This window comes from Pan paniscus, chromosome 1 (assembly GCF_029289425.2).
Source record: "Pan paniscus chromosome 1, NHGRI_mPanPan1-v2.0_pri, whole genome shotgun sequence".
Classification (NCBI taxonomy): Eukaryota; Metazoa; Chordata; class Mammalia; order Primates; family Hominidae; genus Pan; species Pan paniscus.
In genome coordinates, this window is record NC_073249.2 from 112,875,113 (window position 1) to 113,019,291 (window position 144,179).

General features: G+C 42.2%; 1 protein-coding gene, 1 long non-coding RNA gene, 2 other non-coding genes and 1 pseudogene across 4 annotated transcripts; 4 read left to right on the forward strand and 1 right to left on the reverse strand.

The window, feature by feature from the left end:
* Positions 1-8,209: 8,209 nt before the first annotated feature.
* On the forward strand, positions 8,210-8,373 carry LOC129395143 (U1 spliceosomal RNA). Its single transcript, XR_008622639.2, has one exon. It is a non-coding gene; the product is annotated as a U1 spliceosomal RNA (small nuclear RNA).
* A 1,077-nt stretch (positions 8,374-9,450) lies between these two features.
* LOC129397597 (uncharacterized) lies at positions 9,451-15,614 on the forward strand (annotated as a pseudogene).
* TRNAN-GUU (transfer RNA asparagine (anticodon GUU)) lies at positions 14,869-14,942 on the forward strand. Its single transcript has one exon. It is a non-coding gene; the product is annotated as a tRNA-Asn (tRNA).
* Positions 15,615-17,132: 1,518 nt separating the features above from the next.
* On the reverse strand, positions 17,133-81,482 carry NBPF8 (NBPF member 8). The gene is made up of 52 exons (XM_055102543.2): positions 81,273-81,482; positions 79,379-79,484; positions 78,329-78,543; positions 77,217-77,277; positions 76,542-76,753; positions 74,958-75,167; positions 73,061-73,166; positions 72,011-72,225; positions 70,899-70,959; positions 70,224-70,435; positions 68,648-68,857; positions 66,751-66,856; positions 65,701-65,915; positions 64,592-64,652; positions 63,917-64,128; positions 62,337-62,546; positions 60,439-60,544; positions 59,389-59,603; positions 58,277-58,337; positions 57,602-57,813; positions 56,024-56,233; positions 54,126-54,231; positions 53,076-53,290; positions 51,966-52,026; positions 51,291-51,502; positions 49,706-49,915; positions 47,814-47,919; positions 46,764-46,978; positions 45,652-45,712; positions 44,977-45,188; positions 43,392-43,601; positions 41,500-41,605; positions 40,450-40,664; positions 39,338-39,398; positions 38,663-38,874; positions 37,079-37,288; positions 35,181-35,286; positions 34,131-34,345; positions 33,015-33,087; positions 32,345-32,550; positions 31,003-31,054; positions 26,916-27,079; positions 25,822-25,873; positions 25,016-25,188; positions 24,194-24,302; positions 23,409-23,581; positions 22,638-22,689; positions 21,868-22,040; positions 21,108-21,159; positions 20,321-20,493; positions 19,499-19,607; positions 17,133-18,886 (listed from the first exon to the last, which is right to left on the reverse strand). The coding sequence occupies exons 1-52, from the start codon at positions 81,403-81,405 to the stop codon at positions 18,643-18,645; spliced, it is 7,887 nt and encodes a 2,628-aa protein (XP_054958518.2). The 5' UTR covers positions 81,406-81,482; the 3' UTR covers positions 17,133-18,642.
* A 114-nt stretch (positions 81,483-81,596) lies between these two features.
* LOC129394619 (uncharacterized) lies at positions 81,597-83,803 on the forward strand. The gene is made up of 2 exons (XR_008621928.2): positions 81,597-81,731; positions 83,496-83,803. It is a non-coding gene; the product is annotated as an uncharacterized LOC129394619 (long non-coding RNA).
* Positions 83,804-144,179: the final 60,376 nt, after the last annotated feature.

Below are 144,179 nucleotides of genomic sequence, written 5' to 3' on the forward strand. Positions count from 1 at the left end.
ATCAACACTTCTTAGATCTGTGCAAATAAAATGGATCAAATTAAAATGTAAAATCAATAGTACTGATTAGGAACATTGTTCAGCAAATGTAGGTAGACAAACATGTCCTGTAGAGAAGGAAACATGACCGCAAGATGAAATGTAAAAACCAAAGTGACATCTGGGCCTGACACCATTGTCAGCCCATTCATCATGTCGCACTGCTGAAGAAACAGAGAAAAAAAAACTCTGCACTCTGACATAAAGAAACAATAAAAGGGTCTCTCTGTCTACCTGCAGTCCTCCAAATGAATAAAACCTTGAGCATTTCCTGAGAGTTGCTAACTCCTTAATGAAAATCACTTTATCCTTGACTTTACAATGCTGTTTATTGTCTGAAGATATGTCATGAACTTTCTGAATACAATAACCATGATAAAATTGCTGTTTTCTGCCATGAAGAGATTAATATAAACCCTATAGTCTTCATAATATTGTTTGTTTTAAAAAGTTCTATTTTTTTAATTTTTTGGGCAGTTCTTTTGAAGACTGACTTCCTCACATTTCTTTGCAAGTAAATGCCTCCTTCTGCTTATTTTTCCAACATGCTTTTGTTTCTGAGCCTTTCTTTCATGCTCTATACACACAAATCAGCAGGAGATAGTACCTGCAGCTGTATTTGGAGTTTACTGCCTCAATGTTCGCTTTCAATGAAAGAGCGTATTTCTTAACAGAAGACCAGAAATTCATGCTGAACCAATAAATTGTCCTCTATAGTTTTCATCTGCAAGGAGGATTTAAATATTTCTAGCTCAGTAGTTCAGCCCTGAAGATTATTTCACCCCCACTGCTAATCCCGACCTAATCTGTTTTTGTGTTGTTAATGCTCCTATATACTAGCCAGGTCAGTAATTCTGTAACAGGCTTAATTTCTTAATATTTTAGGCCATGTGTTAATTTTACTATTTCTTAGCCATTTTTCCTCAATAGTTTTAAATTGCATCCCTGCTTACTCTCCCTTTTACTGGACGGGCTTCCTCTGTTTACTAATACAATTCCCCAAATTGATTCATCCACTTGTTGAAATACCTAATTTTAGGCCCGGCACTGACAGCTTGCCTAGGCTTATACTTGTTGTGTTTGGTGTTGCAGTCTTCAGATTCTAAAAACACCATCTAGACCTTACATTACCTCCAGCCAGGGCTATTCCCCCAGAGCCTGCCTTAAGAAGCAGATTTCTTTTCAAGTTTCATCTTCTTCCCATTTATTTCATTTCATGACAGTTAGAGAAGCTGTATACTAACGTGACAAATGGTAAGTTAGCAGAGAAAAACGTTATTTCAGAATAAGTTCAGGGAAAGCTTTTTGGAGGAAAGTCAGCTCACATTAGTCTTGATGATGGATAGTGTATAGAGACTACAGATGATGGAACGATGAGGTGGAAACTCGAGTGGCTACATACGGACATTCCACATAGAAGCAGTGTGAGCAAAACCACCAAGACAGGAAATGAGATGGAATTGATAAGGCAATGCAAATAATTCAGGTTATTTAGATCATCAGTGTTGGGGGAAGCTGGGTTTATGGGAATCAATGGTTAATCAGAATGTGAGCACCGTTGGTTTGGTAATTCATGGAAGAGGTTATCATTCAACAGGGGGAGTGGCTTCTCGATTATAAACATGTCTGAAGGTCACTGGACATCAATGCTATCCTTCAGTTAAAATCTTACTAAAATTATACTGACCTCTGAAGGTCATCAGAGAGCTCCAGCTAGATGGATTGATGATAAGAGAAATTCAAGAAGGCAATGGGGCAAATCTTTGTGCAAATCTCTGTTATGTCATATATCTAAGGCTTCTGCTGGATCCAGTGATTTGTTTGTTCTGACTGTAGTACAAATCTATTGGAACAATAAATCTAGTTATAATAAATGACAGAGGGCATTGAAGCAGATGCAAGAAGCAAAATATACAGGTGTAAAGACAAACTATATTAGGCCTCCCATCAAGCTTCTCTAATATTTTCACAGCACAGCCCTGCCTGACTTCTCTCTATCTGGGTAGGCCCCTTCTGTTTGCTAAACCAGTTCTCTGATGTTGACTACCTGATTCTCTAGTCCTCAAGTTGACTCATCCTGTTTATTGAGAGTGACATTTTTAGACTACTAATAATATTTATATGTAAGAAAGAAACTGAGTTTTAATATAAATATATAATCTTTTCAAATAAAAGATTATAATCAAGGAACTGTAAATAATAGAAAAATTACACAACATCTCCCTATTTGGGGATTGGTTAAATGCAATAATATAGAAGTCTGAAAAAATAATGACTGTATTACAAAAGAATATAAAAATAATTGAAGACTAGGAATTATGTCTACCAACTAATTCAGTCATTTGGCTGTTTATTCTCATTTGAACAGTAGTGGATTAAAAAAAAACAAAAAGTCTTTCGACTTCCATCACAGGGAGAAAAGGATCAAGTACACATTAGAGAAAGCTGATGGCAATGATTTCTAGTTTCAGTTTCTATTTTCTGTCAATTAACCATCATTTTGGTAAACAGCCTTTTTAAATGTCTTTTCTTTTAATTTTTAAATTTTTACTTTAAAGACAGGGTCTCACTATGTTGCGAAGGCATTGGCCTCAAACTCATGGACTCAAGTGATCTTCCTGCCATAGCCTCCCTAGGTGCACATCACCATACCCAGCTATTAATGTCTTTATAAAAGCATTTTTAACCCTACTGGTCTAGCTATTGCATCAAATAAATAGCTAATTCCATTGAGGAAGGATTAGGGACTCACGAGTGAAAATAAATGTTTTATTTGGATAATGGCTACAAAATCTCAAGAGTCAAAATAAATAAGAGATTAAAGCCATGATCATGACTTAAAAGATAAAGTTAGGTAGAAATGTGAACTAAGGGAAATGACTCAACACATTCAGCAACACAAAACTGTGGCCTAAATTCACTCTGACAGTTGTTATGCTATCTCCTGCTGCCCGAGTAAAGTAAGTTATGAACAAGACACATGAAGGGGATCAGGCAGACATATGGTCAAATGCTTTCTGTGCAATATGTCTGTCTCCATATTATCTTCTCTGTCTCATTGCACTTTGGACATTTTTATTCTTCCTGCAGATCTATTTTTATGAAGCAATGTGATTTAAATGAAAAGAGCACTGAATTCTCAGCCAGATATTTGAGTTCTAGTTGAAGATTTATCACCTAGTGGTTATGAGATTTGAGGCAAATTGCTTAATCTCTCTCTTTCTTTACCACTTCGTTTGTAAGTTTTCTTGCCTCCCTACAGGACTGTATTGGGGATCAATCAATGTTGAGTTGAAGGCAACATGGTTTAAGTTGGCTTAATGGAGAAGTGGTAAATCACTTAAACGGGTAGAACAACACAGTGTAGAGGATGTTGGGCTGCATGAGGAAGTGTGGAAAAAAAGCATGCCATGAAAATATCATCACAATCTCACATTTCTTCATTTATTTGCACACTCTGAACACCTGCATGTGATAAGGACTGTGCAAGGTTCTCAGGATACCCAGGTAAAAATCACCACTTCTGCCAGTCTTGACTTTGCAAGCTTGAGGAGCAGACCTGGAGAAATTTGGCTATTACCACACCAAAGTTGTTCCTCACATTCCCTTTGACATATGGTCTCAGGAAAAAATGAAAAGAGTAAAAAAAAAAAAGTCCTTCATTTTTGAAAGGAAAAGTCATAATTAATTTCTAGAAGGAGAAAGAAAAAAAGAGATAACAGTGTGTGAAAAGGCTTAGAAAATGCTAGAGCACTACAGAAAGATAACATGAGATTATGTCTAAGAGTAGCTTGGTTATTTTGCTTTTGTTGACAAAGTATACCTCCTTCATTTTCATAGTTGTCATAATTCTTTCCATGATTTTCTTAGTGGGTTTGTTTAGGAAAAACTATATTCTTTCTTTATTCATCTAACTCTCCTTAACTCCAAAAGATGCTTCTTAGGATAACATTTGAAAAGGATATACATTACGCACATTTTTAATGCTTCTATACAGGACTGAAGGCCAATATTACCATGATAATAAGGCATGTAACAAAAATTTGTTCTGCAGAGGGTGAGAAAGCGTGAGGGAAAACACAGTGCAGGATTCTATGCTGTTGCCCAAGAACCCAGACAGGCAAGTGAAATAATAGAGCAGACAATTCCTGAGGCTGTGGTCGATATGATTAGGAGATAGTGGGTAAAAATGGCCTTTAAACTATATACACATGAGAAGATAGATGTGAAAGCCCATTGCAAAGGCAATAACATTATGCAAATATAAAATATCACTATTAAAATGTATGATGAATTGACCATGAAAACGGTTCCAGTGCTGGGCCAGAAATCAGGAAACATGGGCTTTTGGTTTCTCACCATTAAAATGAAGAAGTTGGATTTATACCCAAGGGTACCTTGTGGGCTGTATGGCTTCTAAGTAACTGGTCATAACAAAAGGGACACAATCAGGTCAGTTTCAAAACCAAGAATAAAATGGGAAATTAAAGAACTGAATTGGCTACTTTCTGCTCAAATGATTGTTAAAAATAAAGTTTAAAAAAAGCCCCAAGGACTATGCAGTGCAGTGAGCAGAGGCTCCCGATATTAAAAAGAAAACAAGGAAAATGGATTCCTGGTGATAGAAGTGGTGTGGGGGAAGACAAATAGTGTGGCTGCAAATGGAACAATATGCAAAAGAAAAGTAGCTAAATATAGCTCTTTTTTGGGAAAGAGATTGTGTCTAAGTCCATCAGTGGAAAGGCAACTTAATTGTTGTATAAGTCTGTTCAGGTTGCCATAACAAGATACCATACACCAAGTGGCTTAAACTATAGAAATGTATTTCTCACACTTCTGGAAGTTGGGAAGTCCAAGATAAAGGTGGTAGCAAAGCGGATTTCTTCCTAAGGTCTCTTCCTATGGCCTGTAAGTGGCTGTAGATTCACTGTGTGCCCATGTGACCATTTCTTCGTGCACCAGGGGGAAGGCGGACAAACAAGCTTTCTAGTTTCTCTCTTCTTGTAATGGCATTAATCTCAGCATGAGGACACCACTCTCATAACCTCTTTTAATCCTGATTACCTCTCAAAGGCCCCAGCTGCATAAATCATCACAGTGGGTGTTAGGGCTTCAACATTTAAGTGCGGGAGTTGGTGTTCACATTTCAGTCAATTGAGGTGGCAATTGAAATGAGAAAGGAAAACCATAGTTACTAGAGAGAACTGTTGTCTTGGGGAGGATCACTGGACAGGACTACGGTCCTGTCCAGGTTGTTATGGCAACCTGAACAGACTTATACAACAATCCAGTCCTAGAGGCAATACAACTTCTCTGCTGATTCCAGATTCTGAGCGCCTCTCAGTCCTTGGTTGGGTTGTTTTGATCCTGTCCATATTATATTTATAAATATTCTCTTCATAAAACTCTCTTTAGGCCGGGCGCGGTGGCTCACGCCTGTAATCCCAGCACTTTGGGAGGTCAAGAGATTGAGACCATCCTGGCCAACGTGGTGAAACCCGCTCTCTACTAAAAATACAAAAAATTAGCTGGGTGTGGTAGCGGGTGCCTGTAGTCCCAGCTACTCGGGAGGCTGAGGCAGGAGAATGGCGTGAACCCGGGAGGTGGAGCTTGCAGTGAGCCGAGATGGCACCACTGCACTCCAGCCTGGGCGGCAGAGCGAGACTCCATCTCAAAAAAAAAAAAAAAAAAAAACCACAACTCTCTTTAAATCACACATCCGAGTGTGCCCCTTGTTTCCCACCAGAGCCAAGACTGAATTGAGATGATTTCTTAAGGTCAGGTTGATGTCCTAATCCAGTTGTGCTGCTATAACAAAATACCACAGAGTGAGTAACTTATAAACAACAAAAATTTATTGCTCACAGTTATGGAGGATGGTCAGTCCAAGATCAAGTTGCCAGCAGGTTCAGTGTCTAGTGAAGGCCCATTCCTCTGTCATCCAGGCTGAAGTGCAGTGTTGCAAGCTTGGGTCACTGCAACCTTCACCTCCCAGGCTCAAGTAATCCTCCCACCTCAGCCTCCTGAGTAGCTGGGACCACAGGTGCTCACCACCATGCCTGGCTAATTTTTTTTTTTTTTTTTTTTTTTTTTGTAGAGATGGGGTTTCACCATGTTTCCCAGGCTGGTCTGAAACTCCCGGACTCAGGCAATCTGCCAGCCTCCTGAGGGAGTGCTGGGATTACAGGCATGAGCCACTGTGCCCACCCCCAAAATTCTACTCATATATATGCATAATTACATAGTTTCCAGCCGTTATTTTCTGATACTTTGATTGGCAATTGGTGGAAAGAGTTTATCTAAAGACCTGGAATCCATAGACGGGAGTCTCTGTGTTAAGGGGTTGTTCTTATTATGCAGATGAAGCCTCCAGGTAGCAGGCTTCAGAGAGAATTGATTGTAAATGTTTCTTATCAGACTTAAAAAGGTGCCCAGATTAGGGAAAAGGCCTGGAAAGGGATTCCCTATAGCATGTAGACTTTCCCCACAAGAGACAACTTTGTAGGGACATTTCAAAATATGATAAAAAATGTATTTTAGGGTAAAATATTTTTATTTCTTTCAGGGCCTGCTATCTGTCATGTAATGCTACACTAGCGTCAGCCTGGAGTTTGGTGTCTTATTGCTACAAAAAGTCTTAAGATCGCTGTTGTAATGTCAGTTGGGCCTGGTCGGATGTGCTGGTCAGTTGTGCCTGAATTCCAAAGGAAGGAGGGTATAATGAGGCATATCTGACCCCTACTTCCCATCATGGTCTGAACCAGTTTTTCAGGTTAACTTTGGAATGACCCTGGCTGAGAGGAGGGGTGCATTCAAATAGTTGAGGGGCTTGGAATTTTATTTGTGGTTTACACTATAGAAAGTATTTTTCCAGTATTACCTGGACAATGTGTCTCCCTGTCAGTATCCAGGGAATGGCACCTGGATCAAGCATTTAGTGTTCAGTTGCTACACTCTCGCCTAATCCCTCATTTTCAATATTTTGCCATGTTTTCCAGTGACCCAACTGGCCACCATGTCACAGACTTTATGGTCTCCAAGGGAGACCCCTCCATTTCATGTTTTGTGATTTGAGCAACAGACTGGAATCTACTTGAAATTTGCAAATGGTCTTTGACTTGGGCTTTCCAATTTTGCTCTACTTCACAGTGTTTTCTGGGTTATATACAAGGGAGATGATCCAGTCATTTGTTAAGCGCCTCAAATAAGATATGCCTTAGATGTTTTTCTGTTTGTTTGTTTGTTTTGTCAAATTGGGATTATTTTTGTGTCTTTGGAGAATATAAAATACTAATATGAGGTAAGCACTAAGGTTCTGAGATGGCCGTGGAAGAGATGACAAACTCCATCACCATGCCTGAGAGTGTCCAATCGTCTCTGCGGGGGCCACATATTTTTGTATTACACTGTATTTGAAATAACAACAACAACAAAAAACCCTTCAAGATTCATAAAATTGGACAACTGTCTTTGTAACACTTCTAGTGGTAAAACCAGTAAGGATGGCTAGTTTGCAACCCATCTGAGCAGCCTCTCTGGTTTCATAGATATGTTTTCTCTCTGACATTGAACGGCTTTCAACTTTAAGCGGAATGCTACATCACAAAGATAAACAGGTTTGAAAGGAACCGGTTTTCCTTGTAATCCTAAACGTTCAAGTCTGCGCATTAAAAGACATTATCTGAAGAAGGGTGCACAAGCTTCCTGTTGGCCGCCAGAAGGGTTCTCTGCACGACACAGATCAAGTACCACAGTCTTAGGGGGAGACCAGACGCGGGGTCTCTGCGCACCTCCCCAAAGGACAATGGCAGGAGGAAAAGGAGAAAGAGACAGACGTCACTTCCTCCGCCAGCTCCGGCAGCGGGTTGATCGGCTGAGTCGGCGGAGGATGGGGCGGAAGAGCAGACGGGGACTGGGAAAGGCGCTGTCGGTGACATCACGGATAGGGCGATTTCTATGTAGATGAGGCAGAGCAGGGGCTGCTGCTTCGCCACGAAGGAGTTCCCGTGCCGTGGGAGCGGGTTCAGGACCGCTGGTCGGACCTGAGAGTCCCAGCTGTGTGTCAGGGCTAGGAGGGCTGGGGGGGGGGGGGGGGGTGCGCGGGTCAAGTGACCGTGCGTGTAAAGGGTGAAGCGTGTGAGGCTGTGGCGGGGCGGAGGTGCAAGAGCTCATACTTACCTGGCAGGAGAAATACCACCATCACGAAGGTGGTTTTCCCAGGGTGAGGCTTATCCATTGTACTCCGTATGTGCTGACCCCTGCGATTTCCCCAAAGGTGGGAAACTCGATTGCATGATTTGTGGTAGTGGGGGACTACGTTCGCGCTTTCCCCTGGTGCTTTTGTGGTGTGAATAGTAGGTGAGCCCAAAGTGTTTTTGTAATTCAGGGTGCGGGCTCGTGTCTTGTGGCTGTGTTCTGTCCGGTCAGTTGTTTCCGTTCGCAACGGTTAGTTTTCGTTTGTGAGGTCATGTTTGGGGACAGCTTAGAACTATCCACTTCCTCTCTTGGGGGGCGAATTTCAGTCTCTGTTGGTTGGGGTGGTCTCCCAGGTTAGCTGCCGCGGTACTTGCTAGGTGGAGCTCAGGGATCAAGCATCGGGAGCTTTCTGGTTTGTTCAGTGCTCCCAGGGCTTCTAACATCTCTTAAAAACTCTGGTGTTTTCTGTCATCCTCGGAGTTACCTCTTAGCCTCTGTTTTTTTTGTTGTTTTTTTTCCCCCCCCTCCCTGAGACAAGTCTCGCTGTACCGTCCAGGCTGGAGAAGTGGCGCGATCTTCCCATCTCAGGCTCCCGAGTAGGACAACCACACGCCACCACACCCGGCTAGTTTTTTCTCTTTTTTTTTTTTTCTTTTCTTTCTCTTTCTCTTTCCTTTCTTTTTCTTTTTTCGTAGCGGTTTCACCATTCTGCTCAGGCTGGGCTCCAACTCCTGGGCTCAAGTGGTCCGCCCAGCCTTCTGAAGTGCTGGGATTACAGGTGCGATCCATCTTGCCCTGGCAGCTCCTGCTTTTCACCACAGCATTCACGGGAGTTTGTAGGATTTCTGTGCTGGGGAAACGTGTACTCAGTTAATAGAGCCAGGTGGAAATTGTACTCAGAACTGGTGGTTTTCTTTGGAATGAAAACCGTGCATGTTGGGGGCTCTTAGTGTCCCCGTTCAGTTGTAGATGTAACACCCTTGCTTTGTGTAGGGGGAGGGCTTTGCCCGTGCCCTGGTGCCCCGGCACAGGGCATCGAGGCCTGCAGATCAGAACCGCAGTCTAACCTATGTCTTGGCGGAATACCCTGCTAATTCTCCCTGGAATGTAAGATGGGAGGTCTTGTGAGGAGGTTTCTACAAGTAAGAAAACAAATTTCCATTCGGTTTTTATTGACAAAATTGAAAATTTTAATAACTGAGTCCAGCCTCTCGGATGACAAATGTCTTTTGCACTGAGAGCTGGGAACCGCCGCTTGCCTCAGCTCCTGCGTGCAGGTGCAGCCCTCGCTTCCCTCCACACTTTCTCCAGCGGGTGTCAGTTCCTCCACAAGAGGCAGACAGCGTTCTGCAGAACCACAGCGCTCAAGGCCTTCGAGAGCCAAAAATCTCAGAGCGAGCTTCCCTGTCCTGGCTGTACCTCACAACTGACCTAGAAATGGCCTTTGCTGGGAGCAAAGGGTAGGGGGGAGATGGTCGTCGGAGCTGGGGCCTGTGCACTGGACCAGGTTGACCCACAGGAGGGGAGGTACCCAGAGTTAGAAGGGGGCCAAGCACTGAGACCTCACCATCCTCAATCTCCAAAAGGACTCAGAGAGATGCAGAGACTGAGACAGGCTTCCTTTTTCAAGGAAAGAGAAAACTACTGAGGAAGGCCCCAGGGGCTCTGAACCAAAATCCAGACTTTTTTTCCACCTGCAGCTTTTTGTTTTTATTTTTGCTTGAGAAGGTGTCTCGGTCTGTTGCCCGGGCTGGAGGGCAGTGGCGCAATTTCGGCTCATTAAAACCTCCATCTCCCGGGTTCAAGCAATTCTCCTGCCTCGGCCTCCCTAGTAACTGGGACTACAGGTGCCCGCCATGACGCCCGGCTAATTTTTGTGTTTTTATTAGAGACGAGGTTTCACCATGTTGGTCAAGCTGGTCTCAAACTCCTGATCTCAAGTGATCCACCCACCTCAGCCTCCCAGAGTGCTGGGATTACAGGTGTGAGCTACCGCGCCCAGCCCGCACCGGCAGCTTAATCCCATTTCGCTGGTGCAACTTCATCCTTCCGTATGCTCAGGCCAATAAACAGTACTGTAGGCTGGTCGTTGTTTGACCCCTACACATCCTATTGGTCGGAAAATTATGTTTTCTCTTTGGTTAACCGCAGACTTTGATATGCACACTCTTTCTTGGTCTGAAACCCACCCAATAGTCCCATATGTAGATTTTTGGATAAACATAGAAATGGACCCTTCTGATCTGAAAGTTTGAAACTCGATATTTGTTTTATTTGAGTTCCTTCCTTCAGGCCTCTCAAAAAAGATATCAAAGAACTGAAAGTCACCCAGACAATGAGATGCCGGACCCCTCATTCATCCTGATTGCTTCCTTGCCCCTCCCTAGTTCCTGTTTTCTTTCTTTTCTTTTCTTTTTTTTCTTTTCTTTTTGAGACAGAGTCTCCCTCTGCCTCCCAGGCTGGAGTGCAGTGGCGCTATCTTGGCTCACTGCAAGCTCCGCCTCCCGGGTTCACGCCATTCTCCTGCCTCAGCCTCCCGAGTAGCTGGGACTACAGGCGCCCGCCACCACGCCCGGCTAATTTCTTTTCGTATTTCTAGTAGAGACGGGGTTTCACCGTGTTAGCCAGGATGGTCTCGATCTCCTGACCTCGTGATCCGCCCGCCTCGGCCTCCCAAAGTGCTGGGATTACAGGCGTGAGCCACCGCGCCTGGTCTAGTTCCTGTTTTCTTACACATTGTCACATTTTTTCCCTGCCATCTAAGCCTCTAGTTTTGGTTGGTCAGGGAGATGGATTTGAGACTGAGTTCTCATCTCCTCCGCTGCAGCACCCTATTAAAGCCTCTTCCTTGGCAATAACCGTCTCAATGATTGGTTTTCTGTGTGGCAAGCAGCAGGAACCCCAGGTCTCTGAACTTTGACAAAGGAATCTCCTGATAAAGGCGGGATCGATTTTACTGACCAAGCTGAAAACGATCAGACATTTGAAAGCCTTAATCTCGGAGCCTGTCGGAGTTTGGTCTGCCCTTGAGGCTTTTCTTTGGGCCTACCAGTCAAAATCAGCCTGGCCAAACCTGTCTTCAAGGACCAGGGGCAGGGCCGGCTTCTCCCGCCGGGTCGGCAGCCACCTTCCCCTTCCCTGTGACTTGAAGAGAAGCTTCAGGGGGCGTTTATTCAATTTGCGAGAAGCCCACGAGGCGCAGGTGCGCGGTGACTCTGTGGTTCCCACCGCACCCGCTGTCCTCTTTGGTCCTCTCGCTGTCACCGGCGGGCAGTAACGTTCCAGGTGAGCTAGGGCTCCGAAGACACCAGGCAGGGAGGGACAGGTGGGTAAGGGCACCACTCGTTTAGGTCCTGCGCAGGAGGGATCCGAAAAAGGTCTTGAAGAAATAGAAAGGGAGGGCCAGATGCGGTGGCTCACGCCTGTAATCCCAGCACTTTGGGAGGCCGAGGTGGGTGGATCACGAGGTCACGAGTTCGAGACCAGCCTGGCCAAGATGGTGAAACCCTGTCTCTACTAAAAATACAACAAGTAGCTGGGCGCGGTGACGGGCGCCTGTAATCCCAGCTACTCAGGAGGCTGAGGCAGGAGAATCTCTAGAACCCAGGAGGCGGAGGTTGCAGTGAGCTGAGACTGCCCCGCTGCACTCTAGCCTGGGCAACACAGCAAGACTCTGTCTCAAATAAATAAATAAATAAATAAAAAGGGAGAGTTGGAAGTAGATCAAAGAGAAGAAAAGAAATCCTAGATTTCCTATCTGAAGGCACCATGAAGATGAAGGCCACCTCTTCTGGGCCAGGTCCTCCCGTTGCAGGTGAACCGAGTTCTGGCCTCCATTGGAGACCAAAGGAGATGACTTTGGCCTGGCTCCTAGTGAGGAAGCCATGCCTAGTCCTGTTCTGTTTGGGCTTGATCCTGTAGCACTTGATTGTCTCTCCTGGACTTTCCATGGATTCCAGGGATGCAACTGAGAAGTTTATTTTTAATGCACTTACTTGAAGTAAGAGTTATTTTAAAACATTTTAGCAAAGGAAATGAATTCTGACAGGTTTTGCACTGAAGACATTCACATGTGAAGAAAACAGGAAAACCACTATGCCAGAAAAAGCAAATGCTGTTGAGATTGTCTCACAAACACAAATTGCGTGCCAGCAGGTAGGTTTGAGCCTCAGGTTGGGCACATTTTACTTTAAGCGCACTGTTGGTGGAACTTATGGTGACTGTAGGACTTATATATACATACATTCATATAATATATATACATATTTATGTGTATACACACACACACACACACACACACACACACACACACACACACACACACGGTCTTGCTATCTTGCCCAGGGTGGTCTCCAACTCTGGGTCTCAAGCGATCCTCTGCCTCCCCTTCCCAAAGTGCTGGGATTACAGGTGTGAGCCACCTCGCCCAGGCCATTTTAATTTTAATTTAATACTTTTAATTTGAATACACAATCCAAAAATCATATAACAAGTACAGGAAACCCACTTTGTGCCAAGTTTACAAAAACAGGAAAGATATGTCCATGACAAAGCGTCAAAGTGGCAGCATCCTAAAGTACTGAGAGAAAAAAAGTTATTCTAGAATTCTATGCCAAATTGAAATATCTTTCAAAAATGTGACTGAAATCAGGACATTTAAAGACATACAAAAAAATGACAGAATTCACCAAACCACACTACAAGAAATATGAAAGGAGTCCTCCAGGCCTAAGGATAAGGATACCAAACAGAAATCTGAACCTACACAAAGAAATGGAGACGACTGAAAATCGCTATGTACGTACTTGGATGTTGGGGTTTATAACATGTCCAAAATCAAATTCCCTGACAACACTAGCATAAAGGCCAGAAGGGGAGGTATAATGTCACTTGATGGCAGATGGATAAAGATGTATTCTAGGGACCCTAAAGCCATCACTGACATAACAAAAGAAAGAGTTACAGCTAATAAGCCAAATAAGGAAAGAAAATAGAATGATATATATAAAAAAAACATGTAATCGCTGGGTGCGGTGGCTCATGCCTGTAATCCCAGCACTTTGAGAGGCCAAGGCAGGCAGATCACTTGAGGTCAGGAGTTTGAGACCGGCCTGGCCAAAACGGTGAAACCCCGTCTCTACTAAAAATACAAAAATTAGCCCGATGTGGTGGCTCGCACGGACCTGTAATCTCAGCTACTTGGGAGGCTGAAGCAGGAGATTCGCTTGAACCTGGGAGGCGGAGGTTGCAGTGAGAGCTGAGATGGCGCCACTGCACTCCAGCCTGGGTGACAGAGCGAGACTCTGTCTCAAAAATAAATAAGTAAATAAATAAACAAACAAAAACTGTGTAATCCCTATGCTGGAGCAACTGCTCTCCAGGCCTCTACCCTATAGAAATACACAAATGGCCAATGAGAAGTGTACAAGAATGACCACTGCCACATTATTTGTAATCATAAAATAGTAGCGCCAAAGTAATTTCAAAGGTACATGAAAATCGTTTTATTTATTTAACAAACACAAACAATTGAACAAACAATGGAAGCAAGTCCTTTTGCCTAAAGGAACACAGAGGGTCATGCGGATGTTGCTCCTCCAAGGATTTCGGTGTTCTCCAACGGCTAGTTTTGGGTCTAGTTCTTCTGGAAGATCTTATTCTTGGGGAGCTACAGGTTCTGGCGTTTGGGGCTCTTTCAGGTTCTATCTCCATTTTCTCCTCAACTCCTCCCCATTCTGCTATAATAAAAAAAAATTCTCACCTCCGGAAGATCCCGCCTGTGCCTCCCCGCCAGCCTTTCAGGAGGTCTGGACGTCTGGTCCACCGCTCCCCGGCTTCTTTCCCCGCTTTTGCTTTTCCCCTCCCCTGCTCCCGCCCTCCGGCCTCAGGACCCGACCACCGCCCAGCTGAGCCCCCGCGGCTCCACCGCGCAAAAGGTGCACTGGAGGCCCTGCCCGTTGCCGCCCCGCGGGGTGCCAAGAAGTCAACGTAAATAAATGCTTTGTAAAAGGAACTTCCCCATGGAAAAATCTCTCATGATTTCCATTCTCAAGGCTCTTCAAAGGACTAAAAGCTAAAAGGATGGATTCATTCGACAAGTCCTAGTCCTGCGGCCTGGTGAGTGCCAGACCCTGCTCCCCGCGAGGGGGACCCACGAGCCACCCTCACCACGATCCCTGCCCTGGTGGAGCCCCCGTGCGGAACACAGGATCCGAAGATGGCAGCGGAAGCTCCGCAGCGGCCCCAAAAGCGACTGGGCAGGGAGGGCACAGGCTCCCTCACTGGGTGAAGGCGGCGCAAAGAACGGGAAGAGCCATCCCGGGAGCCACCGGGCGTTCAGCCTCCCTAGGGCCCCCAGGCGGCTCGGGCCGGGGTCTCAACCGGGGCGTTTCCGGGGGTTTCTGAAGCAGGCGAGGGGCAGGGCGGGCGAAGGCCATTCGGCTATCCTTCCGGCTCCAGAATCTCCCAACGCGCAGGTGTCCAACGTGACCAGCGCGACTTACCGCTCCAATCTCTCCGGTCTTCCAAGGCCTTGCTCAGTCGTCCTGCCGGGCGGGCCCTGAGGATGCAAGGGACGGAGGAAGTTTCGTGCGTGCGCCCTTCCTATAGCGCCCAGTAGAACTGACAGTACCTGTCTCTGTGGCGCAATTGGTTAGCGCGTTCGGCTGTTAACCGAAAGGTTGGTGGTTCGAGCCCACCCAGGGACGCTTGTTCGAGCTTTTAAAGTATTCATGCATTGTCAATCACTAGATAAATGGGGAAGATTTTATCTTCCTGGAGTCCTAAGCCACTAATTTGTGACTTATCCATGTCAAGGGCCAGCCCACCTCCCCGACCGGATTCTTAACCGGGTATCTCCTGAAATCCTGGGTTTATACGTGTGTAACTCAGGAATCCTGAAACAGAGACCTAGGAACCCACTTCTGGTGTGATAAAATTCTAATTCAGTCCGTTATACGCTTAAACGAGTAATTTACATGCCTCCATTTTTTCATATTTTAATAATAGGAGGTCAGTAATATCCCGAGGATGTGCCTGGATTTACTGATTGCTCTATCAATAATGTGAAAAGTGGAATCATTCATCATCATAGTGATCCTCTCCATCATTTTTGAAAAGAGTATTTTTCCTCACTTTGTGCATGATTTATTTAACCCTTTTCAAAATGTTTTTGTTAGCCAGGCATGGTGGCAAGTGCCTGTAATCCCAGGTACTTGGGATTCTGAGGCAGGAGAATCATTTGAACCTGGGAGGTGGAGGCTGCAGTGGAGGCTGCACCAGTGGAGGCTGCACCGCTACACTCCCGCCTGGGCAACAGAGCGAGACTCCATCTCAAAAAATAAAACAAAATAAAATAAAATAAAATAAAATAAAATAAAGTTTTTGAGATGAGGTAGGTTTCATTGTTTTAGGATTACAAAGAATGCTGCAGCCACCTTTCTTGTACACATATCTTTGGTCATTGTGGAAATGTCTACACCGCAGATATTTCTATAGTGTAGGGAAGTTGATGCACTATTCCTACATTATAGGGTTTACATGATGCTTCTAATTTGAGTACATTCTGAAAATGTATCTTTCATGGGAGCCGTACCAAATAATATTCCAATAGCAATATTTATAGGAGGAAAAATGTGCAGAAGTGCAATTGAGCTTCGTGCCTCTCCATGGGGCCCATGTTCATAAAATGGTGGCATTAGCAATCATCTGAGAGTGGAGTTTGTGGCCCTCTGACATCAAAAGCTGAAGCAGAGGACATGAAAACCCTCACTGTGCATCTTCTCTAGTCTGGCCAGAATCATTCCTAGGTCGGTGGTCTCTTATCAGGAGGGAATGCTGCTTGCTTGTTTTGTCAAAATCACAAAACTGAGGGAAAGCACCAGGCCGATGGTTGATAACAGTGGTGAAGCAAGTCTTTCCAAAGGGCTGGTTTGTTGTTAACCCTTAGGGAAAAAAAAAAGCCTAATTCTTTTTTTTTTTTTTTTGAGACGGAGTCTCTCTCTGTCGCCCAGGCTGGAGTGCAGTGGCGCGATCTGGGCTCACTGCAAGCTCCGCCTCCCGGGTTCAGGCCATTCTCCTGCCTCAGCCTCCCGAGTAGCTGGGACTACAGGCGCCTGCCACCACGCCCGGCTAATTTTTTTTATTTTTAGTAGAGATGGGGTTTTACCGTGTTAGCCAGGATGGTCTCGATTTCCTGACCTCGTGATCCGCCCGCCTTGGCCTCGCAAAGTGCTGGGATTACAGGCATAAGCCACCGCGCCCGGCCAAAAAAGCCTAATTCTTACCAGCTGGTGCCGTGCAGTTCCAGGCTCTTGGTGTCCCAAACAAAGACACCAAGAGCCTGGAACTGCACCAAAAACCAAAACCAAGGTAGGGTCAAGATGATAATCACAGAATGTCACCGGTATATGTTTAGGTTCAAATACTATTATGAGAAGTGGCAGGTAAAGGAGGTAGGAAAAAGAAAACACATCATGTAATTGACTGTTGTATGGAAATATTTGATGCTGAAAGTTATAATTTAAAACTATAAACCAAATATTAGAAGTGTGTCTAGTTCAAAGGGAGGAAAACCATCAAAAACATTTTTAGTGCAATATTTAACATGAGCTATACAACCCTTCCTAAATGCCAAAGGCACACACAGACACACACAGAGACAGACACACACACACACACACTCACACTCACACTCACGAAGAATACAAATGACTAGAACCAAGAAATGTAAATACATTCTGCTATGTATGGTAAACATAGCCTACAATGTGGAAGAGATTAGAAAATAAACATGGAAATGAAATGTTTTTATTAATTCACATCAGTACCCACCAAAACCAATCAGCATAATCAAATATTATAACACTGAATGTAAAAAACAACCCAAAAGTCCCGAGTGATAGGCAAAAGGTTTTAATTGTATAGATTAAAATTAGCTTTGGACAAAAATTAAAACTCAGAGAATGTTTTCTTCCTTTTGCAACAGCAGACACTAGTAAAAACAAAGGCACAGTAAAAATTGAGACCCAAAATTTGCAGTGTAGAGATATGAATATAATAATAGACACAGGGAGGATTAATAAATGATAAAATGTTTAGAGGATGATCATTAGAATACAGGATATTTATACTCTTGAAAACCGCTTTCCCAAGTACTTCATTATAAGTAAGGTGTCTCTAAAAGGGACAGATCTCCTAGACCCCTCCTTAACCAAGTAACCAGTCCTGATATCATAATGGTGATGGACAAACTAGACCTTCTCTGCCCGCAGATGGGCTGAGGTTGGGAACTCACAGCATTGTCTCTGCAGTGTTCCCGGCAAAACGTTTAGGCTGAATTTAATCATGAAGACATTTTCAGACAACTTCAGAATGTAGATCATTGAGCCAGACAGCTGACCTGTCCTCTATAAACAAGTCCATGTCACCACCATCCATGACAACAACAAAAAGATGAGGAAATATTTGGGGTTCAAAATAACTAAAGAAATGCAGCTACATTATCTTTTTACTTTTTTTGAACCCAAAATATCTCTTCTCCTTTTTGTTGTGTGATTTGTGGTGATATGGACTATGTGAAGGAGACAGGTCAGTTGTCCTGCTCAGTGTTCTACATTCTTCAGTGGTCTGGTGATTACCTCCTATGAAACTCAGGCTAAGCGTTTTCTGCAAGAACATGGCATTGTTCATATTCTGCACTGGCAGAGTCCTGGGTGACATGCTGTCTCCTGCCAGCGGCTCCTGCCTCCTGTTCTCTACAGGATGGAATTGAGAGGAGCAGGGCTAAGGCCTCCCAATGCTGTTTGTCCATCTAGCTGTGGTCTTCCTAAGTACTGACACCAATTGGAGGCTGAAGGACTGTGGCTTCTCTAACCAAAGGAGCCCAGCGGGTTAACAATTGTCAAGAGCAGTTGGTGGTTCTGAAATACAATCCTCAGCCAAGGATCCCTCCTGTGTTACAGATAGATCAGCTAAAACAAGCCAACACTGAAGACACAAACAATGAGGTTAGGTTCATTGAAACCAGGGTAACACCTTTGGATGAGCTAAACACAAAGATGACACTGATCTTGAGCAGATATAGAAGCTCAGAGACATGCCTGCAAAATGAAATCCCTGAGAAATTTTGTAGCTACCCAGAGATACGTGGTTCAAATTAAAATGTCTGACTGATCACTCCCGGCATGTGCTGCACAGTTATGTGAATGTGTCACACCTAACGTGGGTCCATTGTCTTCAGACTGAGCACAGGTTGCCACTGGCATGGTTTGAGAATAGGAATAGAGCCATGCCCACTGACCCATCCTATGTCTGGGCTTCCAAATGGAACTGTACTTTCATTCAAATCTTCACGTGCCTATAGGTCCTGCCTGCAGGAATGACATCTCTGGGCTTAGTAAGGGCTGCTTATTGTGGGAATATGACTTCCATCTGGAACACCAGGTGGAGACTTGTCACCGTCAAAGTAAAAAACCTATTGTCCACGTAAAGGGCAAAGCTGATGTGCTGTTCCTCAAATGAGTAAAACACACTTCGGTAGTGCTGGAATGAGTCAGGTAGTTCAAAGTACATTGACGGAGTTGAATAACATCTATCCAGTGAGTCCTGTAAGACTTCAGGCTCTTCCACTTCCATCAGCCCGCCATTGAGCCTGGAAAAGGAGACAAAACTAAAGAAGCAGCCAGGGAAAATCAGACACCACAGAGTCTCACTAGATTTCAGAAGTAACATAAGGAAGTGGTTAGAAAAGAAAAAGGATAGATCCATTAATGAGGTAAAACAAAAAATTTATTGCCTTTATGTTGGGATAGAACAGGGCCAGGTAGAAAACAATGAAAGAGAAAGACAGAGAGACAGAGACAGAGACAGAGACAGAGAGAAAGTGAGCTAGTGAATTGGCCAGGTGACATACTGGTAAGGGAGTAAAAGGACACTCTGAGTTAGTGCCCTCATGACACACAGCAAACTGTGATCATGAAAAGAGTGAGCTCAATAGTTTTCCATAAAATATGCTCAAAATTCGATGCAGTGGCCATGAGAGTACAGCTTTTGAAGTATGGTCAACCTATGGTACCTTAGTAAATGATAAGGGGAGGAAGAAATGGAAACCTAAACATCTACTGCAATGAAAACCAACAGCAATGACAGTAGGAGTAATTCAGCCTTCGTTGAAAACGTGACATCAAACACACTCTGGTTTCCCTGAATCTGTTGCCTCCAGGTGTTAACACAGAATTAAGCATCCACAATTGCTTAAAGTTACCTGGGGCATGGTGGGTTTTGATCTTCTTCCCCTTCTTTTCTTCCCCTTCTTCTTTTCTTCTTTGATCTTCTTCCCCTTCTTTTCTTCCCCTTCCCCTTCTTTTCAATTTCTGCAATACATTCAGACATGGGCAGACACATTAAGCTGATTCCCCTACACACATAACAATACACTGTCTAATCCTCACACAGGGACCTCAGGCTCCTCAGCATAAGAATAGGACACTGTGAGAGATATATTTCAGGAGGCCTGAAGCTGGTCATGATAGAAATTCCTCGGTTTTTCTCCCAGAAACTGTGGGTAAAATGTCCCTATTCTAGTAGATCGTTATCCCAATATCATTTGTCCCAAGTTTGTGCAAACAGTTATGCCATATTTTTCCAATCAATTTAAAGCAAATACCCTCAAATGATTTCTAGGAGAAAAACTGCAATATTTAGCCCTGTCTCATCAAATACTCAGATTGTTCATGGTTGTGAGGACTTTAGACACTGAAATTAGAGTGAAAAAGGAAATCTACAAACCCTTGAGTCAAAATCATAGTTCTCTGAATTTGTCACATCTGCCCAGGTCCAATGTCATGAGAATAGAATCAGAGTGCCACAGGTATGGCCTGAGACTAGGAAGAGAGCCATGTTCACTGACCCATCCCATGTCTGGGCTTCCAGGTAGAACTAGAGTTTCATTCAACCTACATGTGCCTATAGGTCCTCACTGCAGCAATGACATCTCTCAGCTCAGTAATGGCCACTTGGAGCAGGAATATGATCTTTATATGGAAGACTCAGTGGATCCTTATCACCTTCATAGAAAGGTACTCACCTCCCACGTCAAGAGAAAAGCCAACATGTTTTTCCTCCAATGCATAAAACGAACTTCCATAGGCCTGGCAGGAGTCAGGCTGTTCAAGACAACTGGAAGGAGTTGAATAACATCTATCCAGTGAGTCCTGCAAGACTTCAGGCCCTTTCTCATCCAGCAGCTCCCTGCTGAGCCTGGAAAAGTGGGAAAAAGTAAAGAATAAGCCAGGGGAAATCAGACACAACAGAGCCCCAACTAGGTTTCATGGGTAGCATAAGGAAGTGGTTAAAAAAGTAAAAGGATAGATCCATTAATGAGGTAACACATTATTGCCTTAATGTTGGGACAGAACAGGGCCAAATGGAAAAGAATGAAAGAGAAAGACAGATAGACACAGACACACACACACACAGAGAGAGAACGAGCTCAGTGAATTGTCCAGGTGACACACTGATGAGGGAGTAACAGGACACTCTGAGTTAGTGCCCTCAGGCCACACAGCATACAGTGATCATGAAAAGACTGTGCTCAATAATTTTCCATAAAATGTGCTCAAGTTCCCATGCAGTCGCCATGAGAATACAGTTTTTGAAGTCTGGTCCACCTACAGTAGGTTAGTAAATGATAAGGGGAGGAAGAAATGGAAACCTAAATATCTACTGCAATGAAAACCAACAGCAATGTTACTAGGAATAATTCAGGCTTGGTTGAAAAGATGTAATCGTTAATGTCAGCCCGCTCTGTTTTCCCTGAACCAGGAGTCTCCAGATGTCAACACAGAAGTAGCTGTTCACAATTGCTCAGTTACCTGGGGCATGGTGGGCCTTGGTCTTCTTCCTCTTCTTGGTCCTTTTTAATTCCTGCAATACATTCAGACAGGGACAGACTAAATAAGCCAATTCACCTACACCCATAACAGTCCACTGTCTAATCCCCACACAGGGATCTCAGGCTCCTCAGCATGAGAACAGGACAATGTGAGAGATATACTTCAGGAGGCCTGAAAGCTGGTCATGATATTCTTTGGTTTGCATCTCAGAACCAAGGGTGAAATATCCCCATTCTGGTAGATCGTTATCCCAAAATCATTTATCCCAAGTTTGTGCAAACAGTTATGCCTTATTGTTCCCATCAGTTCAAAGAAAATGCCCCAGATGATTTCTAGGAGGAAAACTGCAGTATTCAGCCCTGTCTCATCAAATTCCCAGCTCGTTCATGGATGCAAGAATTTCAGACACTGAAATTAGAATGAAGGAGGAAATCTACAAACCCTTGAGTCCAAATCATAGTTCTGTGAATTTTTTACATCTGCCTGGGTCCAATGTGCTGAGAGCGGGCTCAGGTTGCCACAGGCATGGCTGGAGACTAGGAATAGAGCCTTGCTCACTGACACATTTCATGTCTAGCCTTCCAACTGAGACTACAGTTTCATTACAACCTATATGCGCCCATAGGTCCTGCCTGTGGCAATGACATCTCTCGGGTCAGTAAGGGCCACTTGGAACAGGAATATCACCCCTATCTGGAAGACCAGGTGGAGGTTTTCACCTTCATAGTAAGGTACTCACTGTCCACATCAAGAGCCAAGCCAAGGTACTGTTCCTCCAATGAGTAAACAGCACTGCTGTAGGGCTGGCCTAAGTCAGGCAGTTCAAGATAACCTGAAGGAGTCGAATAACATCTATCCAGTGAGTCCTGCAAGACTTCAGGCCCTTTGTCATCCAGCAGCTCCCTGCTGAGCCTGGAAAAGTAGGAAAAAGTAAAGAATAAGCCAGGGGGGAATCAGAAACCACACAGCCCCAGCCAGATTTCATGGCTAACATAAGGAACTGTTTAAAAAGAAAAAGGACAGATCCATTAATGAGGTAATGAATTATTGCCTTTATGTTGGGATAGACCAGGGCCAGGTAGAAAAGAATGAAAGAGAAAGACAGGGAGAGGGAGAGAGAGAGAGAGGAGAAAGTGAGCTCAGCGAATTGGCCGGGTGACACACTGATGAAGGGGTCAAAGGACACTCTGAGTTAGTGCCCTCGGGACACACAGCGAACAGTGATCATGAAAAGAGTGGGCTCAATAATTTTCCATAAACTTGCTCAAGATTCCATGCAGTTGCCATACAGCCTTTGAGGTATGGCCAACCTATAGTAAGTTAGTAAATGATAAGGGGAGGAAGAAATGGAAACCTAAACATCTACTGCAATGAAAACCAACAGCAATGTCAGTAGGAGTAATTCAACCTTCGTTGAAAACATGAAATTGAACACACTCTTGTTTTCCCTGGACCTGGCATCTCCAGGTGTCAACACAGAATGAAGCATCCATAATTGCTCAAAGTTACCTGGGGCATGATGGGTCTTGGTCTTCTTCCACTTCTTGGTACTTTTCAATTTCTGCAATAAGTTCAGACATGGACAGACATATTAAGCTGGTTCTCCTACACACATAACAATCCACTGTCTAATCCTCACACAGGGACTTCAGGCTCCTCAGCATGAGAATAGGACACTGTGAGAGATATTCTTCAGGAGGCCTGAAGGCTGATCACAATAGAGATTCCTTGGTTTTTGTCCCAGAAACTGTGGGTAAAATTCCCTATTCTGGTAGATCGTTATCCCAATATCATTTGTCCCAAGTTTGTGCAAATGGTTATGCCATATTTTTCCAATCGATTTAAAGCAAATGCCCCCAAATGGTTGCTAGGAGAAAAACTGCACTATTCAGCCCTGTCTCATCAAATACTCAGATTGTTCATGGTAGCGAGGATTTTAGACGCTGAAATTAGAGTGAAGGATGAAATCTACAAGATCTACAAAATTGAGACAAAATCAGAGTTGTGTGAATTCGTCACATCTGCCCAGATCCAACATCTTGAGAGTAGGATTAGGGCGCCACAGGCATGGCCTGAGACTAGGAAGAGAGCCTTGCTCACTGACCCATCCCTTGTCTGGGCTTCCAAGTGGAACTAGAGTTTCATTCAACCTACATGTGCCTATAGGTCCTCCCTGTGGCAATGACATCTCTCAGCTCAGTAAGGGCCACTTGCAGTAGGAATATGACCCTAACCAGAAGACTCAGTGGATCCTTATCACCTTCATAGAAAGGTACTCACCATCCATGTCAACAGCTAAGCCAACACGCTGTTGCTCCAATACGTAAAAGGCACTTCTGTAGGGCTGGCATGAGTCAGTCAGTTCAAGACAACCTGAAGGAGTTGAATAACATCTATCCAGTGAGTCCTGTAAGACTTCAGGCTCTTCCACTTCCATCAGCCCGCCATTGAGCCTGGAAAAGGAGACAAAACTAAAGAAGCAGCCAGGGAAAATCAGACACCACAGAGTCTCACTAGATTTCAGAAGTAACATAAGGAAGTGGTTAGAAAAGAAAAAGGATAGATCCATTAATGAGGTAAAACAAAAAATTTATTGCCTTTATGTTGGGATAGAACAGGGCCAGGTAGAAAACAATGAAAGAGAAAGACAGAGAGACAGAGACAGAGACAGAGACAGAGAGAAAGTGAGCTAGTGAATTGGCCAGGTGACATACTGGTAAGGGAGTAAAAGGACACTCTGAGTTAGTGCCCTCATGACACACAGCAAACTGTGATCATGAAAAGAGTGAGCTCAATAGTTTTCCATAAAATATGCTCAAAATTCGATGCAGTGGCCATGAGAGTACAGCTTTTGAAGTATGGTCAACCTATGGTACCTTAGTAAATGATAAGGGGAGGAAGAAATGGAAACCTAAACATCTACTGCAATGAAAACCAACAGCAATGACAGTAGGAGTAATTCAGCCTTCGTTGAAAACGTGACATCAAACACACTCTGGTTTCCCTGAATCTGTTGCCTCCAGGTGTTAACACAGAATTAAGCATCCACAATTGCTGAAAGTTACCTGGGGCATGGTGGGTTTTGATCTTCTTCCCCTTCTTTTCTTCCCCTTCTTCTTTTCTTCTTTGATCTTCTTCCCCTTCTTTTCTTCCCCTTCCCCTTCTTTTCAATTTCTGCAATACATTCAGACATGGACAGACACATTAAGCTGATTTCCCTACACACATAACAATCCACTGTCTAATCCTCACACAGGGACCTCAGGCTCCTCAGCATAAGAATAGGACACTGTGAGAGATATATTTCAGGAGGCCTGAAGCTGGTCATGATAGAAATTCCTCAGTTTTTCTCCCAGAAACTGTGGGTGAAATGTCCCTATTCTAGTAGATCGTTATCCCAATATCATTTGTCCCAAGTTTGTGCAAACAGTTAGGCCATATTTTTCCAATCAATTTAAAGCAAATACCCTCAAATGATTTCTAGGAGAAAAACTGCAATATTTAGCCCTGTCTCATCAAATACTCAGATTGTTCATGGTTGTGAGGACTTTAGACACTGAAATTAGAGTGAAAAAGGAAATCTACAAACCCTTGAGTCAAAATCATAGTTCTCTGAATTTGTCACATCTGCCCAGGTCCAATGTCATGAGAATAGAATCAGAGTGCCACAGGTATGGCCTGAGACTAGGAAGAGAGCCATGTTCACTGACCCACCCCATGTCTGGGCTTCCAGGTAGAACTAGAGTTTCATTCAACCTACATGTGCCTATAGGTCCTCACTGCGGCAATGACATCTCTCAGCTCAGTAATGGCCACTTGGAGCAGGAATATGATCTTTATATGGAAGACTCAGTGGATCCTTATCACCTTCATAGAAAGGTACTCACCTCCCACGTCAAGAGAAAAGCCAACATGTTTTTCCTCCAATGCATAAAACGAACTTCCATAGGCCTGGCAGGAGTCAGGCTGTTCAAGACAACCTGAAGGAGTTGAATAACATCTATCCAGTGAGTCCTGCAAGACTTCAGGCTCTACTACCTCCAGCAGCTCCCTGCTGAGCCTGGAAAAGTGGGAAAAAGTAAAGAATAAGCCAGGGGAAATCAGAAACCACACAGCCCCAGCTAGATTTCATGGCTAACGTAAGGAAGAGTTTGAAAAGAAAAAGGACAGATCCATCAATGAGGTAACAAATTATTGCCTTTATGTTGGGATAGACTAGGGCCAGGTAGAAAAGGATGAAAGAGAAAGACACACACACACACACACACACACACACACACACACACACACACACACACACAGAGTGATCTCAGTGAATTCGTCAGGTGACACACTGATGAGGGAGTCAAACTACACTCTGTATTTGTGCTCTCAGGACACACAGTGAACAGTGATCATGAAAAGCATGTCCTCCATAATTTTGCATAAAATGTGCTCAAGTTTCCCTGCAGTTACCATGAGAATACAGCTTTTGAGGTATGGTCAACCTTCACTAGGTTAGTAAATGATAAGAGTACGAAGAAATGGAAACCTAAACATTTACTCTAATGAGAACCAAAAAGCAATGTAGTAGGCATAATTCAGACTTGTCTGACAAGACAAAATCATTATTTTCAGCATGTACTGTTTTCCCTGGACTTGGCATCTCCAGGTGTCAACATCAAATTAACTGTCCACAATTTCTCAGACTCACCTGGGACCTGTTGCCTCTTGGTCCTCCTTTTTCACTTGATCCCACCGATGTCCTGCAAATAAATTCAGATGGGCCCTCTTACATTAAGCAGTTCTTCCTTGCACACAGAAACATTCCTCTGTCCAATCCTAACACAGGGACATCAGTCTTGTCAGTGTGAGAACAGGAGACTTTGAGAGAAATATTCCAGTAGGCCTGAGGTCAAGTCTTGAGAAAACTGGCTTGGGTTCTTTCATGAGCCTTGGGCAAAGTTCCCCTGTTTTGGAATGTTATCTTCCCTATGTGCTCTGTCCTAGGTTTATGTACACAAATGAGCAATTTTTTCCCCAATAAATTGTAGGCAAATAGTTCTAACACCTCATAGGAGAGATACTTCAATATTAAGCTTTCTCTCATTAAATACCCAGAATTTGATAGTTTATGAGATTGTGGACACAGAGATTTGATGAAGGGGTGCAATGTACCAGCTCTTGAGTCAAAATGAAACTTGGTTCTACACAGAAGCATCAGCTATTATGGCTTTTGTGGGTGAAAAGTCAGCCATTTATCTAGAAAACATACCAGGAACATGATGGACAGATGAGCTAAAACAAGCAAACTTAGAAGACACAGAAAATGGGAATAAATTCAGTGAAACCTGGGTCACATCTTTCACTGAGAGGTAGACAAGGGTGACACTGGCCTTGGGCAGGTAAGGAACCACACAGACATGCTTTGGGAACAAAACTCATAAGGAATTTTGTAGCTGGCAAGAGACATTTAATTCAGATGAGCTGATCTGACAGACAACTCCTGGGCATGTGCTGCATAGTTTGGTGTGAGTTTGCCACACCTGCCTTGAGTTCAATGTCGTGACAGTCAGTCCAGGTTGGCACGGGCATGGCCTGAGACTGGGAAGAGAGCAAAGCTCACTGACCCACCCCATGCCTGTGCTTCAGACTCGACTCCAGAGTGATTGAAATCTACATTGATATATAGGTTCAGCCCACGGTGATGGCAAATCTCAGCCCAACAAGGGGCACAAGGCCCAAAGATTATGGGGTCTACCTGGGCCATGAACTGGAGCTTTATCACCTTCACAATGGAGTACTCACTGCCTATGTCAACAGCCATGCAGACTTGCTGTTCCTCTAATGAGTGAAATGTGCTGCTGTAAGACTGGTACGAGGCCAACATTTCAGGAGGAATTGAGAGAGTCGAATAACCTTCATCCCAGGACTCCTGGGGGACTTCCTCCTCTTCAGACTCCTGCAGATTCCTGATGAGCCAGGCAGGACAGGGATGTTAGAAGATTTAACCAACAGACATTAGACAACAAAACCTCCCAGATGATCTGATGGCAGACAGAATGGAGTGGTCACAGAAACCAAAGGCATTTTTCCTTCAAGAGAAATAAAACTATCCTTCTAAATACAGGGTGGAGGGTGACTGCTCTGGGGACAGAGCAAAAATGGGCAGCATGTGCTCAGTACATTTGCCACGGATGAGCCAACTCAGGGCACCCAGACTCTCCCTGTAAACTACCATCATGACTTGCAGCACAGAGAACTGACACAGGGCTTCAACTACTTTGCATAAATTGGGTTGAATTTTACATGCAGCATTCAAGTGAAGAGAGTTCTTGACACAGTGCAGACACAGATCTTGTGTATTAAGGGCCCCATTTTCCCAATATTTTGATATAATATATTTACTTTTTCAATTTCTTTTCTTGCAATAATACTAGCCAACATACTACCAACAAATAGGAAGAAAGCATATATACACCTCTTCCTGGATTTAAACACATGGGAGAGAAGAGGCAACACCAAGAAATCCCTGTTTGAGGGTCTGGAGTGGACTTTCAGCAAACTCCAACAGACCTGAAGCTGAGGGACCTGACTGTTAGAAGGAAAACTAACACACAGAAAGGAATAGCATCAACATCAACAAAAAAGACATCCACCCCAAAGCCCCATCTGTAGGTCGCCATCATCAAAGACCAAAAGTAGATAAAACCACAAAGGTGGGGAGAAATCAGAGCACAAAAGCTGAAAATTCCAAAAACCTGACATCCCTTCTCCTCCAAAGGATCGCAGCTCCTCGACAGCAATGGAACGAAGCAGGATGGAGAATGACTTTGATGAGCTGACAGAAGTAGGCTTCAGAAAGTCGGTAATAACAAACTTCTCTGAGCTAAAGGAGGATGTGCGAACTCATCTCAAGGAAGCTAAAAACCTTGAAAAAAGATTAGATGAATGGCTAACCAGAATGAACAGTGTAGAGAAGACCTTAAATGACATGATGGAGCTGAAAACCATGGCACGAGAACTACGTGATGCATGCACAAGCTTCAGTAGCCAATTCAATCAAGTGCAAGAAATGGTATCAGTGATTCAAGATCAAATTAGTGAAATGAAGCGAGAAGAGAAGTTTAGAGAAAAAAGAGTAAAAAGAAATGAACAAGCCTCCAATAAATATGGGACTATGTGGAAAGACCAAATCTACGTTTGATTGGTGTACTGAAAGTGACGGGGAGAATGGAACCAAGCTGGGAAACATTCTTCAGGATATTATCCAGGAGGACTCCCCCAACCTAGCAAGGAAGGCCAACATTCAAATTCAGGAAACACAGAGAACACCATAAAGATACTCCTCGAGAAGAGCAACCCCAAAACACGTAACTGTCAGATTCACCAAGGTTGAAATGAAGGAAAAAATGCTAAGGGCAGCCAGAGAGAAAGGTCGGATTACCCACAAAGGGAAGCCCATCAGACTAGCAGCAGATCTCTTGGCACAAACCCTACAAGCCAGAAGAGAGTGGGAGCAATATTCAACATTCTTTTTTTTTCGATATGTATAGTCTTCCTTTATTATTTTTTGTGTGTATGTATATATATATATATATATATATATATATATATATTTTTTTTTTTAATACTTTAAGTCTTAGGGTACATGTGCACAACGTGCAGGTTAGTTACATATGTATACATGTCCACATTGGTGTGCTTCACCCATTAACTCATCATTTAACATTAGGTATATCTCCTAATGCTACCCCTCCTCCCTCCCCCCACCCTACAACAGGCCCCAGTGTGTGATGTTCCCCTTTCTGTGTCCATGTGTTCTCATTGTTCAATTCCCACCTGTGAGTAAGAATATGCGGTATTTGGTTTTTTGTCCTTGCAATAGTTTGCTGAGAATGATGGTTTCCAGCTTCATCCATGCCCCTACAAAGGACATGAACTCATCATTTTTTATAGCTGCATAGTATTCCATGGTGTATAAGTGCCACATTTTCTTAATCCAGTCTATCATTGCTGGATATTTGGCTTGGTTCCAAGTCTTTGCTATTGTGAATAGTGCCGCAATAAACATATGTGTGCATGTGTCTTTACAGCAGCATGATTTATAATCCTTTGGGTATACACCCACTAATGGGATGGCTGGGTCAAATGGTATTTCTAGTTCTAGATCCCTGAGGAATTGCCACACTGCCTTCCACAATCGTTGAACTAGTTTACAGTCCCACCAACAGTGTAAAAGTTTTCCTATTTCTCCACATCCTCTCCAGCATCTTCAACATTCTTAAAGAAAAGAATTTTCAACCCAGAATTTCATATCCAGCCAAACAAAGCTTCATAAGTGAAGGAGAAATAAATCCTTTACAGAGAAGCAAATGCTGAGAGATTTTGTCACCACCAGGCCTGCCTTACAAGAGCTCCTAAAGGAAGCACTAAACATGGAAAGGAACAACTGGTACCAGCCACTGCAAAAACATGCCAAACTGTAAAGACCATTGACTAGGAAGAAACTGCATCAACTAACGGGCGAAATAACCAGCTAACATCATAACGACAGGATCAAATTCACACATAACAATATTAACCTTAAATGTAAATGGGCTAAATGCCCCAGTTAAAAAAACACAGAATGGCAAATTGGATAAAGAGTCAAGACCCATCAGTGTGCTGTACTCAGGAAACCCATCTCACATGCAGAGACACACATAGGCTCAAAATAAAGGGATGGAGAAGATCTACCAAGCAAATGGAAAACAAAAAAAGGCAGGGGTTGCAATCCTAGTCTCTGATAAAACAGACTTTAAACCAACAAAGATCAAAAGAGACAAAGAAGGCCACTACATAATGGTAAAGGGATCAATTCAACAAGAAGAGTTAACTATCCTAAATATATATGCACCCTATACAGGAGCACCCAGATTCATAAAGCAAGTCCTGAGAGACCTACAAAGAGATTTAGACTCCACACAATCATCATGGGAGACTTTAACGCCCCACTGTCAATATTAGACAGATCAATGAGACAGAAGCTTAACAAGGATATCCAGGACTTGAACTCAGCTCTCCACCAAGCAGACCTAAAAGACATCTACAGAACTCTCCACCCCAAATCAACAGAATATACATTCTTCTCAGCACCACATCACACTTATTCCAAAATTGACCACATAGTTGGAGGTAAAGCACTCGTTAGCAAATGTAAAAGAATGGAAATCACAACAAACTGTCAGACCACAGTGCAATCAAATTAGAACTCAGGATTAAGAAACTCACTCAAAACCGCACAACTACATGGAAACTGAACAACCTGCTCCTGAATGACTACTGGGAAAATAACAAAATGAAGGCAGAGATAAAGATGTTCTTTGAAACCAATGAGAACAAAGACACAACATACCAGAATCTCTGGGACACATTTAAAACAATGTGTAGAGGGAAAATTATAGCACTAAATGCCCACAAGAGAAAGCAGAAAAGATCTAAAACTGACACCCTAACATCACAATTAAAATAACTAGAGAAGCAAAGCAAACAAATTCAAAAGCTAGCAGAAGACAAGAAGTAACTAAGATCAGAGCAGAACTAAAGGAGATAGAGACACAAAAAACCCTTCAAAAAATCAATGAATCCAGGGCTGGTTTTTTGAAAAGATCAACAAGAAATCCCTGTTTGGCTAGTTCACTTGGCTCATCTGATAGCAAGTTCCTATCTTGAGAGGACTATGAAATTAAAACCAATACAAGTGCCACAAATAACATACAACATTGTAAATCAGCACAATTTGTAGCTGGGTGAATGGAAGAAATAGTTCTATTCATCACTTCCTCATTTTCCCTAAATCTACAATCTCCAGATGTCACTACTGAATTAACAGCCAACAATTCCACAATATTACCTGGGAGACACTGGCCCTCTTTCTTCCTCTTCCTCATCATCACTTTCATTTTCTGTAAATAAATTCAGAGAAGCAGGTCACATTAAGCAATTCATACTTCACATATGAACAAATCACTGTCCAGTCATAGCACAAGGACATAACTATTCTCAGTGCAAGAATAAGGATTCTGACAGGAATATTCTAGGGTGTCCTAGATTAACTTTGGTGAGAATTAGATGACCCTGCTTTCCAGACCCACAGGCCAAAATCTCCCTCCACGTGTAGACCATAATGCCATATTCCCTGCCTGAGTCAAAGTTAAACAAAAATTTTTCCCCAAAAAAATCTCCAAAAATTGGTCAAACAATTTTCTAAGAGTGTTGTTGCAATACGGACTTATATCACCAGGTAACATGGACATTAAATGTTTACAGGCATCTATACATGAAACACGACTGATAGATAAATTTGAACAACTCTTGCTTTAAAAAGAATCTGTGATTTGGGAGGCCAAGACAGGTGAATCATTTGAGGTCATGAGTTCAGGACTACCCTGGCCAATAAGGGGAAACCCTGTCTCTACTAAAAATACAAAAATTAGCCAGATGTGATGTTGTGCACCTGTGGTCCCAGCAACTCAGGAGGCTGAGGCAGGAGAATCACTTGAATCTGGGAGGCAGAGGTTGCACCAAGCCAAGATGGTGCCACTGAACTCCAGCCTGGGTGACAGAGCAAGACTCCATCGCAAAAAAAAAAAAAAAACAAAACAAAAATCCACGATGCTACAAAGAAACATTGGATCAGCCATTGCATTGACAGGGTGGAAAACCAGGGTCCAGCCTTGCTTTATGGAAATATATCAGCAAAGTAAAGAAGAAGTTTCCGTCCTGATTTCAGGGTGACTGTGCAGCTAAGCAAGCTGACTTAAAGGAGATCCAGATGAAAGCTGAGAGCAGTGAAGCCTGGGGAACAATATTTCCAAATACAAAGGCAAGGCTGCCAGCTTCCTTAAACAGGCATAGAAACTCCATGGACATTGTTCAGGGACAGATGACTTAATCACAGATGACAAGAGATACTGAATTGAAGCTAGGAGGCCTGACAGATACTGCCTGTGCACCTCCTGCACTCAGGTGACTATGAGATTGTCACACTTGCCTGGGGTTGAGTAACTTGATACTGGGGACCGGCAGACAAAGACATGATATTAGCTGAGAAGGACAAAAAAACTCCCTGATATCTGTTTAGAAACCCATCATAGTTTTTTATTCAAATGAATTTGTGCTTATAGAGCCTGTCTTCAGAGTTTATCTTCCTCAGCCTAGAGAGAGGTATGAGACACAAGGAAAACAGAGGCTACCTGGAATAATGTGTACAGCAACCTCCCATTCAACATGAGAGGATGAGCCAATGAGAGTTGAGTCGACTTTGTCTTCCTCAAATGTGATTTTGGTTTTCCTATGTGGCTGGTTGGAGTCATAAGGGCCATGGCTATTTGAACAAGTGATGGCACATTCCTCCAGTGAGTCCTCAGGGACTTCTTTTTCTTCAGCCTTCTGCATATCCCTGATGAGCCAGGTGGGACAGAGATGACAGAAGATTAAACACAGAGGGATTGGACCTCAGGGAGTCCTAGCTGGTTTTGACAGGTGGCATTAAGAGAGTGGTCCCAGAAAGCAAAATGGAGTTTCCCATTAAGAGGGAACATGCAATCCTGTTCTCTCTGCAACAAAGCATGGCTGCCATGGGAAACAGAGAGGAAGAGAGCAGCTGGTGTTCACTGCACTGGACAGATAGGAGCTGAGGAGGATGAAGACTCAGCTATCCCTGTACGGTGCAGACATGACACTCGGCACACATAGAGAAACATGACAGCTGCCGCACCCTGTGTCTAAGCTGGGTTATATTTCACATACTGTGGCCAAGCGAATGCGGGTTTTTGGCCCATCATAGATGCCAGAGAGGGTGTGCCTCCTAGATATTCCTCATATGTTACCATCCATTAATTGTTCCTGAGTATTCAGTGTCACCTGGGGGCAGACGATTTCTGTACTTTCTCAGCCACCTCAACTTGAACATCTTCATCGTCATCGTTGTCATTTTCTGTAAATACAGAAGTGTTCATTTAGATATTTCCCACTTCACAGTCTGCAAGCATAGTCAGCCCAATGTGCAACAGAGACATGAACATCTAGGCATGGGTCACCGTTCAACTGAAAACTCTCATGTTTTATCTTTAACAGAATGCCCTGGCATGGTTTCCTGATCCATCAGGCAAGGCATTTCTGATGTGGAGGGCCACCATCAAGATGTGGTCAAATATTGAAAAGACCTTTTGCTTCCCATATCACTGGAGGCTTGTGCAGCCTCTCTCTGGACTTTGGCAGCTGTCTCCCCCATCCTGCCACAGATCTGATTCCCAGGAACAGGCTTGGTGTCCTGTCAGAGTTCGCATTTCAAACCTCATTCTTTCTCTTAGGAGAGGACAAACTTGTCCCACAGTCCTCTATGCATCAGAAGATTTCAAGCCTCCAAGTGGCTTCTGCTGTGTTATTCAGGGACATTCTATCCATGGGGAGTGATCCAGTCTGAAGCACTTCCTACCACAAAACGCCCCCACATCAAGTGCCTTCTCCAACATCACACGGCGAGGGGCTTCATCTCATTTTGGAAAGCAGTTGTAAGTGTTCCCGCATTTGAATGCTTCAGACCCTTGCAAGAGACAATTTGTCTGCCACGGAGAGAGAGAAACTCAGGAAGGACAAGTCATTCACTCTCTGACAGTTACTAAGAACATTGCCGAAAAGACAGCCTGGGAACCTTCATTCTTAGCCCAGAGCTCTTTTCACTCTAACAAGCCTGTTCCCATCGCAGGCTCCTTCCTGTCCTTTAAAACTAGATAGATGCTGCCTCTTGCTCCAAAGACCACCTTCCATCAAGGGAGGAGGGACACTTGCAATACTGTGACCTCCAAACCCATGGGTTTCCCATCTCTGTTCTTACCCAGGAAGTCCTGGTCATGTCATGGCCACATAGGTGTAGCAGAAAAAAACCCCACTGATACAACTGTCATTGTGAAAGTATGGAGGTCTGGAGCCTCTCATAAGCCTGGGGTTTTGGGTCATCAGGGCCTATGGCCACCTTACCTGGGCTGAGCTTTTGGACAAGTTGCTGTGCCAGTCTACACCCCTCAGCCAGCTGTTCTTGGAGGTCCTGCCCCTGGGACTTGTCCGGCTCATCCGGAGTGAGGAGGGCCTGGAGATGCTCATTCAATGAGCGGGCGGCATCTCTCCCTTCCCGTAACTTCTCCTTTAACTGGGTCAGCTCTCGTTCCTGAGAGTGAACCAGGACTTTATATTGCCTAAGGCGAGACGGTAGAGAAAACTTAAGAGTAGAAAGGGTTGAGTGATCCGTTCAAATATTGCAACAGAGACTTCTGAGACAATGTCCTCAAGGAGACCTTCAAGCAGAAGGTCAGCACATGTTGAAAGGAATGTCTGTGGCCAAGAGAAAGAATAGAAAATGGTTTACAGGCTTCCTCTGTATCAGAGAGGGCTCCTGCAAGATCCTCGATGATGTTCCATTCATCTTTCCCTTCTGTAAACAAAAGTAGGTGTCTTCCTAATTCCGTTTCAAAAAGACATCCTTTCAGTTCCTCACTCTGGCCATGGACATTTCCATGTGAAAATACACATAGTGCATCTGGCGGCCACTAGATACAAAGCCATGTACAGAAATGAGGCCAGATGCAGATGGGGCGAATTGAAAAGACGAAAGAAGAAAAGAATGACAGGGTCGAGAAGGCAACATTGATTGAGTGAAAGAATGAGAAGCCGCAGTCAGTCAGGAGGTGATTCTCACTCAGGGTAAGTGGGGTGGTGACGGCACACCATTTTGAGTATACTGAATGCTGCTGTGTGGTTCACACTCCTCTGGTTAATTTTGTGTTATGTAAATTTCACATCAACAATTACTTGTTTGAAAAAGAGAAAACAAGGCTCTGAGAAACAACTGCAACCCATACATTTTTATTATACTTCTTCTCTGCTTGATAAATACTTGTGTGTTGCGAGCCTGCCATGGCAATTCCTGCCCTTCCCCTGGCCCAGCTTCGTTCTTACTTCTCCCCACCGAGCTGTTGTACTTCAGAGATTTACACACCTGCCCCCCTGCCTGCCCCCATGGGGTCCCCTCACCTGAGCTCCTCAGCTTGCTTGAGCTGCTCCGCAAGCTTCTCCTCCTTGAACTGTCGTCGCTCATTCCTCAGCATAGATTTTATGAGGTCTTCGCACTCTTCATATTCTGAGAAAAGACAGACACGCCTGCCTCAGTGGAAGGCTGGACATGCTGCTGTGGTCATTGCCTACAGGGCAGGAGCCAGGTCCATCCCAAGGACAAAACTCTCCCCAGTACCAGGGTCTAGACAGGGATTTCCACATCTTTACTCTTCAGTCTCCTGACTTTCTGGCATCTGATCCTCCAAAATTTAGAGATGAAGAAAGAGAACCTCAAGGGCACATCAAGGAAGCTGACAAGATGATTCAACCACAACGAAGTGGAGTCAGAATTCACAGTCCCTGAGGTCTGACTCTGAATGCGGGGCCACTTTCCCAAGCCTTGCAGCCTCTCCTCTAAAACACTGCACTGGGGCACGAGTAGTGATTTCTTGTACAGTCGGGAAGGCCCCTAGGACTATGGGACTGATGGTTTCCCTTTTACTGGGAATTTCAAGGACAAGTATGCGAAAGATTTTTAAAATCTTTGATTTTTAAATCATATCTTCAGTTATGATTTTAAGAATCATATCTGAAGCATAAAGAGTGACACATAACACCATAAGGCCATGAAGGAAATATGCCCAAATGCTAATAAAATTTGTGTTAATTTAGAAACAGCAGAATGAAGAACTAATAGATAGTGTTTACTCTGTGCCAACAAATGTTCTAGGAGATTGACAAGAAATAGCTCATGTAATTCACTGCAGCGATTTACAGAGGTAGGTATTACTGTAGTACCCTCTGAACAGGTGAGGTAACTGAGGGACAGACAAGACAAGCAACTTGGATGGAGCCCAGGAGACAGGCCCACGGTCCCTGCTCTGTACACTGCACTGCTATCTCCACGCATTCTCGGGTGCGATCTTTCTTCCTCTTTAGCAACAAGACTCTGTGCCCCAGGAAGCAGGACTTCACTCTCACCAAGCTACTCTCTGCTTTTTATTCTTATTTTTATTTATCATTATTATTATTATTATTATTATTTTTTTTTTTTACCTGTCTTGCCCTGTCGCCCAGGCTGGAGTGCAATGGCAAAATCTTGGCTCACTGCAACCTCAGCCTCCTGGGTTCAAAGGATTCTCCTGCCTCAGCCTCCTGAGCAGGGGTGATTACAGTCACCTGCCACCACGCCCATCTACTTTTTGTATTTTTAGTGGAGATGGGGTTTCTCCATGTTGCCCAGGCTGGTCTCAAACTCCTGACCTCATGATCTGCCCGCCTCAGCCTCCCAAAGTGCTGGGATTACAGGAGTGAGCCACCATGCACGGCCCCTACTCCCTGCTCTTGATGCTGTCACTTATAGACAGCACAGGTTCTATTAGGAGTAGACTCCTCTTGAAGCCCCTCAGAGCAGGTACTGGCTACTATCACCAAGTTTCCCTCAGAGTCACTAGAACAGAGCTTTGCCTGTTGGGCCTCAACAGAAACTTGAACTGAATAAAAGTTCACTAGTCTCAGACATTTAGAACAACAGACTAGATGTTATTTGTCTGCAGGATCTTATATGGTACAGAGAGGATTCTTGAAAACACGATTGAGCCTCTTGGAGAAAACAGGTCATTCTGTGCCTGTGTCAGAAATCAATAAATGGCAGTTTAACTCTAGTCCCACCCCTACCTGATTGCAAACATGGAAAGTTGCTAAATACTTTGGTACCTCTGTCTTCCAACTTTGACAAAATGTTAAAATACCCATTTCTGTTTTCCTAGAAGTATGGGGAAGATGACATTATTTTTGATGGAGAGAGCACTTAGTTTCTCAGAGAGAAGACAGGACGTCGTTCATCACTTTCGTGATGGTGAGCCTATAGATCTTACTGTATTTCTTCTGTCCGTTGGCCAGGAAGCCGGCCAGTTGAGTTACAAAACATTTCTCTTGGAGGCTTCTGAACTGCTGTTTCTTCTCTGCCAGCTGGGGGCGCAATTTCTCATTGATTTCTAGAATGTTCATCTCTGCCTTCTCGCTGGACAAAGGGCCGGCTGATACCACCATGCTGACGTTTGTGGCAGAAGAGGTGGGGCCAGGGACTGGGGAGAAGAAAGGCAAGCACATGATGGGTTAAAAACTGGTGAAATCAAATAGGCTTAATCAGGACTGAGGGATGTCACTGGCAGCCTTGTCTACTTATTTGAAGATGTTGTTTCCCTGGTTTCACTCTTGTCATCTCCAGTCTTGATCTCCTTTAAGTCAACTTGTCTTAGCTATGCAGTCACCTTGAAACCAAGACATAAACACTTCTACACTTTTCTTGCTTATACGTTTCTATAAAGCAAGGCTTGGCCCTGAGATTTTTACCCCATGAGTGGCCAATGTTTCCGTGTAGCACAAAAGATTTCATTTTGCTTTTTTAATTTTTTTCTTTTTTTCTTTTTTTGTTTTTGGTTTGAGACGGAGTCTCACTCTGTCGCGCAGGCTGCAGTGCAGAGGCACAATCTCAGCTCACTGCCACCTCTGCCTCCCGGGTTCAAGCGATTCTCATCCCTCAGCCTGCCAAGCATCTGGGATTACAAGCGCCAAGTAACATGCCAGCTAATTTTTGTATTTTTAGTAGAGATGGGGTTTTGCCATCTTGGACAGGCTGGTTTCGAACTCGTGACCTCAGGTGTTCCGCCTACCTCAGCCTCCCAAAGTGCTGGGATTAAGATGTGAGCCAGCGCCCCTGGTCAGAGACTTACTTTTTTTTTTTTTTTTTTTTTTGAGATGGAGTCTCGCTCTGTCTCCCAGGCTGGAGTGCAGTGGCACAATCTCGGCTCACTGCAAGCTCCGGTTCCTGGGTTCATGCCATTCTCCTGCCTCAGCCTCCCGAGTAGCTGGGACTACAGGCGCCCACCACCGCGCCCAGCTATTTTTTTTTTTTTTTTTTTTTTTTTTTGTATTTTTAGTAAAGACGGGGTTTCACCGTGTTAGCCAGGACGGTCTCGATCTCCTGACCTCGTGATCCACCCGCCCCGGCCTCCCAAAGTGCTGGGATTACATGTGTGAGCCACCGCGCCAGGCCGAGACTTCTTATTAATAGCTAAGACGAGCCAATGAAAAGGAGAGAGAGTCTAGCCTGAGAGGAGTGAACGAGGGTGGGAGGATCGTCTCAGCCGATCCTCCCACCTAAGTCTCCTGAGCAGTTGGGACTATAGGCATGCAGCACCATGCCTGCCTAATTTTTTGTATTCTTTGTAAAGATGGGTTTCACCATATTGTCCAGGCTGGTCTTCAACTCCTGAACTCAAGTCATCCTCCCACTCGGGCCTTCCAAAGTGCTGTGATTATATGTGTGAGTCACAGCACCTAGCTCCATCCTAGTTTCTGACTAAAACAATAACAATATGTGTATATACAGCCTGTCCTCAGAATTGATCTTCCATAGCCTAGACAGAGGTATGAGACACAAGGAAAATAGAGGCTACCTGGGAGAATGTTTAGAGCATCCTGACATTCACCATGAGAGGATTCTCTGTCTACAACCAGAGGTGAGTTGACTTCGTCTTCCTCAAATGTGATTTTGATGTTCTTGTGAGGCTGGTTGGAGTCACAAGGGCCGTGGCTATTTGAACAAGTGATGGCACATTCCTCCAGTGAGTCCTCAGGGACTTTGCTCTCTTCAGCCTTCTGCACCTCCCTGATGAGCCAGGTGGGACAGAGATGACAGAAGATTAAACACAGAGGGATTGGACCCCAGGGAGTCCTAGCTGGTTTTGACAGGCGGCATTAAGAGAGTGGTCCCAGAAAGCAAAATGGAGGTTCCCTTAAAGAGGGAACAGGCAATCCTCTTCTCTCTGCAACAGAGCATGGCTGCCATGGGAGCCAGAGAGGAAGAGAGCAGCTGGTGTTCAGTGCACTGGACAGATAGGAGCTGAGGAGGATGAAGACTCAGCTATCCCTGTATGGTACAGACATGACACTTGGCACACACAGAGAAACACGACAGCTGCCGCACCCTGTGTCTAAGCTGGATTCAATTTCACATACTGTGGCCAAGGGGATGCGGGCTTTTGGCCCACCATAGATGCCAGAGAGGGTGTGCCTCCTAGACATTTTCATGTGTTACCACCCATTACTTGCTCCTGAGTATTCAGTGTTACCTGGGGGGAGATGATTTCTGCACTTTCTCAGCCTCCTCAACTTGAACATCTTCGTCATTTTCTATAAATACAAAATGTTCGTTCAGATATTTCCCACTTCACATTCCGCAAGCACAGTCAGCCCAACGTGCACAGAGACATGAACATCTACGTATGGTTCAGCATTGTACTGAAAACTCTCATGTTTTATCTTTCACAAAATGCCCTGGCATGGTTTCCTGATCCATCGGGCAATGCATTTCTGATGTGGAGGGCCACCATCAAGATGTGGCCAAATACTGAAAAGACCTTTTGCTTCCCATATCACTGGAGGCTTGCGCAGCCTCTCTCTGGACTTTGGCAGCTGTCTCCCCCATCCTGCCACAGATCTGATTCCCAGGAACAGGCTTGGTGTCCTGTCACAGTTCGCATTTCAAACCTCATTCTTTCTCTTAGGAGAGGACAAACTTGTCCCACAGTCCTCTATGCGTCATGAGACTGCACAGGCCCTCCATGTGGCTTCTGCTGTGTTATTCAGGGACATTCTATCCATGGGGAGTGCTCCAGTCTGAAGCACTTCCTACCACCAAATGCCCCCACATCGAGTGCCTTCTCCAACACCACATGGAGAGGGGCTTCATCTCATTTTGAAAAGCATTGGTAAGTGTTCCCATGTTTGGATGCTTCAGACCCTTGCAAGAGACAATTTGTCTGCCTTTGCACATGGAGAGAGAGGAACTCTGGAAAGATAAATCACTCACTCACCGACACTTACTAAGAACATTGCCAAAAAGACAGCCTGGGAACCTTCATTCTTAGCCCAGAGCTCTATTCACTCCAACAAGCGCCCTCCCATCACAGCCTCCTTCCTGTCCTTTAAAACTAGATAGATGCTGCCTCTTGCTCCAAAGACCACCTTCCATCAAGGAAGGAGGGACACTTGCAATACTGTGACCTCCAAACCCATGGGTTTCCCATCTCTGTTCTTACCCAGGAAGTCCTGGTCATGTCATGGCCACATAGGTGTAGCAGAAAAAAACCCCACTGATACAACTGTCATTGTGAAAGTATGGAGGTCTGGAGCCTCTCATAAGCCTGGGGTTTTGGGTCATCAGGGCCTATGGCCACCTTACCTGGGCTGAGCTTTTGGACAAGTTGCTGTGCCAGTCTACACCCCTCAGCCAGCTGTTCTTGGAGGTCCTGCCCCTGGGACTTGTCCGGCTCATCCGGAGTGAGGAGGGCCTGGAGATGCTCATTCAATGAGCGGGCGGCATCTCTCCCTTCCCATAACTTCTCCTTTAACTGGGTCAGCTCTCGTTCCTGAGAGTGAACCAGGACTTTATATTGCCTAAGGCGAGACGGTAGAGAAAACTTAAGAGTAGAAAGGGTTGAGTGATCCGTTCAAATATTGCAACAGAGACTTCTGAGACAATGTCCTCAAGGAGACCTTCAAGCAGAAGGTCAGCACATGTTGAAAGGAATGTCTGTGGCCAAGAGAAAGAATAGAAAATGGTTTACAGGCTTCCTCTGTATCAGAGAGGGCTCCTGCAAGATCCTCGATGATGTTCCATTCATCTTTCCCTTCTGTAAACAAAAGTAGGTGTCTTCCTAATTCCGTTTCAAAAAGACATCCTTTCAGTTCCTCACTCTGGCCATGGACATTTCCATGTGAAAATACACATAGTGCATCTGGCGGCCACTAGATACAAAGCCATGTACAGAAATGAGGCCAGATGCAGATGGGGCGAATTGAAAAGACGAAAGAAGAAAAGAATGACAGGGTCGAGAAGGCAACATTGATTGAGTGAAAGAATGAGAAGCCGCAGTCAGTCAGGAGGTGATTCTCACTCAGGGTAAGTGGGGTGGTGACGGCACACCATTTTGAGTATACTGAATGCTGCTGTGTGGTTCACACTCCTCTGGTTAATTTTGTGTTATGTAAATTTCACATCAACAATTACTTGTTTGAAAAAGAGAAAACAAGGCTCTGAGAAACAACTGCAACCCATACATTTTTATTATACTTCTTCTCTGCTTGATAAATACTTGTGTGTTGCGAGCCTGCCATGGCAATTCCTGCCCTTCCCCTGGCCCAGCTTCGTTCTTACTTCTCCCCACCGAGCTGTTGTACTTCAGAGATTTACACACCTGCCCCCCTGCCTGCCCCCATGGGGTCCCCTCACCTGAGCTCCTCAGCTTGCTTGAGCTGCTCCGCAAGCTTCTCCTCCTTGAACTGTCGTCGCTCATTCCTCAGCATAGATTTTATGAGGTCTTCGCACTCTTCATATTCTGAGAAAAGACAGACACGCCTGCCTCAGTGGAAGGCTGGACATGCTGCTGTGGTCATTGCCTACAGGGCAGGAGCCAGGTCCATCCCAAGGACAAAACTCTCCCCAGTACCAGGGTCTAGACAGGGATTTCCACATCTTTACTCTTCAGTCTCCTGACTTTCTGGCATCTGATCCTCCAAAATTTAGAGATGAAGAAAGAGAACCTCAAGGGCACATCAAGGAAGCTGACAAGATGATTCAACCACAACGAAGTGGAGTCAGAATTCACAGTCCCTGAGGTCTGACTCTGAATGCGGGGCCACTTTCCCAAGCCTTGCAGCCTCTCCTCTAAAACACTGCACTGGGGCACGAGTAGTGATTTCTTGTACAGTCGGGAAGGCCCCTAGGACTATGGGACTGATGGTTTCCCTTTTACTGGGAATTTCAAGGACAAGTATGCGAAAGATTTTTAAAATCTTTGATTTTTAAATCATATCTTCAGTTATGATTTTAAGAATCATATCTGAAGCATAAAGAGTGACACATAACACCATAAGGCCATGAAGGAAATATGCCCAAATGCTAATAAAATTTGTGTTAATTTAGAAACAGCAGAATGAAGAACTAATAGATAGTGTTTACTCTGTGCCAATAAATGTTCTAGGAGATTGACAAGAAATAGCTCATGTAATTCACTGCAGCGATTTACAGAGGTAGGTATTACTGTAGTACCCTCTGAACAGGTGAGGTAACTGAGGGACAGACAAGACAAGCAACTTGGATGGAGCCCAGGAGACAGGCCCACGGTCCCTGCTCTGTACACTGCACTGCTATCTCCACGCATTCTCGGGTGCGATCTTTCTTCCTCTTTAGCAACAAGACTCTGTGCCCCAGGAAGCAGGACTTCACTCTCACCAAGCTACTCTCTGCTTTTTATTCTTATTTTTATTTATCATTATTATTATTATTATTATAATTTTTTACCTGTCTTGCCCTGTCGCCCAGGCTGGAGTGCAATGGCAAAATCTTGGCTCACTGCAACCTCAGCCTCCTGGGTTCAAAGGATTCTCCTGCCTCAGCCTCCTGAGCAGGGGTGATTACAGTCACCTGCCACCACGCCCATCTACTTTTTGTATTTTTAGTGGAGATGGGGTTTCTCCATGTTGCCCAGGCTGGTCTCAAACTCCTGACCTCATGATCTGCCCGCCTCAGCCTCCCAAAGTGCTGGGATTACAGGAGTGAGCCACCATGCACGGCCCCTACTCCCTGCTCTTGATGCTGTCACTTATAGACAGCACAGGTTCTATTAGGAGTAGACTCCTCTTGAAGCCCCTCAGAGCAGGTACTGGCTACTATCACCAAGTTTCCCTCAGAGTCACTAGAACAGAGCTTTGCCTGTTGGGCCTCAACAGAAACTTGAACTGAATAAAAGTTCACTAGTCTCAGACATTTAGAACAACAGACTAGATGTTATTTGTCTGCAGGATCTTATATGGTACAGAGAGGATTCTTGAAAACACGATTGAGCCTCTTGGAGAAAACAGGTCATTCTGTGCCTGTGTCAGAAATCAATAAATGGCAGTTTAACTCTAGTCCCACCCCTACCTGATTGCAAACATGGAAAGTTGCTAAATACTTTGGTACCTCTGTCTTCCAACTTTGACAAAATGTTAAAATACCCATTTCTGTTTTCCTAGAAGTATGGGGAGGATGACATTATTTTTGATGGAGAGAGCACTTAGTTTCTCAGAGAGAAGACAGGACGTCGTTCATCACTTTCGTGATGGTGAGCCTATAGATCTTACTGTATTTCTTCTGTCCGTTGGCCAGGAAGCCGGCCAGTTGAGTTACAAAACATTTCTCTTGGAGGCTTCTGAACTGCTGTTTCTTCTCTGCCAGCTGGGGGCGCAATTTCTCATTGATTTCTAGAATGTTCATCTCTGCCTTCTCGCTGGACAAAGGGCCGGCTGATACCACCATGCTGACGTTTGTGGCAGAAGAGGTGGGGCCAGGGACTGGGGAGAAGAAAGGCAAGCACATGATGGGTTAAAAACTGGTGAAATCAAATAGGCTTAATCAGGACTGAGGGATGTCACTGGCAGCCTTGTCTACTTATTTGAAGATGTTGTTTCCCTGGTTTCACTCTTGTCATCTCCAGTCTTGATCTCCTTTAAGTCAACTTGTCTTAGCTATGCAGTCACCTTGAAACCAAGACATAAACACTTCTACACTTTTCTTGCTTATACGTTTCTATAAAGCAAGGCTTGGCCCTGAGATTTTTACCCCATGAGTGGCCAATGTTTCTGTGTAGCACAAAAGATTTCATTTTGCTTTTTTAATTTTTTTCTTTTTTTCTTTTTTTGTTTTTGGTTTGAGACGGAGTCTCACTCTGTCGCGCAGGCTGCAGTGCAGAGGCACAATCTCAGCTCACTGCCACCTCTGCCTCCCGGGTTCAAGCGATTCTCATCCCTCAGCCTGCCAAGCATCTGGGATTACAAGCGCCAAGTAACATGCCAGCTAATTTTTGTATTTTTAGTAGAGATGGGGTTTTGCCATCTTGGACAGGCTGGTTTCGAACTCGTGACCTCAGGTGTTCCGCCTACCTCAGCCTCCCAAAGTGCTGGGATTAAGATGTGAGCCAGCGCCCCTGGTCAGAGACTTACTTTTTTTTTTTTTTTTTTTTTTGAGATGGAGTCTCGCTCTGTCTCCCAGGCTGGAGTGCAGTGGCACAATCTCGGCTCACTGCAAGCTCCGGTTCCTGGGTTCATGCCATTCTCCTGCCTCAGCCTCCCGAGTAGCTGGGACTACAGGCGCCCACCACCGCGCCCAGCTATTTTTTTTTTTTTTTTTTTTTTTTTTTTGTATTTTTAGTAAAGACGGGGTTTCACCGTGTTAGCCAGGACGGTCTCGATCTCCTGACCTCGTGATCCACCCGCCCCGGCCTCCCAAAGTGCTGGGATTACATGTGTGAGCCACCGCGCCAGGCCGAGACTTCTTATTAATAGCTAAGACGAGCCAATGAAAAGGAGAGAGAGTCTAGCCTGAGAGGAGTGAACGAGGGTGGGAGGATCGTCTCAGCCGATCCTCCCACCTAAGTCTCCTGAGCAGCTGGGACTATAGGCATGCAGCACCATGCCTGCCTAATTTTTTGTATTCTTTGTAAAGATGGGTTTCACCATATTGTCCAGGCTGGTCTTCAACTCCTGAACTCAAGTCATCCTCCCACTCGGGCCTTCCAAAGTGCTGTGATTATATGTGTGAGTCACAGCACCTAGCTCCATCCTAGTTTCTGACTAAAACAATAACAATATGTGTATATACAGCCTGTCCTCAGAATTGATCTTCCATAGCCTAGACAGAGGTATGAGACACAAGGAAAATAGAGGCTACCTGGGAGAATGTTTAGAGCATCCTGACATTCACCATGAGAGGATTCTCTGTCTACAACCAGAGGTGAGTTGACTTCGTCTTCCTCAAATGTGATTTTGATGTTCTTGTGAGGCTGGTTGGAGTCACAAGGGCCGTGGCTATTTGAACAAGTGATGGCACATTCCTCCAGTGAGTCCTCAGGGACTTTGCTCTCTTCAGCCTTCTGCACCTCCCTGATGAGCCAGGTGGGACAGAGATGACAGAAGATTAAACACAGAGGGATTGGACCCCAGGGAGTCCTAGCTGGTTTTGACAGGCGGCATTAAGAGAGTGGTCCCAGAAAGCAAAATGGAGGTTCCCTTAAAGAGGGAACAGGCAATCCTCTTCTCTCTGCAACAGAGCATGGCTGCCATGGGAGCCAGAGAGGAAGAGAGCAGCTGGTGTTCAGTGCACTGGACAGATAGGAGCTGAGGAGGATGAAGACTCAGCTATCCCTGTATGGTACAGACATGACACTTGGCACACACAGAGAAACACGACAGCTGCCGCACCCTGTGTCTAAGCTGGATTCAATTTCACATACTGTGGCCAAGGGGATGCGGGCTTTTGGCCCACCATAGATGCCAGAGAGGGTGTGCCTCCTAGACATTTTCATGTGTTACCACCCATTACTTGCTCCTGAGTATTCAGTGTTACCTGGGGGGAGATGATTTCTGCACTTTCTCAGCCTCCTCAACTTGAACATCTTCGTCATTTTCTATAAATACAAAATGTTCGTTCAGATATTTCCCACTTCACATTCCGCAAGCACAGTCAGCCCAACGTGCACAGAGACATGAACATCTACGTATGGTTCAGCATTGTACTGAAAACTCTCATGTTTTATCTTTCACAAAATGCCCTGGCATGGTTTCCTGATCCATCGGGCAATGCATTTCTGATGTGGAGGGCCACCATCAAGATGTGGCCAAATACTGAAAAGACCTTTTGCTTCCCATATCACTGGAGGCTTGCGCAGCCTCTCTCTGGACTTTGGCAGCTGTCTCCCCCATCCTGCCACAGATCTGATTCCCAGGAACAGGCTTGGTGTCCTGTCACAGTTCGCATTTCAAACCTCATTCTTTCTCTTAGGAGAGGACAAACTTGTCCCACAGTCCTCTATGCGTCATGAGACTGCACAGGCCCTCCATGTGGCTTCTGCTGTGTTATTCAGGGACATTCTATCCATGGGGAGTGCTCCAGTCTGAAGCACTTCCTACCACCAAATGCCCCCACATCGAGTGCCTTCTCCAACACCACATGGAGAGGGGCTTCATCTCATTTTGAAAAGCATTGGTAAGTGTTCCCATGTTTGGATGCTTCAGACCCTTGCAAGAGACAATTTGTCTGCCTTTGCACATGGAGAGAGAGGAACTCTGGAAAGATAAATCACTCACTCACCGACACTTACTAAGAACATTGCCAAAAAGACAGCCTGGGAACCTTCATTCTTAGCCCAGAGCTCTATTCACTCCAACAAGCGCCCTCCCATCACAGCCTCCTTCCTGTCCTTTAAAACTAGATAGATGCTGCCTCTTGCTCCAAAGACCACCTTCCATCAAGGAAGGAGGGACACTTGCAATACTGTGACCTCCAAACCCATGGGTTTCCCATCTCTGTTCTTACCCAGGAAGTCCTGGTCATGTCATGGCCACATAGGTGTAGCAGAAAAAAACCCCACTGATACAACTGTCATTGTGAAAGTATGGAGGTCTGGAGCCTCTCATAAGCCTGGGGTTTTGGGTCATCAGGGCCTATGGCCACCTTACCTGGGCTGAGCTTTTGGACAAGTTGCTGTGCCAGTCTACACCCCTCAGCCAGCTGTTCTTGGAGGTCCTGCCCCTGGGACTTGTCCGGCTCATCCGGAGTGAGGAGGGCCTGGAGATGCTCATTCAATGAGCGGGCGGCATCTCTCCCTTCCCATAACTTCTCCTTTAACTGGGTCAGCTCTCGTTCCTGAGAGTGAACCAGGACTTTATATTGCCTAAGGCGAGACGGTAGAGAAAACTTAAGAGTAGAAAGGGTTGAGTGATCCGTTCAAATATTGCAACAGAGACTTCTGAGACAATGTCCTCAAGGAGACCTTCAAGCAGAAGGTCAGCACATGTTGAAAGGAATGTCTGTGGCCAAGAGAAAGAATAGAAAATGGTTTACAGGCTTCCTCTGTATCAGAGAGGGCTCCTGCAAGATCCTCGATGATGTTCCATTCATCTTTCCCTTCTGTAAACAAAAGTAGGTGTCTTCCTAATTCCGTTTCAAAAAGACATCCTTTCAGTTCCTCACTCTGGCCATGGACATTTCCATGTGAAAATACACATAGTGCATCTGGCGGCCACTAGATACAAAGCCATGTACAGAAATGAGGCCAGATGCAGATGGGGCGAATTGAAAAGACGAAAGAAGAAAAGAATGACAGGGTCGAGAAGGCAACATTGATTGAGTGAAAGAATGAGAAGCCGCAGTCAGTCAGGAGGTGATTCTCACTCAGGGTAAGTGGGGTGGTGACGGCACACCATTTTGAGTATACTGAATGCTGCTGTGTGGTTCACACTCCTCTGGTTAATTTTGTGTTATGTAAATTTCACATCAACAATTACTTGTTTGAAAAAGAGAAAACAAGGCTCTGAGAAACAACTGCAACCCATACATTTTTATTATACTTCTTCTCTGCTTGATAAATACTTGTGTGTTGCGAGCCTGCCATGGCAATTCCTGCCCTTCCCCTGGCCCAGCTTCGTTCTTACTTCTCCCCACCGAGCTGTTGTACTTCAGAGATTTACACACCTGCCCCCCTGCCTGCCCCCATGGGGTCCCCTCACCTGAGCTCCTCAGCTTGCTTGAGCTGCTCCGCAAGCTTCTCCTCCTTGAACTGTCGTCGCTCATTCCTCAGCATAGATTTTATGAGGTCTTCGCACTCTTCATATTCTGAGAAAAGACAGACACGCCTGCCTCAGTGGAAGGCTGGACATGCTGCTGTGGTCATTGCCTACAGGGCAGGAGCCAGGTCCATCCCAAGGACAAAACTCTCCCCAGTACCAGGGTCTAGACAGGGATTTCCACATCTTTACTCTTCAGTCTCCTGACTTTCTGGCATCTGATCCTCCAAAATTTAGAGATGAAGAAAGAGAACCTCAAGGGCACATCAAGGAAGCTGACAAGATGATTCAACCACAACGAAGTGGAGTCAGAATTCACAGTCCCTGAGGTCTGACTCTGAATGCGGGGCCACTTTCCCAAGCCTTGCAGCCTCTCCTCTAAAACACTGCACTGGGGCACGAGTAGTGATTTCTTGTACAGTCGGGAAGGCCCCTAGGACTATGGGACTGATGGTTTCCCTTTTACTGGGAATTTCAAGGACAAGTATGCGAAAGATTTTTAAAATCTTTGATTTTTAAATCATATCTTCAGTTATGATTTTAAGAATCATATCTGAAGCATAAAGAGTGACACATAACACCATAAGGCCATGAAGGAAATATGCCCAAATGCTAATAAAATTTGTGTTAATTTAGAAACAGCAGAATGAAGAACTAATAGATAGTGTTTACTCTGTGCCAATAAATGTTCTAGGAGATTGACAAGAAATAGCTCATGTAATTCACTGCAGCGATTTACAGAGGTAGGTATTACTGTAGTACCCTCTGAACAGGTGAGGTAACTGAGGGACAGACAAGACAAGCAACTTGGATGGAGCCCAGGAGACAGGCCCACGGTCCCTGCTCTGTACACTGCACTGCTATCTCCACGCATTCTCGGGTGCGATCTTTCTTCCTCTTTAGCAACAAGACTCTGTGCCCCAGGAAGCAGGACTTCACTCTCACCAAGCTACTCTCTGCTTTTTATTCTTATTTTTATTTATCATTATTATTATTATTATTATAATTTTTTACCTGTCTTGCCCTGTCGCCCAGGCTGGAGTGCAATGGCAAAATCTTGGCTCACTGCAACCTCAGCCTCCTGGGTTCAAAGGATTCTCCTGCCTCAGCCTCCTGAGCAGGGGTGATTACAGTCACCTGCCACCACGCCCATCTACTTTTTGTATTTTTAGTGGAGATGGGGTTTCTCCATGTTGCCCAGGCTGGTCTCAAACTCCTGACCTCATGATCTGCCCGCCTCAGCCTCCCAAAGTGCTGGGATTACAGGAGTGAGCCACCATGCACGGCCCCTACTCCCTGCTCTTGATGCTGTCACTTATAGACAGCACAGGTTCTATTAGGAGTAGACTCCTCTTGAAGCCCCTCAGAGCAGGTACTGGCTACTATCACCAAGTTTCCCTCAGAGTCACTAGAACAGAGCTTTGCCTGTTGGGCCTCAACAGAAACTTGAACTGAATAAAAGTTCACTAGTCTCAGACATTTAGAACAACAGACTAGATGTTATTTGTCTGCAGGATCTTATATGGTACAGAGAGGATTCTTGAAAACACGATTGAGCCTCTTGGAGAAAACAGGTCATTCTGTGCCTGTGTCAGAAATCAATAAATGGCAGTTTAACTCTAGTCCCACCCCTACCTGATTGCAAACATGGAAAGTTGCTAAATACTTTGGTACCTCTGTCTTCCAACTTTGACAAAATGTTAAAATACCCATTTCTGTTTTCCTAGAAGTATGGGGAGGATGACATTATTTTTGATGGAGAGAGCACTTAGTTTCTCAGAGAGAAGACAGGACGTCGTTCATCACTTTCGTGATGGTGAGCCTATAGATCTTACTGTATTTCTTCTGTCCGTTGGCCAGGAAGCCGGCCAGTTGAGTTACAAAACATTTCTCTTGGAGGCTTCTGAACTGCTGTTTCTTCTCTGCCAGCTGGGGGCGCAATTTCTCATTGATTTCTAGAATGTTCATCTCTGCCTTCTCGCTGGACAAAGGGCCGGCTGATACCACCATGCTGACGTTTGTGGCAGAAGAGGTGGGGCCAGGGACTGGGGAGAAGAAAGGCAAGCACATGATGGGTTAAAAACTGGTGAAATCAAATAGGCTTAATCAGGACTGAGGGATGTCACTGGCAGCCTTGTCTACTTATTTGAAGATGTTGTTTCCCTGGTTTCACTCTTGTCATCTCCAGTCTTGATCTCCTTTAAGTCAACTTGTCTTAGCTATGCAGTCACCTTGAAACCAAGACATAAACACTTCTACACTTTTCTTGCTTATACGTTTCTATAAAGCAAGGCTTGGCCCTGAGATTTTTACCCCATGAGTGGCCAATGTTTCTGTGTAGCACAAAAGATTTCATTTTGCTTTTTTAATTTTTTTCTTTTTTTCTTTTTTTGTTTTTGGTTTGAGACGGAGTCTCACTCTGTCGCGCAGGCTGCAGTGCAGAGGCACAATCTCAGCTCACTGCCACCTCTGCCTCCCGGGTTCAAGCGATTCTCATCCCTCAGCCTGCCAAGCATCTGGGATTACAAGCGCCAAGTAACATGCCAGCTAATTTTTGTATTTTTAGTAGAGATGGGGTTTTGCCATCTTGGACAGGCTGGTTTCGAACTCGTGACCTCAGGTGTTCCGCCTACCTCAGCCTCCCAAAGTGCTGGGATTAAGATGTGAGCCAGCGCCCCTGGTCAGAGACTTACTTTTTTTTTTTTTTTTTTTTTTGAGATGGAGTCTCGCTCTGTCTCCCAGGCTGGAGTGCAGTGGCACAATCTCGGCTCACTGCAAGCTCCGGTTCCTGGGTTCATGCCATTCTCCTGCCTCAGCCTCCCGAGTAGCTGGGACTACAGGCGCCCACCACCGCGCCCAGCTATTTTTTTTTTTTTTTTTTTTTTTTTTTTGTATTTTTAGTAAAGACGGGGTTTCACCGTGTTAGCCAGGACGGTCTCGATCTCCTGACCTCGTGATCCACCCGCCCCGGCCTCCCAAAGTGCTGGGATTACATGTGTGAGCCACCGCGCCAGGCCGAGACTTCTTATTAATAGCTAAGACGAGCCAATGAAAAGGAGAGAGAGTCTAGCCTGAGAGGAGTGAACGAGGGTGGGAGGATCGTCTCAGCCGATCCTCCCACCTAAGTCTCCTGAGCAGCTGGGACTATAGGCATGCAGCACCATGCCTGCCTAATTTTTTGTATTCTTTGTAAAGATGGGTTTCACCATATTGTCCAGGCTGGTCTTCAACTCCTGAACTCAAGTCATCCTCCCACTCGGGCCTTCCAAAGTGCTGTGATTATATGTGTGAGTCACAGCACCTAGCTCCATCCTAGTTTCTGACTAAAACAATAACAATATGTGTATATACAGCCTGTCCTCAGAATTGATCTTCCATAGCCTAGACAGAGGTATGAGACACAAGGAAAATAGAGGCTACCTGGGAGAATGTTTAGAGCATCCTGACATTCACCATGAGAGGATTCTCTGTCTACAACCAGAGGTGAGTTGACTTCGTCTTCCTCAAATGTGATTTTGATGTTCTTGTGAGGCTGGTTGGAGTCACAAGGGCCGTGGCTATTTGAACAAGTGATGGCACATTCCTCCAGTGAGTCCTCAGGGACTTTGCTCTCTTCAGCCTTCTGCACCTCCCTGATGAGCCAGGTGGGACAGAGATGACAGAAGATTAAACACAGAGGGATTGGACCCCAGGGAGTCCTAGCTGGTTTTGACAGGCGGCATTAAGAGAGTGGTCCCAGAAAGCAAAATGGAGGTTCCCTTAAAGAGGGAACAGGCAATCCTCTTCTCTCTGCAACAGAGCATGGCTGCCATGGGAGCCAGAGAGGAAGAGAGCAGCTGGTGTTCAGTGCACTGGACAGATAGGAGCTGAGGAGGATGAAGACTCAGCTATCCCTGTATGGTACAGACATGACACTTGGCACACACAGAGAAACACGACAGCTGCCGCACCCTGTGTCTAAGCTGGATTCAATTTCACATACTGTGGCCAAGGGGATGCGGGCTTTTGGCCCACCATAGATGCCAGAGAGGGTGTGCCTCCTAGACATTTTCATGTGTTACCACCCATTACTTGCTCCTGAGTATTCAGTGTTACCTGGGGGGAGATGATTTCTGCACTTTCTCAGCCTCCTCAACTTGAACATCTTCGTCATTTTCTATAAATACAAAATGTTCGTTCAGATATTTCCCACTTCACATTCCGCAAGCAGTCAGCCCAACGTGCACAGAGACATGAACATCTACGTATGGTTCAGCATTGTACTGAAAACTCTCATGTTTTATCTTTCACAAAATGCCCTGGCATGGTTTCCTGATCCATCGGGCAATGCATTTCTGATGTGGAGGGCCACCATCAAGATGTGGCCAAATACTGAAAAGACCTTTTGCTTCCCATATCACTGGAGGCTTGCGCAGCCTCTCTCTGGACTTTGGCAGCTGTCTCCCCCATCCTGCCACAGATCTGATTCCCAGGAACAGGCTTGGTGTCCTGTCACAGTTCGCATTTCAAACCTCATTCTTTCTCTTAGGAGAGGACAAACTTGTCCCACAGTCCTCTATGCGTCATGAGACTGCACAGGCCCTCCATGTGGCTTCTGCTGTGTTATTCAGGGACATTCTATCCATGGGGAGTGCTCCAGTCTGAAGCACTTCCTACCACCAAATGCCCCCACATCGAGTGCCTTCTCCAACACCACATGGAGAGGGGCTTCATCTCATTTTGAAAAGCATTGGTAAGTGTTCCCATGTTTGGATGCTTCAGACCCTTGCAAGAGACAATTTGTCTGCCTTTGCACATGGAGAGAGAGAAACTCTGGAAAGATAAATCACTCACTCACCGACACTTACTAAGAACATTGCCAAAAAGACAGCCTGGGAACCTTCATTCTTAGCCCAGAGCTCTATTCACTCCAACAAGCGCCCTCCCATCACAGCCTCCTTCCTGTCCTTTAAAACTAGATAGATGCTGCCTCTTGCTCCAAAGACCACCTTCCATCAAGGAAGGAGGGACACTTGCAATACTGTGACCTCCAAACCCATGGGTTTCCCATCTCTGTTCTTACCCAGGAAGTCCTGGTCATGTCATGGCCACATAGGTGTAGCAGAAAAAAACCCCACTGATACAACTGTCATTGTGAAAGTATGGAGGTCTGGAGCCTCTCATAAGCCTGGGGTTTTGGGTCATCAGGGCCTATGGCCACCTTACCTGGGCTGAGCTTTTGGACAAGTTGCTGTGCCAGTCTACACCCCTCAGCCAGCTGTTCTTGGAGGTCCTGCCCCTGGGACTTGTCCGGCTCATCCGGAGTGAGGAGGGCCTGGAGATGCTCATTCAATGAGCGGGCGGCATCTCTCCCTTCCCGTAACTTCTCCTTTAACTGGGTCAGCTCTCGTTCCTGAGAGTGAACCAGGACTTTATATTGCCTAAGGCGAGACGGTAGAGAAAACTTAAGAGTAGAAAGGGTTGAGTGATCCGTTCAAATATTGCAACAGAGACTTCTGAGACAATGTCCTCAAGGAGACCTTCAAGCAGAAGGTCAGCACATGTTGAAAGGAATGTCTGTGGCCAAGAGAAAGAATAGAAAATGGTTTACAGGCTTCCTCTGTATCAGAGAGGGCTCCTGCAAGATCCTCGATGATGTTCCATTCATCTTTCCCTTCTGTAAACAAAAGTAGGTGTCTTCCTAATTCCGTTTCAAAAAGACATCCTTTCAGTTCCTCACTCTGGCCATGGACATTTCCATGTGAAAATACACATAGTGCATCTGGCGGCCACTAGATACAAAGCCATGTACAGAAATGAGGCCAGATGCAGATGGGGCGAATTGAAAAGACGAAAGAAGAAAAGAATGACAGGGTCGAGAAGGCAACATTGATTGAGTGAAAGAATGAGAAGCCGCAGTCAGTCAGGAGGTGATTCTCACTCAGGGTAAGTGGGGTGGTGACGGCACACCATTTTGAGTATACTGAATGCTGCTGTGTGGTTCACACTCCTCTGGTTAATTTTGTGTTATGTAAATTTCACATCAACAATTACTTGTTTGAAAAAGAGAAAACAAGGCTCTGAGAAACAACTGCAACCCATACATTTTTATTATACTTCTTCTCTGCTTGATAAATACTTGTGTGTTGCGAGCCTGCCATGGCAATTCCTGCCCTTCCCCTGGCCCAGCTTCGTTCTTACTTCTCCCCACCGAGCTGTTGTACTTCAGAGATTTACACACCTGCCCCCCTGCCTGCCCCCATGGGGTCCCCTCACCTGAGCTCCTCAGCTTGCTTGAGCTGCTCCGCAAGCTTCTCCTCCTTGAACTGTCGTCGCTCATTCCTCAGCATAGATTTTATGAGGTCTTCGCACTCTTCATATTCTGAGAAAAGACAGACACGCCTGCCTCAGTGGAAGGCTGGACATGCTGCTGTGGTCATTGCCTACAGGGCAGGAGCCAGGTCCATCCCAAGGACAAAACTCTCCCCAGTACCAGGGTCTAGACAGGGATTTCCACATCTTTACTCTTCAGTCTCCTGACTTTCTGGCATCTGATCCTCCAAAATTTAGAGATGAAGAAAGAGAACCTCAAGGGCACATCAAGGAAGCTGACAAGATGATTCAACCACAACGAAGTGGAGTCAGAATTCACAGTCCCTGAGGTCTGACTCTGAATGCGGGGCCACTTTCCCAAGCCTTGCAGCCTCTCCTCTAAAACACTGCACTGGGGCATGAGTAGTGATTTCTTGTACAGTCGGGAAGGCCCCTAGGACTATGGGACTGATGGTTTCCCTTTTACTGGGAATTTCAAGGACAAGTATGCGAAAGATTTTTAAAATCTTTGATTTTTAAATCATATCTTCAGTTATGATTTTAAGAATCATATCTGAAGCATAAAGAGTGACACATAACACCATAAGGCCATGAAGGAAATATGCCCAAATGCTAATAAAATTTGTGTTAATTTAGAAACAGCAGAATGAAGAACTAATAGATAGTGTTTACTCTGTGCCAACAAATGTTCTAGGAGATTGACAAGAAATAGCTCATGTAATTCACTGCAGCGATTTACAGAGGTAGGTATTACTGTAGTACCCTCTGAACAGGTGAGGTAACTGAGGGACAGACAAGACAAGCAACTTGGATGGAGCCCAGGAGACAGGCCCACGGTCCCTGCTCTGTACACTGCACTGCTATCTCCACGCATTCTCGGGTGCGATCTTTCTTCCTCTTTAGCAACAAGACTCTGTGCCCCAGGAAGCAGGACTTCACTCTCACCAAGCTACTCTCTGCTTTTTATTCTTATTTTTATTTATCATTATTATTATTATTATTATTTTTTTTTTTTTTTACCTGTCTTGCCCTGTCGCCCAGGCTGGAGTGCAATGGCAAAATCTTGGCTCACTGCAACCTCAGCCTCCTGGGTTCAAAGGATTCTCCTGCCTCAGCCTCCTGAGCAGGGGTGATTACAGTCACCTGCCACCACGCCCATCTACTTTTTGTATTTTTAGTGGAGATGGGGTTTCTCCATGTTGCCCAGGCTGGTCTCAAACTCCTGACCTCATGATCTGCCCGCCTCAGCCTCCCAAAGTGCTGGGATTACAGGAGTGAGCCACCATGCACGGCCCCTACTCCCTGCTCTTGATGCTGTCACTTATAGACAGCACAGGTTCTATTAGGAGTAGACTCCTCTTGAAGCCCCTCAGAGCAGGTACTGGCTACTATCACCAAGTTTCCCTCAGAGTCACTAGAACAGAGCTTTGCCTGTTGGGCCTCAACAGAAACTTGAACTGAATAAAAGTTCACTAGTCTCAGACATTTAGAACAACAGACTAGATGTTATTTGTCTGCAGGATCTTATATGGTACAGAGAGGATTCTTGAAAACACGATTGAGCCTCTTGGAGAAAACAGGTCATTCTGTGCCTGTGTCAGAAATCAATAAATGGCAGTTTAACTCTAGTCCCACCCCTACCTGATTGCAAACATGGAAAGTTGCTAAATACTTTGGTACCTCTGTCTTCCAACTTTGACAAAATGTTAAAATACCCATTTCTGTTTTCCTAGAAGTATGGGGAAGATGACATTATTTTTGATGGAGAGAGCACTTAGTTTCTCAGAGAGAAGACAGGACGTCGTTCATCACTTTCGTGATGGTGAGCCTATAGATCTTACTGTATTTCTTCTGTCCGTTGGCCAGGAAGCCGGCCAGTTGAGTTACAAAACATTTCTCTTGGAGGCTTCTGAACTGCTGTTTCTTCTCTGCCAGCTGGGGGCGCAATTTCTCATTGATTTCTAGAATGTTCATCTCTGCCTTCTCGCTGGACAAAGGGCCGGCTGATACCACCATGCTGACGTTTGTGGCAGAAGAGGTGGGGCCAGGGACTGGGGAGAAGAAAGGCAAGCACATGATGGGTTAAAAACTGGTGAAATCAAATAGGCTTAATCAGGACTGAGGGATGTCACTGGCAGCCTTGTCTACTTATTTGAAGATGTTGTTTCCCTGGTTTCACTCTTGTCATCTCCAGTCTTGATCTCCTTTAAGTCAACTTGTCTTAGCTATGCAGTCACCTTGAAACCAAGACATAAACACTTCTACACTTTTCTTGCTTATACGTTTCTATAAAGCAAGGCTTGGCCCTGAGATTTTTACCCCATGAGTGGCCAATGTTTCCGTGTAGCACAAAAGATTTCATTTTGCTTTTTTAATTTTTTTCTTTTTTTCTTTTTTTGTTTTTGGTTTGAGACGGAGTCTCACTCTGTCGCGCAGGCTGCAGTGCAGAGGCACAATCTCAGCTCACTGCCACCTCTGCCTCCCGGGTTCAAGCGATTCTCATCCCTCAGCCTGCCAAGCATCTGGGATTACAAGCGCCAAGTAACATGCCAGCTAATTTTTGTATTTTTAGTAGAGATGGGGTTTTGCCATCTTGGACAGGCTGGTTTCGAACTCGTGACCTCAGGTGTTCCGCCTACCTCAGCCTCCCAAAGTGCTGGGATTAAGATGTGAGCCAGCGCCCCTGGTCAGAGACTTACTTTTTTTTTTTTTTTTTTTTTGAGATGGAGTCTCGCTCTGTCTCCCAGGCTGGAGTGCAGTGGCACAATCTCGGCTCACTGCAAGCTCCGGTTCCTGGGTTCATGCCATTCTCCTGCCTCAGCCTCCCGAGTAGCTGGGACTACAGGCGCCCACCACCGCGCCCAGCTATTTTTTTTTTTTTTTTTTTTTTGTATTTTTAGTAAAGACGGGGTTTCACCGTGTTAGCCAGGACGGTCTCGATCTCCTGACCTCGTGATCCACCCGCCCCGGCCTCCCAAAGTGCTGGGATTACATGTGTGAGCCACCGCGCCAGGCCGAGACTTCTTATTAATAGCTAAGACGAGCCAATGAAAAGGAGAGAGAGTCTAGCCTGAGAGGAGTGAACGAGGGTGGGAGGATCGTCTCAGCCGATCCTCCCACCTAAGTCTCCTGAGCAGTTGGGACTATAGGCATGCAGCACCATGCCTGCCTAATTTTTTGTATTCTTTGTAAAGATGGGTTTCACCATATTGTCCAGGCTGGTCTTCAACTCCTGAACTCAAGTCATCCTCCCACTCGGGCCTTCCAAAGTGCTGTGATTATATGTGTGAGTCACAGCACCTAGCTCCATCCTAGTTTCTGACTAAAACAATAACAATATGTGTATATACAGCCTGTCCTCAGAATTGATCTTCCATAGCCTAGACAGAGGTATGAGACACAAGGAAAATAGAGGCTACCTGGGAGAATGTTTAGAGCATCCTGACATTCACCATGAGAGGATTCTCTGTCTACAACCAGAGGTGAGTTGACTTCGTCTTCCTCAAATGTGATTTTGATGTTCTTGTGAGGCTGGTTGGAGTCACAAGGGCCGTGGCTATTTGAACAAGTGATGGCACATTCCTCCAGTGAGTCCTCAGGGACTTTGCTCTCTTCAGCCTTCTGCACCTCCCTGATGAGCCAGGTGGGACAGAGATGACAGAAGATTAAACACAGAGGGATTGGACCCCAGGGAGTCCTAGCTGGTTTTGACAGGCGGCATTAAGAGAGTGGTCCCAGAAAGCAAAATGGAGGTTCCCTTAAAGAGGGAACAGGCAATCCTCTTCTCTCTGCAACAGAGCATGGCTGCCATGGGAGCCAGAGAGGAAGAGAGCAGCTGGTGTTCAGTGCACTGGACAGATAGGAGCTGAGGAGGATGAAGACTCAGCTATCCCTGTATGGTACAGACATGACACTTGGCACACACAGAGAAACACGACAGCTGCCGCACCCTGTGTCTAAGCTGGATTCAATTTCACATACTGTGGCCAAGGGGATGCGGGCTTTTGGCCCACCATAGATGCCAGAGAGGGTGTGCCTCCTAGACATTTTCATGTGTTACCACCCATTACTTGCTCCTGAGTATTCAGTGTTACCTGGGGGGAGATGATTTCTGCACTTTCTCAGCCTCCTCAACTTGAACATCTTCGTCATTTTCTATAAATACAAAATGTTCGTTCAGATATTTCCCACTTCACATTCCGCAAGCACAGTCAGCCCAACGTGCACAGAGACATGAACATCTACGTATGGTTCAGCATTGTACTGAAAACTCTCATGTTTTATCTTTCACAAAATGCCCTGGCATGGTTTCCTGATCCATCGGGCAATGCATTTCTGATGTGGAGGGCCACCATCAAGATGTGGCCAAATACTGAAAAGACCTTTTGCTTCCCATATCACTGGAGGCTTGCGCAGCCTCTCTCTGGACTTTGGCAGCTGTCTCCCCCATCCTGCCACAGATCTGATTCCCAGGAACAGGCTTGGTGTCCTGTCACAGTTCGCATTTCAAACCTCATTCTTTCTCTTAGGAGAGGACAAACTTGTCCCACAGTCCTCTATGCGTCATGAGACTGCACAGGCCCTCCATGTGGCTTCTGCTGTGTTATTCAGGGACATTCTATCCATGGGGAGTGCTCCAGTCTGAAGCACTTCCTACCACCAAATGCCCCCACATCGAGTGCCTTCTCCAACACCACATGGAGAGGGGCTTCATCTCATTTTGAAAAGCATTGGTAAGTGTTCCCATGTTTGGATGCTTCAGACCCTTGCAAGAGACAATTTGTCTGCCTTTGCACATGGAGAGAGAGAAACTCTGGAAAGATAAATCACTCACTCACCGACACTTACTAAGAACATTGCCAAAAAGACAGCCTGGGAACCTTCATTCTTAGCCCAGAGCTCTATTCACTCCAACAAGCGCCCTCCCATCACAGCCTCCTTCCTGTCCTTTAAAACTAGATAGATGCTGCCTCTTGCTCCAAAGACCACCTTCCATCAAGGAAGGAGGGACACTTGCAATACTGTGACCTCCAAACCCATGGGTTTCCCATCTCTGTTCTTACCCAGGAAGTCCTGGTCATGTCATGGCCACATAGGTGTAGCAGAAAAAAACCCCACTGATACAACTGTCATTGTGAAAGTATGGAGGTCTGGAGCCTCTCATAAGCCTGGGGTTTTGGGTCATCAGGGCCTATGGCCACCTTACCTGGGCTGAGCTTTTGGACAAGTTGCTGTGCCAGTCTACACCCCTCAGCCAGCTGTTCTTGGAGGTCCTGCCCCTGGGACTTGTCCGGCTCATCCGGAGTGAGGAGGGCCTGGAGATGCTCATTCAATGAGCGGGCGGCATCTCTCCCTTCCCATAACTTCTCCTTTAACTGGGTCAGCTCTCGTTCCTGAGAGTGAACCAGGACTTTATATTGCCTAAGGCGAGACGGTAGAGAAAACTTAAGAGTAGAAAGGGTTGAGTGATCCGTTCAAATATTGCAACAGAGACTTCTGAGACAATGTCCTCAAGGAGACCTTCAAGCAGAAGGTCAGCACATGTTGAAAGGAATGTCTGTGGCCAAGAGAAAGAATAGAAAATGGTTTACAGGCTTCCTCTGTATCAGAGAGGGCTCCTGCAAGATCCTCGATGATGTTCCATTCATCTTTCCCTTCTGTAAACAAAAGTAGGTGTCTTCCTAATTCCGTTTCAAAAAGACATCCTTTCAGTTCCTCACTCTGGCCATGGACATTTCCATGTGAAAATACACATAGTGCATCTGGCGGCCACTAGATACAAAGCCATGTACAGAAATGAGGCCAGATGCAGATGGGGCGAATTGAAAAGACGAAAGAAGAAAAGAATGACAGGGTCGAGAAGGCAACATTGATTGAGTGAAAGAATGAGAAGCCGCAGTCAGTCAGGAGGTGATTCTCACTCAGGGTAAGTGGGGTGGTGACGGCACACCATTTTGAGTATACTGAATGCTGCTGTGTGGTTCACACTCCTCTGGTTAATTTTGTGTTATGTAAATTTCACATCAACAATTACTTGTTTGAAAAAGAGAAAACAAGGCTCTGAGAAACAACTGCAACCCATACATTTTTATTATACTTCTTCTCTGCTTGATAAATACTTGTGTGTTGCGAGCCTGCCATGGCAATTCCTGCCCTTCCCCTGGCCCAGCTTCGTTCTTACTTCTCCCCACCGAGCTGTTGTACTTCAGAGATTTACACACCTGCCCCCCTGCCTGCCCCCATGGGGTCCCCTCACCTGAGCTCCTCAGCTTGCTTGAGCTGCTCCGCAAGCTTCTCCTCCTTGAACTGTCGTCGCTCATTCCTCAGCATAGATTTTATGAGGTCTTCGCACTCTTCATATTCTGAGAAAAGACAGACACGCCTGCCTCAGTGGAAGGCTGGACATGCTGCTGTGGTCATTGCCTACAGGGCAGGAGCCAGGTCCATCCCAAGGACAAAACTCTCCCCAGTACCAGGGTCTAGACAGGGATTTCCACATCTTTACTCTTCAGTCTCCTGACTTTCTGGCATCTGATCCTCCAAAATTTAGAGATGAAGAAAGAGAACCTCAAGGGCACATCAAGGAAGCTGACAAGATGATTCAACCACAACGAAGTGGAGTCAGAATTCACAGTCCCTGAGGTCTGACTCTGAATGCGGGGCCACTTTCCCAAGCCTTGCAGCCTCTCCTCTAAAACACTGCACTGGGGCACGAGTAGTGATTTCTTGTACAGTCGGGAAGGCCCCTAGGACTATGGGACTGATGGTTTCCCTTTTACTGGGAATTTCAAGGACAAGTATGCGAAAGATTTTTAAAATCTTTGATTTTTAAATCATATCTTCAGTTATGATTTTAAGAATCATATCTGAAGCATAAAGAGTGACACATAACACCATAAGGCCATGAAGGAAATATGCCCAAATGCTAATAAAATTTGTGTTAATTTAGAAACAGCAGAATGAAGAACTAATAGATAGTGTTTACTCTGTGCCAATAAATGTTCTAGGAGATTGACAAGAAATAGCTCATGTAATTCACTGCAGCGATTTACAGAGGTAGGTATTACTGTAGTACCCTCTGAACAGGTGAGGTAACTGAGGGACAGACAAGACAAGCAACTTGGATGGAGCCCAGGAGACAGGCCCACGGTCCCTGCTCTGTACACTGCACTGCTATCTCCACGCATTCTCGGGTGCGATCTTTCTTCCTCTTTAGCAACAAGACTCTGTGCCCCAGGAAGCAGGACTTCACTCTCACCAAGCTACTCTCTGCTTTTTATTCTTATTTTTATTTATCATTATTATTATTATTATTATTATTTTTTTTTTTTACCTGTCTTGCCCTGTCGCCCAGGCTGGAGTGCAATGGCAAAATCTTGGCTCACTGCAACCTCAGCCTCCTGGGTTCAAAGGATTCTCCTGCCTCAGCCTCCTGAGCAGGGGTGATTACAGTCACCTGCCACCACGCCCATCTACTTTTTGTATTTTTAGTGGAGATGGGGTTTCTCCATGTTGCCCAGGCTGGTCTCAAACTCCTGACCTCATGATCTGCCCGCCTCAGCCTCCCAAAGTGCTGGGATTACAGGAGTGAGCCACCATGCACGGCCCCTACTCCCTGCTCTTGATGCTGTCACTTATAGACAGCACAGGTTCTATTAGGAGTAGACTCCTCTTGAAGCCCCTCAGAGCAGGTACTGGCTACTATCACCAAGTTTCCCTCAGAGTCACTAGAACAGAGCTTTGCCTGTTGGGCCTCAACAGAAACTTGAACTGAATAAAAGTTCACTAGTCTCAGACATTTAGAACAACAGACTAGATGTTATTTGTCTGCAGGATCTTATATGGTACAGAGAGGATTCTTGAAAACACGATTGAGCCTCTTGGAGAAAACAGGTCATTCTGTGCCTGTGTCAGAAATCAATAAATGGCAGTTTAACTCTAGTCCCACCCCTACCTGATTGCAAACATGGAAAGTTGCTAAATACTTTGGTACCTCTGTCTTCCAACTTTGACAAAATGTTAAAATACCCATTTCTGTTTTCCTAGAAGTATGGGGAGGATGACATTATTTTTGATGGAGAGAGCACTTAGTTTCTCAGAGAGAAGACAGGACGTCGTTCATCACTTTCGTGATGGTGAGCCTATAGATCTTACTGTATTTCTTCTGTCCGTTGGCCAGGAAGCCGGCCAGTTGAGTTACAAAACATTTCTCTTGGAGGCTTCTGAACTGCTGTTTCTTCTCTGCCAGCTGGGGGCGCAATTTCTCATTGATTTCTAGAATGTTCATCTCTGCCTTCTCGCTGGACAAAGGGCCGGCTGATACCACCATGCTGACGTTTGTGGCAGAAGAGGTGGGGCCAGGGACTGGGGAGAAGAAAGGCAAGCACATGATGGGTTAAAAACTGGTGAAATCAAATAGGCTTAATCAGGACTGAGGGATGTCACTGGCAGCCTTGTCTACTTATTTGAAGATGTTGTTTCCCTGGTTTCACTCTTGTCATCTCCAGTCTTGATCTCCTTTAAGTCAACTTGTCTTAGCTATGCAGTCACCTTGAAACCAAGACATAAACACTTCTACACTTTTCTTGCTTATACGTTTCTATAAAGCAAGGCTTGGCCCTGAGATTTTTACCCCATGAGTGGCCAATGTTTCTGTGTAGCACAAAAGATTTCATTTTGCTTTTTTAATTTTTTTCTTTTTTTCTTTTTTTGTTTTTGGTTTGAGACGGAGTCTCACTCTGTCGCGCAGGCTGCAGTGCAGAGGCACAATCTCAGCTCACTGCCACCTCTGCCTCCCGGGTTCAAGCGATTCTCATCCCTCAGCCTGCCAAGCATCTGGGATTACAAGCGCCAAGTAACATGCCAGCTAATTTTTGTATTTTTAGTAGAGATGGGGTTTTGCCATCTTGGACAGGCTGGTTTCGAACTCGTGACCTCAGGTGTTCCGCCTACCTCAGCCTCCCAAAGTGCTGGGATTAAGATGTGAGCCAGCGCCCCTGGTCAGAGACTTACTTTTTTTTTTTTTTTTTTTTTGAGATGGAGTCTCGCTCTGTCTCCCAGGCTGGAGTGCAGTGGCACAATCTCGGCTCACTGCAAGCTCCGGTTCCTGGGTTCATGCCATTCTCCTGCCTCAGCCTCCCGAGTAGCTGGGACTACAGGCGCCCACCACCGCGCCCAGCTAATTTTTTTTTTTTTTTTTTTTTTTGTATTTTTAGTAAAGACGGGGTTTCACCGTGTTAGCCAGGACGGTCTCGATCTCCTGACCTCGTGATCCACCCGCCCCGGCCTCCCAAAGTGCTGGGATTACATGTGTGAGCCACCGCGCCAGGCCGAGACTTCTTATTAATAGCTAAGACGAGCCAATGAAAAGGAGAGAGAGTCTAGCCTGAGAGGAGTGAACGAGGGTGGGAGGATCGTCTCAGCCGATCCTCCCACCTAAGTCTCCTGAGCAGTTGGGACTATAGGCATGCAGCACCATGCCTGCCTAATTTTTTGTATTCTTTGTAAAGATGGGTTTCACCATATTGTCCAGGCTGGTCTTCAACTCCTGAACTCAAGTCATCCTCCCACTCGGGCCTTCCAAAGTGCTGTGATTATATGTGTGAGTCACAGCACCTAGCTCCATCCTAGTTTCTGACTAAAACAATAACAATATGTGTATATACAGCCTGTCCTCAGAATTGATCTTCCATAGCCTAGACAGAGGTATGAGACACAAGGAAAATAGAGGCTACCTGGGAGAATGTTTAGAGCATCCTGACATTCACCATGAGAGGATTCTCTGTCTACAACCAGAGGTGAGTTGACTTCGTCTTCCTCAAATGTGATTTTGATGTTCTTGTGAGGCTGGTTGGAGTCACAAGGGCCGTGGCTATTTGAACAAGTGATGGCACATTCCTCCAGTGAGTCCTCAGGGACTTTGCTCTCTTCAGCCTTCTGCACCTCCCTGATGAGCCAGGTGGGACAGAGATGACAGAAGATTAAACACAGAGGGATTGGACCCCAGGGAGTCCTAGCTGGTTTTGACAGGCGGCATTAAGAGAGTGGTCCCAGAAAGCAAAATGGAGGTTCCCTTAAAGAGGGAACAGGCAATCCTCTTCTCTCTGCAACAGAGCATGGCTGCCATGGGAGCCAGAGAGGAAGAGAGCAGCTGGTGTTCAGTGCACTGGACAGATAGGAGCTGAGGAGGATGAAGACTCAGCTATCCCTGTATGGTACAGACATGACACTTGGCACACACAGAGAAACACGACAGCTGCCGCACCCTGTGTCTAAGCTGGATTCAATTTCACATACTGTGGCCAAGGGGATGCGGGCTTTTGGCCCACCATAGATGCCAGAGAGGGTGTGCCTCCTAGACATTTTCATGTGTTACCACCCATTACTTGCTCCTGAGTATTCAGTGTTACCTGGGGGGAGATGATTTCTGCACTTTCTCAGCCTCCTCAACTTGAACATCTTCGTCATTTTCTATAAATACAAAATGTTCGTTCAGATATTTCCCACTTCACATTCCGCAAGCAGTCAGCCCAACGTGCACAGAGACATGAACATCTACGTATGGTTCAGCATTGTACTGAAAACTCTCATGTTTTATCTTTCACAAAATGCCCTGGCATGGTTTCCTGATCCATCGGGCAATGCATTTCTGATGTGGAGGGCCACCATCAAGATGTGGCAAATACTGAAAAGACCTTTTGCTTCCCATATCACTGGAGGCTTGCGCAGCCTCTCTCTGGACTTTGGCAGCTGTCTCCCCCATCCTGCCACAGATCTGATTCCCAGGAACAGGCTTGGTGTCCTGTCACAGTTCGCATTTCAAACCTCATTCTTTCTCTTAGGAGAGGACAAACTTGTCCCACAGTCCTCTATGCGTCATGAGACTGCACAGGCCCTCCATGTGGCTTCTGCTGTGTTATTCAGGGACATTCTATCCATGGGGAGTGCTCCAGTCTGAAGCACTTCCTACCACCAAATGCCCCCACATCGAGTGCCTTCTCCAACACCACATGGAGAGGGGCTTCATCTCATTTTGAAAAGCATTGGTAAGTGTTCCCATGTTTGGATGCTTCAGACCCTTGCAAGAGACAATTTGTCTGCCTTTGCACATGGAGAGAGAGAAACTCTGGAAAGATAAATCACTCACTCACCGACACTTACTAAGAACATTGCCAAAAAGACAGCCTGGGAACCTTCATTCTTAGCCCAGAGCTCTATTCACTCCAACAAGCGCCCTCCCATCACAGCCTCCTTCCTGTCCTTTAAAACTAGATAGATGCTGCCTCTTGCTCCAAAGACCACCTTCCATCAAGGAAGGAGGGACACTTGCAATACTGTGACCTCCAAACCCATGGGTTTCCCATCTCTGTTCTTACCCAGGAAGTCCTGGTCATGTCATGGCCACATAGGTGTAGCAGAAAAAAACCCCACTGATACAACTGTCATTGTGAAAGTATGGAGGTCTGGAGCCTCTCATAAGCCTGGGGTTTTGGGTCATCAGGGCCTATGGCCACCTTACCTGGGCTGAGCTTTTGGACAAGTTGCTGTGCCAGTCTACACCCCTCAGCCAGCTGTTCTTGGAGGTCCTGCCCCTGGGACTTGTCCGGCTCATCCGGAGTGAGGAGGGCCTGGAGATGCTCATTCAATGAGCGGGCGGCATCTCTCCCTTCCCGTAACTTCTCCTTTAACTGGGTCAGCTCTCGTTCCTGAGAGTGAACCAGGACTTTATATTGCCTAAGGCGAGACGGTAGAGAAAACTTAAGAGTAGAAAGGGTTGAGTGATCCGTTCAAATATTGCAACAGAGACTTCTGAGACAATGTCCTCAAGGAGACCTTCAAGCAGAAGGTCAGCACATGTTGAAAGGAATGTCTGTGGCCAAGAGAAAGAATAGAAAATGGTTTACAGGCTTCCTCTGTATCAGAGAGGGCTCCTGCAAGATCCTCGATGATGTTCCATTCATCTTTCCCTTCTGTAAACAAAAGTAGGTGTCTTCCTAATTCCGTTTCAAAAAGACATCCTTTCAGTTCCTCACTCTGGCCATGGACATTTCCATGTGAAAATACACATAGTGCATCTGGCGGCCACTAGATACAAAGCCATGTACAGAAATGAGGCCAGATGCAGATGGGGCGAATTGAAAAGACGAAAGAAGAAAAGAATGACAGGGTCGAGAAGGCAACATTGATTGAGTGAAAGAATGAGAAGCCGCAGTCAGTCAGGAGGTGATTCTCACTCAGGGTAAGTGGGGTGGTGACGGCACACCATTTTGAGTATACTGAATGCTGCTGTGTGGTTCACACTCCTCTGGTTAATTTTGTGTTATGTAAATTTCACATCAACAATTACTTGTTTGAAAAAGAGAAAACAAGGCTCTGAGAAACAACTGCAACCCATACATTTTTATTATACTTCTTCTCTGCTTGATAAATACTTGTGTGTTGCGAGCCTGCCATGGCAATTCCTGCCCTTCCCCTGGCCCAGCTTCGTTCTTACTTCTCCCCACCGAGCTGTTGTACTTCAGAGATTTACACACCTGCCCCCCTGCCTGCCCCCATGGGGTCCCCTCACCTGAGCTCCTCAGCTTGCTTGAGCTGCTCCGCAAGCTTCTCCTCCTTGAACTGTCGTCGCTCATTCCTCAGCATAGATTTTATGAGGTCTTCGCACTCTTCATATTCTGAGAAAAGACAGACACGCCTGCCTCAGTGGAAGGCTGGACATGCTGCTGTGGTCATTGCCTACAGGGCAGGAGCCAGGTCCATCCCAAGGACAAAACTCTCCCCAGTACCAGGGTCTAGACAGGGATTTCCACATCTTTACTCTTCAGTCTCCTGACTTTCTGGCATCTGATCCTCCAAAATTTAGAGATGAAGAAAGAGAACCTCAAGGGCACATCAAGGAAGCTGACAAGATGATTCAACCACAACGAAGTGGAGTCAGAATTCACAGTCCCTGAGGTCTGACTCTGAATGCGGGGCCACTTTCCCAAGCCTTGCAGCCTCTCCTCTAAAACACTGCACTGGGGCACGAGTAGTGATTTCTTGTACAGTCGGGAAGGCCCCTAGGACTATGGGACTGATGGTTTCCCTTTTACTGGGAATTTCAAGGACAAGTATGCGAAAGATTTTTAAAATCTTTGATTTTTAAATCATATCTTCAGTTATGATTTTAAGAATCATATCTGAAGCATAAAGAGTGACACATAACACCATAAGGCCATGAAGGAAATATGCCCAAATGCTAATAAAATTTGTGTTAATTTAGAAACAGCAGAATGAAGAACTAATAGATAGTGTTTACTCTGTGCCAATAAATGTTCTAGGAGATTGACAAGAAATAGCTCATGTAATTCACTGCAGCGATTTACAGAGGTAGGTATTACTGTAGTACCCTCTGAACAGGTGAGGTAACTGAGGGACAGACAAGACAAGCAACTTGGATGGAGCCCAGGAGACAGGCCCACGGTCCCAGCTCTGTACACTGCACTGCTATCTCCACGCATTCTCGGGTGCGATCTTTCTTCCTCTTTAGCAACAAGACTCTGTGCCCCAGGAAGCAGGACTTCACTCTCACCAAGCTACTCTCTGCTTTTTATTCTTATTTTTATTTATCATTATTATTATTATTATTATTTTTTTTTTTTTTACCTGTCTTGCCCTGTCGCCCAGGCTGGAGTGCAATGGCAAAATCTTGGCTCACTGCAACCTCAGCCTCCTGGGTTCAAAGGATTCTCCTGCCTCAGCCTCCTGAGCAGGGGTGATTACAGTCACCTGCCACCACGCCCATCTACTTTTTGTATTTTTAGTGGAGATGGGGTTTCTCCATGTTGCCCAGGCTGGTCTCAAACTCCTGACCTCATGATCTGCCCGCCTCAGCCTCCCAAAGTGCTGGGATTACAGGAGTGAGCCACCATGCACGGCCCCTACTCCCTGCTCTTGATGCTGTCACTTATAGACAGCACAGGTTCTATTAGGAGTAGACTCCTCTTGAAGCCCCTCAGAGCAGGTACTGGCTACTATCACCAAGTTTCCCTCAGAGTCACTAGAACAGAGCTTTGCCTGTTGGGCCTCAACAGAAACTTGAACTGAATAAAAGTTCACTAGTCTCAGACATTTAGAACAACAGACTAGATGTTATTTGTCTGCAGGATCTTATATGGTACAGAGAGGATTCTTGAAAACACGATTGAGCCTCTTGGAGAAAACAGGTCATTCTGTGCCTGTGTCAGAAATCAATAAATGGCAGTTTAACTCTAGTCCCACCCCTACCTGATTGCAAACATGGAAAGTTGCTAAATACTTTGGTACCTCTGTCTTCCAACTTTGACAAAATGTTAAAATACCCATTTCTGTTTTCCTAGAAGTATGGGGAAGATGACATTATTTTTGATGGAGAGAGCACTTAGTTTCTCAGAGAGAAGACAGGACGTCGTTCATCACTTTCGTGATGGTGAGCCTATAGATCTTACTGTATTTCTTCTGTCCGTTGGCCAGGAAGCCGGCCAGTTGAGTTACAAAACATTTCTCTTGGAGGCTTCTGAACTGCTGTTTCTTCTCTGCCAGCTGGGGGCGCAATTTCTCATTGATTTCTAGAATGTTCATCTCTGCCTTCTCGCTGGACAAAGGGCCGGCTGATACCACCATGCTGACGTTTGTGGCAGAAGAGGTGGGGCCAGGGACTGGGGAGAAGAAAGGCAAGCACATGATGGGTTAAAAACTGGTGAAATCAAATAGGCTTAATCAGGACTGAGGGATGTCACTGGCAGCCTTGTCTACTTATTTGAAGATGTTGTTTCCCTGGTTTCACTCTTGTCATCTCCAGTCTTGATCTCCTTTAAGTCAACTTGTCTTAGCTATGCAGTCACCTTGAAACCAAGACATAAACACTTCTACACTTTTCTTGCTTATACGTTTCTATAAAGCAAGGCTTGGCCCTGAGATTTTTACCCCATGAGTGGCCAATGTTTCCGTGTAGCACAAAAGATTTCATTTTGCTTTTTTAATTTTTTTCTTTTTTTCTTTTTTTGTTTTTGGTTTGAGACGGAGTCTCACTCTGTCGCGCAGGCTGCAGTGCAGAGGCACAATCTCAGCTCACTGCCACCTCTGCCTCCCGGGTTCAAGCGATTCTCATCCCTCAGCCTGCCAAGCATCTGGGATTACAAGCGCCAAGTAACATGCCAGCTAATTTTTGTATTTTTAGTAGAGATGGGGTTTTGCCATCTTGGACAGGCTGGTTTCGAACTCGTGACCTCAGGTGTTCCGCCTACCTCAGCCTCCCAAAGTGCTGGGATTAAGATGTGAGCCAGCGCCCCTGGTCAGAGACTTACTTTTTTTTTTTTTTTTTTTTTTGAGATGGAGTCTCGCTCTGTCTCCCAGGCTGGAGTGCAGTGGCACAATCTCGGCTCACTGCAAGCTCCGGTTCCTGGGTTCATGCCATTCTCCTGCCTCAGCCTCCCGAGTAGCTGGGACTACAGGCGCCCACCACCGCGCCCAGCTATTTTTTTTTTTTTTTTTTTGTATTTTTAGTAAAGACGGGGTTTCACCGTGTTAGCCAGGACGGTCTCGATCTCCTGACCTCGTGATCCACCCGCCCCGGCCTCCCAAAGTGCTGGGATTACATGTGTGAGCCACCGCGCCAGGCCGAGACTTCTTATTAATAGCTAAGACGAGCCAATGAAAAGGAGAGAGAGTCTAGCCTGAGAGGAGTGAACGAGGGTGGGAGGATCGTCTCAGCCGATCCTCCCACCTAAGTCTCCTGAGCAGTTGGGACTATAGGCATGCAGCACCATGCCTGCCTAATTTTTTGTATTCTTTGTAAAGATGGGTTTCACCATATTGTCCAGGCTGGTCTTCAACTCCTGAACTCAAGTCATCCTCCCACTCGGGCCTTCCAAAGTGCTGTGATTATATGTGTGAGTCACAGCACCTAGCTCCATCCTAGTTTCTGACTAAAACAATAACAATATGTGTATATACAGCCTGTCCTCAGAATTGATCTTCCATAGCCTAGACAGAGGTATGAGACACAAGGAAAATAGAGGCTACCTGGGAGAATGTTTAGAGCATCCTGACATTCACCATGAGAGGATTCTCTGTCTACAACCAGAGGTGAGTTGACTTCGTCTTCCTCAAATGTGATTTTGATGTTCTTGTGAGGCTGGTTGGAGTCACAAGGGCCGTGGCTATTTGAACAAGTGATGGCACATTCCTCCAGTGAGTCCTCAGGGACTTTGCTCTCTTCAGCCTTCTGCACCTCCCTGATGAGCCAGGTGGGACAGAGATGACAGAAGATTAAACACAGAGGGATTGGACCCCAGGGAGTCCTAGCTGGTTTTGACAGGCGGCATTAAGAGAGTGGTCCCAGAAAGCAAAATGGAGGTTCCCTTAAAGAGGGAACAGGCAATCCTCTTCTCTCTGCAACAGAGCATGGCTGCCATGGGAGCCAGAGAGGAAGAGAGCAGCTGGTGTTCAGTGCACTGGACAGATAGGAGCTGAGGAGGATGAAGACTCAGCTATCCCTGTATGGTACAGACATGACACTTGGCACACACAGAGAAACACGACAGCTGCCGCACCCTGTGTCTAAGCTGGATTCAATTTCACATACTGTGGCCAAGGGGATGCGGGCTTTTGGCCCACCATAGATGCCAGAGAGGGTGTGCCTCCTAGACATTTTCATGTGTTACCACCCATTACTTGCTCCTGAGTATTCAGTGTTACCTGGGGGGAGATGATTTCTGCACTTTCTCAGCCTCCTCAACTTGAACATCTTCGTCATTTTCTATAAATACAAAATGTTCGTTCAGATATTTCCCACTTCACATTCCGCAAGCACAGTCAGCCCAACGTGCACAGAGACATGAACATCTACGTATGGTTCAGCATTGTACTGAAAACTCTCATGTTTTATCTTTCACAAAATGCCCTGGCATGGTTTCCTGATCCATCGGGCAATGCATTTCTGATGTGGAGGGCCACCATCAAGATGTGGCCAAATACTGAAAAGACCTTTTGCTTCCCATATCACTGGAGGCTTGTGCAGCCTCTCTCTGGACTTTGGCAGCTGTCTCCCCCATCCTGCCACAGATCTGATTCCCAGGAACAGGCTTGGTGTCCTGTCACAGTTCGCATTTCAAACCTCATTCTTTCTCTTAGGAGAGGACAAACTTGTCCCACAGTCCTCTATGCGTCATGAGACTGCACAGGCCCTCCATGTGGCTTCTGCTGTGTTATTCAGGGACATTCTATCCATGGGGAGTGCTCCAGTCTGAAGCACTTCCTACCACCAAATGCCCCCACATCGAGTGCCTTCTCCAACACTACATGGAGAGGGGCTTCATCTCATTTTGAAAAGCATTGGTAAGTGTTCCCATGTTTGGATGCTTCAGACCCTTGCAAGAGACAATTTGTCTGCCTTTGCACATGGAGAGAGAGAAACTCTGGAAAGATAAATCACTCACTCACCGACACTTACTAAGAACATTGCCAAAAAGACAGCCTGGGAACCTTCATTCTTAGCCCAGAGCTCTATTCACTCCAACAAGCGCCCTCCCATCACAGCCTCCTTCCTGTCCTTTAAAACTAGATAGATGCTGCCTCTTGCTCCAAAGACCACCTTCCATCAAGGAAGGAGGGACACTTGCAATACTGTGACCTCCAAACCCATGGGTTTCCCATCTCTGTTCTTACCCAGGAAGTCCTGGTCATGTCATGGCCACATAGGTGTAGCAGAAAAAAACCCCACTGATACAACTGTCATTGTGAAAGTATGGAGGTCTGGAGCCTCTCATAAGCCTGGGGTTTTGGGTCATCAGGGCCTATGGCCACCTTACCTGGGCTGAGCTTTTGGACAAGTTGCTGTGCCAGTCTACACCCCTCAGCCAGCTGTTCTTGGAGGTCCTGCCCCTGGGACTTGTCCGGCTCATCCGGAGTGAGGAGGGCCTGGAGATGCTCATTCAATGAGCGGGCGGCATCTCTCCCTTCCCGTAACTTCTCCTTTAACTGGGTCAGCTCTCGTTCCTGAGAGTGAACCAGGACTTTATATTGCCTAAGGCGAGACGGTAGAGAAAACTTAAGAGTAGAAAGGGTTGAGTGATCCGTTCAAATATTGCAACAGAGACTTCTGAGACAATGTCCTCAAGGAGACCTTCAAGCAGAAGGTCAGCACATGTTGAAAGGAATGTCTGTGGCCAAGAGAAAGAATAGAAAATGGTTTACAGGCTTCCTCTGTATCAGAGAGGGCTCCTGCAAGATCCTCGATGATGTTCCATTCATCTTTCCCTTCTGTAAACAAAAGTAGGTGTCTTCCTAATTCCGTTTCAAAAAGACATCCTTTCAGTTCCTCACTCTGGCCATGGACATTTCCATGTGAAAATACACATAGTGCATCTGGCGGCCACTAGATACAAAGCCATGTACAGAAATGAGGCCAGATGCAGATGGGGCGAATTGAAAAGACGAAAGAAGAAAAGAATGACAGGGTCGAGAAGGCAACATTGATTGAGTGAAAGAATGAGAAGCCGCAGTCAGTCAGGAGGTGATTCTCACTCAGGGTAAGTGGGGTGGTGACGGCACACCATTTTGAGTATACTGAATGCTGCTGTGTGGTTCACACTCCTCTGGTTAATTTTGTGTTATGTAAATTTCACATCAACAATTACTTGTTTGAAAAAGAGAAAACAAGGCTCTGAGAAACAACTGCAACCCATACATTTTTATTATACTTCTTCTCTGCTTGATAAATACTTGTGTGTTGCGAGCCTGCCATGGCAATTCCTGCCCTTCCCCTGGCCCAGCTTCGTTCTTACTTCTCCCCACCGAGCTGTTGTACTTCAGAGATTTACACACCTGCCCCCCTGCCTGCCCCCATGGGGTCCCCTCACCTGAGCTCCTCAGCTTGCTTGAGCTGCTCCGCAAGCTTCTCCTCCTTGAACTGTCGTCGCTCATTCCTCAGCATAGATTTTATGAGGTCTTCGCACTCTTCATATTCTGAGAAAAGACAGACACGCCTGCCTCAGTGGAAGGCTGGACATGCTGCTGTGGTCATTGCCTACAGGGCAGGAGCCAGGTCCATCCCAAGGACAAAACTCTCCCCAGTACCAGGGTCTAGACAGGGATTTCCACATCTTTACTCTTCAGTCTCCTGACTTTCTGGCATCTGATCCTCCAAAATTTAGAGATGAAGAAAGAGAACCTCAAGGGCACATCAAGGAAGCTGACAAGATGATTCAACCACAACGAAGTGGAGTCAGAATTCACAGTCCCTGAGGTCTGACTCTGAATGCGGGGCCACTTTCCCAAGCCTTGCAGCCTCTCCTCTAAAACACTGCACTGGGGCACGAGTAGTGATTTCTTGTACAGTCGGGAAGGCCCCTAGGACTATGGGACTGATGGTTTCCCTTTTACTGGGAATTTCAAGGACAAGTATGCGAAAGATTTTTAAAATCTTTGATTTTTAAATCATATCTTCAGTTATGATTTTAAGAATCATATCTGAAGCATAAAGAGTGACACATAACACCATAAGGCCATGAAGGAAATATGCCCAAATGCTAATAAAATTTGTGTTAATTTAGAAACAGCAGAATGAAGAACTAATAGATAGTGTTTACTCTGTGCCAATAAATGTTCTAGGAGATTGACAAGAAATAGCTCATGTAATTCACTGCAGCGATTTACAGAGGTAGGTATTACTGTAGTACCCTCTGAACAGGTGAGGTAACTGAGGGACAGACAAGACAAGCAACTTGGATGGAGCCCAGGAGACAGGCCCACGGTCCCAGCTCTGTACACTGCACTGCTATCTCCACGCATTCTCGGGTGCGATCTTTCTTCCTCTTTAGCAACAAGACTCTGTGCCCCAGGAAGCAGGACTTCACTCTCACCAAGCTACTCTCTGCTTTTTATTCTTATTTTTATTTATCATTATTATTATTATTATTATTATTATTTTTTTTACCTGTCTTGCCCTGTCGCCCAGGCTGGAGTGCAATGGCAAAATCTTGGCTCACTGCAACCTCAGCCTCCTGGGTTCAAAGGATTCTCCTGCCTCAGCCTCCTGAGCAGGGGTGATTACAGTCACCTGCCACCACGCCCATCTACTTTTTGTATTTTTAGTGGAGATGGGGTTTCTCCATGTTGCCCAGGCTGGTCTCAAACTCCTGACCTCATGATCTGCCCGCCTCAGCCTCCCAAAGTGCTGGGATTACAGGAGTGAGCCACCATGCACGGCCCCTACTCCCTGCTCTTGATGCTGTCACTTATAGACAGCACAGGTTCTATTAGGAGTAGACTCCTCTTGAAGCCCCTCAGAGCAGGTACTGGCTACTATCACCAAGTTTCCCTCAGAGTCACTAGAACAGAGCTTTGCCTGTTGGGCCTCAACAGAAACTTGAACTGAATAAAAGTTCACTAGTCTCAGACATTTAGAACAACAGACTAGATGTTATTTGTCTGCAGGATCTTATATGGTACAGAGAGGATTCTTGAAAACACGATTGAGCCTCTTGGAGAAAACAGGTCATTCTGTGCCTGTGTCAGAAATCAATAAATGGCAGTTTAACTCTAGTCCCACCCCTACCTGATTGCAAACATGGAAAGTTGCTAAATACTTTGGTACCTCTGTCTTCCAACTTTGACAAAATGTTAAAATACCCATTTCTGTTTTCCTAGAAGTATGGGGAAGATGACATTATTTTTGATGGAGAGAGCACTTAGTTTCTCAGAGAGAAGACAGGACGTCGTTCATCACTTTCGTGATGGTGAGCCTATAGATCTTACTGTATTTCTTCTGTCCGTTGGCCAGGAAGCCGGCCAGTTGAGTTACAAAACATTTCTCTTGGAGGCTTCTGAACTGCTGTTTCTTCTCTGCCAGCTGGGGGCGCAATTTCTCATTGATTTCTAGAATGTTCATCTCTGCCTTCTCGCTGGACAAAGGGCCGGCTGATACCACCATGCTGACGTTTGTGGCAGAAGAGGTGGGGCCAGGGACTGGGGAGAAGAAAGGCAAGCACATGATGGGTTAAAAACTGGTGAAATCAAATAGGCTTAATCAGGACTGAGGGATGTCACTGGCAGCCTTGTCTACTTATTTGAAGATGTTGTTTCCCTGGTTTCACTCTTGTCATCTCCAGTCTTGATCTCCTTTAAGTCAACTTGTCTTAGCTATGCAGTCACCTTGAAACCAAGACATAAACACTTCTACACTTTTCTTGCTTATACGTTTCTATAAAGCAAGGCTTGGCCCTGAGATTTTTACCCCATGAGTGGCCAATGTTTCCGTGTAGCACAAAAGATTTCATTTTGCTTTTTTAATTTTTTTCTTTTTTTCTTTTTTTGTTTTTGGTTTGAGACGGAGTCTCACTCTGTCGCGCAGGCTGCAGTGCAGAGGCACAATCTCAGCTCACTGCCACCTCTGCCTCCCGGGTTCAAGCGATTCTCATCCCTCAGCCTGCCAAGCATCTGGGATTACAAGCGCCAAGTAACATGCCAGCTAATTTTTGTATTTTTAGTAGAGATGGGGTTTTGCCATCTTGGACAGGCTGGTTTCGAACTCGTGACCTCAGGTGTTCCGCCTACCTCAGCCTCCCAAAGTGCTGGGATTAAGATGTGAGCCAGCGCCCCTGGTCAGAGACTTACTTTTTTTTTTTTTTTTTTTTTTGAGATGGAGTCTCGCTCTGTCTCCCAGGCTGGAGTGCAGTGGCACAATCTCGGCTCACTGCAAGCTCCGGTTCCTGGGTTCATGCCATTCTCCTGCCTCAGCCTCCCGAGTAGCTGGGACTACAGGCGCCCACCACCGCGCCCAGCTATTTTTTTTTTTTTTTTTTTTTTTTTTTGTATTTTTAGTAAAGACGGGGTTTCACCGTGTTAGCCAGGACGGTCTCGATCTCCTGACCTCGTGATCCACCCGCCCCGGCCTCCCAAAGTGCTGGGATTACATGTGTGAGCCACCGCGCCAGGCCGAGACTTCTTATTAATAGCTAAGACGAGCCAATGAAAAGGAGAGAGAGTCTAGCCTGAGAGGAGTGAACGAGGGTGGGAGGATCGTCTCAGCCGATCCTCCCACCTAAGTCTCCTGAGCAGTTGGGACTATAGGCATGCAGCACCATGCCTGCCTAATTTTTTGTATTCTTTGTAAAGATGGGTTTCACCATATTGTCCAGGCTGGTCTTCAACTCCTGAACTCAAGTCATCCTCCCACTCGGGCCTTCCAAAGTGCTGTGATTATATGTGTGAGTCACAGCACCTAGCTCCATCCTAGTTTCTGACTAAAACAATAACAATATGTGTATATACAGCCTGTCCTCAGAATTGATCTTCCATAGCCTAGACAGAGGTATGAGACACAAGGAAAATAGAGGCTACCTGGGAGAATGTTTAGAGCATCCTGACATTCACCATGAGAGGATTCTCTGTCTACAACCAGAGGTGAGTTGACTTCGTCTTCCTCAAATGTGATTTTGATGTTCTTGTGAGGCTGGTTGGAGTCACAAGGGCCGTGGCTATTTGAACAAGTGATGGCACATTCCTCCAGTGAGTCCTCAGGGACTTTGCTCTCTTCAGCCTTCTGCACCTCCCTGATGAGCCAGGTGGGACAGAGATGACAGAAGATTAAACACAGAGGGATTGGACCCCAGGGAGTCCTAGCTGGTTTTGACAGGCGGCATTAAGAGAGTGGTCCCAGAAAGCAAAATGGAGGTTCCCTTAAAGAGGGAACAGGCAATCCTCTTCTCTCTGCAACAGAGCATGGCTGCCATGGGAGCCAGAGAGGAAGAGAGCAGCTGGTGTTCAGTGCACTGGACAGATAGGAGCTGAGGAGGATGAAGACTCAGCTATCCCTGTATGGTACAGACATGACACTTGGCACACACAGAGAAACACGACAGCTGCCGCACCCTGTGTCTAAGCTGGATTCAATTTCACATACTGTGGCCAAGGGGATGCGGGCTTTTGGCCCACCATAGATGCCAGAGAGGGTGTGCCTCCTAGACATTTTCATGTGTTACCACCCATTACTTGCTCCTGAGTATTCAGTGTTACCTGGGGGGAGATGATTTCTGCACTTTCTCAGCCTCCTCAACTTGAACATCTTCGTCATTTTCTATAAATACAAAATGTTCGTTCAGATATTTCCCACTTCACATTCCGCAAGCACAGTCAGCCCAACGTGCACAGAGACATGAACATCTACGTATGGTTCAGCATTGTACTGAAAACTCTCATGTTTTATCTTTCACAAAATGCCCTGGCATGGTTTCCTGATCCATCGGGCAATGCATTTCTGATGTGGAGGGCCACCATCAAGATGTGGCCAAATACTGAAAAGACCTTTTGCTTCCCATATCACTGGAGGCTTGTGCAGCCTCTCTCTGGACTTTGGCAGCTGTCTCCCCCATCCTGCCACAGATCTGATTCCCAGGAACAGGCTTGGTGTCCTGTCACAGTTCGCATTTCAAACCTCATTCTTTCTCTTAGGAGAGGACAAACTTGTCCCACAGTCCTCTATGCGTCATGAGACTGCACAGGCCCTCCATGTGGCTTCTGCTGTGTTATTCAGGGACATTCTATCCATGGGGAGTGCTCCAGTCTGAAGCACTTCCTACCACCAAATGCCCCCACATCGAGTGCCTTCTCCAACACTACATGGAGAGGGGCTTCATCTCATTTTGAAAAGCATTGGTAAGTGTTCCCATGTTTGGATGCTTCAGACCCTTGCAAGAGACAATTTGTCTGCCTTTGCACATGGAGAGAGAGAAACTCTGGAAAGATAAATCACTCACTCACCGACACTTACTAAGAACATTGCCAAAAAGACAGCCTGGGAACCTTCATTCTTAGCCCAGAGCTCTATTCACTCCAACAAGCGCCCTCCCATCACAGCCTCCTTCCTGTCCTTTAAAACTAGATAGATGCTGCCTCTTGCTCCAAAGACCACCTTCCATCAAGGAAGGAGGGACACTTGCAATACTGTGACCTCCAAACCCATGGGTTTCCCATCTCTGTTCTTACCCAGGAAGTCCTGGTCATGTCATGGCCACATAGGTGTAGCAGAAAAAAACCCCACTGATACAACTGTCATTGTGAAAGTATGGAGGTCTGGAGCCTCTCATAAGCCTGGGGTTTTGGGTCATCAGGGCCTATGGCCACCTTACCTGGGCTGAGCTTTTGGACAAGTTGCTGTGCCAGTCTACACCCCTCAGCCAGCTGTTCTTGGAGGTCCTGCCCCTGGGACTTGTCCGGCTCATCCGGAGTGAGGAGGGCCTGGAGATGCTCATTCAATGAGCGGGCGGCATCTCTCCCTTCCCGTAACTTCTCCTTTAACTGGGTCAGCTCTCGTTCCTGAGAGTGAACCAGGACTTTATATTGCCTAAGGCGAGACGGTAGAGAAAACTTAAGAGTAGAAAGGGTTGAGTGATCCGTTCAAATATTGCAACAGAGACTTCTGAGACAATGTCCTCAAGGAGACCTTCAAGCAGAAGGTCAGCACATGTTGAAAGGAATGTCTGTGGCCAAGAGAAAGAATAGAAAATGGTTTACAGGCTTCCTCTGTATCAGAGAGGGCTCCTGCAAGATCCTCGATGATGTTCCATTCATCTTTCCCTTCTGTAAACAAAAGTAGGTGTCTTCCTAATTCCGTTTCAAAAAGACATCCTTTCAGTTCCTCACTCTGGCCATGGACATTTCCATGTGAAAATACACATAGTACATCTGGCGGCCACTAGATACAAAGCCATGTACAGAAATGAGGCCAGATGCAGATGGGGCGAATTGAAAAGACGAAAGAAGAAAAGAATGACAGGGTCGAGAAGGCAACATTGATTGAGTGAAAGAATGAGAAGCCGCAGTCAGTCAGGAGGTGATTCTCACTCAGGGTAAGTGGGGTGGTGACGGCACACCATTTTGAGTATACTGAATGCTGCTGTGTGGTTCACACTCCTCTGGTTAATTTTGTGTTATGTAAATTTCACATCAACAATTACTTGTTTGAAAAAGAGAAAACAAGGCTCTGAGAAACAACTGCAACCCATACATTTTTATTATACTTCTTCTCTGCTTGATAAATACTTGTGTGTTGCGAGCCTGCCATGGCAATTCCTGCCCTTCCCCTGGCCCAGCTTCGTTCTTACTTCTCCCCACCGAGCTGTTGTACTTCAGAGATTTACACACCTGCCCCCCTGCCTGCCCCCATGGGGTCCCCTCACCTGAGCTCCTCAGCTTGCTTGAGCTGCTCCGCAAGCTTCTCCTCCTTGAACTGTCGTCGCTCATTCCTCAGCATAGATTTTATGAGGTCTTCGCACTCTTCATATTCTGAGAAAAGACAGACACGCCTGCCTCAGTGGAAGGCTGGACATGCTGCTGTGGTCATTGCCTACAGGGCAGGAGCCAGGTCCATCCCAAGGACAAAACTCTCCCCAGTACCAGGGTCTAGACAGGGATTTCCACATCTTTACTCTTCAGTCTCCTGACTTTCTGGCATCTGATCCTCCAAAATTTAGAGATGAAGAAAGAGAACCTCAAGGGCACATCAAGGAAGCTGACAAGATGATTCAACCACAACGAAGTGGAGTCAGAATTCACAGTCCCTGAGGTCTGACTCTGAATGCGGGGCCACTTTCCCAAGCCTTGCAGCCTCTCCTCTAAAACACTGCACTGGGGCATGAGTAGTGATTTCTTGTACAGTCGGGAAGGCCCCTAGGACTATGGGACTGATGGTTTCCCTTTTACTGGGAATTTCAAGGACAAGTATGCGAAAGATTTTTAAAATCTTTGATTTTTAAATCATATCTTCAGTTATGATTTTAAGAATCATATCTGAAGCATAAAGAGTGACACATAACACCATAAGGCCATGAAGGAAATATGCCCAAATGCTAATAAAATTTGTGTTAACTTAGAAACAGCAGAATGAAGAACTAATAGATAGTGTTTACTCTGTGCCAATAAATGTTCTAGGAGATTGACAAGAAATAGCTCATGTAATTCACTGCAGCGATTTACAGAGGTAGGTATTATTGTAGTACCCTCTGAACAGGTGAGGTAACTGAGGGACAGACAAGACAAGCAACTTGGATGGAGCCCAGGAGACAGGCCCACGGTCCCTGCTCTGTACACTGCACTGCTATCTCCACGCATTCTCGGGTGCGATCTTTCTTCCTCTTTAGCAACAAGACTCTGTGCCCCAGGAAGCAGGACTTCACTCTCACCAAGCTACTCTCTGCTTTTTATTCTTATTTTTATTTATCATTATTATTATTATTATTATTATTATTTTTACCAGTCTTGCCCTGTCGCACAGGCTGGAGTGCAATGGCAAAATCTTGGCTCACTGCAACCTCAGCCTCCTGGGTTCAAAGGATTCTCCTGCCTCAGCCTCCTGAGCAGGGGTGATTACAGTCACCTGCCACCACGCCCATCTACTTTTTGTATTTTTAGTGGAGATGGGGTTTCTCCATGTTGCCCAGGCTGGTCTCAAACTCCTGACCTCATGATCTGCCCGCCTCAGCCTCCCAAAGTGCTGGGATTACAGGAGTGAGCCACCATGCACGGCCCCTACTCCCTGCTCTTGATGCTGTCACTTATAGACAGCACAGGTTCTGTTAGGAGTAGACTCCTCTTGAAGCCCCTCAGAGCAGGTACTGGCTACTATCACCAAGTTTCCCTCAGAGTCACTAGAACAGAGCTTTGCCTGTTGGGCCTCAACAGAAACTTGAACTGAATAAAAGTTCACTAGTCTCAGACATTTAGAACAACAGACTAGATGTTATTTGTCTGCAGGATCTTATATGGTACAGAGAGGATTCTTGAAAACACGATTGAGCCTCCTGGAGAAAACAGGTCATTCTGTGCCTGTGTCAGAAATCAATAAATGGCAGTTTAACTCTAGTCCCACCCCTACCTGATTGCAAACATGGAAAGTTGCTAAATACTTTGGTACCTCTGTCTTCCAACTTTAACAAAATGTTAAAATACCCATTTCTGTTTTCCTAGAAGTACAGGAAGGATGAAATTATTTTTGATGGAGAGAGCATTTAGTGTCTCAGAGAGAAGACAGGACATCATTCATCAATTTCGTGATGGTGAGCCTATAGATCTTACTGTATTTCTTCTGTCCGTTGGCCAGGAAGCCGGCCAGTTGAGTTACAAAACATTTCTCTTGGAGGCTTCTGAACTGCTGTTTCTTCTCTGCCAGCTGGGCGCGCAATTTCTCGTTGATTTCTAGAATGTTCATCTCTGCCTACTCGCTGGACAAAGGGCCGGCTGATACCACCATGCTGACGTTTGTGGCAGAAGAGGTGGGGCCAGGGACTGGGGAGAAGAAAGGCAAGCACATGATGGGTTAAAAACTGGTGAAATCAAATAGGTTTAATCAGGACTGAGGGATGTCAGTAACTGAAATTCTTAACTTACTGTTGTGAAAAATGTGATCACTCCCCACAGCACTTTAGGATCCTTCACCGCAAAAAGAAGGTTCGAGGTGCCTGAACACAGAGCTGAAAGCACTGCCAGTACCTCAGACTCTGATAAGAGTGAGGTAGAATGTGGCCAGCGTGCCAGGTAACCGTCTGCAGTTGCCATAACAGAATTAGAAGGTGGGGGTGTCACGGAATCTTAGGAGCCCTGCATTCGAATTGCCCAGGCTTTGCTGAAACACAGGCACCCTAATCTCACCTGAGGGTCACCACCAATGGGCATCATTCCTTCAGCATTCACTCTCAGTATTCGTGTACCCTTGTGACAATGCCACAGACCCGTGTCTTTCCCAGTACATCTAAGCATATTCCTCACTGTTTATCTCTTGTCTGTACAACATCATCAAGGCAGAAACAGTTTCCCAACAGGTTATATTTTCTTAATGGTAGTCATGAAGTCACCCCACCTGCTCTCAGTTAAAACAGAGCTTAAGGCTTTTCCACAGGTGTAAGATATCAAACTTTTAGCCTGCCCTGATATCCTCCGGGTCTTCTGCAGTTTTTTCTGTATCCACTAGAAAGTGAATGAATAATTCATTTTTTAAAAATGTTTTCTTTCCTGTCTCAGTATTCTTGCTGCTGCATCCCATTGTTAGACTGATTTCTTCTTTCTTACTGGGGCACCTTCTTGGGTTTTCATTACATTCTAGACCAGTTTGACATCCCTACGTCCAAAGCTCTTCCTCTATGTGGTTTGATTTGTTTTTTAATGTCACTGAGCACTACATTTTATACTTGTCACTTATAGATGTCATTCTAGTGCCACAAGACCTCAAGGTATCAAGTGATCAAAGTCATTTATATAGAGGTCTCCTGAAAACATGTGTGACCATCTATCTTGGGAAGTTTTGTAAACCTCATGCTATTTTGTTGTTTCCATTTTGTTTTCCCATATACTGAAAAGAACAGGGCCATGAGCAGTTCTTATGGAATATGGTTTGATATATATTTTGTTGAGATGACCTAACACCATTGATTTTGGGTTGCATTCCACTAACAGAACATGGCAAGATCAAGGTTATGGTCAGGGTTGGTTGGCGATCCTCAGTGTTGCAGTGCAGTAGAAGGTGAGTTTGAGGTGAGAGGAACAAGTAGGAAAGAGTGATCCCCTGTACCACCTCTTCGCTTTCTCAGCTTTCATCCCCACCTAGGTTTTGTGAGCCTGGAACTTGAGAGACTGTTCTGTAGCCCAGGTCTCCTAAGATTGGCTGCTGGACTTGCCTGAGTTGAGGGTGCAGTGGGTTGACCCTGGGCTGCCCAGCATTCATGTGGAAGTGAAGGAAGGAGGACTGGTTAATCCCATTTGAAAGCATCCCTCTCTGCAGCCCGCACCATCTTCCAGTGACACTGTAAGGATATTGCTTTGAGATGTATCAAAGCCTTTAAGTCAATGTATTTTCTAGGGTCTGGGAGACCTGACATTCTGTGTCAGAATGAAAATCTGTCAAGTGTCTAAATGAAAAAACTGCAGGTTCACAAAGTGTCATGGGTTACTTGAGGTCACAAAGGGATGAGTTTTCAGCACTGCCAATAAAAGCAATCACAATAATTATTCCGTAATTATTCATAGGATCCATACAATCCAGTAAATATTCACATATTTAGTAATTATTCATTGACCAATTTGTACAAGGCATTTTGCTCAAAACTGTGTTTATATTTGGACATTGTATCTTCATCATAATCCTTAAGGTAATGCTATTATCTATAAGTAACAGATAAGAAACCTGAAGATGAGGGACAGCTAATCACGTATTTGGCCATATTTCCAGTTTTTGGTTTTTGTGATGCTGGAAGAATGACCAGAATGGGTCACGGGAAGAGTATTCATTCCTGTATTATTTTCCAGGACAGAGGTGTGCCCTTCTAGAGTACTGGGACCAAAATTCAGAAGTGTCTGAATCCTTGCTTTAACAGTATGGGAAATAACCTCTATCACCTGGAATTTCTCTGGAACTTTGGAATATACAAGAGAAGTATGAGACGTGGGTCTTCCCTTGGCTGTGTTTAATTCACTCTTCTATGGAATACCAATGATTCTCACTAAGACTTTTGCCTTTTTATAACCACAATGTATGTCTTATGGAGAAGATTTTACACTTTGCTCTATTTAGAAACAATAAATATGAGCAATAGTTTTATGTTTTATGCCCTGGACTTCATATTTTTCTGATTTCTGTTTTGAGATTAAATTCTCATGTAAATAGAAAAATACTTATTATTTCTCATCAGGCCAAGTTTGTTATCAGCTTGAGTTTTTGAAGATGAAGCACAAACTTTTGATTTTATCTTTGTCCTCATCAGCGCCACTCATTGTCTCTCAGTATGACCTGGACTTGCCCCTGCATTTACCCTCGTCCTGCTGAGCCATCTCCATGCACTGCCCAATTCCATCAGTGATTTGGGGCCCTCCCAAGGCTCCCTGAAATGTGCACAGGGATCAGGACGTCAGACACATTCCAGACACAAAGGCAACCCACACTGTAGAGTGAGCAGCTGTGTTCCCACTTCCCTAATGTTCCAGTGATGTCCTCAAACTGAAGGGAACACTTTCCCTTTTTAAGGGTCTGTTCTTCATGTCTCAATGCCTCTGATCTAGTGAACACAACTGTCCTGAAACTGAAAGAACCTGCTAAATTTCGGGTTTCTGGTTAGGTGGCTAGAATAGGTTTATAAGACTTCCTTACTTACCTATGACTGCTGAAGTTTGAATTCTTAGCAGTATGATTCCTTTTCTTGTAAGCTGAGCAGCTTAGGAAAGATTGGCCATGTTGCTGTGCAAAAAGAGGTAAACTTAATTTCTACTCAAATCATGCTTGAATTTGAAACTAGGGCTTCCACTCTTCCAAAGTTGGACTGTCACTACCTCAGGCATGTGTCCCAAAGGGCTCATGTCTCTGTTGTACTCAAAGTTCAAATGGAGCCCAGCAAGCCAGATCTCCTTTACTTATAGGTTCCCTCAACAGTTTCTCCTCTGCTTTAGAGACTGCCTTGAAAATATTCTTGTCCTGCTGTTGTGTTTTGGCTTTGGAATGATGTGATGCAGCTCAGTGGGTCCTACCCCCAAGTTGATCAGAGTAAGAAACAGCTGGGAAAGTCAGTGCAAATTCAAGTTCATCGTCCTCCTTACAGGGATTCTGATTCAGAGGGCTCAGGTGGGGCCTGGAATGTGTTTGTTAACATGACTCAGATGTGCAGTCAGTTTGGGGACCCGCTGATACCATCGACCTTATAGTTTATGGGATGATTCTGTTTTGCTGATAAAGAAACTGAGGCATAGAGAGTCTGTAACTTGCCCAAGTTCCCCTTGTTGTAAGTCCTGGAGCCAGATCTCAGGTGGAGCAGCCTCCTCCCCATCCCCTTCCCACATTTTCCAACTCAGCTGGGTCAATTCTTTCCAAGTACGTGTTTCTCTCCCCTATACCTCATTTCTGAAAAAAGGAGAATTGGAATTTAACTTCTTTCATCTAATACATTTCCTCACAACATGCTGCCAGCATCATATTCTGGCCTCTTACTATTAAAGTGAGATGCCTTTTTCTTTTTTTTTTTTTTTTGACAGGTTCTTCTTCTGTCACCCAGGCTGGAGTGCAGTGGTGATTATAGATCACTGCAACCTTGAACTCCTAGGCTCAAGCGATCCTCCTGCCTCAGCTTTCCAAGTAGTTGGAACTCTAGGCACACATCACCATTTCTGGCTAATTTTTTATTTTTCATGGAGACAAGGTCTTGCTATGTTGCTCAGGCTGGTTTTGAACTTCTGGCCTCAAGCGATCCTCCCACCTAGGCCTCCAAAAGTGCTGGGATTACAGGAGTAAACCACTGAGCCTGGCCCTGAAATGCTTTCTTTTTTTTTTTTTTTAATGAAAATACAAGGCATGGAGATGTGGAAAGACACCTTGCTTTATTACTGTTATTATTATTTCTATAGTATAATTCATATATCACAAAAATCACCATTTTTAAGCATACATTTCAGTGTCTTTTACCATATTCCAAAAGTTCTGCAACCATCACCACTACCTAATTCCAGAATATTTTCATAATGCCAAAAAGCATGCCTGTACCTATGGGCAGTCACTCTCCAATTCCCCCCTTCTTGCAGTCTCTGACAACCACTAATCTACTTTCTCTATATATAGATGTACTTGTTCTGGGCACTTAATTCAACAAATGGTCCTGGGACAACTAAATATCCACATGTAAAAGAATCAAGTTAGACTCCCTCCTCGCACATAAAAATTAACTCAAAATGGATCAGAGACCTAAAGGTAGGTGGTAAAATTATAAATCACTTAGAAATAGTAAATCTTTGTAATGTGGGATAAGCAAAGTTTTCACAAATATGACTGAAAGCACAAGCAACAAAAGAAAAAATAAATTGTATTCCATCAAGTTAAAAACATTTGGGCTGAAAAGTATATCATCAAGAATGTGAAAAGACAGTACATAGAATGACAGAAAATATCTGCAAATCATATTATCTGATAACAGACTTGTACTTAGGATATATTTTTTAAAAACTATTACAGTTCAATATTAAAAAGATAAACCAATTATAAAGTAGGTAAAGGATCTGAACAGACATTCTCCAAAGAAGATACATAATGACTAATAAGTATATGAAAAGACGTTGAAAATCATCAACCATCAGGGAAATGTAAATCAAAACCACAATGAGATAAACACTTCACATTACAGATTAATATAATAAAAAAGACAGACAATAACAACTGTTGATGAGGATGTGGAGAAACTGGAATTCTCATACACTGCTGGTTGGAATGTAAAATAATGTACCCACTTCAGAACAGTCTGACAGTTCCTGAAAAGGTTAAACAGCATTACCATCTGACGCAGCAATTCTGCTCCTAGGTATATATCCAAGAAATATGAAGATAAATGTCTACCAAAAAATTATACAAGAATGTTCATAACAGAATTATTGATAATACTCAAAAAGTAGAAGCAACTCAAATGTCAATCAACTGATGATGGATAAATAAAATGATAAAATGTGGTAAATCCATATGATAAAATATTATTCAGCCATAAAAAGGCACAGAGTACTGATAAATGCTACCACATCAATGAACTTTGAAAACCTCATGCTAAGTGAAAGAAGCTGTCATAATTTACTGCATGCTGTATGTTTCCATTTGTATGAAATGTCCAGAAGAGGCAAATAAAGACAGAAAGTAGACTAGTAGTTGCCTAGGGCTGGGAGGGAGTTAGGAGGAATGGAGAGTAATTGATAAAGGGTAAAGGGTTTTTCTGATGTATAAAAATATTCTAGAATTGACTGTGGTGATGGTTACTCCTATCTACTAAAATTACTGAATTGTGTACTTTTTTAAGAAGTAAATTGTATGGTATATAAATTATATCTCAAAGCTATTGTATTAAGGGAAAAAGCACTAAACACAGTGCCTTACACATATTAGCTAATATTATTATTTGTCAGTGGTATTATAGCATTTGTTAGAGATTGTCTACTCTAATCCTTTTATGTTACAGATGAGGAAGTTGAGAGCCACATGGCTGACTTGACCAAGATTAAATGGCTAGTAAGTAGGAATAAGTACTGAAACAGAAACTTTACCCAATTGCAGTCCATATGTTTTCTGGGATCCCGGAGTTCCCTTTCAACAATGTAAAATACAAACTTAGGTCAAAAGTTCCCATGTCTGAGAAAACTCAAGCCAAATCACTTCTCCTCCAAAGTTGACAGGATTTATGCTTTAAAAATAGAGATACAGAATGCTCTTTGGAAAGATCTACCAAATTCCTGTAAGAAACAGTCTACCCAAAGTAGGGGAAAGGCTATATGAAAAGTTACAAGGCACGTCTTAAAAATATATCTTAGGTTTTTAGGGAAAGGTAAACAGACAAGTTTCCAGACCCGTGGGTGGAATGGATGTAGCAGATTCACTGAGAGGCTCACAGTGCCGTACTAAAGGGAGTCTACTGCTTAAAGCCAATTCACATCCTTAAAAGGTCAAATGGAGAGAAATTAAACTTGGGAGAAGCATTTTAAGACTGTGCTGTTACAAAACCTCATGCCACTTAACTGATTAATCATGGCAATGAGGGCAGGGACCAGAAAAGAGTCTTTAGAACCTGTCATCCCCACACAGAAGAGCAACTTTCAGGGAAACACCCTTATCTTTCCATTTTCAGACCCCGGGAGGTGTGAGGGTGGAAAGCCTAGGTAGAGAAGAGAGCAGAAAGGAGATGAGATGAGACAACCAGGATTCTCCGAAGCTGGGCTTGAAGTCCTCAAGAAAAACTCCCATGAACAAGGAAGGAAGAGTGAAGAAAAAAACAGGGATACCTGGAACTGGACAAAAGTAAAAAGATAGAAGGATACTTTTCCCCCAGAAGAAGTCTGTCACAAAAGCAAACCTGCAAATATACGATCAGTATAACACCCAAGAAAATGACACATGTGGCCAGGCATGGTGGCTCATGCCTGGAATCCCAGCACTTTGAGAAGCCGAGGCAGGTGGATCACCTGAGATCAGGAGTTCGAGGCCAACCTGACCAACATGGTGAAACCCCATCTCTACTAAAAATACAAAAATTAGCTGAGCATGGTGGCAGGCACCTGTAGTCCCAGCTACTTGGAAGGCTGAGACATGAGAATAGCTTGAACCTGGGAGGTGGAGGTTGCAGTGAGCCGAGATAGCGCCATTGCACTCCAGCCTGGGAGAAAGAGCGATGCTCCGTCTCAAAAAAAAGAAAAGAAAATGACAAAAGCCCCCAAGTGTGAGAATGCAAGAAGGAATCCCTGATCTATCCCTATCCAACCAGTTTTCTTGGCACACACCTTCCATTCTCTGAATGAGCCCAGATTAACTCACTGACCCCTGTGCCACGTATCTCCCACTCCATCACCCGCCCAGGCTCACTGCTTCCACCGGCATCCCTTCATATCTCCCTACTGACCTCCACTTTTTTCTAACTTTGTCACCAAAGAAGTCACAGAAATAAATAGGAGGATTCAAAAAGAATAATTTCAGTACATTTAAAAAATTGTAGAATATAGGATTCTCATCTATGTTTATCACGTTCAATTCATTCATTTTTCAAATTTTCATTGTGGCACCATTTTATGACAGGCACTATGCTGGGGATGCTGGCGACTAGGGTAGGGATTTAAAATGAGAGTGTCTACTTGGAAAGATGAACAGATAAATAATCACCGTGGTAAGTGCTGTGCTAGAGATATGCAGATGTCAAAAGACCTTAGAAGGTCTACAATCCACTTGGAGGGTAGGGAATATAGAAGGCATTTCAGTGAAATAGGGTGCCTTTGACAAATCATTAAGAATGAGTTCTACATTAAAAAGGGGAAGAGAGGGTGATAGCTGAGGAGGCAGCATAGGCAAGAGCATCCAGCATGAAAGAACAGTGAGGGACATCAGGAACATCTTTCAGGAACATCAGGTAAAACAGACTTAGGGCCCAAGTCAAAGGAGCTAAAATAATACACCCTGGAAAGTGGTATGATCATTTCTGCATCTGCTCCAGAGAAACCTGCCAAAATACGATTAGCATAATACCCAAGAGAACATCACATTCCCCATGTGTGAAAATGCAAGAGGGAATTATTTCTAATAGTTCATAAGCTCAGCAACAACAGAGTAGACACAAAAGCCACAGAATGTGCTTAGGATTTACTTTAATGATATAGGGATATCACATATCATCAGCCTGTGGAGTACAGAGGTAGTTTACAAAGGATAAACCTTCATTGTTTGGAAAGGAAAGATCAGAGAGCTCTTTATGAAGTTTAAACAAAATCAGAGAAATAAAGATATGTGGGAAAGAAAGAAAAAAAAAGAAAGTACATTGAGGACAGTCCAATCTAACTGTGAACTCATAAGGGACAGCCAGTAAATTCAAAACAGCCTACTGTTTTTTGATTACTTGTGCTACTCTATTAAAATAGCCACAAACACAAAACTAGTCTACCTCTTTCTCTCCCCATTATTGGCCCTAACCCAAAAATAGTGGGAGTAAATGATTTAATAATTTATTTTCATGCTCCATTTTGTTCTTAAATTAAAATTACTGTGGTTGGTGTCCCTCCTTTAGCTTCTGCTAAAGACTTTACATAATGAAAGCTCATGAAGTGTCTGGATTACTAACAGTTACTTATCCAAAAAGATGAGACATGGTTCATTGATTTGATTCTATTAGTTCTCTCTTGAAGATATTTTTCTCCTCCCTCTGTGAAGAAACATTTCTTTCTGTGTCATACAAGACGAGTCATTTTTGTAGTTTTAATTCCCTCTTGAGTCCTACAATAATACTAAAATACTCACAGTGACTACAGTATCCTTTGCAGGGAAAGAATTGTAAATTAACCATTTAAATATAGTCACTAAGTTATGTGGCATTCACTGACTCAGAGTTGAAAAAGACTCCAAAATTCTTATCCAGTATTAAGAGTATACAAGGACAAAAGGAGAGGCCAAACTAAGTCTAGGACGCACAATACAAAGAAGAAAATGAGAAGACCAAAGTTACAGTCTCAATACTATGACATGATACTAAACCATATAGTCAGTCAGCCAATATATATTTGCGGGCCTAGTATATACTGGGCACTGTTTGTAGGTGTTTGGGTTACATCAGTAAACAAAAACAAAGATACTAGTTTTCATTCTGGAGAGGGTAAGAGGCAGTAGAATTTGGAAAAGACAGACAATAAACAATAGACATAATGAAGTAAATTATATAGTATAAATTATATAGTAAGAAGATAAGAGTTACAGAAAAAGAAAACAAAAAGTAGACCAGGGTTAGTAATTAAGGGGGTGGGGGACAGTTACAATTTTAAATAGGGTGGTTAGAGTAACCCTCAATTAGAAGTGCCAAGACGTGAAATGCAGTGGAAGCAACCATTTGAAAGTTGCACAATACTTTAACAAGCTACTTTGCCTCCTGCTGACTTTGTTTCCCCATTTTTAGAACTGAAATAATAATTCTCATCAAATAAGGGTGCTATTTACATTGAGATAGTGACTATTACTATAAGTAACATTTTAGTCTCTTGACAAGCATGGGAAGCAATGGAATGAAGGGCAATGGAAGGAAGGGCACTGCATTATGAAAAGGACTTTTTAAAAGAAAACCATCTCTAGGCACTATTTCCCTTTGTGGAAATGAAGTGAATATTTTCTGAACTCCACCTGGGACATACGAACAATGAGCATGAAATCTTACAAACTGTATAAATAACATTTATTCACAGTGTCACTGCATCATCTATTATTTTGAATTCTCTTTAAATTTCCTTCTATATATTTATCCAAAGCTGAAGGCATCTGGTTTAGATTACGGGACCCTGAAAAGCAAGAACTAGTCTATGTAACTACTTTTAAACATCTGCACAACGCCATATATATATATATATACACACATATATACACACACACACATATTGATATGTAAAAAGTACTATTTGATTATAATTAGGAGTGTCTTGGTTTTCTTATAACATGAACATATATTTTTAACCCAAACAGCTTAAAGCATTTAACGAAAAGTTTTACACACCTACAAAGTGCTTTCAGGAAGCAGATGTGCAGTGCAATGTGGTGCAGTAAGATGCACAAAGCAAAGGCTTTGAAAATAAACTGCCTCGGTTTCAGGACCCAGCCTAACCACATATTAGCTGTACAACTTTGGGTGAATCACTTAACATCTCCAAACTTCAGTTACTTCATGTGGGAAGACTTGAAAAATAATACCTGGTCCCAAGATTTTTGTGGAATTGAGCTAATAAGCATGGAAGTACCTGGCACAGTTCCTGAGTCACCAAAAAAATGTTAGTTTTCTCTTCATCAAATCTCCCCATTCCCACCCCTCATGCTAATCTCCCCTCCCACACACACACACACCATCAGTGAGTAAATAAGTGTCTTGCGTTAAACTACAACCAGAGAATAAGAGACAGTCAAGATTTCGTTACTCTATTTCACTAGCCCTGGCAGCCTCTCAGCTGCGGAATCCTTGGTTATTTCCTTTCTCAAGGAGGAGATACGATTCTAGTTTGACAGATCCTTTCCTGGACACACTCTCAGAATTCCCTAAGGTTCTTATCGTGGCTAATGGATAACAATGCAGAGGCTATGGGAGTGAATAATCACTCTCTCTCAGCTAAAAACTTCCTTTATTGACTTCTCTAACTTCCCGTCAATATCTTGCTGCCAAATCAACCTCTTGTTCTAGGCAATTATTAAAAGCAATTTTCTTGAAACTGAAAAACACATTTAGCCTTCAACAATAAATCACACTAACATCAATTACTAGCCAATTAGATTACTAGAATATCAGACCCAGAGATATTTGCAATGTTGAAATATTTTCAAAATAAAGTTGTTTACATTTCTATTTCTGTCTTTAACCCTTAAAATGCAAACAAATACAGGAGTGAAGACAGATGTATTTTAGTTATTTCTTCTACAAGATAAAGTGGATAGTAATATTATGTTAAGAAAACACTTATTTAGTATCTAGAATGATAGCATTATCTATTCTTCATTAAAAGAGAAACTAAAAGTAATATAATTAAATAGCTTGTTCTTGTGACTTAAATAATACAAAGTTTTCATTTCAATTATGTGACAATGCTTTGTATAGCTGTATTCCAAATACATAGCATGGTGCCTAGAACATAGCAGGCAGTCAATACATTTTTACCAAATGAAATGAATAAATTACCAGTTGATTTTATACTGAGGACCAACCTATGACCTTTAATCCCTCCAAAATAAAACACACAATCCCATTATATGTGAACCATATCCACAATACCAGAATCTAAGATTCCCACTCTGAAAGAGTAACTAGAACAACTTCTTTTTGAGGCAATTCTGCTTACTTAGCACATTACTCCCCCCTACAGTTTTCCTTCTTTTGTTTTTGTACTAAGGATATTTGTATAAAAACAGGATCTTTGTTGCTTAGTAATTCATCTGCTCCAGCTGCTTGTATTCTGTTCCCAATCAAAATTCTTGGTTTTCAGCCTCCTCATCATTTTTATAAGGAGTTGAATGAATTGGCCAGGCTTGTTCCTTTCTCCCTCTCCATGGAACACCAGGCCTCAAGCTCCCCGACACTGCTCCTCTTTTTGTTTCTATCTTTGGGTTGTGTGTGCACTCTAGAACACTTGTATCAGTGAAGAGTGTAACAAAGTATTGTGCCACGCATAGTCTCTCATATATCATCTATCAGCTCATCAAAAAGTGCTCACTGATTAACAGAGGATCCCCTCCTCAGTTTCAGAATTCTCTAGCTTTAAGTTAGGGGAGGGTTACCCCAAAGTCAGAGAGGGTACATGGGAGAGGGTTGTGAAGGCCAGTAGCCCAGAGAAAATCAATGGCAGCTGGGTGCATTTAGGTGGATAAGAAAACAATGAATTACTCCATCAAAAGCAAAAGCACAAGCACATAGGAAAGTTGATCACCTACTGTTAATGTCAATTCAGTTTAAAGCACTTTATTAACCACACATACATATTTTCCAGTGTCTAATTCTCATCGTGTTCTTTTCCATTCCAGACTTGCCTGTCTCTTTCCCAGAGCTCTGTTCCTCTTATTTCTGTTTCTACAAAAGGGACAATAAACAATTTTCTAGCCACTCATCATCACAAACCCTGACATGCTAAATTATCCCCTGCTCAGTTTATGGACCACAGTGGGCCCATAAAACTCCTCCCTCACTAGCAACCCACCCCACACAAAATTCTCACTTCCCTTTTTCCTTGCGCTTCCTAAAAAAAGCAATTGAGCCACACCCACTACCTCCTGTGCTAGGGGTTTGTCCCCTAATCCTGGGACACTAGGGAGCTCCTTACCTGGAAGGCAGTTGCACTCAAAAGTGAAGTCACCAGTCTGCCGACAGGTGCCTCCATTGACACAAGGCGAGGGTGCACAGGGCACGTACAGGCTGTCACAGTACTGGCCTGTGAAGCCCTGAGGGCACTGGCACTGGTAGGAGCCAGGCAGGTTGAGGCAGGTGCCACCATGCTGGCAGTGTCCTGGAATGTCACACTCATTGACATCAGTCTCACACTTCTGCCCTGTGAAGCCTGTGAGGCATTTGCAGGAGAACTGGTTGGCCACAGTGGTACAGGTACTTCCATTTGCACAGGGATGAGACAGGCAGGCATCGGTCCATTGGCACTCCTTACCTAAAGGAAGGATAACAAAACTCAGTACTGGCCACAGAAATAGGAGATGGCCCCATCCTCAATACCTCATTGACATCAGCGAGCTCTTGCGTGGAGAAGACCTCAACTCTTTGCATTTTACAAAAGGCTAAATCAGAGCCCCTCAAGGTCATCTGACACAGAGCCCTCTCCAGCAACTCTCCAAGGACCTCAGCAGAGACACAAGGACTCAGTGGGGTGGAGCACCTGGAGGCAATTGTACGTTAGTCACATTGAAGCCCAATCCTGCAGGACGCTATCAGCAATAGGAGTCTGGATCCATCTACTCTCTCAGAGCTCACTGTCTTTGCATATGCTGCTCCTGTTTGAATATCAACTTTCGGGCCAGGAGCAGTGGCTCACACCTGTAATTCCAGCACTTTGGGAGGCCGAGGCAGGCAGATCATGAGGTAAGGAGTTCAAGACCAGCCCGGCCAATATGGTGAAACCCTGTCTCTACTAAAAATACAAAAATTAGCTGGGCATGGTGGCACGCACCTGTAATCCCAGCTACTTGGAAGGCTGAGGCAGAAGAATCACTTGAACCCAGGAGGCGGAGGTTGCAGTGAGCTGAGATTGTACCACTGCACTCCAGCCTGGGCGACACAGCAAGACTCCATTTCAAAAAAAAAAAAAAAATCAACTTCCCTTCTGTTTTCCTAGTGAACTCTCACCTATCTTGGCAACTCTACTCAAAAGTTCCAACCTCTGTAAAGTCATCCTTAGTGCCCCTCACATACATACATGTGCGCAAACACAGATACACCGAGTTTGCTATTTTCTTCCATTATACGACCTGCCACACTGGCAGGGTTGGGTCTCCATGGTATGCTCTCAAATCATGTCTGTTGAATGGATAAAATATATCGATATTTTCCACAAAATATAGTTACTAAATAGGCCTCTGGTGATAGAAACAAGTCAATACTACTTCTGTTTCCTCTAAATGTAACACACACATATATTCTGGGAAACATTTTATTAATTGTGGCCTTGCTATAAATATCTGTTGATGTGTTTGAAAATGATGAAGGACCTCTGGGTCCCTATATAACAAATGAAATAGAAGCCATCAGGAGGACAGAGGTCTAGAAGGTATTCCGCGGACTTTCTCAAGTAGGAAAGTACCAGCACTAGCAGGAAGACTCTGACGGGTTGAAAACTAAATCATGATGCCAGGGGAAGCAAAGCAGATTCTTTGAGGCAGAAAGAGAAAGAGAAAAAAATATCCTCACAGAACTAGTAAATTTGGTATTCACATGGCTGGCTTTTTGTTGTCATTAGTCTAAGTCGCTTATTATTTAAACTACAGAGATGAGAACTCCTTGAATTATTATTATTATTATTATACTTTAAGTTCTAGGGTACACGTGCACAACATGCAGGTTTGTTACATATGTATATATGTGCCATGTTGGTGTGCTGCACCCATTAACTCGTCATTTACATTAGGTATATCTCCTAATGCTATCCCTCCCCCATCCCACCACCCCATGACAGGCCCCGGTTTGTGATGTTCCCCTTCCTGTGTCCAAGTGTTCTCATTGTTCAATTCCCACCTATGAGTGAGAACATGCGGTGTTTGGTTTTTTGTCCTTGCAATAGTTTGCTGAGAATGATGGTTTCCAGCTTCATCCATGTCCCTACAAAGGACATGAACTCATCATTTTTTATGGCTGAATATTATTCCATGGTGTATATGTGCCACATTTTCTTAATCCAGTCTATCATTGATGGACATTTGGGTTGGTTCCAAGTCTTTGCTATTGTGAATAGTGCCGCAATAAACATACGTGTGCATGCGTCTTTATAGCAGCACGATTTATAATTCTTTGGGTATACACCCAGTAATGGGATGGCGAGAACTCCTTGAATTTGTTAATACTCCAGTTGATTGTCTAGGAAAGTATCTAAATCTCTGACCTCATAGAAAGGTAAATGGGAGACACAAGAGTTTTTCTATAAGGGAAAAAGATGCGAGATGTGACATATGAGCACAGAAAAGTGCTCTCTGCCTATCAAGGAATGTCAAATCAAAGGAGAAAACTATAACACAAATTTAGGCACAGCATATACATCTCAGGGAGCTAAGACAGAAAATGAAGGAACTGCAATTCTTCTTGTCTTTCCACTCATGTCACTAAGAGGCACTTATTTACAGTGGAGAAGAGATATAAATGCTCACTTCTAGCAAGTGTGATTTTCAGAGTGATGCCCACAACTGAAACAGAAAGATCTCTGGGCCGGAAGTGGTGGCTGATGCCTGTAATCCCAGCACTTTGGGAGGCTGAGGTGGGCAGATCACTTGTGGTTAGGAGTTTGAGACCAGCCTGGCCAACATGGTAAAACGCCATCTTTTCTAAAAATACAAAAATTAGCCGGGCTTCATGGCGCATGCCTGTAATCCCAGCTACCTGGGAGGCTGAGGCACAAGAATCACTCGAACCCAAGAGGTGGAGGTTGCAGTGAGCCGAGACTGCGCCACTGTACTAAACAACAGAGTGAGAAGAAAGAAAGAAAGAGAGAGGGAAAGAGAGAGAAAGAGAGAAAGAGAGAGAGAGAGAGAGAAAGAAAGAAAGAAAGAAAGAAAGAAAGAAAGAAAGAAAGAAAGAAAGAAAGGGAGAAAGAAAGAATCAACCCTGAATTTGGTTTCCATATATATTATGTATAGGCACTAACTTGCTGCCTCTGCTTCTTCATCTCTGAGTGGAGATGAGCTAGTAAGCTGACTGAGGTATAGCGCTATCACAAAAACCAAAAGGATGACCTTGATCTGTGATGATTACTAAAGTGATAGACAAAAATAGCATATGTATAAAAGATGATCAGAATCGGCCGGGTGTGGTGGCTCACACCTGTAATCCCAGCACTTTGGGAGGCCGAGGTGGGTGGATCATGAGGTCAGGCGATCCAGACCATTCTGGCTAACAAGGTGAAAGCCCATTTCTACTAAAAATACAAAAATTAGCCGGGCATGGCGGTAGGTGCCTGTAGTCCCAGCTACTCAGGAGGCTGAGGCAGAAGAATGGCGTGAACCCGGGAGGTGGAGCTTGCAGTGAACCCAGATTGCGCCCTGCACTCCAGCCTGGACGACAAAGCAATACTCCATCTCAAAAAAAAAAAAAAAAAAAAAAAAAAAGTGATCAGAATCTTGCAGAACACACCAAGAAGAGATCCTTCTTAACAACAAAGGAAAAAGTTTTAATTTGGGACCATTTCAGAGTGACATTTTAATTATGAAGAAGGCATTACTGTCATTTCCACTAGCCAGAATTAAAATATTTTAAGTGGGTATATGTCCCCCTACTTTGCCTCCTAATAGCAAAACAACTCAAAACTGACAATCAGGAAGAAATTATTCTTATAACACCAAATATTTTCAGTGACTTACATCATCAATACCATCATCGTCATGATGGAGATAATGGATCATCCTAACTACCGTCTACCCCACCAACACCTTTTGATGAATGATATGGTTTGGTAGTGTCCCCACCCAAATCTCAACTTGAATTGTATCTCCCAGAATTCCCATGTGTTGTGGGAGGGACCCAGTGGGGTAACTGTATCATGGGGGCCAGTCTTTCCTGTGCTATTCTCATGATAGTGAATAAGTCTCATGAGATCTGATGGGTTTCTCAGGGGTTCTGCTTTTGCTTCTTCCTAATTTTCTCTTGCCACCACCACGAAAGAAGTGCCTTTTGCCTCCCACCATAATTCTGAGGCCTCCCCAGCCATATGGAACTGTAAGTCCAATTAAACCTCTTTTCTTCCCGGTCTCGGGGATATCTTTATCAGCAGCGTGAAAATGGACTAATACAGTAAATTGGTACCAAGAGTGGGGTTTTTGCGAGAGTGCCAGCTATCCCGAGGGAAACTTTGGAGGGAACCAGCTACTAGATGGTTCAATTAGTCTTTCGCCCCTACACCCAGGTTGGATGACCGATTTGCACATCAGGACTGCTACGGACCTCCACCAGAGTTTCCTTTGGCTTTGCCCTGCCTAGGCAGAGTTCACCACCTTTCAGGTCCTAACATTTGTGCTCATGCCCCACCTTCCCAGTGCAGAAAACAAGATGGGCCGGTGGAAAGCTGACCTGGCTACTGCCACCACAGAGTGCCCAATTTGCAAGCAGCAGAAACCAACACTGCGCCTTTGATATGGCACTGTTCCTCAGGGTGATCAGCCAGCTACTTGGTGGCAGGTTGATTATGTTGGACTTCTTCCATTGTGAAAAGGGCAGATGTTTGTCCTTACTGGAATAGACACTTACTCTGGATATGGGTTTGCCTATCCTGCATGCAATGGTTCTGCCAAGACTACCATCCGCGGACTCATGGAATGCCTTATCCACTGTCATGGTATTCCATACAGCATTGCCTCTGACCAAGGCATTCACTTTATGGCTAAAGAAGTGCAGCTGTGGGCTCATGCTCATGGAATTCACTGGTCTTACCATGTTCCCCAACATCCTGAAGCAAAACGGTGGAATGGCCTTTTGCAGTCACAATTACAATGCCAACTAGGTGAGAATACTTTGCAGGGTTGGGGCAAAGTTCTCAAGAAGGCTGTGTATGCTCTGAATCAGCGTCCAATATGTGGTATTGTTTCTCCCATAGCCAGGATTCACAGGTCCAGGAATCAAGGGGTGGAAATGGAAGTGGTACCACTCACCATCACCCCTAGTGATCCACTAGCAAAATGTTCGCTTCCTGTTCCCGCAACATTAAGTTCTGCTGGCCTAGAGGTCTTAGTTCCAGATGGAGGAACGCTGCCACCAGAAGACACAACAACAATTCCATTCAACTGGTAGTTAAGATTGCCACCAGGACACTTTGGGTTCCTACCTTTAAGTAAACAGGCTAAGAAAGGCGTTACAGTGTTGGCTGGGACATCAAGGCTATCAAGACCCAGGCTATCAAGATGAAATCAGTCTACTCCTCCAGAACGGAGGTAAGAAAGAGTATTCATGGAATACAGGAGATCCATTAGGGTGTCTCTTAGTATTACCATGCCCTGTGATTAAGGTCAATGGGCAACTACAACAGCCCAATCCAGGCGGGACTACAAATGGTCCCGCCTGGATGAATGAAGGTTTGGGCCTCTCCATCAGGAAAAAAAAAAAAAAAAACACACAACCTGCTGAGGTGTTTGCTGAAGGCAAAAGGAATACAAAATGGGTAGAAGAAGGTAGTCATCAATACCAGCTACTACCATGTGACCAGCTGCAGAAATGAGGACTGTAATTGTCCTCAGTATTTCCTCCTTCTTTTATTAAAAACATGTCTGTGCTTGCACACACTTGTACTAAGAAAATATCTTCATTTTATTTCCTTTCTCCTTTATCATGTGACATAAGATTTATTGACTTCACATCAGCATTTAAGTATCGTTAACTTTATGTAAGAGTGTTTCAGTTGGGGACTGGTGTGTTTCCGGATGTACGAAGAATAGTTGTACAACATTAGGTGTAATTATGACCTAATTATTGTCTTTATTTGAAGATTATGTGTGATCTCAGGAGATGTGTATGGGTTCAAGTTGACAAGGGGTAGATTTGTGGTGGTTAAAACTGAGTGTGTCAACTTGATTGAATTGAAGGATACAAAGTATTGATCTTGGGTGTGTCTGTGAAGGTGTTGCCAAAGGAGATTAACATTTGAGTCAGTGGGCTGGGGAAGGCAGACCCACCCTTAATCTGGATGGACACCATTTGATCATCTGTCAGCAAATATAAAGCAGGCAGAAAAACATGAAAAAGCGAGACTGGCCTAGCCTCCCAGCCTACATCTTTTTCCCGTGCTGGATGTTTCCTGCCCTCAAATATCGAACCCCAAGTTCTTCGGTTTTGGAACTCAGACTGGCTCTCCTTGCTCCTCAGCCTGCAGACAGCCTATTGTGGGACCTTGTGATCATGTGAATTAATACTTAACAAACTCTCCTTTATATATATATAAAGATTGCCAATATATATATATTAAGATTGCCACCAAGACACTTTGGGTTGGAATATATATACATACATATATATTCCATTAGTTCCATCCCTCTAGAGAACCCTAATACAATGAAAAATTAATATAACAGTATTCTACACTAACTGATCCAGTATAGTTTTCTGAGTACATGTTTCACTTTTTTGCTTATTGCATTTATAGAACTCTTGGTTTAGTGCTTAAAGCAGGAGAAAAAATGAAGAATGTTCCTCCTTTTCTCATCTAATTTAATAAACACTTTTGAATAAAGCTCAGACCCACCTAGAAAAACCCACAATCTATTCAGGTGAGATATGTGTAAAAAAAAATTACAATAAAATGTGATACATAAAAATAATAAAACTTAGAGACCATTTGCCTAAAGGAATCATGAAAGGGTCACTAAGACACAGTTTTAAATAACATTGGACAATCACCAGTTGTAGAAAAGGGCATTCCAGGCAAAAGGGTGTGTAACTGTATGGAAGCAATAATAAGTACTACCTTTTCAGGAAATAAGGAGAATTTGGTGTGACTAGGCCTAGATGCTTGTGGGGAGGCCAGGCTACAAAAAGATGTAAAGTCTAGGCTGTAGAGAGCTATGGAAGTCATGTAAAAGAGTTTGCAGTTTATTCTGCGGATGATGAAAAAATATTAGACATTGTAAGCAGGTGAGATTGTTAGAATATTTGCATTTATAATCAAAGATGTAGTCATATCACGGGTGAATGAGATGGGGAGAGAATAAAGGCAAGAAAACGTATTCAGAAACTACTTCAGAAGTCCAGGTGAGAGATAACATGGCCCTCAACTACAGGGTAGCAGAGGAAATGGGAGGAATAGACAGGTGAAAGGCAACTCAGAGGTTGGCTTGGGTGACTGAGTTGAAATGAGGTCAGAACAAGGGACAGGGAGTTTCTAGCGTGGGTATTTGGGATGTACATGGTTGCTACGTATTTCTGTCAACAAGGTGAGCTGAAAGTACCTGTAGAATATCTCCAAGGAGAACATACAAAGGATAGCTAGAAACATGAGCCTGAATGTCAGGGTTGGGTGGAGCTAAGGGAATGATGGTGAGATTCATCAGCAAGCTAATGAAGACAGTGGCAGTGGAGGCGAATACAGACAGTGAAATTCCCTAGGGAGAGCTGTGATGTGGCTCAAAAGAGGGCGCAAAACAGTGCCCCAGGGAGCACAAACATTTAATGGATAAGAACAAGGTAATGAAGAAGCAAAAGGAACAGGGTTCAGAAAACCAGAAAAGCCAGTGCCCTGAATGTCTAGGGAGGGAGATTTCCAAAAGCAAATAGTCAATAACATCAGCAACTTTTCCTCTGGTGACAGTGTACTTATTTCTTTTAGTGAAGTAAACTCTGATTCCCCATCCTGGTGTACATTTTTTTTTTTTTTGAGACAGGGTCTCACTCTGTCACCCAGGCTAGAGTGCGGTGGTGCGATCATAGCTCACTGCAGCCTCAAACTCCTGGGCTCAAGCAATTCTTCCACTTCAGCCTCCCAAGTAGTTAGGACTACAGGTGCACACCACCACACATGACTAATTTTGTTTTATTTTTATTCTTGTTTTTTTGTAGAGATGGGGTCTTGCTATGTTTCCCAGGCTGGTCTCAAACCTCTAGCCTCAAGTGATCCTCCTGCCTTGGCCTGCCAAAGTGCTGGGATTGCAAGCGTGCGCCACCACACCTGGCCCTGACATATATACTTTAAGCAGTCAAAGTATTTGGTCCTTTTTCTTTCTCTTTCTCTGCCCCCTGAAACTCTTAAAAGGAAGTTAGGGATAGTTGTCTGGAACATCCCAGTTCCTTATCATAATGTTAAATGTGCACCAGAGCTGGGGGACATTTAAGAGCCAGACACCATGATCTAAAAGATGCTAAATAAAGGTATCTGCTGAAGGTAGGAAAGCACTGGCTTTGGTCTCATTAGTTACCTGTAAACCCGACTTGACAGGTGCACTCATAGGTATCCCGGCTGAGCATATGGCATGTGCCGCCATTTAGGCAGGGTCGAGACACAAAGCATGGATGAGATGTCGAGTACTGGCAGTCCTCTCCTGTAAACCCTGAGGCACATCGGCACGTGGCTTTCCCCAGCATGGCCTGGGCCACACAAGTCCCACCATTCTGGCAGCGGTTCTTCTCACAGGGGTCTCGATGTTGACAATATTCCCCCAAGAAGCCTTCTGGACATCTGTATGGAAAAGAGAAGAGTCCATGAAAACACCTGACTTCTTGTAAGTCCAAAAAATTACAGTAAAACAATACAGTCCAATCAAGAAAGCACGAGATTGTGAATCAACAGACCTACAAGTACCACCTATAAAACTGCTTCCCTTTAGAAGAAAGAGTCCTTAGAGAACTTAACCACATACTCCCCTGTCCTTTTGAGTCCTGGCAGGTGACAGAGTATCAGGTGTATGGTCTAGCAGGGTCTGCCATGGCCAGTCAACATGACCCTTATTCAAATGCAAAATGCACCCCAGCTTTTTTTCATGTGTGTACAGGTTGGGATGGTGTAACAGCACCTTTTTTAGAGCACTGTTCGTACTTGTCTGCTTAAATTCATTAACTTTCTCATTTTGACTAAGCCATTTGATAGGATTAAGATGTCCACAATATAATGCATGAACTTGACCCTATTATCCCCTCCAATTTAAAATATGTAAGATATCATGTGCTTTTCCTCAATTAAGCATTGAGAAATAGTAAGCGCTTCTTTCTCTTATTTCCACTGAAACATCAATTGGCTGATACCTAGTTTTCTGGGTTATGTTCAGGTGGCTGACATTACAACGGAAAAAGGGAAAGGAGGTACAGGAATGGGGAAGAGTTCAAAGGGATATTTAAAAATCTGTTAATATTTAAGTAGTAGGCATTTTTAACCAAATAAAAAGGCACAAAATATAATTAAAATAACATAAAATATCTAAGATACCATATAAACACCAAAGTGAAGGAAGGAATCAATTGAAGAATAACATTCTATGATATTTTCCACATTGAGGCACTGAGGAACCTTTTTACATGCCACCCCTTGATTCATAAGATGTACAACCATTTCAAACTGTGTGTATTATTTATGACAATTTTCTCTGAACAATATCAAAAAGGCATGGTAAGTCTCCATTTTCATAATGAAGTTGTTTAAATGGAATCTCTGAGAAGCATTTAAATTAAGAAACACAAACACTTTCATTCTAACTATAAATGCTGCTATATATTTGGCTGGTGCCCCAAATATGTGATTCAACTTATTCCTCGTTTTAGTTTTCGGGGACTAGAAAACTGAATCTAGTAGGCTGTTCCACCATTACCTCAAAGATTACACATTGAAACCAAACTCTAAATCCCCCTCTCAAAAACCAGCTCTTCTGTGCCCAAGCCTTGTTGTCCTGATTTTCCTAATCATTGTGACCTGAAACATTGGGGTCATGAGTGCTTTTGTCTTTGACAGTCATATCCAAGACCTTTCATTAACCATTGGTTGGCAAGGCTAGCTAGCAGGGGTCACAGTTACTGAGAAAAGAAGGAAGGCCAGATACTAGGGAACTAAGACAGAAAATGCCCAGAAGAATTGTGTAGTAGCTAAAATGGCTAAAGGAGAAAACAGGGTGGTGAATAGCTATAGTGGTAGTGAGGTAACTGGCCACAGCCTCTTCACCCCTCCCAGAGCTGCATAAGATAAGCATGGCGGAGCAAGGAGCGGCTAAGGCTCTGGGCATCTTCATGAGTAGGTGTAGCTACAGACCAACAGGCAGTGAAGAAAGTTCATAGCACTGAAACCAAAGATGGCATGCAGGTGACTGTGAGGAGTCTGTATCAAGAAGGTCAGAAGGTCTGGTTTGGAGTTCTGGTGCTGTGACCTTGGACAAGTTACTTATCTTCACTGACTATCCATTTTCTCACATTGTAAATAGTTAATAAGGTCACCTACATCATGAGATTATTCTAAGAACTGAACAAAATCAAGTATGTAAAAAACCTTATAAATGTTAAAACGTTTTGCAAGTGGGCTGGGCACAGTGGCTCACACCTGTAATTCCAGCACTTTGGGAGGCTGAGGTGTGAGGACCATCTGAGGTCAGGAGTTTGAGAATAGCCCGGCCAACATGGTGAAACCCTGGCTCTACTAAAAATACAAAAATTAGCCAGGGTGGTGGTGCACGCTTGTAATCCCAGCTACTCGGGAGGCTGAGGCATGAGAATTGCTTGAACCCGGGAGGCGGAGGTTGCAGTGAGCCGACGAGATTGTGCCACTACACTCCAGCCTGGGCAACAGAGTGAGATTCCATCTCAAAAAAAAAAAGTTTTGCCAAGTGAAAACATCTTTTCTCTCTTCTTTGTGCTTATTGAGGAAAATACAATGCCCCAGCCAAATCACAGCTTGATTTGAGAATAGTTTCTTGTGTTGGTTTTTTGAAGTGGAGGAGCAAAAAGTGCCAATGTAGCATAGCTAAAATTAACTCTGAGATATATTATTAAAAGCATTTGCAGCTTATTCAAGAAATGTGTTATGAATGTTAAAAACTGCAACACAATTCTCACTCACAGTGCAGCCCTCTGGGCATTATTAGATGACTCTTCATTCTCCCATATGGGAATTATGCACCTTCTAAATAATGGCAAATTTTTAAACATGGGTGGGCTTTGCTCAGCTTTGCTCCTGAACTATTACACCACCCTAACACTATCATGTGGCATATGCTAAGAGAATGCAAAGTCATTTAAATGGTAGCATCATAAACATATAATGGAAACATAAGGTTCCCAGGAAAACAAAAATGAAGCAAAATGGAAGTTTCTAAAGCTAAACAGATGTATTTCTGAATTATTTGTTTCTACAGTTTAATTCACATTGTTGCTCCCTATCAAGTATGGAAAAATAAGTTTTAACCTAAGATATATTTAAGAAATCAGTAAAACCAGAGATTGACAAAGTACAGTTTGCAAGTCTAATTTGGACCACTGCCTGTTTTTGACCTGTGAATAGTTTTTTACATTTTTAAATGATTAGAAAAAAAGAACAAAAGAAGGATATTTTCTGACATTTCAAAATTATATACAATTCAAATTTCAGTGTCCATAAATAGTCTTACTGGAACACAGCCATGCTCATTCATTTATAGATTGTCTATGGCTGATTTTCCACTACAACAACAGAGTCAAGTAGCTGTAATGAGACCACAAAGCCTGCAAAAATAATTACTCTCTGGCACTTTACAGAAAAAGTTTGCCAACTTCTGAGTAGAGAACATATGAAGGCTAATTCTATAAATACCATCCAATATGCTTATTAATAATGATCGGTTTCTGATAGGAAATCAACCTTATTAGTTTCCACAAAGAATATTAAACTTATAATCATTCATTCACACAACAATTAGTAAATGCCTATTATGTGCCAGGCATTTTTCCAGTGCTAGAAAAATTCTTACACTCTTGGAGTTTACATTCTAATAGCGGAAGACGAAAACAAAATTACTAAGTAAAAGATGCACAATAGATGGAGTTAAGTGCTGTGAAAAAAAATTAAACAGTAAGGAATGGAGCTGGGGATGAGGGTGTGGGGTGAGCAAAGAGAAGTATCTCAGTTTAGAATAGGAAAATCAGAGAAGACCTTCACTGACAATACTGGAGTTGAGACCTAAATAAGGTGAGAGTAATCATGCAGGTATCTTAGGGAAACACATTCATGAGAAAGGGAACAGCAAATGCAAAGGCCATAACACAGAGAGCAGCCCTAGTGTGTTTGAGAAACAGCAAGAATATCTGGAGCAGCAGAAAATAGATGAGAGCTGTAACTGGGATGTGGATCAATTGGGGCCTTTAAGCCACTGTAAAGAAAGACTTAGGGTTTTCCTCTAAATGGGATAATACTTACATATGAGGTACAACAGACTTACTCTCCTAAAGCCCGTGTACAGAACCACATATTTGCTTTATGTGAAACTAGACCTACTGTATTAATAAAGTTTGATTTCTATTTAAAATGTTTTAGAGGGCTGGACATCAGCTTAGTTCTTTACTTTTACCTTAGAAGATATACAAGTCTCTTTTAACCTACATTTTCATGAGGTCCCATTTCCCTTTCCAAATTATTGTTTCACAGCTAACCTTCTATGACTGTAGCCTAATTTCAGATATTTCTCTTTCTTTTCCATCTACTTCTTACTTATCCCTCTGTAACAAAACTTTAATTCTAATTATTGCTTAGAAACTGTTTTCTAAAAACAATGACTTTCCTCTAGTCAAGTTCAGTGGTCTCATCTGAAACTTCATAAGGAAATTCTCTCTCCTATAGGGAGAATTGCTAACCACTCCATGCACCGTTTTAATCATTTTACCTTGGCTTCTATGACTCCCTCTGTCTAACTCAAAACCCAGTGAAGTCTTAGTCTGGATTGCTGATTTCTCCTTCTTCCCCATCTATTATGGCCACCCTAATGTTTAAGTCTTCTAGTAATTGTGGACAGCTTAAGAACAGGCTCTTCTTGTATTTGGCTATACATGGGATTGTGGGTAGAAGCCCTAATACTTGGTGGTACATTTGACAGGAAGATTCAGGGAGAGAGGGAGAGACAAAAAATAATAATGACTCCAGGTTTCTCATTTGAGAAACCAGGTAAATTTAAGTTCTATTTAAAGAAAAATAGGAGAAGAACAGGTTTCAGAATTGAGGCAGGAAATCAGGTTGGTTTGGGGCATGTTGTTTTGATATGTTGGTGAGACGGACACCTTGTAGAAATATCAAGTAGGTTGTTGGATATAACTATGTGGAATTCAAAGAAGAGCTCTGAATTTAGGGCTGGAAATTGGAAGACTTTACCTCACAGAGAGTAACTGACAATAATCTAGCTTTGAAAGAGATGTGCGGTAATAAGTATTTTCATGCACTATTAATGAGGGCATACAGTTGCACAATGTTTCTGAAAGGCATTATGGCAATATCTATTAACATATACTTGCATATCCTCTTAGAAAAAGATCTACTAAGGTAATATTCAAATACAAATGTAAAAAAATGTGTCCAACTATAGGGAACTGATGAGTACATCATTAATAATGAAACGTGTCTTCAACTACTGATTTACAATGTTTAAATATATTGAGTTAAAAAAAAGAGGAAGGTGCAGAATAGCATTTAGTATACAATATTTACAAAATTGGTACACGTTTCTTATATGGGTATGCAAAACATATTCTAAAATGTGCTTATTTCTCAGTGGCAAGACAATGAAGAATTTTTATCCTCCTCTTCATAACTTTCTATTGAGAGGTTTTTTTTTTAAGCGAACAACAAAAGTATACCATTTTTTAGAAATCTATAAAGCTTCTGTTTTCTCCCCTATTCTTTTAAGTGCTTAAGAATTAGAGCAAATATAATCTTTGAGGCAAACAATAAAAACAAGAGAATAAGACCACCCTGGCCGAGTACAGCTTGCTTTCAAATTTCAGAGCTGCATAACTAGGAACACATGTCAAAGCTGAGCACCATCCCAGGCTTCAGACCAAACAATTAAGCTAGAGAAGTCAACCCTGGTTGACTTAAGCCTGTAATTTGGTTACTGAAATGAATACTAACCGGGCCTTTTGCAGGCCACTTACAGAACTGGTTCCTCTACCCTGACCCAGTGACTGAATACCATATGGTGATTTAAGGCAATTTACTGTTAAGACCACATCTTAGGGATTAGTAAATTATGTACAAGAAAGCATGGACAGGAGAAAAACAATTAAACAGTCTGATTCCAATAAAAATACTTCCCATAAAAAAGAAAAAAAATCACATGATAGAGGTGATCATTACTTTCTCCCTTAAAATAAATAAAATGAAGAGGACAGAAGGGTAATAAAACAAAATACCAAGCACTATGCTAGGCATGGGGGATATAAAAATCACAAAGTAATACCTGTCTTTGGTGTCATAATGGTCACCCCAGTGTTATAGTATATCATAAACCAGTCTAAACAAATAACTACAAAAGCCAGTTAAGAAGCATGTACAAGGTACATAGGAGTATGTACCCAAGAGAAAATAATTGTGACTGGTAGGGGAAGCCAGGCAACAGACTGGAAGAATGAATGGAGAGGATAGATAGAGGGAGCACAGTGGGCATTCCAGGCAGGAGAAAGGGCATGCTGAATGGCATGGAAGGAAAGGCAAGGCCGCAAGGGATTAGATGACTAGAGTGATAGGCGGGAGGCTCAGATGAAAGAAGGATCTAACTTATGACCTTAAAGGATTAGAGCATTACTCTGTGGTGAAGTCACTAAATATTTTACCAGGATTCATGACACAGCCAGACTTGTGTTTTAGATGGATCATTCTGGCAACAATGTGGACTATGGGAAAAGCAGAACAGTTGGAGGGCACTAACAGCAGCATGGGATAAATTTAGCCACAAACCAATTAATACTGGCAGTAGAAGCAGCATTAGAAGAATCAACGCAGCAGAAAATTGTATTGGTGAAATAGGAGGCAGAGTCAAGAAACATACTAAACATAAGAAATTAGCTGAGACGTGAAGTGAATGAATGCTCACAGATGTGCAGGGGAAGTGCTGTGATTCAAACTTCAAATTATAGGTGTCCCTGCAGGAGAAAAGAGAATGAACTAATGTTTAATAAACAAGAAGCACAGTTGAAGAAAACTCAAAAATTAAAAAGAAATTACATTGAAATGAGAATATTAATATTCACCGTGTCCCAAGAAAAAGGAAAAAACAACAGCATCATAAAGACAAATTTAAATTCTTTAGCTATGGGGACGGGGAATCTGATTCCAAAAAAAAAAAGAAAAGATATTTAAACAGTCCAAATCAAGGGAGATTAAGATGAAAACTCTGTGATGAAAGACACGGTGTGTTATCTGTATTCCGTTCTCTTGGCAACAAGGTCTTTCTGAGTTGTGGTGGTAATGGTGGTTTTAAATTAATAGATATATAGCTAAATTTCATCTATCTTTTTATCTTTATTTTTCAACTTTTACTTTAGGTTCGGGGGATACACGTGCAGGTTTGTTACATGGGTAAATTGAGTGATGCTGGAGTATGGTATACAAATGATCTTGTCACCCAGACAGTGAGCATACTACCCAATAAGTAGTTTTTTGACTCTCACTCTCCTCCCACCCTCCACCCTGAAGGAGACCCCAGGGTCTACTGCTCTCCTCTTTCTATCCATGTGTACTCAATGTTTAGCTACCATTTATAAATGAAAACATGTGGATTTGGTTATCTGTTGTTGTGTTAATTGATTTAATGTAATGGCCTACAGCTACACTGAAGTTGCTGCAAAGGACATGATTTTGTTCATTTTATGGCTGCATAGTATTCCATGGTGTATATGTACCACATTTTCTTTTATTTTTTTCTTCAGAGAGACATGAAACAAGTAATCCGGAGGTCTATGACTAAAGCCAAAAGAAAACCATATAACTTAGAGCTGCTGTAGGCAAATATTAATACTACGTTATTTAGCTACTGTGATGAAAAAATAAACAGGTGTCACATGAGAAAAAACAAGGCACACAGGTAACGAGACCAATAGATACAGGGGAGAGGTACAGTCCACACACCACCTTATTTTTCATGGTCAAAATGAATGGATGTCAGAAGTTACTGCTTTCTAGAGAGATGTAAATTAATCTCAATTCAGTTGGAAAAAGTCTGTTGTAAGTTCAAGTAAGCACTAACATCAATTCTTTGTAGCTCTTCAATAACATACATCTTCATATATTACATGATTCTATTACCTTGTTTTTGACATGATGAGACAGATTTACAATACACACACTTAAAATTAACATTTCCAAACTCTCTAATAAATAATTCACAAGTACCTTAACCTCAGTAAACATGAGATACTTTGTTAAATTTTAAATTCAAAATTAAAACGAAGTACACTTTTGTTGCTATTGAAGAATACTATTGTATTTAAAAGAGGGACCAGTAGGCAAAAAGTGCCACTGAGGAGAAATTATTCTTAGAGATCAGGATTTTTAAAGAAACAGATGTGACAATTTAGAAGAGACCTTAAAAAATAAGACAACTGACAATTAAAAAGCTGTTAGTGATAAGATTATGAGTGGCTATGCTCTGTCTTTACACTTTTGTCTTAAATGTTGTTACCATTTTTACAACTTAAAAAAAAAAGTAGAAAAGGTCCAATACAAACATGCAGGTAATACTATAAAGACAAAGATAATATATATATAAATACTGACAAAGGGAATTTGCAGACATGGAGATAAAATTTCATGTTCAATTCTGTTTCTGGGAAGCTGTTTATATATAATATAAAAGTTTAATAACTGCAATACAAACATTCATATTTGACTCTATAAAATGAATATACAATTTTTCTTTCTTAGCAAAGTATAAATAGTCTTTAAGCAGTAGGGCTATATTTATGTGATAATTATTTTAATTAAATTGCCTAACTCAATTCAGTGAAGAAACCAATTTAACTGATTTTATTGGTTAAATTACTAATTTCTAATTATGTAGCTCTTATTGTATTATGGTATATTATAAAATTTAAAAGAACCACTGATGTTTGTTCTCACTTTATAGCAGTGATTCAGAGACTTAAGAACTGAATTATATCTTAAAAGAAACTGTGTAAGAAATTCCAATGTATAAAAACAGATGAAACTGTGAGTCCAATTTGAAAAGCTCTACTTCAACAGTTTCCTAGGCTCATACATATGAAGTTGTTTTAGTTCCTTAGTGTGGCTGCAGTATGCATAAGCCACCTTAAAGGGAGACATGGTGATTTCTGTTGTGTATCATGTTGAGTACTAAGGTTTCAAGAAAGGTACCCTGTCCCCGCCCCAGCCCCCCACCCCCCGCAATACCACTTATGTTCAAACATAGAGTCGGGGAAAAACTACCACCAAAACAAATGGCAAAATAAATGACTAGGCATTTTATAGAAAAAGAAATGCACGACCTTTAAACTTACAAAAGCCTTCACTCATAAGATGAATGCTAATTAAAACAATATGATTTCTCACCATCAGACTGATGAAACATTCAACAACACTCTGTTGGTGAGGTTGGGAAGAAACAGATAGTCTCATACTTTGCTAGTGGATACAGTGGCATACCAAAGGTAGGGTGGTAGAAGCAGATCACCCTTGAGGCCCACAACAAGGGGGTGCATTCTACATAGAGAACTTAAAAATTAAACCTAACTAAAAATTATTCTGCTTTTTATCATCAAGTGCCAGCAATTCTAAACAATGTCAGTGATAAAAATACTCCCTGAAAAAGAATTTGTGTTCTAAATTCTAAATAATTGTTCCAGTGACTGTTAAGTTTTAATAACCTGTATGTAAGCTTTAAATTAGCAGATTTTTATTACTTATTTCTCAATAAACACTGATTTATATATGAAAATTAACTTAAAAGAAAAAGAAAGTGGAGAACTCACAGTTTAGCCTCTGATGCACATGGACTCAGCTACATTTATTTCAGAAGTTAATTTTGTAATGTTTCAAAATTATTCAAGTTTCCTTTGAGTACAGTTTGTCTCTAGCCCCTATGACACCATATATTTCTGCATTTAAATAATATATTCCAAATAAATAATGATCAGTGTATGCTGTTTCTCTTTTTCTCTTTTCTTTCCTTTTCTTTTTTTGAGACAGGGGCTTGCTCTGCTGCCCAGGCTGGAGTGCAGTAGTACAATCACAGCTTACGGCAGCCTCGACCCCCTAGGCTCAAGCAATCCTCCCACCTCAGCTTCGCGAGTAGCTGGGACTACAGGTGCACACCACCAGGGCTTATTTTTGTATTTTTTTAGAGATAGGGTTTCACTATGTTGCCCAGGCTGGTCTTGAACTCCTGGGCTCAAGCAGTCCTCCTGCCTCAGCCTCCGAAAGTGCTGGGATTACAGGCATAAGGCCGCTGCACCTGGCCTTGTTTCTCTTTTCTAAGTTGTCTTTTTTTTTTTTTAACTTTTATTTTAGGTTTCTGGGTACATGTGCAGTACTGTTATATAAGTGCGTGTCATGGGGGCTTGGTGTACAAATTATTTGGTCACCCAGGTAATAAGCATAGTGCCCAACAGGTATTTTTTTTAATCCTCTCCCTCCTCCCACCCTCTACCCTCAAATAGGCCCTGGTGTCTGTTGTTCCCGTTTGTGTCCATGTATTCTTGTTTAGCTCCCACTTAGGAGAACATACAACATTCGGTTTTCTGTTCCTGCGTTAAGTTGTCTTTTTTTTTTTTTTTTCCTTTCTGGTAGGAAGTTTTAGATGAGCTAATCAGACACAAAAATGTTTGCAGACAGCCGGAATCAACTTTCAACAATGGACAATAAAACATAAAGCTTTAAAACTGTTATTTAAAGAACAGTACATGGAAACCGGCTATGGTCATTACGCAAAAATAAAATGTGAGGAAATGGACATTTATATTGAGAAAAGAACAAAAATGTGAAGATGCTAAGGGAAACAACAAAAGATGCTGCTTTTACATTACTAGAAGAAACCAAATGGCACTGTTTATTTGAATGCACAGTTATAAACTAGTGGGTCAAATAGCATCAATGCCCACTATCACACAGTCATTTTCTCTGCATTTTCCAGAAAAAGAAAAACTTTCAGAAGTTTTTTAAAAAAACAAATAGAAAAACTTAAGATGAATTTTCTGGTGAAAATATTTTAATAAACATTTTCTGTACTGTAATATTTATTTTATTTTTAATTTATTTTTATTGGCATGATTATATATTCAACATTCAATAAAATAAAATATAATGTTTATATCTCATTTCTACCCATTATTATATTTTGTTTTATTTCATGGTTATTTTTGAAAATAATTTTGTCATATAGGAGAGGTATATATTAAAAAGTTATCTGCTTTAGGCATCAAATATACTAGGCATGCCACTATGGAGTACAAGATGATACATCCAGTATAGAAGAAAAAATAAGGATAGTTAGAGTTGTAGTACTGCCACAGACTAAATATTTATGTTCCCCCAAAATCATATGCTGACACCTAATCTCCAGTGTAATGGTATGAGGAGGTGGGGCCTTTGATAGGGGATTAGATCATGAGGACAGAGCCTGCATCAATGGGAACAGCGTCCAATAAAAGAGAACCCAGAGAGCTCCTTAACCTTCTGCCTCATAAGGACACAGCAAAAAGATGGACATCTTTGAACTAGGAATTGAGCCCTCATCAGGCATCAAATCTGCTGGCACCTTCAACCTAGTACTTCCCAGCCTCCAGAACTGTGAGAAATAAATGTTTGTTGTTTGAACCACTCAGTTTATGGAATTTTCATTATAGCAATGCTAATTAACAAGGACAGTTACACAGTTATATCACAACACATAGAAACACACTAGGAGGCTAAACTAGAAATGAATAAAAATGTTTACCTATGACAGGGTGGTAAAAGGACAGAGGTAGAGGGTAGATGTACAAAATAAAAGCCAAACTTCTCCAACTATACTTTATAATATAGTGTGACTTCTGAACCAACAAAAGTTTTATAAATTCAAGAGAATAAAACTAAATATAAGATCTAAATAAGCAAACTTTGACTGAAAACAAGTAGAAACAAATGAACTGAATTGCTTGTCAAATCAGTAACATAACCACATGAGGACAAAAAATATTTCAAGTCACTTTTGAACATAGTATTCTGACTTACATTCTTATTGGCATATATTCTAAGGACAATAAAAACTATTAAAAATATTGAACCTCACATTATGCTTATAGTATTAACACTGGGTTTTGTCATTTTAAACCTATTTTTGTGTACTGTAGGATAAAGCAAATAAGTAATCATGTTGTTCATTTCCAGGTGCAAAATTCTTATTTACCTAAGAATGCCAGCTAACAATGTACAAGGAACGATAGAATTAGCAACTCCCGATGAAATAACTGATTCAGTCATCAATAAATGCTAAGCCATTTAGTATGAAATTATTCCCACCGATTTCCTGCTAATCTCAAAGGAGAAAAGTATTTTATAACACAGAAAAGATCAAACTTATTATTGCTAATCTGACAGCCATTTGATGCAATACAATATGAAGTTTACAGTGTCATCTATGAAGTATTTTTGCCAAAACATTTAATCTGAATAGAATCAACTTGGTTTACATTCCAGTTTATAGGAATTACAAAGGATAGATGAACAAGACAAATGATACCATGAAGAAGCAATCAGACAAATTTAGAATTTAGAACATTCTGCTCTCTTAAAAAGTCTGTCCTCCTTTCAAAAAAAAAAAAAAAAAAAAAGGTTGGGGGAGGTGAAGATTTTCAAACAAAAGAGACTAAAGAGGTATAACACCTAAAGGCAATATGTGAACTTCAGTTGGATCCTGTTTAGGAAGAGAAAAAAAGCCATAAAAAACATTTTTGTGATAACGGAAAATTTGACTATAAACTGGATAGTAGCTAATATTAAGATATTACTGTCAATTTTCTTAGATGTGATAGTGCTGTTGTGAGGTATAATATGGAATACATGCTAAATATTTTAGGATTAAAGTGTCATAAAATTTGCAATTTACTTTGAAATGGTTTCACTAAACACAGACATGTACACATACACACACATACTTATAGATAGGTGGGTATGGAATCTAAGTGGTGGTTACATGGGTATTCATTGTCCTGTTCTTTCTAATTTTCTGTATGCTTGAAAATTTTCATAATAGTTGAAAAAATATAGAATTCCTTAGTAAATACAATATTAACTAATTCTAGCAATGGTACTTAAGACAAATAATTTATAGAAAGACTTAACTCATTCTTTGCTATTCTGCCAATTAAGAATGAATCTTTTATCTTTTTTCCTTAAGTCAGATCCAAAACAGAAAATAATCAGCAACATCTTCCCTGTGTTAGCAAAGTGACTTCTCTGCAGTTTCCTCAATAGATGAATGATTTTCTTTCATCTAGCTGCCCATTTTACTCAGCTCAATATCCTCTGAAGACCAACCTAATTTAAATGAAGTTGTATTGAATGCTGAAAGTTTTCTAAGCTTTCCATTTGGCACCAAGTTTTATACTTTGGCTTCTGGTCTAAATAATAAATTCTTAAAGATAACACAATCTTTTATATGCCTTTCTCCCTATTTAACTAGTTCTTCATTTGGGTGAATTCATTCTATTTCCACAGCTTAATTATCACCTATATTCTAGTAATTTTCAAACTGATATCCTCAACTCTTTCTCCCTACTTCCAAATTCATGTGCCTATTGAGCAATGCCAACTGGAAAAGCCTCTCAAACTCAGCAAATTCAAATGTGAATTCATCATACCTCCTCCCTGCCCGTGCCCCCCCCCCACACACACACACACATAAAATCTGCCACAATTCACCTCAACTGCCATTTTAAAAATCTAGGACTTAGCCTTGGCTCTTTTTCTCCCCCTCGCTGACATATCAAATCAGTAATAATAATATTAACAATTGCAACAATAACTATTATAGAACACTTATATGATACTTACTATGTACCTGGCACCTGTTCTAAATTCTGTACATATATTAATTCTTTTAGTTCTCACAACAATCCTATAAAATGAGTACTGTTTTTCTTCCCATTTTACAGATGGGGAGAATGAGGCATAGGGAGGTTTAATAACTGCCCCAAATTTACAAAGCTACTAAGTGACAGACTTAGGACTTGAACCCAGATGTCTGGGCTCTACAATCTTTTTCTTAATTAATATGTTATACCTCTTCTTCAATCACCAAATACTGTTGATACCATCTCCCAAATATTTCTCAAACTCATTCAGTTCTCTCCATTTCAATGACTACCACCTTAATCCAGGTCACCAACATCTTTAGCCTGATTGAGCCAACAGCTTCCTAACTGGACTCCCTGCCACCAGCTTTGTTTTCCAATTTTCCTAAAGTACAAATCTGCTTATATCATACTTCTACTTTTGTACGTAACCTTCCAATTGAGCTAAGAATAGCCTTCAAATCCCTTAATGTGGTTTATAAGACCTCCAGCATTCCCTTTCAGCCTCTTCTCCTGCCACCCTGTAGTTCCTTCTCCATACTGCATACCCACCGTCATTCTGACATTCCTCAAATATTAGGTTCTCTCTCTCTCATACGTAGAGCTTGGGATGTGATGTTCCTTTTCTCTGGAACACTCTTCCCCTAACCCCTTGTCTGGTTGTCTCATAATACCTTTATACCTACATTAATATGTCTATACACAGATACTATATCTTTGGAGAGGTCTCTCTAATCTCCCAGTTCTAAGTTAGCTGCCCTTCTTATTTGCTCCCCTAGGACTCTGTAAGCTCCTCATCACATATACCCACATGCCTTATCACACTGTACTACACTTTCCTAACAGCTTGCCTCACTCCCTGGATTTCAAACATTAGGAGAACAGGAACAACTTAGCAAGAGCTCAATAAATATTAAAGAATTAATAAAATGAGACTGAAATATTTTTAAAGCCTTTTTCAAATAAAACAACTTTTTTGGTCTAATTTTTTTCTTTATAAACCTAATCTTTTGGAATATTCTACTCAAAATATGTTTGTTTTGTTTTGTTTTGTTTTTTTGAGATGGAGTCTCACTCTGTCACCAAGGCTAGAGTGCAGTGGTGCAATCTTGGCTCACTGCAATCTCCGCCTCCCAAGTTCAAGCGATTCTCCTGCCTCAGCCTCCTGAGTAACTTGGATTACAGGCATGCGCCACCACATCCAGCTAATTTTTGTACTTTTACTAGAGACGGGGTTTCACCATGTTGGCCAGGATGGTCTCAATCTCCTGACCTCATGATCTGCCTGCCTCAGCCTCCCGAAGTTCTGGGATTACACACCTGGCCAATATGTATTTTATTTTTAATGATCTTTCACATAACCCAAATTATCTCCATTATTTATTTATCTTCTCAAAACTTTAAAGTTTAATTAATTAAACCACATTAGTTATTAAATAATTAAATAATAAAATGTAGCCTTTATTTAATAGTTAAATTATTTCATATAATACTTAAATAATTTAACTATTAAATGAAGGCTACTTTTACTATCATTTAATTATTTAGTTCAATGAAGACCACAGAGAGGAAATATAATTTAACAAAGTCTGTTATCTTTCAATCAGTATGTGCAGTTTTCAAAAGAACATGTTACAAAGCAAGCTACTGCCCTATAGTCTTCTAAAATGTCAAAGTCACAAGAAGACAGGAAAAAAGGAAGGAAGACTGGTCTAAATTAACAGACTGAAGGGTCAGGACAACTAAAGCAAATGTGATTCTTGTTTAGTTCCTAGACGTTTTTAAACAGAGAGAGAAAGAAAAAAAAAAGGAAAAAGCTATAAAGGAAATTTTAGGAACAATTGGGAAATTGTGAACATAGCCTGTGTATTAGTCCGTTTTCACGTTGCTGATAAAGACATAACCTGAGACTGGACAATTTAACAAAAGAAAGAGGTTTAATGGACTCACAGTTCCACATGGCTGGGAAGGCCTCACAATCATGGTGGAAGGTGAAAGGCATGTCTCACACAGTGGCAGACAAGAGAAGAGAGCTTGTGCAAGAAAACTCCCCTTTATAAAACCATCGGATCTCATAAGACTTACTCACTATCATGAAAATAGCATGGGAAAGACCCACCTCCATGATTCAATTTCCTCCCACGGGGTCTCTCTCTCCCACAACATGTGGGAATTGTGGCAGTTACAATTCAAGATGAGATTTGGGTGGGAACACAGCCAAACCATATCATTCTGCCCCTGGTCCCTCCCAAATCTCATCTCTTCACATTTCAAAACCAATCATGTCTTCCAACAGTCCCCCAAAGTCTTAACTCATTTCAGCATTAACTCAAAAGTTCAGTCAGATGTCTCAACTGAGACAAGGCAAGTCCCTTCTGCCTATGAGCCTGCAAAATCAAAAGCAAGTTAGTAACTTCCTAGACACAATGGGGATACAGGCATTGGATAAATACACCCATTCCAAATGGGAGAAATTGGCTAAACAAAGGGGCTAAAGACCCCATGCAAGTCCGAAATCTAGTAGGGCAGTCAAATCTTAAAGCTCCAAAATTATCCCCTTAGACTCCATGTCTCACATCCAGGTCACGCTGATGCCAGAGGTGGGTTCCCATGGTCTTGCGCAGCTCTGTCCCTGTGGCTTTGCAGGGTACAGCCTCCTTCCTGGCTGTTTTCATTGGCTGGTGTTGAGTGTCTGCGGCTTTTCTGGTGCAAGCTGTCTGTGGATCTACCATTCTGGGGTCTGGAGGATGGTGGCCCTCTTCTCACATCTCCACGAGGCAGCACCCCAGTGGGGACTCTGTGTGGGCATACCCACCCCACATTTTGCTTTGGCACTGCCTTAGCAAAGGTTCTCCGTGAGTGCCCCATCCCCGCAGCAAACTTCTGCCTGGACATCCAAGCATTTCCATAAATCCTCTGAAATCTAGGCAGAGGTTTCCAAATCTCAATTCTTGACTTCTATGCACCTGCAGGCTCAACACCACATGGAAACTGCCAGAGCTTAGGGCCTGCAACCTCTGAAGCCATGGCCTGAGCTGTACCTTGGCCCCTTTTAGTCACAGCTGGAGTGGCTGGGACACAGGGCACCAAGTCCCTAGACTGCACACAGCAGAGGGATCCCGGGCCCAGCCCACTGAACAATTTTTTCCTCCTAGGTCTCCAGGCCTGTGATGGAAGGGGCTGCCGCAATGGTCTCTGACATGCCCTAGAGACATTTTCCCCACTGACTTGGGGATTAACATTTGGCTCCTCATTACTTATGCAAATTTCTGCTGCTGGCTTGAATTTCTCCTCAGAAAATGGGATTTTCTTTTCTATCACATTGTCAGGCTGCAAATTTTCCAAACTTTTATGTTCTGTTTCCCTTTTAAAACTGATTGCCTTTAAATAGCACCCAAGTCACCCCTTGAATGCTTTACTACTTAGAGATTTCTTCCACCAGATACACTAAATCATCTTTCTTAAGTTCAAAGTACCACAAATCTCTAGGGCAGGCGCAAAATGCTGCCAGTCTCTTTGCTAAAACATAACAAGAGTCACCTTTGCTCCAGTTCCCAACAAGTTCCTCATTTCCATCTGAGACCACCTCAGCCTATATTTCAGTGTCCATATCATTACCAGCATTTTGGTCAAAGCCATTCAACAAGTCTCTAGGGAGTTCCAAACTTTCCCAGATTTTCCTGTCTTCTTCTGAGCTCTCCAAACTGTTCCAGCCTCTACCAAGTTCCAACATCGCTTCCACATTTTTGGTTATCTTTTCAGCAGTGCCCCAATCTACCAGTATCAATTTACTGTATTAGTCCATTTTGATGCTCCTGATAAAGACATACCAGAGACTGGGCAATTTACAAAAGAAAGAGATTTAATGAACTTACAGTTCCACGTGGCTGGGGAGGCCTCACAGTCATGGCGGAAGGTGAAAGGCACGTCTCACGTGGTGGCAGAAAAGAAAAGAGAGCTTGTGCAGGGAAACTTCCCTTTATAAAACCATCAGATCTCGTGAGACTTATTCACTATCATGAGAAGAACATGGGAAAGAACCACTCCCATGATTCAATTTCCTCCCACAACACATGGGAATTGTAGTAGTTACATTTCAAGATGAGATTTTGTTGGGGACACAGCCAAACCATATCAGACTGCATAGTAAATACTTTTATTGTCTCTTTCTTACATTTCCTGGGTGTGCTTGTATAGGAAAATGTCCTTACTCTTAGTAGATATGTGCTGAAGTATCATAATATATGCAGTTTACCTTCAAGTAGTTTCGTTTAAAAAAATTACACACACACTTACAGAAATACGGAAAATTTGGCATAAAGTAAAAAATTAGTTCAAGCAAAGGGTATGTGGATACTTATTCACTCTTACCATTTTTGAAGGTTTGAATTTTTTTAAAAAGTTGGGGAAGATAACATTTATCAAGTGGGCTGGAGACATCATTCTAAGATATTTACATATATTAATGCAATCCTTACAAGGTCCCTGTGAGGTTAAGTATTATTATCTCTGTTTTATAGGTGAGTAGCCAGAGGTATTAAGAGGTTAAGTAACTTACCCAAAGTCACACAGCTGGTTGTATAAATTGTGGTAAAAAAGCACAGCGTCTCAGAGGACAGAAGGCAAAGATAAGCACATGAATAATTATAAAAAAGTATATGACCGGCCAGGCACAATGGCTCATGCCTGTAATCATAGCACTTTGGGAGATTGAGGCAGGCAGGTCACTTGAGGCCAGGAGTTCAAGGCCAGCCTGGCCAACATGGTGAAATCCCATCTCCACTGAAAATACAAAAATTAGCTGGGCATGTGGCGCAGGCCTGTAATCCCAGCTACTTGGGAGCCTGAGGCATAAGACTCACTTGAAACTGGGAGTCAGAGGTTGCAGTGAATAGAGATCGTGCCACTGCACTTGCCTGGGTGACAGAGTGAGACCTTGTCTCAAAAAAGAAAGAAATAAATATACGACAGACCAAAAAGTACACGTGTTAGTGTAAAAATTTAAAGCAAAGGGGAAGAAGAGTTAGTAAAGCTCCACACCCAGAGCTCAGGTTCTTGAGTTATTTTGTGGAGCTGTGGGCATGATAGAAGGCTCTGATACATGATTAGAAGACAAACTGAACAACCACCTAAAGCAAATTCCAAGCTCATTATATTAAGGAAGTCATATCAAAAGGAGAAATGAAAGAAAGCAAAACTGACTAATAATTCAGTTATTTCAGAAGAAGAGGCAGGAATAAAAAGGCAGATTGCATGGAGGAAACAGGAAATTATGATAATTGATTTCTTTTTGTATAAAGCTTTATACAAAATTCAAAATATGACTACTACAAGTACTGGACATTAAGAATAGCACTAACTGTGGCTGGGTGCAGTGGCTCACACCTATAATCCCAGCACTTTGGGAGGCCGAGGCAGGTGGATCACGAGGTCAGGAGATCGAGACCATCCTGGCTAACATGGTGAAACCCCGTCTCTACTAAAAACACAAAAAAATTAGCTGGGCGTGGTGGCGGGCACCTGTAGTCCCAGTTACTCAGGAGGCTGAGGCAGGAGAATGGCATGAACCCGGAAGGCAGAGCTGAGTGAGCTGAGATCGTGCCACTGCACTCCAGCCTGGGCGACAGAGCAAGTCCCCATCTTAAAACAAAACAAAACAAAACAAAAAAACAGCACTAACTGGCCAGGCGTGGTGGCTCACACCTGTAATCCCAGCTCTCTGAGAAGCCTAGCCAGGTGGATCACTTGAGGTCAGAAGTTCAAGACCAGCCTGGCCAACATGGTGAAACCCCGTCTCTACTAAAAATATAAAAATTAGCTGAGTGTGGTGGTGGGCACCTGTAATCCCAGCTACTCAGAGGCTTGAGGCAGGAGAATCGCTTGAACCCAGGAGGCGGAGGTTGCAGTGAGCCGAGATTGAGCCACTGCACTCCAGCCTGGGTGATAGAGCGAGACTTTGTCTCAAAAAAAAAAAAAAAAAAAAGAATAGCACTATGGCAAAATTTTTATTAAAGGCAGTTACTAAAATGTTTGTGATGGCTGATGTAGGGAGAGCCTAAATAGGTTCCAGCACAGTGACTTACTGTGATAAACCACTTTATAATTAAGCATGCCCTCTCTCACTTTCTCTAGCACAAAAATCAAGAGAGTTGAAGAAAACAGGACACTATGCCAGGTGAGATGGCTCACGCCTGTAATCTCAGCACTTTGGGAGGCTGTGGCGGGTGGATCACCTGAGGTCAGGAGTTCGAGACCAGCTGGCCAACATGGTGAAACCCCATCTCTATTAAAAAGATAAAAATTAGCCACATGTGGTGGCTTACGCCTGTAATCCCAGCTACTTGGGAGGCTGAGTCAGGAGAATCACTTGAACCGAGGAGACCGAAGTTGTGGTGAGCTGATTGTACCATTGTACTCCAGCCTAGGCGACAGAGTGAGACTTCATCTCATAAAAAAAAGAAGAAGAAAAAAGAAAGAAAACAGGAGACTAAAATTTTTTTTTTAAAGCCCTAAGATTACATAGCAGTGTCCGTGGAATATACACTGACACATAAATAGCAGTATAAGTAAGCTTATTTTAAAATCTCTTAAAAAATACAATTTGACAAAATAATGTTCCTTATACTAACCTATAAACATATATTTATCTACATTCCTGTCATCTTTCTTAGAATATGGGCTTCTTCATGGCAGGAATCATGCCTGATTCATTTCTATGTCCCTAGTATCTAGAACAGAAATAGGCATACAGTGGCACTCAAATGTTTGCTGAATTTAAACACATTTATGGAACTTACACAGGAAGAACTAAAAAAAAAAAAAGTCTCAATATATTCATTCCTATTGTGATCATTTTGTAACATGCAGTTTTTTATTTCTATTTAAAAAAATAGCATCTGTTCCAAAAGTTAACATGCTTGATGTGTTGAAGTCTGAACTGACCATGTTTATATTTATTTCAAACTATGGATATTAGCCATCACAAACAGGCATGGATGTATGACCACCTTCCAAAACTGCAGTAATTATGATAGACAAACTTTACCTATAAGCATTCAAGTTACATTGCACATGCAGTGAAAAGACAATAAAACAGGGCTGAGATGCTATCCTTAGAAAAGCTTCCTTGCAAGATTAGCCCTTGGCTAGCCCCTGGGATTCTGGATTTTGGGAGAGTTCCTACTATTCCCTGATAAGAATATCTCATTTTGCCTAAATTGTGCAAACAATGTGGTTTACTTTTCTTCTGGGAGTCTGGAAATCTGGTATGTGCTAGGCTAAGGCTGCCCATGTGACAAGACTCCATAAAAATCCTGGCCACTGAGTCACTAATGAGCTTCCCTGGCATATGACATTTCATATGTGTTGTCACAACTCAATACTGGAGGAGTTAAGGGCATCCTGTGTGACTCCACTGGGAGCTTGAGCCTGGATTCCTTGGTCTTTGCACCATTTGCATTTTCCTTTTGTTGCTATAAATCAAAGCTATTAGTAGGACTATGCACTGAGCCCTCTGAGTTATCCTAACAAATCACCACACTTGGAAGTGGTCTTGGAGACCTCTGACACAGTATGCCATATCAGATAATAGTCTCATTATTTTGGGATAATGAAAATTATCAAACATTTAACAGATTTCCATAAAAAGTCATATCAAAAAGAAATTTAATAGGAGTCATTAAGATTTTGACTTTGAACTATGTTTTACAACAATTACTTCTATCCAGTAGTTACTATAGACTTCCCTCATGGGGCAAGAAAGCAAAAAGATAATTAATTATGAGAAACCCAATCATACTTTGAAGCTATGAACTAGGTCTCAGCCTCAAAAGTAATGGAATTATTCTTAAGAAATCTCATTTCCACCCCTCTACCCCACCCCCAAGTTCACATAAATCCCAATCGGCATACTTCTAAGAACAGGTTTCTGGAGCTCAAATATTACATTTTAATAGCCCAAATTCTTGAGGCTTTGGTTTCTGTTTTCATAGACAGAATTAGGGTGATGTCAGAAAGCATCAGTGCCCCCTTTTATTTCCCTCCAAAAATAATGTGTAGTTCGTAGTAACGGGGGAAACAAACTTGTTATTCATTCCTCTGAAGAAATATAACTTGGAGACAATATATATCCAAAAATTGTCCAGCTGCCTCTTGCATTACCTGTTTTCATTTTAAAATAATCACTGACAAGAACTCTTAAACATTTTCTTAGAATAAGCATATTTTATACAAAATATTAAGTAACATTCTAGATAAATAAAATTATTTTAAATTAAATGGATTAGATTTAAGATCCCTATGGAGACAAAACACAATACACATGTTTTTCTATTACAGAAAAATGTGTTGACCTAAGGAGCTTCAGTAGCAGCTGCACTGCACTTTGGAACAATTCTGTTAGGTATAGAAAGAATAGGCACATCACTCAAACTTTAAATCACAGTCTGAAAGGAAGCAACTAATAAATGGGAATGAGGATGGAGCAGGAGATCTGTTAATCTAATTATAGTTGAAAGGTTTCAATATCTAATCAAACATCTACATTAAAGATACTAAAATTATGCTTTTATTGTACTATATGTAGACACAAAAAAACAGTAAGGTTCCTTTCTGATATGATTTTAACTACCTTGCTTTTCCCAACTCCTAAAATGTATATAAGGAACTAAGTATGAGGTAAATCATAATATTCAATGGAAAGCCACTGCTAATATAAATAAAAAACATCTCATTACTACTATTGAATTTATAAAGCCATACTCAGAGAAATATCAAAACACAGGAAACCAGTCAAGTTGAACACACGGAATAAAATCTATAACCATAAATCTGAAACCACATTCACTCATTCAGTCATCATAAATGAACCACTATGGGAACAGAAAGATAGACTCTTTGCACTCTAGGAGCTTAGGTGGAGTAGAAGGGGAGACAGGTCAGCAATGTCAGTGGTGTGTTATTTGTATTACCACAGAAACCAGTAAAATAGATTCAGGGGCTCAAAACAGGAAGGGGTCAATTTTAGAGATACTGAAGTACATGACAGTGGAGAAAAAAGTTTCTTACATGCAATGAGGAACCATTATAAGATTAAGAGAAAGGGTATTAGGAGGATCAAATTTCTGTTTTAAACCCATAGATGTGGAAGACATAGTGAGAGAAAGAGGGTACAATAATTCAGGCCTTAAGGTAGAGGGAATCTAGGATGATTCCCACATATTCAGTTGGTGGAACAAGACAGAGAATGCAGGAGATATCAGGTTTTGTGACTCAAATCTAGTGAATTTGACATGTTATGGGACATAAAAGTATAGATAGATGCTTACTCTGAAGCTAGACTTAGAAGCTAAGATCAGCCTAAAGATTTTGAATTGGTAGTATCAACATATGGATGATATGTGAAGCTACAGGCACAAATGAGGTAATCCAAGACAGCTACCAGAATGAGAAGAAAAGCAAAAATATAAAACCCTCAAGGACACTAAAATTTTAAGGGGGAAGGGGAGAGAGATTAGAAAAGGTAAGTAAATATGTACTTTGCACCTTTGTGCCTACTAGGTATCCTAGGCATTTCCATTAATGTTAGTTCTCCACTAGGGACTCAACAGAAACAAAAATGAAATATACTTTTTTTCTCTATGGTATTAACTATAATGGTGATTTTCTCAACTAGGTGAAATTTTGCTCCCTAGAGACATATGGCAATGTTTTGAGGCCTTTTTAAAAAATAAATAAATAAAACTTTTATTTTAGAACAGTTTTAGATTTACAGAAAAATCGTAAAGATAGTATAGAGTTCCCATATACTACACCAATTCCCCCTATTATCAATATATTATATTACTATGGTATATTTGTCACAATTAATGAACCAATATTGATACATTATTGACTAAAGTTTATATTTTATGCAAATTTCCTAATTTTTTACCTAAAGTTTTTTTTCCCCTTTTCCAGGATCGCATCCAGAACACCACATTACATTTACTTGTCATATTTCCTTAGGCTTCCCTTATCTGTGACAGTTTCTTAGACTTCCCTTGTTTTTGATGACCTTGAAAATTTTGAGGAGTAGCAAACAGGTATTCTGTAGAATATCCTTCAATTGTAGTTTGTCTCATGTTTTTCTCACGATGAGACTGGGGTTATGTGTTTTTGAGAGGAAGACGAGTAAGGTAAAGTGCCATTCTTATTACTTCATGTTAAGGATACATACACTATCAATATGATTTATCACTGCTGAAGTTAACTTTAAATACCTGGCTAAGGTAGTATTCATCAGATTTCTCCACTGGAGCATTATTTTTCCCTCTCCTATACTGATTGTGCTCTTTGGAAGGAAGTCACTATGGGTAGCTCATACCTAAGGAGTGGGGAGTTATGTCCCACACCTTGGGGCCAGGTAGTTACATAAATTATTTGGAATTCCTCAAAGGAGATTTGTCTACTTCACTTCAATTTATTAATTTATGAGATCATTTATTTATATCAATATGGGCTCATGGATATTTGTTTTATACTTTGGGTTATAATCCAATACTATTCTATTTTTTTTTTGCATAAATTATTCCAGATTTGGCAGTTGAGAGCTCTCCTGTTAGTTTCTGTGTCCCTTTGGCATACTCTTATAATTGTGGGGGATTTTTGTCTTTTTTTTTTTTTTTTTTTTTTTTTTTGTGAGAACTTCCTTAGTTTCTGGCACTACAAAATGCTCCAGGCTCATCTTGTAGTTTTTTCCAACCCAGTCCTAGAATCTGCCATTTCTAAAAGGAGTCCTGGTTCCTTGTGTTGGAGAATATTAGAAACCAAGATTTGAATGTAAGGTCTGCTTACTGCTACTGAGCAGTCACTGCTTCTAGACCTTGTCAGCTGACAGAACAAGGAAATATGTGTGTCTATTAATCTATGTACTATATACATATTGATAAATATCCCATCTGTACCTACATGAAGTTAAACATGAGTTCATTCTTCTGTTGGAGACAGAAGGATGATGATTTTTCTGAAAGTCGTGACAATTTTTGATTGTCACAAGGGAGTGGTATACGCATCTAGTGAGTGTAGCCAGAGATGCTGCTAAACATCCTATGGTACACAGGACAGTCCTCCACAACAAATTAATTACCCAGTTCAAAATGTTAACAGTGCCAGGCACAATTGATCTATAATAGTACAATTCAACAACCTGCACATGCCTACCTCTATGGAATGATTTCAATGATCAGTACCACGGATCATCATGATACACAGTCACTACATATACTGTCTTTTAAACTAAAAGGTAAATGTAACTTAAGCCTTAAATAATTCCCTCACTCAAGAACTATGAGTTTGTTTTTGTAATAGTGACTAAGCACACAGGCTTTGGAATCAGACAAAACCTGAATTTTGAGTCCTACCTCTGTCATATATTTAACAGCTGAAAAAATGGTCTTGAACAAAATACTTCTCTCTCTGAACCCAATGTTCCTTATCTGTAAATGAAGATAACATCTATTCCATAAGGTTGTTTTAAAGATTAAATGAGATAATCATGTAAAAAGCTGGTGTGCTGACTGGCACAGAATTTGTATTCAAAAAATATTCGATCATTTTTGGAGGTCACACATAAATAAAAAAACTTTAACTTTTTTAATGAAATGAAATTCTTGACTAATTTTAGACAAACATTTGAGAAGAGATAGTAAAAATTTATTTCCTAGTCTTCATTCTCTCATTCTCTTTAGTCAAAGCTCTACATCAAGCCATGCTACTAGTTTACAGATCAGATTCCAATACAACAAATGTCAAATCACAAAAACTCAATAGTCCCAAACATTATAGATTAGTCAACTATCACAACAAAATGGCAAACATCAAAGGCCTTTGGAAGTTTGCTGCCGTGAGATCAAAAAAAAAATTTTTTTTTTACCATTTTCACTCAAGAAATGGTTTTCTCCTTCTCATATCTTCAGTTTGCCACTGTGAGGTTCATCAGGAGAGAAACTTTTATTCAGAAACCAAAATCAACATCTATTCAAAAAGCTATATTGTATCCACACAGATTTACTTACAAAGATGCACAATATATGCCTTAAATGTCAGGTAAGGGCAATAAAGGCACTGACCCAGAACTACTAGATGTGAGAATTTAGTGAAGTATGAAAATTCCTCTCTTAGTTGTTCTTCAAATTTTACACTGTAATATTATTCTTTGCCATCTTTCATATCCTGGAGTTACATTTTAGGTTTGGAATTTGGATTTGTGGTTTAAGAAAACTACAAGGGTACAAATGTTGTTTTTCTTTTTTATTATTATACTTTAAGTTTTAGGGTACATGTGCACAATGTGCAGGTTAGTTACATATGTATACATGTGCCATGCTGGTGTGCTGCACCCATTAACTCATCATTTAGCATTAGGTGTATCTCCTAAAGCTATCCCTCCCCCTCCCCCCACCCCACAACAGTCCCCAGAGTGTGATGTTCCCCTTCCTGTGTCCATGTGTTCTCATTGTTCAATTCCCACCTATGAGTGAGAATATGCAGTGTTTGGTTTTTTGTTCTTGCGATAGTTTACTGAGAATGATGATTTCCAATTTCATCCATGTCCCTACAAAGGACATGAACTCATCATTTTTTATGGCTGCATAGTATTCCGTGGTGTATATGTGCCACATTTTCTTAATCCAGTCTATCATTGTTGGACATTTGGGTTGGTTCCAAGTCTTTGCTATTGTGAATAGTGCTGCAATAAATATACGTGTGCATGTGTCTTTATAGCAGCATGATTTATAGTTCTTTGGGTATATACCCAGTAATGGGATGGCTGGGTCAAATGGTATTTCTAGTTCTAGATCCCTGAGGAATCGCCACACTGACTTCCACAATGGTTGAACTAGTTTACAGTCCCACCAACGGTGTAAAAGTGGTCCTATTTCTCCACATCCTCTCCAGCACCTGTTGTTTCCTGACTTTTTAATGATTGCCATTCTAACTGGTGTGAGATGGTATCTCATTGTGGTTTTGATTTGCATTTCTCTGATGGCCAGTGATGGTGAGCATTTTTTCATGTGTTTTTTGGCTGCATAAATGTCTTCTTTTGAGAAGTGTCTGTTCATGTCCTTCACCCACTTTTTGATGGGGTTGTTTTTTTCTTGTAAATTTGTTTGAGTTCATTGTAGATTCTGGATATTAGCCCTTTGTCAGATGAGTAGGTTGTGAAAATTTTCTCCCATTTTGTAGGTTGCCTGTTCACTCTGATGGTAGTTTCTTTTGCCTTGCAGAAGCTCTTTAATTAGATCCCATTTGTCAATTTTGGCTTTTGTTGCCATTGCTTTTGGTGTTTTAGACATGAAGTCCTTGCCCATGCCTATGTCCTGAATGGTAATGCCTAGGTTTTCTTCTAGGGTTTTTATGGTTTTAGGTCTAACATTTAAGTCTTTAATCCATCTTGAATTGATTTTTGTATAAGGTGTAAGGAAGGGATCCAGTTTCAGCTTTCTACATATGGCTAGCCAGTTTTCCCAGCACCATTTATTAAATAGAGAATCCTTTCCCCATTGCTTGTTTTTCTCAGGTTTGTCAAAGATCAGATAGTTGTAGATAGGTGGCGTTATTTCCGAGGGCTCTGTTCTGTTCCATTGATCTATATCTTTGTTTTGGTACCAGTACCATGCTGTTTTGGTTACTGTAGCCTTGTAGTATAGTTTGAAGTCAGGTAGCGTGATGCCTCCAGCTTTGTTCTTTTCGCTTAGGATTGACTTGGCGACGCGGTCTTTTTTTTGATTCCATATGAACTTTAAAGTAGTTTTTTCCAATTCTGTGAAGAAAGTCATTGGTAGCTTGATGGGGATGGCATTGAATCTATAAATTACCTTGGGCAGTATGGCCATTTTCATGATATTGATTCTTCCTACCCATGAGCATGGAATGTTCTTCCATTTCTTTGTATCCTCCTTTATTTCATTGAGCAGTGGTTTGTAGTTCTCCTTGAAGAGGTCCCTCATGTCCCTTGTAAGGTGGATTCCTAGGTATTTTATTCTCTTTGAAGTAATTGTGAATGGGAGTTCACTCATGATTTGGCTCTCTGTTTGTCTGTTATTGGTGTATAAGAATGCTTGTGATTTTTGTACATTCATTTTGTATCCTGAGACTTTGCTGAAGTTGCTTATCAGCTTAAGGAGATTTTGGGCTGAGACAATGGGGTTTTCTAGATATACTATCATGTCATCTGCAAACAGGGACAATTTGACTTCCTCTTTTCCTAATTGAATACCCTTTATTTCCTTCTCCTGCCTAATTGCCCTGGCCAGAACTTCCAACACTATGTTGAATAGGAGTGGTGAGAGAGGGCATCCCTGTCTTGTGCCAGTTTTCAAAGGGAATGCTTCCAGTTTTTGCCCATTCAGTATGATATTGGCTGTGGGTTTGTCATAGATAGCTCTTATTATTTTGAGATATGTCCAAGGGTACAAATGTTTTGCCTCATCAGTCAGCAGACCACTCTGAAGAAGACAGAATGAAAAGAACAGGCTTTAAAAATCTTAAAATTTATTCCCAAAAACATATTTTTATTTCTCTCCCTTACAAATGCAACAAACTACATGTTGAGGAGAAATAATAAAAAGAACACAAAGATCTGTAGATGGTTTTGTAGTGACTAGTTCTCCCTCTAATTTTCAAATAGAACACTCCAAAATATTTAGATCTTTAAGTGGTTGCTGCAGTAATAGAGTTAATTATTCTCTCTTCAAGGCCTGCGATTTTACAATTAAAGCCAAGCTAAGAGAGGTCTAAACATTATAATAGAAGATTAATGTGCTTAAACGTCTGTCTTTGTATGACTTTGATTTTATAAATCTAACACTGGACATACAGAAAAAAATGTTTTGCTTTATTATGACTCCCGTAGTCCTGCAAATATATATGAGTCATTTTTACCCATTTTGTCTTGCCCTAAGAATAATTATTTTACTGATTTTAAATGTGAAAAAAATGTTGGCATTTGAACGTTTTCAAATTACTGTCTTTTCCCCCTTAAAGAACTAAATGACCTCTACATTTAAAGAGAAATAAAGAAGACTTAAGAGGAAGTCTTCTTTATGTAAGGGAGTTTGGGGGAAGAGGTAAAGATCATAATCACAATAATGCTGTTTAATTTGCCACCCCTGGGAGCAAATGCTCCTGCAAGGTGACTTTTTCCTTCATTAACTCAACTTTCACTGAGTCAAAACCATTTAAGTTATAGCCCAATATCAGCTTCAGTAAATTCATTAAATGTCCTATCTTAGAAATTAAATTTTATGGAACTACTATTTATCTAGTCATTTGTAACTACCCAATAAGAAATCTGCCAGATGATCTGACCCAATCTTTTAATTGTACAAGGACCTGTTCAAGGTTGTCTAGAAAGTTAATACATGGAAATTAACTGTATTCAATTTTAAACCTTAGCCAATCAAGTTAGCTTAGATTGTGAGGTCCAAACCCAGCCAATGGGGAAAGGACACAGAAGTGCTAGGAACTTTGTTAGGGATAAAAACCCCTGCCATACCCTGCTCGGTGTGCTCTTGTGACCACACCAGGTATGAGTGGCACCCTTCTGCAGAAGTGAATGGCCTTGCTGCGAAAGCTTTTTGCCAGAGTGCTGATTCTTCTTTGCAGCATGAAGCATTTGTTTCTAACAACCATCTTTTCATTCTTTCCTAACTTGTGTTAGCATAGATAACTCTCTTGGGCTATGTAACTTAGTTTTAAATATTTACTGTCAAGTGAATTATAACAAGATTTTATATTTCATACTTTAAGGTTACCTCCCCCTACCCACAACTAAATTACCAGAATATCCTTAACAGGTCCTACTTTGGAAGAATGTGATAGGGGAAAAAGGTACTATATTCCTTAGACACTTTTACAGTTCAAACAAGTTCTTTCAGAGGGAAAAAATGTTTAAACCCTGCAACTGCACCCAATACAATATATAAAGGCATGTCACCTACCACATGTCAAGTGCCCACAATGGGCACAGGATAAGGGATTTACAAAAATATTGGCTAGTTCATGCTTTTAAAGGGTCCCTAGTCTAGTGAGAAAGACTTCAACAATTAACTATAATGTAATGTATTAATGTTATAGTGATCTAGGCACAGTGTTATAAGGATGCAGAATCCTAGAGAAATCAAGGGACATTTGAGCAGCAAAATAAGGATACTCAGGGCAAACAGTGCGTGTGAAGATGGATTCATAAAGGCAGGTGTGGAAACAGCATGCAGTTAAATGTGGCTTAATAATATGGTGGTTAGAGGAGGATCACTGGGCAAACTACGAAACTAGTAAAATTAGGCTAAGGACAGATTGCTGATGGCCTCTAAGTTCATGCTAGAGTTTAGAATTTCTCCTCCATACAACATAAGATGTTGGAGACATTTCAGCAGGAATGTCATATGACCAAGAGTTTGCCTTTAGAAAGATAATCTGGCAACAGCGTGAAAGAGAAACAGTCTAAGTAGAGAAAAACTTAAGGGCAATATCTCAAAAGTTTATTTTTAGTCTTGATGAAAGATGAAGTTATTAGCAGAAGGGATAGCTACCCAAGAAGAATTATTGAAAAGACCAAACAGATATTTGGTGCTTTGAATCATGTGCACATTTACACAAGTAAATCCACTTGAAATGTCATGGGAGTAGATAATATTATCCAGAACGTAAAAAAAAAAAAAAGTCAAGGCCTAGGATTAAATGTATTTTACACTTCTGTTTATCTTAAATGCCTACTGTTCTTATGTATAATGTTTAGAAGCATCTTATCAAATACTTATAACATTTCTATTACCTAAGTAGCACTTACAGTACCAACAATATGCAGGAGATTATGGTTTACAAATGTTTGATTTTTTAAAATACTTAAAAATTGCATTTTTTATGCACTAAAAACAACAGAAACCATAACTCTCGTAAACAATGATATAGAAAACACCACATTGACAATCTTTAAGAATTATTTTTATGGTGTCACGCTCATTCCAATGCCACAGAAACTGCATGTGTATAACAATGACATCATTTCTATGAAAAGATAATTGAATAGTATTCAATAGTGATGAAAAAAACAAAACATTATCCTAATTTCAGCTGAGGGAATTCATAAAAAGAAGGTAAAAATAACTACGGAGTCATTCATTTTAGGGTTGTTAGTGAGGTTTTTTTAAATAATAAAGTTTTAAAATGAGTAAACGATTTTGTTGTTATTTGGGCTGGGAAAAATTTCTAGATCTCAAAATGGCAATTTAAGAACAACAACAAAAAAAAACCCTTATATCAAGCTGTTTGGGTAAATATGCAAACAATATTAACAGTAAATTCCCCACAAAGATCCTCTTGCTTAATGTTAGGGTTGCCTAAGTGAAAATAGAATGGTTTCTAAATAATATCACCATTTATTCACTTTGTATAATTTCTTCCCACACATTTTTAGAAAGAAAAAAAATCAAGGAAAATATTTTCTCCAGATAATTTATGCATAACTGTTTTCCTATTTTGCAACAGCAAAGGCAACATCCAACAAAGGCTCCTGAAGTTTTTTTTTTAAAAAAACAATCAATTTCTCAGCAGAGAGCAGCAATATAAGATAAGCACAGATCAATAAAGCTTAGATGTTTCCTTTTGCTCTGACCCCATTCTTTCATTAGGGAATACTTCCTGCATAGAGCAAAATGTGCTATAGGTACATTTAAAAGAACAAGGAATAGCACTAGAAGTTTATTATTAGCGATGGAGGGGAAAGCATATCAGCACTCACATCTCTCCCATTTCCCAAATGGTTCTCTATCCAATTCTGTTCTTTCTCACATCCTCCATAGCTGTCAGAAACAAGCTTGGTTTACTAGGAACTGTGATAACAGCCCCTAAGCAAGTTCAACTACACAAGGTGAGTTGTGATAGCTTCAAAGCACGTTTATTTACCACTTCAACGGACCTTTGAGCCCATGAGGAAAACAGTGGAAAAATGAGCCAGGCCTGCAAAAACAACTTGAATTGCAGCCTTTTGACCAAAGGAATTAAAATCTCTGTATGGAAACTTGAAAAGAGAGGTGCCTACCCTTAAGATTTCTATTTTCAATCACTTCACAGAGTTCACCTCTGCTTCTCTTCCCCCTTAACAAAAATACTAAAATGTACATTTCCCATGTTTACATACCATGTTTCTTTTCTTTTTAACTTGCGCTTTTTCATAAATTTATAATTTTCATAAAATTGCAAACAACAGTTGAGACTTGTTTGGAAATTTTAATTCTATATAATTTTTGTTGTGGATAATTACAGCTGCCATTCTTTGTTTGCTCAAGCTCCACATAGCTTTCCTTTCAGTAATGCAATATACCTCCATGGCCATTAAAAGGAAAACTTGACCTAGGCTTAGCCAGTTGTAATAGCTCATTTTTTTTTTGGCAGTAATGATTGGTCCAAAGAGCAGGCACATGACCCCCAAAAGGGCCAGAGTTCTTCAATAAGGTTGACATGAATACTGGAAGATAGAACCTCTCTCTTTCCACTGGAGTGTCTAATCTGGGGCAGTCAGTGATCATATTTCCCCATCTTAGAAAGCAAACCTGTCTTTCTTTAGTAGGTAAAAATGAGATCACATTATACAGAGAAACTGTTCTCTCCCGTCAGTCATTCAGTAAACATTCACTGAGCATTTTCTGTGTGCCAAGTGCTATGTGGGCACTGAGGATACAAAGATAAGGTAATACAATGACCATATTCTGTCAATCAAAAATCAAGACATTATCTATTGAAAGATTTTTGTGTAACTTCTAGAGGTGAAATGTTATCTGAGAGACACTGTTTAGGTTCAAAAGCAAGGTAATTTTCAAGATATTTGGGTGGTCTAAGAAAAAAATCAACAGGATATTCAAACTTGGAAGTATAAGAGAAAAGGTTAGATTTACAGACGCCAAAATTTTAAAGCATTATCTATTCCCTCAAACCTTCTGCTTACAGTTTTTCAATACCATGTAAAACAGAAAAATATAAAAGATTAGTGAAATAACATAAACGCTATCCCCTTACAAGTAGTGGAGAGGATACTATAAAATATAATATGCCATGCTGAGTAGGCTTAGGTGCTGAGTTTATCTAATGCCACTTACAGTACATATATACTAGTAGTTTCCTCACATGTAAAACAGCTACAGCAGCTACCTCATAGTGTATCCCAATTTTCCAAGAGATAGTTTAATTATTTTTTCTCTCTCTCTCTTCTTTTCTCTTCCCTCCTTTCCCCAACTTTTTACTTAGCTCTATCTTACTTCCTCTTTACCAGACATTTCCTACAGGGCAAGTTCATCTAACTATGTACTTAGAAGCTCCAGAGCAGAACTCTCACCCATCAGGAGGTTGCCTCAAGAGACAACAGTCCATCTACAACCCAAAGCATGCCCACTATGAATCTCTCTCCCATCTGGAGAGTTTTGGGATGCTTTTTACAACCTAGGCCTGCCCAAGAAGGCGCCAGCAGTCACCAGCTCGACTACCCAGTAGATAAAGCACCAAAGCTAGTACATCGACTCCCCACCTGCTTGCTTTCTCCCCTGCATGCCATTCATGCTGGTGTGCCAGGCAACCCCTTTAAAAGCACCCTCTTTCTGCTCCAAAAGGGAAGTGGTACCCTTAAGGCAGGAAGCCTATACTTCTTCCTATAAGCTACCTTTGGAATAAAAAGTAGCTGTCTTTATACCAGACCTTGCTCTTGTTAATTGGACTCTGTGAGTGGCAAGCTACTGAACTTGGTTTTTGTTACAACAGGGTTGTTTGAGGATAAAAGGATTTAATATAGCAAAAGCACTTAAACCAATACTTTGCACATGATAAACAATAAGTGGTTTTTGTTACCTTAACTTTCATTATCATTACAACAGAATGACATTGAGGGTCAAAGCAAGTTCTGAGAGAATATGAAATGTAGAACACTGGTGTGATCTACAACCATTAGCAAAAAAAAAAAGGGATATGAGGTTTGGAGGGGTCTTGTGATTGCTTTGAGATTTATAGGAAAGAGAAGTTTTAACCACTAACCTTTTAATTTATCTGCTTTGCTTTTAAACAGCCTAAAACGTTCTGCATAATTAATGCTGGGGGCACTAAAGTATATTCGAAATTAAAAATAGTTTTGTGTGATTCCAAAGTGGACTCGACTAAAATATATCAGTCCTTTCTCTCATGATCTTCAAGCACCCCTCCCTTAACCTTCAAAATGTATCTGAAATCTGACACCTTTCTCACTACTTCTACTAATAGGGTCACCATCATCTCTTGCCTACTCTAGAGCAATAGTCTTTCTTGCTTCTCCTCTTATACCCTATAATCAATTTCCTACAGAGTAATCAGAGTGAGCTTTCTTAAATCCAAATTAGCACAGCCTCCAATGTCATAATCTTCCAGTGCTTGTAATCCTCCACAGCTTCCCATCACAACCAGAATAAAATCCTATCTCCTTACAAGGGTGACGACGCCCTACAAGATCAGGCCCTACCTACCTTTTGGAACTCATCTTTTCACACTCTATGTCCCTATGCTTTAGTCACTCTGGTCTTCAAGTTTCTAGAATAAGTCAAGGCCTCAAGGTCTTCTTACTTGTTCTATCTGACTGAAAGGTTCTTCTCCCAGATATACAGTTGGCCTGGTTCTTCATTTCATTCAGATCTTTTGTCAAATTCACCTTCTGAAAGAAAAACTTTTCCTCACTACCTTATCCAAAATAGTTAAACCTCCTCTCCTTTTCCCTTCCCTGCTCTGTCCCTTTTTATCCGTTGAAAAAATGCTTTTTCTTCATAGCTTTTATGTGATCTGACATTACATATTTATTTATTTATTATGTAGGGACCCTGTATGTCTTATTTGTCATTGTAGGGGCCATAACAATGCCTGCCAGAAAGCAGGTGATCAAGAAATATTTGTTGAATAAATAAAAGCTGTTAGAAGTTTTCAATTAATATGTGTTTATTTGAGCTAGTTAAAACAGAAAATATTACAAAACCTATTGCTGAGCTTTTGCTGACCAAGGTGAAGCAGAAACTGATTAAAATATAGGACAAAAAATACAGATAGATGTTAAAGGGTTAGCCATTACATTTGGTTTTGTTAGCATCTAATATTGCCTCTATAGTTCACTCCCAAATTTAAATCTTGAGTCTTGACTTGCTCTTTGAGTTCCATTCTCACATCTAATTACCTGGTATGGGCCTACCTCCCTTTTCCTTCCTACTCCTGTTGTATTATTATAACTCTCTAAAAACATGTTAACCACTGAGTATGAATTCTTCTCTTTTGCTACATACTGCCCTGCCATATGAACATATAAATGTGTAGGTTCACACACTCATACATAAACTCACACATAGGATTTTGGTCACTGTTCTACAAAAGAATTGGATATATTAATACATACTTCTGTATATCTTTCTTTCCTCATTCAATAGTACCTCACAGAAAGTCCCTCTAATTCATATAGTGCTTTTTGTGATAGTAATATAATGATCTGTGCTGCAATATACTATAATTTATTTACCCATCCCATTAATAAGCATTATTTTGTTTGTAATTTTTGATATTATAAACAGTGCTGAAATAAACATCCTTGTACATACCAGTACTTTTATTTCTTAGGGATATATTTCCTGAAGTGGAATTACTGGAGCATAGAGTATGTGTATTTTCCATTTTAATAAATATTGCCAGATTGCCTTCCAAAAAAGAGATAAAATAACTCTTACATTTCCAACAGCAATGTATTCAAATCACTTCCCACATCCCCTTGCCAAAGTAGTAAGTGTTTTGACTATTTTAATCTTTGACAACCTTATGCATGTAAAATGATAGTTTGGTGTTATTTTAATTTGCATATCACTAACAGTTCATAAGTCTGAGCATCTTTTGAAACATTACTGACCATCTAAATTTGATCTTCCAAAATTGCCTATTCATATCCTTTGCCCATTATCCATTGGGTTATCTTCTAAACAAATTGTAAGAGTTGTTTCATATTATAGATACAAATTTGTTATCTGGCATCTCTGTTACAAATATTTTATTTTCTGAATTTTATTTGGACTATTAATTTTATGTTCTCTTTTGCAATATAAGTTTTAACTTTCATATAGCCAAATTCTTTTTTTCTTTGTCTAGTTTCTAGATTTCCTGTTTAATCAACAGGGTCCCCTAGAAGATGGTTCCTACTTAAATATCAAAGTTCCTTCTTTCCATATAAAATATGAGAAATCCTCTTTAACCGTATTTTGTTAAGAAATCTCCTTTCTAACATCTGGTTCTTTTCTAGTTTTTTACTGTATGCACTCCAACATCTTAACCTTATTATTAAAGTAAATATACTTTTCATAGAAATTTGAAGATAAAAGATCCTAAAGGTCACTTTGAACTTTCTATCCATTATAGAGACTCTCTGCTTCAATATCAATGTCAAAGAATAACCTAACCTCTGCTTGCTCATTTCCAGTGATGAAATATTTACCACTTCTCTAGACCTTACCATTCCATTTTCCAGAAGTTTCTATTCATGTCATTCCCAGTCACATATATTTTTATATTCTTGTTACAAATAACCAAGCTAAGCCAATATATGAGAATGCAAATTAGATTTAATAATAATTTAAGTGTAATGTTCTTAGTATCTGAAGATTATTCATTTCCTTCCTCCTTTACTTCCAATGAATATCAACTTGATGCCAAGTATTGGAAATAAAAAGATAAAGAAAACACAACTTCAAATTCTGACCTTACAGTTATAGACAAGTAATGCTTGTATAATGTATGTGCATATATGTGACTATATAAATATATACAGAGAGAAAAATTATCGTACTGTGAAAATGTTACTCAAGATCCATTTTAGGGAATTTCAGTACATGTCAGGTAATAATTGGGATAATTTCAAATTATAGAAGTTAATGAAGCTGAAGATTGAAAAAGATATTTACAGTATTGAGAAAATTATAATTTAGCACTGTTTTCTCGAATCTGGTTCAATCAATTAGGCTTTTTTTTTTTTTTTTCCCTCTGAGACAGGGTCTTGCTTTGACACCCAGGCTGGAGTGCAGTGGTGTGATCTTAGCTCACTGCAACCTCCATCCTGGGCTCAAGTGATCCACGCACCTCAGCCTCCAAGTAGCTGGGACTTACAGGCATGCGCCATCACGCCCAGCTAATTTTTGTATTTTTGTAGAAACGGGCTCTCCCCACGTTGCCCAGGTTGGTCTTGAACACCTGACCTCAAGTGATCTGCCTGCCTTCGCCTCCCAAAGTGCTGGGACTACAGGTGTGAGCCACCACCCATGACCTCAGTTAAGCTTTAATTACATTGCTTTACCTAGATAATATAATATGCAAGTCAGGCAATATAATGCATTTTATAAGAGATCTAAGGAGCATCAGTCAATAGACAATGTATCTTGAAGGCTAATTTGGCCTAGATAACAATTACTTTAAAAAAATGTATACAGCCTACAAATTTACTTGCTCATTAAGGGTCAGGTTTACCTTTGGTAATCGGTACTATTCCAAAACTGAGCAAAAATTCTGAAAACTATAAACACAAATATTTAAACATGCTGAAAGTTTAAACAATTGAAAATTGGCTGAATGTGGTTTTTTTAAAAAGGTAAAAAAAAAATGTCCAATATAAAATGCAGTCATAATTATACTAAGAAACAGATCAATAAACAGATAAACAAAATGCTAGAAACAAACAAGAAACTGATTATCAAAATTTATTTCATCAAGTCAGAGGTTTGCTCCTTTTGTGAAATTCTAAGACACTCTGTAGATCCTTAGGGTGGGAAAGTAATCTATTTACTGATTTACTTAGTGCTGACAGTCACATTTAACAAACACATATAGGATTTCATAGACAGTGAGCTATCATAAGCATTTATCCATCCATCTATCAATTGGCATTCCCAATTCTTAATTCAAACCTCAAATTCAGAAAATATGCAGCTAATTTTTTGGAGACAAAAACACATGATGATTCTATTTATATTGACCAGAAACCTTACCCCTGGCAAAGAAAAATTTCAGCAAATTTAAAATCTAAGTTGTAATCCATTAAAATATAATATCTACCTGAAAATATGTTCATTTTTCAACAATGAAGTTGAAATATTTGGAAATCATAAAAAGCATTAGCAACAAGCAAAAAAGAAGCAAATTAAAGCACAGTTCCTTTATCAGACTATTGGGCTAAAAATAAAAGATAAACAAAAAGCTCACAGAAAGATTTCAACCACTAAATGCTTCAAAATCATTAGTCAGGTTTATCTATCATATTAAAGAAAAACTAGGAATTCTTACATATATCACAACCACTTGTCAAAGAGAAAAACCTCTTATCAATCATAGCAGGTCTAATGATGTCAGCTGTTTTGATTTATTCAGTCATAATACTGCTCTACTTCAATATGGCAGAGTTAGCTGAGCTGTTGTGCTTCTGTGATATTTTCTATAGTAATTACAGAGTTTACTATAAATATTTGTTTATACTACTCTCTTAGTCTCTAAGATCCTGGGGATAACAGACTTTATATCCCTAATAACGAACATAAACTTTTGTCCTAAATGCATTACTCTGCTTATTTGTTAAATTAATGATGTTGCATAAACAGGATGATCTTTAGCAGGTTTAGTTCTTACTATGTATATCTTACCTTCATAGACTTAGTGAAGTTAAAAGTTCGAACATGCATTATAAACTGGCATTAAAAGAAAGGTACAGTATCTTCGTACAATGGACTTTGGGGACTCGGGGGAAAGGGTGGAAGAGGAGTTAGGGATAAAAGACTACACACTGAGTACAGTGTACACTGCTCAGATGATGGGTGCACCAAATTCTCAGAAATCACCACTAAAGTTATTCATGTAACCAAACAACACCCATTCCCCGAAAACCTACTGAAATTAAAAAAAAAAAAGAGAAAGGTACTTCAAAAACTAAAACAAAATGCCACATTCTTTGGAAGTCTACAAGCTAAAAATCTTGAATTATATAACAGTATATGTGCTTATTGTTTTAAGTGTTATATTTATATGAGAGCCTAACAAATGGGTTTTTACAAAAAATTAGATCCTCTATGATTTAGCAGTCCGTGTACTTTGCATTACTTCGAATCACTTAGCAGTTAAACTGGTTTCAATTTTGTTGCATTTCTTGAAGTAAATGGAGCATCTAGCTGCCGACAACATAGTCTAAAAGGTGCTCTGAAAGAATTAATTCCTATGAAAACCTACAAAAATTAGGGTACTAACAATGAACTAAGAAGATTTTTCCAACATAAATGTATGTTTTGGTTTGTTTTTTTAAATATGTGCCCCCTTTTTGAGGACATATTTAAATTAGCATAGATCTGGAATTGGTCGTTCTTAAAAATAACAAAAACAAGTAAACAAATAAAATCTAGCTAGTTCAAATCAGTATTAACAAAGCTCATTAGTCTGAATTAAGTATAGTATATAAAAGTACTCAAACCAGCTATCAACAAAGAACCCTTGGCTGAGCAATCAAAATTCAAAAGGGAAAAGGGCCCTAACTACAACAGAGTTGTTTACAGACACATTGATTGTCAGTGACCCATGCATAATATGTAAACAACACTTATGAATCCTACCTTTTAAAAGACTCTCCTACTAGAAAATAATTTCAGTTTCTGCCTAGTTTTATATTTTAAATAAAGAGATATTGTGATACATCATTTAGCATGTGGGAACTGTTACTAATTCAGAGATTAAGATTTTTCAATAACCATTTTCACCTTAATAAACTTTTAAAAAATTTAAGTTCAAGGGTACACATGCAGGTTTGTTATATAGTACACTTGTAGCATAGGGGTTTGTTGTACAGATTATTTAGTAACCCAAGTATTAAGCCTAGTACACATAGTTATTTCTCCTGATTCTCTCCCTCTTCCCACCCTTCATCCTCCGATAGTCCCCAGCGTGTGTTGTTCCCCTGTGTCCACGTGTTCTCATCATTTAGCTCCCACTTGTACGTGAGAACATGTGGTATTTGGTTTTCTGTTCCTGTGTTTGTTTGCTAAGGATAATGGCCTCCAGCTCCATCCATGTTCCTGCAAAGGACATGATCGTTCTTCTTGATGGCCGCTTAGAATGCCATGGTGTATATTTCCTTTATCCATTCTATCATTGGGAATCTGGGTTGATTCCATGTCTTTGCGAACTATTGTGAATAGTGCTGCAATGAACATATAAGTGCATGTGTCTTTATAATAGAATGATTTATAAATCTTTGGATATATACCCAGTCATGAAATTGATGAGTCAAATGGCATTTCTGTTTTTAGGTCTCTGAGGAATTGCCACATCGTCTCCCACAATGGTTGAACTAATTTACACTCATTCCCATCAACAGCGTATAAGTGTTCCTTTTTCTCTCCAACCTCACCAGCATCTGTTGTTTTTTGACTTTTTAATAATAGCATTCTGACTGGTGTGGGACAGTATCTCACTGTGGTTTTGATTTGCACTTCTCTAATAATTAGTGATGTTGAGTCTTTTTTCATGATTGTTGATTGCATGTATGTCTGCTTTTGAAAACTGTCTGTTCATGCTCTTTGCCCACTTTTTAATGGGGTTGCTTTTTCTTGTAAATCAAAGTTCGTTACAGATGCTAGATATTTGACCTTTGACACATGTATCATTTGCAAATATTTTCTACCACTCTGTAGGTTGTCTGTTCACTCTGTTGATAGTTTCCTCCACTATGCAGAAGCTCTTTCATTTAATTAGATCCCATTTGTCAATTTTTACCTTTATTGCAGCTGCTTTTGGCATCTTTGTCATGAAAATTTGCCCACTCCTATGCCCAGAATGGTATTGCCTACGTTGTCTTCCAAGGTTTTTATAGTTTGGGATTTTACATTAAAGTCTTTAATCCAGCTTAATTTTTTACGTGGTGTAAGGAAGGCGTCCAGTTTCAATTTTCCGCATATCTCTAGTCAGTTATCTAGCACCATTTATTAACTAGGGAATCTTTTCCCCATTGCTTGTTTGTGACAGGTTTGTTGAAGATCAGATAGTTGTAGGTGTATGGCCTTATTTCTGGGTTCTCTAATCCATTCCATTGGTCTATCTGTCTGCTTTTGTAGCAGTATCATGCTGTTTTGGTTACTGTAGCCCTGTAGTACGGTTTTAAGTCAGGTAGCATAATGCCTCCAGCTTTGTTCTTTTTGATTAGGATCACCTTGGCTATTTGGGCTCTTTTTTGGTTCCATATGAATTTTAAAATAGTTTTTTCTAGTTCTGTGAAAAATGTAAATGGTAGTATAACAGGAATAGCATTGAATCTATACAATGCTTTGGGCAGTATGGCCATTTTAGCAATATTCTTCCTATCCATGAGCATAAAATGTTTTTCCATTTGTTTGTGTCATCTCTGATTTCTTTAACCAATATTTTGTAGTTCTCCTCATAGAGATCTTTCATCTCCCTGGTTAGCTGTATTTCTAGGTATTTATTCTTTTTGTGGCAATTGTGAATGGGATTACATTCCTGATTTGGTTCTCAGCTGGACTGTTGTTGGTATATAAGAAAGTTTGATATTTACACATTGATTTTGTATCCTGAGACCTTGCTGAATTTGTGTATCAGCTGGAGGAGCTTTTGGGCTGGGACTGGGGTGTTTTCTAGGTATACGATTATGTCATCTGCAAAAAGAGATAATTTAACTTCCTCTCCTCCTATATGGATGCTCTGTCTTTCTCTTGCCTCATTGCCCTGACCAGGACTTTCAAAACTATGTTGAAAACGAGTGGTATTCTTTTCCAAGAGAATGGAAAAAGGATGCCAAGAGAGGGCATCCTTTTCTTGTGCAAGTTTTCAAGGGGAATGCTTCCAGCTTTTGCCCATTCAGTATGATGTTCACTATGGGTTTGTCATAGATGGCTCTCCCTATTTTGAGGTATGTTCCTTTGATACCTGGTTTATTGAGAGTTTTTAACATGAAGTAGTATTGAATTTTATTGAGAGCCTTTTGTGCATCTGTTCAGATAATCATGTGGATTTTGTCTTTAGTTGTGTTTATGTGATAAATCACATTTATTGATTTGCATATGTTACAACAACCTTGCATCTCAGGGATAAAACCTACTTGATCATGGTGGATAAGCTTTTTGATGTTATGCTGGATTTGATTTGCCAGTATTTCCTTGAGGATTTCTGCTTCAGTGTTCATCAAGGATATTGGCCTAAAGTTTTCTTTTTTTGTTGTGTCTCTGCTAGGTTTTGGTCAGGATGATGCTGGCCTCATAGAATTAGTTAGAGAGGAGTTCCTCCTCCTTAACTTCATTGGAATAGTTTCAGTAGGAATGGTATCAACTCTTCTTTGTACATCTGGTAGAATTCAGCTGTGAATCTGTCTAGTCCTGGGCTCTTTTTGGTTGGTAGGCTATTTATTACTGAATCAATTTCAGAGCTTGTTATTTGTCTGTTCAGGGATTCAATTTCTTGCTGGTTCAGTTTTGAGAGGGTATATGGGTCCAGGAAATTATCCATTTTCTTCCAGATTTTCTAGTTTATGTTCACAGAGGTGTTCATAATATTCTCTGATGGTTATTTATATTTCCATGGGGTCACTGGTAATATCACCCTTGTCATTTCTGATCATTTATTTCAATTTCCTCTTTCCTTCATTAGCCTAGCTAATGGTCTATTTTATTAATTTCTTCAAAAAACCAGCTCCTGGATTCACTGATCTTTTGAATGGTTTTTCATGTCTCCATATCCTTCAGTTCGC

Excerpts from the sequence above, each read along its gene's own strand:
- NBPF8 (XM_055102543.2), bottom strand. The coding sequence starts at position 81,405 with ATGAACATTCTAGAAATCAACGAGAAATTGCGCGCCCAGCTGGCAGAG. Across the intron at positions 24,303-25,015 it reads CTTTTCTCTTGACGTGGGAG|AAATTGAAAAGAAGGGGAAG; the intron begins GTGAGTACCTTT and ends AATGTATTGCAG. Across the intron at positions 22,690-23,408 it reads CTTAGCTGTTGACATGGATG|AAATTGAAAAGTACCAAGAA; the intron begins GTGAGTACCTTT and ends AACTTATTGCAG.